Here is a 121,896-nt window from a genome sequence, read left to right as displayed (position 1 = left end):
ACACACACACACACACACACACACACACACACACAGAGAGAGAGAGAGAGAGAGAGAGAGAGACAGACAGACAGACAGACAGACAGACACGGACACACAGAGACACTCGGAGTTAGCAAAAGGACTCAATAAACACGGAGAGGGCACATCCACAGGAGATTATCCTCTTGTAATTCTATTTCTGTCAATCATTACCTGAGTAATCATCTCTCAGGTGGGAAGGTCATAAAAGCCTTAAATGTAAGTGTTTGTGTGTGTTGAGGACATCAGGGGAATGAGCAGGTGGGGTGGGTCTGGTATTTGTATCACAGTACACAGTTCAAATGACCTCCTGGGAGTAGTTTTCCCTTATCGTTACATTTCACATGTTCACTCCAAAGGTGCGGGGGCTGTCGTCCCCCTCCCCTCTCGCCTCTCCCTTCATATAAGCCAGGCTGCCTCCAGTTAGCTTTTGTACACGCACTACTCACTGGGCCCAGAGCAAGTGAAGGCCAGTGGAGAATGAGCCTGTTTTTCTCTGAGTCAGCAGGGCTCAGCTTGGCTGCCACCGCAGCGCTGGGGGGCATGCTTCTCTGCAGATCCAAGAGCCCAGGGCAGCTGCGGAGGCAGGTGCTGTGCCTCGCTGGCCTCTGGGGAGGTGCTTGTCTGCTCGGCCTATCCCTCCTCTGCAGCTTACTCCTCTTATCACTGTCCTGCTTCCTCCTGTATACATGTTCATCGGATCAAGAACTGTTACCGGTGGATCAAAAGGCCGTGCTGGTGACAGGTGAGTGGTCAGCGTTGCTGTGATTGTCACTTGGAGCAGGACCCGACCCTCTGCCTCGGTGGGGTGTTGTCAGATTTGGCAGAATGCAAACATACTTAGCGTGAATGCCAGACAGCACACACCCAAGTGGTTTTCACGGTGTTTTTCTTGGTGTCCTGTCATTTGGAAGTGTCTTGGAAGGAGCTGGTGGTGAAACAGAGGGTGACAGTTGGCCAGGGGCATCTGTCTATCCAAGGAGTTGGTTAGTTTCCTGGGCACAAATATGAATGAGTAAAGATGGCATCATTCCACGTGTGCCATTGTACCAGGAAGCACCGGACAGACTTCTCCAGGCTTAGGCGGGATTCTGTTCGGAGCGGAATATTCGTCTAGGCTCCAGGTCTGGTCACCTCCCGAGAAATGTAAAGAAGGTGGCCGGGCCAGCTTCGGCACAGTGCTGTGCGTCCAGGGACTCCGCTGCTCTCGGGGCCTTTGCCGTTTGCACCGCTGCCGTCCCGAACCGCGAACCTCGTGTCCCGCTCGAACTTTTTCTCTGCCAGTGTCGTTCGTGTGTCAGTGCTTCTTAATTAGACCGAGCTGGCAGTGCGTGCCCACATCTAGCTGCTCCTTAGCTGGGCTGCCAGCTTCTGGCTCACTCGTTCGTTCGGTGTGTTATTCCACCGTAAGTGTGAGGCCAAATTAGATTCCTTTGAGTTGTAAAACGGGTTTGTTTGGTGGAGAAGTCAGAGCTTGGAAAGGGCTGTAATTAGAATTCCCCCCGAAGTTATCCTAACCCAGAAAGGCCTGGAAAGAAGAGGAAAGGCCATTGGCAGAGGAATCTTGTGAGGAGGTAGTCACCCCTGCATGGGGAGGTCATCACTTCTGGCTGTGGACCCTGGGTGTGGTTGGGAGAAAAATCACAGGTTGGACAATTCACTGAGAAACAGACTCTAAAGTTTTCATCTCTTTTTCTATTTTCACCTTTTACCTTAAACCCAGTCACAAAACTCTTTCTTCATTTGAGCACAGTTCGGTTCTTGCCGGGGTGTGGGAGTGCAGGAGATGTTTAAAAGTAAACAGTGTTGTCAATCAGTGGACTATTGACCTGGGTGGATGCCTGGTATCACCTGGGAACCTGCATCTGGGGACCTGGGGTTCACGTGAGTCTTCAGATGACTGATGGTTGGGAAGAAGGAGGCATAGCGAATCATGGGTGGAGTCTGTACAGGGGCAACCACCCAAGAATTCTGGAATCATATTAGGTTAAACGTAGCTGTTGTGTTTCCCAGTTGCATGAAAGAATACAGAACCTTGCAGTACACTGGAGATGTTTCTGTCTCTGTCTCTCTGTCTGCCTGTCTCTGTCTCTCTGAAGATCAGAGGTTGATCTTGGGTGTCTTCATCAGTTACTCTCTGTCTTAGCTTTTGAGACAGGTCTTTCACTGAATCTGGATCTTACCAGTTGGCTAGTCTGGCTTGCAAGCAAGGCCCAGAGAGCCTCTTGTTTTTGGCTCCTTAGTGAGGGGATGACAGCATTTCCTACTATGACTAGCTTTTTTCGTGGGTGCTGGGGATTTGAACTCAGGTTCTCATGCTTACATAAGTTTTTTACCCGCTGAGCTATCCCCAGCCTCAGCAAAAACAGTTATGGCATCCTGCCAGCCATAGGAGCTCCTGGAAGTGCAGACACTCTGGGAGATCCATCCAAGGTTTAACACTTCCGTAGTTTACCTATGAGAGGGGGTGACTCCAGCAAAAACCTAAGGTAGATGAGAAAATAGCAATCTACTCCTACCTGTTTGTCTTGTTAACCCCTAAATCAAGTAAGCAACACAAGCCCCGTGACTAACCCCTGAGAGAAGTTCTTTGGAGCTTCTCTTTAACAAGCAGGACTATAGATGTTTGAGAGGCACTACAATGTCATTTTCTGTCATTTGTACAATGAAGGCACACGTTTGGTAGTGTTCCTGGGAAGGTTTCAGATCTTCACTAACGGAAAAATTGGGGCCTGGGGTTGGAGTTCAGGGGTAGAGGAACTTGTCTTGCTTGTGCTAAGGTCCAGAGTTCAAACTTCAGCGCCACAGACAGAACAAACACAAAACAAACAAACAAGTTCCCCCCTCAAAAACAAAAACAACCAACCAACCAACCAAACAAACAAACAAAATAAACAAACGAAAATCAAAACTCACCAAAACTAAAAGCTTCAAAACAAAATGGACAAAGTTAAAATGAGTTTGTGACAGCACCTGAACTCATTAAATTTTTTTAAAAAGATTTATTTTTAACTATGTGTGCATGTTAGGAGTATGTGTACTTTTCAAGGCATAAAAATATTTAAAAGAGAATCAAGACATGGTGGTGGATGCCTGAAGTCCCAGCACTGGGAGTTCAAGGTCATCCTTGGATAGGTAGCAAATATGAGATCAGCTGCATAAGACTCTGTCTCAAGTAAACAAACAAAAATTTAAAAGAGGTTGGGTCTGCTGGTGCAGGCTTGTAATCCCAACTATTTGGGATACTGAGGCAGGGGGATTACAAGTTTAACAAAACCTTATCTCAAAATAAAAAGTCAAAAAGCTGAGGCTCTGGCTTCAATTCCTAGGACTAAAAATGGAAAAGGTAAGCAGGGACTCTATATAGAGAAATGACACTGAATAGATCACTTGAGTTTCTACTTAATTATGGTCCTAAGTGTAAGACAATTACAAACTCAACTTTGAAAGAATCTTCTCTGTCTTTGAGTCCCTCACTTCACCGCATTTCACTGTGATGTTCAAAGCTTCTTTGCCTCTGAAGTAATCTTGTTACATTAAGCATTTGTAGAATGTTTGAATGTGGCCGGGCGGTGGTGGCTCACGCCTTTAATCCCAGCACTCGGGAGGCAGAGCCAGGCGGATGTCTGTGAGTTTGAGGCCAGCCTGGTCTACAGCGCGAGATCCAGGAAAGATGCAAAGCTACACAGGGAAACCCTGTCTCGAAAAACCAAAAAAAAAAAAAAAAAAAAAAAGAATGTTTGAATGTGTTTGTCTCTAAAGTATCCTGAAACAATAATGGTCATTTGAGTTTTTAAATGACTGTAAAATTAATGAAGAGCAGGCCAGTATGATTGCAAAAACATCTCAAGCACCCAAAGATGGAAAAGACATTTGAAACCAGAAGCTCGTGGCTGGGTCCAGCATCTACTTCACCTGAGGCTGGGATTCTGAGAGGAAGACCCTGAGGCAAGGTTTAGGAAGGTTTCCAAGAAGCAAAGCAGGCGAGGGAAAGGGTCAGGCCAAGTGATGAAATCCTCTGAGGGTCACTTCGCTTGGTCACTCTGGACAGAGGTGAGTCACATCAGAGCTGCCCAGACTGGGTATCAGGGAGTGGTAGTCTTTGACATCACCACACTGTCAATCATTAAACAAGGATAGTGCTGTCCCCTGCCACTTAGCTTCTGAGCACTTCTGGCTCCAGTGGTCACTAGTGGTGACTCTAACACCCTGGGGACAGCCCCTCAGACTTGGCAGTGTACCATGAACCCATGCACCCACACAAATGGCCAAGGGCTCCGGGAACATCTATCACAAGCCTGTTTTGAACCATATGTCTTTGGGCCTCCGTTAGGAGCTTTTGAACTTCTGTTGTCCCACTGTAGACTGTGGAAATGTTGCTTAACCCATGCAGCGTATGCTCACGGGTGGAGTTAATGGGGGTCAGGGAGAGTGACAGAACTGTGGACTAGGCTGGGCAGAGAAGCAAGCCTGAGGGCAGAAGATTTAGAAAAGCGTACAACCCGCCTTCTTCCTAATCCTTGACCTTGGACCGACTTGGGCTGGGGGTCTCCCCAACCCCACCCTAACTCCTCAAATGAGGTTGTATCAACTTGATCCTCAGATCCTCTGGGCTTGGCGGCAGAAGCTCAGACAACTTTGATTTCCACCTTCATGTCTCTCCCCAGTCAGACATGCCTTTCTCACCCACGGTGACTGCTCCCTGCTGATTCTGTGTCTGAATCTGGGAGGCTTTAAAATCTAGTGAACGGACATGGCCGCACCAGACTGTGGCTGTGAGATGAGAAGAGCAGGCACCACCAGGAGGTACCCATGGTGTTCTGCAGCCCACCATGGGGCAGGGGAGGGAAGCTGGGGGAGGCTTGACAAGGGCAGTGAGTTCTTAAGAACCCAAAGGGTCTTTCTATAGCCTTCTAAACTGCTTCGCTAAGTAGCTCCATACAGCTTGTTTTATTAGAAATTTTCAAACTGAAAATTTCGAAACTTGATTTAACACAAGATGGATCCAGGAGAAGAAGTGGATTCATTTGAGCCAGTCTTTATTTTATAATCCACATGCAGGGTTCCAAGCGCGGTGACATCTTCCAGGAGTCCAGTGGAGGTTCTGAAAGTTGAATGCTCCTGGTGTCATCTTGGAATGTGGGCTCTTTTGAATTTGACTAAAGAGAGAATAAAAGTCTATGTTCAGAGCTTTCTAAGTTCTTTTGTGTGTGTGTGTGTGTCACTGGGAATTGAACCCAGGGCATCATGCTAGAGAAGAACTATCCTTGAGCCACACCCCGAAGCCTGAATGACAAGTTTACTAGCCATTATAGCTAGGTGGTTTTTTATTTTTATTTTTATCTTTTTATGGGGATGGGGAATAGTCTCAGAACAAAATCTGCCTGATTCACTGTAAGCTGCCTGAAGGCAGGACAAAGGTCTCTTCTGTCTGTGCCAGCCCTCTCAGACCCAATGCTATGACAGTGAGTGAACGAGGGTAAATGAATGGTCCCCCGCACTGGGGAAATGCTCCCTTCCCTTTTGTGAAAGCATCGCCCAGTTTGGCCACTTGCTTATGTACTTATCCACAGGTTCCTTTTGCTAGGGTCACTTGGACAGAAAGGGCAGTGTGACACAGCCTAACTCTTGGAGGTCCCATTGTTCCGTGGTGATCTAATTGTCGGCATGTTCCAGACAAGACTTTGTGTGGGCTTGGATGTAAGCGCGCTCTTACTTACCCAGGCTGTGACACAAATAGGTGCTCCTTTGTCCCCCACCAGGCTCTGAAGATGCCTTGCATGGTGGCTGGGTGGGGCTTTCCTAATGTCCCGAGTTTGGCTTCGTCTCTCGCCCTGCCAGCCACATTCTCCTTCCAGCCGTGGTTGCCTCTGCGTACCAGGACTCTGCATTTTTGCGTGTTTCCTACTTCTCTGCCCCTCCGCTCTCTGAGGTTCTTCTGACTTTCTCTGAGGTACTCTCTGTGGCTCTGTCCTTCATCCTCCAGTTTTCCTTGATTCTCCACCACAGAGTGAAGCCTCATCAGGCTACATCCTCAACGTGTAGCCTGGTCAAGCTACCGCTCTGTGCACCTAAGATGTTGTGTCTTAGGAAGTCACAAGACCTAATTATGCTTCTATGACCACCCTCTAAGCACAAGGTCGTTCATCATAACAGCCACATTTCTTTGTTCCCCTCTATTATTTCTCTACAGTTTCCAGAATCTTCTCCATTCTGTTCCATTTCCTCCAACCCATTCCTTTGAGACGTCAATTCAGAATTCTCAGTTTGTGCCCTCTTGGTATGAACCATAAGAGCAGAATGAGATGAAACTACACAGGATCGGTGCAAGAGTCTCCACACACCGGAAGCTGTCGTTTTGTTTGGTGGGATCCGTTCATAGCCTTTCTTCCTGCTGACTGAGCCTTAAACCAGTGGTGAGAAGCCAGACAGGCAGGTGGATTAAGATGTCAGCCTTGTTCCTGGTAGGAGCATTGGAGGACTTCTCTATGGTGTGTGGTGTTAATGGCATGCCCAGTGAAAGCAGGGTGGAAAAGTCACAGGTTTTGTTCATAGGATGGGGCTTTAGTCTGGCCAGCTAGGAGTTCCTTAGCCAGAGAGGAGTGCTTCTACACGACCCTCTGTGATCCTGAGTTTCCTCCTCAGCCCTAATTGTTTTCTCTTTGAGACCTTTTTAGTTCTCTGCTAAAGAGGAAAACAAACTGCACCGGGGAGGTCACTCATGTCTAGTTCTTTCTGTTGGCTCAACAGCCCTTCCTTTGCTCCACTTCCGGGAGGCAGGAGAGGGAGGAGCCAGAGAGCAGCTAAGAGTGTCACAATCATTTATGTCCCCCACGCTGCAGAGAATATAACAAGTGGGAAAGAAGATCCCCCTTCACTTTAGGTTCAGGAGGCTGATGGAGCACAACTTGTGTAAGAACGACCCAGTGAGGTCTGACGACTGTAAACACAATGGAAACAGTGGCGGGCGTGGCGCCTCCCTCCCTCCCCACACATCTAAACCTTGACTGGTAAGACACACACCATGTTAATAGAGATTGCTCACTCCCGGTGGGCTCTTAAGCAATCCGCTTCACTTGTTTGAGTTAATTTTTCTTGTGTGGGAACTCGGATTGCTTTCTCTTCTACAGATTAAGCAGTTATGAACATACATTGCCAGCTAGTATAGATTAGGCGATTCATAACATAAGAGCACCCTGCCCCCTTCCTAAGCTTCTGCAGTCCAGTCAAGCCCTTGACCAAGGAGGGTGAAGGACTGTTATAGGAGCTTGGCTGGGTCACTCATTAATGCTGCTTCCATATTGGCTCCATTCATTGTTGCCCCGATCCTTTAATCCCCTGCATCCTGGCCATTCCTTGGCTGGCAAGCTCTCTTCCTGTAGCTAATTTGTTTCTTCAGTTCCTGGAGTTTTTACTTACAGGCTTTTCTTATATGTCCAGGGTTTAGATCCCTGGCTTAGTACTGTGTCTGCCTTTGGCTGTTTTCTCTTTAAGCCCTGGTTCATTTGAAAGCTCATGAATGATCAGAGTTATATGCAACAGTCAGCATGGAGGGGAGATTGAACGGACTGAGAGAGACCTCTGGATTCCATCCATGCACAAAGAAGACTCACAGGAGACACCTGCGTCAGTGAAACACATGGGAAGAAGGCCAGGACAAAACCAATTCATCCTGGACAACACGGAAGTGTGGAGAATGCTAGGGGGAAAAGGAAGACAGTAAATTCAGTCCAGAGACCAGGCTGAAAAGAAGACATTTGGGGAAAGGGAGACATTTTGGAGGTGGTGATTTGGACCCCCAAAGGAAGGACCTGAGTATGCCAAAAGGATGGAGAAAATGGATGGAGCAGAAGATGCCGCAGGAGCTGTGGGCTTCTCTGCCTTTGCTCTACTTGGCTCAGAGTGCAAAGCTACGGCTTAGTAGGGCAGTTTGCCTACAAAATGTGTCTTCGCTCATTCATAGTTATAAGCTTTTCAGAGAATGAAGTGAACTAGAGCGTCCCAGATGCTTGGTACAGTGCCCGGCCACACAACACATTCTCAGAAAATGCTATCATAGGAAATCAGACAAGACAAAGGATGGTAAAGTAATGTGTGTGTGTGTGTGTGTGAGAGAGAGAGAGAGAGAGAGAGAGAGAGAGAGAGAGAGAGAGAGAGAGAGACAGACAGACAGACAGACAGACACAGAGACACAGACACAGAGAGAACAAGAACATCAGCTATTCTCTGAACTGAGAGAGGTAGTTGCCTCTTGCTCTCACTGTGCTCTTCCTGCCAAGGTCAGTTAGAGCATTCCTCACCACCTATAGCAACATTCTCAGAGTATTGGCTTGTTCTTATCTTTCCTTTGAGCACCTGTTATGGATCTGGGGAAGTCTGGCTCCCAAGGGAATATTTGGTAATGTGTGGTTAGAGCTGTGAAGCATGGGGACATGCCGCATCTAGTGATAAGACTGGACCATTGCCAGACCCTCCTACAGTGGCACAGCGTGGTCCCCATCACAAAGAACAATGTGATATTGTTATTAATAGCTTTGAGGTTGAAACACTTTGACCTACAATGTGAGACTTGTAGACCAGGGCCACAGCATGCACATGGATCCTGGTATCCCCAGGAATCAAGAATAAAGCAATACCACGATGGGCACCCACATGTAACAAAGAAAGTGGAATCCGACTGATCTCAAAGAACAGACTCTGAGACAGCTTCTGCTCTGAGTACTCTGTGGTGCAGGGCACTGGGAGGTTTGGAAAGAGAGTTCACAAGTGGAGTGTGGTGGCTCATGTCCATTATACTGTCACACCAGAGGCTGAGGCAGGAGGATTGCTTGCAGTCTGAAGTCAGCCTGAATTAGAGTAGTTCAAGGCAGTATGGGCTTCAGAGTGAGATTCTGTATAAAGGAGGGAAGGAAGGAAGGAAGGAAGAAAGGAAGAAAAGAGGAAGGAAGAAAGGAAGAAAGAAAGAAAGGAGGAAGAAAGGAAGGAAGGAGGAAGGGAGGAAGGAAGAAAGAAAGGAAGGAAGGAAGGAGGAAGGAAGGAGGGAAGGAGGAAGGAAGAAAGGAAGAAAAGAGGAAGGAAGGAAGAAAGGAAGAAAGAAATAAAGGAGGAAGAAAGGAAGGAAGGAAGAAGGGAGGAAGGAAGAAGGAGGGAAGGAGGAAGGAAAGAAATAAATAGAAGACAGAAGGCAGGATGGAGCCATGGGGTGTCACTAGAGATGCCATTGCTACAAACAAGAAAGTCTGAGAATGGAAGCTCTGGACTGCAGGTGACACCAGAGCACACCAGAGCACACATGACTCTGAGCAGCTCAGTGTTTTGACAGAATTAGCCAAGAGCTGAAGCAGGACACAGAATCAAACAGTCATAAAACAAGAATGGCTCCTCTGGAATCACATAAACATGAGCTTCTCAGCCCAGTTCTGGTCTGTGGATGTAATGTGACCAGTGGCTTCAAGCTCCTGCTGCCCTGACATCACCACGCTATCCAGGAACCAGGAGCCACTGCCAACCCTTCCTTCTCTAACTTGCTTTTGCTGAGGTTTTTTGTCGCAGCATCTCAGTAACTTTTCTGTTGCTATGGTAAAATGCCACGACCAAAAGCAACTTCTAGAAGGAAGAGTTTATTTGGACTTACAGTTCCAGAAGGTTAGCATCCATCCTGGTGGGAGGGTGCGGCAGCAGGCGGCAGACACAGCGGCTGCAGCAAGAAGCTGAGAGCTCACACCTCAACACCAGCAGAAACAGAGGGCAAGGAGGGGGAGGCGGCTTTGAACTCTCAAAGCTTGCCCCCAGTGGCGCACTGCCACCAGCAAGGCCATACTTCCCAAACCTCCCTAAACAGGACCATCAACTGCCCAATATTCAAATACCGGGGCCTATGGGGGGATTCCAATGACCATGCAGAGCAACAGGGAAAGAAACTAAGACACTCGCTCACGGTGGCTTTTGATTAGGGTCCCCTACACAGGGAGTCTGGCCACCCAGTTACCTTCAGTCCCTGTTGCTTGTTTATCCTTGTGTTGTAACCATCACCCTCAGAACACATCTGGGTTCACCTTTTGCTTTCTACCTCCATTGCTTTGGGCTCGGTCCACCCTTCCCCCACGCTCCCTCTTGCTCTTTAGAATCCCGTGGTCGCCTCTTTAGCAGGTCCTTTGTCGACCACCGAGAGTGTCCATGGTCAACCAGTGTCCCTTAGCTTGCATTTCCTTCGCGTCGTTGATTTGGGTTTGCCGTTGCCAAGGGCAGCCTCGTTGTCTTGGGGCCCCAGGGCACTAAGCAGTGTGTGCCGTGCCTTCACCTCCAGTGTTTCTTCATCCCTTGGAGCGCTGCCTTCCTCACCTTCTTATCTTTTTCAAAAATCAGGCTTTCTCAACCTTGGCATTATGACTGTTTTGAGCTGGAAAATGCTTCACGCCTGAAGCTGTTCACAGCATCCTTCCCTTGGCTCACCAGGGACCGGGAGCACCCTACTCCCTAGTGGAGATGGTCAAAACTTCTCCAGACAATGCACAATGTCTTCAGATTGTTGCCAGCTGAGACCTAATGGCTTAAGGGTCACCTTCTTGAACAAGAGTCCTTTGGTCTCTGGGTGTCAAGCCTCTTGTTTTTTCTCTTTCTGTACACATCCTGTTATGGTTGCAGGACATCGCTCAACTTTGAAATAACATAGTGGACGACTACGAAGTGCCAGTGACCCAGACCTCGTGACTACCTTGGCTACTTCATTCTGTTCTGTAAGGACAACATTGAACACACCTCCCATTCTAGTGTCATTTCTGTTGCTGTGGTAAAACACTCTGACCAAAAGAAACTTAGGGGAGGAAAGGGTTTATTTGGCTTAAACTTCAGGTCACAATCACTCACCGAGGTCACAGTCCATCACTGAAGAAAGTCAAGGCAAGAATTCAAGACAGAAACTTGAAGCAGAAACCATGAAGGAACTCTCCTTGTTGTCTTTCTCTCTGGTTCACTCAGGCTTCCATTCACCTAGCTTCCTTATAGAGTTCAGAACCACCTGCTCAGGGAATGACGCTGCTCACAGTGGGCTGGGCACTCTTACATTAATTAACAGTCAAGACAATCCCCAACAGACCCACCTGATAAGGACGGTTACTCGACAGAGACTTTTCATGGAAATGATTCTAGACTGTGTCAAGTTGGCAGTTAATATTATTTAAGACACTTCCCAACACATGGTAGGTACTCGAAACTGGGCATTGAATTAACACAGACACACATAGACGAATGTCCTGGCATGCAGAAACATCTGAGTGGTCAGGTACATCTACCAGGTGATAATGGTGATCTACTACAGCACAAAGGCCATATTCTTGGGAGTCATGGAGTTCCAGTTTCACAGCTCTGCCACCTACACCAGGGGCGTGGCCTGGCACAACTTAAATAACAATGTGGAGTCTCCATTCAGCTGCAACGAGGAGAGGTTACCTTTGAGAGTATGCCCGGCTGGTTAGTCTTCTCTGTTGGCTCCCAGACCCCAGGTGGTTTGGCTGAGTCTCTTTATGCTCTTCATCTTGGCTTGCCAGTGCCAGGGGCAGGCTCACACTGTCCTTTCAGTGCCGTGTACACACAGTGCCAAGCTTAGAACAGATGCTCAGGGAATGCCCTTGGTGCAACCTAGGGATCAAGTCATATTTGTAGTTTAATGGCTTCGCTTTGGGCAGTTGTCTGTTGAGGCAATTCTCATGGGACTGGTCCTGGGAGAAGTGACCAGCATAAGTCCTCCTTTGGTGAGACTGGGTCTGGGGAGGACATGTTACTTTAAGTTCTCCACTTGTACATTTGGGATTCTTGCAGAATACTGGGAAGTCAGGGCAGGGTCTCTTTGCCTGTCCGTTTTCTTCTTCCGCATCAGCTTTTGCAAATGGTAAACTTAGCGAATGTACTGTGTCCACCTCTTAGATGCAGGAAATTGCATATGGAGAGTAACCTCCATCCCCAGGATGGTACAAAGGGGACTTCAAGGATCTAAAATTCTGGTGAGGGATTATAGTAAGAAGAACTGCTAGTGGTTTCCAGCTTGCTCACGGCAAAACTCTCTCAGAGTCCTCTATCCCCTTTGAGTTCCTCTACCTGCCAGAAGCCCAGCCGAGAAGCCCCGTGCCTCAGACATGCTTTTCCCCTCAATGGGTTCATCCGGCTCCCACTTGGCCAGTAAGTGGCAAAGGTGGGGTCTGCATTGAGGCCCTACTCACTCATCTTTCTAGTTTGTATGCTCCAAGTTCATACCCCATTGAAAATCACCCCATCCCCTTAGCTTCCGTGGGCTTTTTAGTCCACCAGGACTCCATGTGGTAGGGAGGGTAGGGTCTGTATTCATGCCCTAGGCTTGCTTCTGTAATCAAATGCACAGTGGGTATCCCTTATCAAAAGGCAATTTCAGAATATTTGTATATACACAATGAGATATCTTTGGGGTGGGACCTAAGTCAAAATAAGAAATTCATTTATTTTTCATATCTGCTACACACACACACACACACACACACACACACACACACAGAGCCTGAGGACACTATTATACAATGATGCATTGTATGCCTGTGTCCAGGCTGCCATCTGTCACATGGTATGGCATTTTCTACTTGTGACTTTATGTTGACATTCAAGAAGTTTTTGGTGTTGGAGTAATTTGGATCTCTGCCTTTGAGACTGGAACTGCTCAACCTGTACCCCAAATAGCTGGCTTAAAAACAATAGGAATTCTGCTCAGAGTCCTGAAGGCAAGAAATTAGAAATTAAGTTATTGGCAGGGCCACACGCCCTCTGAAGGCTGTAGACAGGAGTCCTTCCTTGTCAGTACCAGTTTCTGCTAGCCCCCATGACCTCTCACTTTCAACTGCAGCTGCTCAGTCCCTACCTCCGCTTCCCACTGGCCTTCTTCCCCACAGGTCTAGGTCCAACTTTCCATTTTCCCTTTTCTTTTATGGAGACAAGGTCTCATGTAGACTAGGCTGTCCTTGAACTTGCTGTGTAGCCAAGAATGACCTTGACCTTTTGGTTCTTCTCTTTCTACCCCTCTGACTTGTTAGGATTGCAAGAGTGTGCCACCACACCATTTATTTGATATTCTGGATGGAACCCAGAGATATCTCCTCAGAACTCATTTTATTTTCCTTATAGAGACACCAGTCCACTCTTTTGCATTAAGACTTCCTTCAATGAAGAACTATGATCTAGAAGTGTAAGCCAAATGAGCCCTTTCCTTCTCTAATCCTGTCAGCAGCCACCCTGTTTCCACGTCAGGTCACATTCTGAGGTACTGAAATATGCAGTTAAGCTTGTAACACCTCCTCCCAGGACATAACAGGGTTCTGTTACCAGAAAAAGTGTGTTTGTGTGTCGTGTGTGTTTGTGGGTGGAGGGGTAGATTCTGGGCATATCCATTCTGCACTCAGCATCTTTGCCGTCTTCTCCACTCTGCTCTCTATGTTTGAGGTTGGCCTCTGCCAGCTGGGAACATGGGGATCATTTGACTGGAGACCGTAAACAGGGAAGACCAAGAAACCCAGAGTGTTTATCCCTCCCCTCCACTGTCCTAAACGATCTCTTCCCCGGGGGTTATACTGTAGTTTCTCTGGATTCCTCCTGCTACAGGGTTTGGAAGAGAACCTGACTGACTGAGCGTACTTCCCCCAAAGTGTCTGCTGTCCTTTGTCCTCGCCTGCCTTTTCTGTTGCTGTTGAGGCAGGTCTCATGTAGCCATGACTGGCCTCAAACTGGCTACGGTGTTAAGGATAATCAAACCTTTGATTCTTTAACCTCAACCTCTCAAGTGTTTGGTTTACCGCTGCCTATGATCACACCTGGATCCCACTGTGCTGGGGGTCAAACCTAGGGTCTCTTTTCATGGGAGGCAAGTGCTCTGCTGACTGTGCTACACCCAAGCTCTTCCTAGGTCTTCCTGCCCCTCCTTCTCCTCCTCCTGTTCCTCCCGCCTCCTCCCCCACCTCCTCCTCTTCTTTCTTCCATCTCTCCCTCCTTCTCCTGTGTCTTCCTCCTGTGTCCTTCATCAAACCTCCCTTGATTCATCCAACTTGATTTTATCTACTACAGACTCTAACCAGCACATTAGTCAAAACAACCATAGTGGTGGTATTGTGTTCCCCAAAATATTGTGCACCCTAATAAACTTATCTGGGGTCAGAGGACAGAACACACTAGATGTAGAGGCCAGAAAATGGTGGCACACACGCCTTTAATCCTAGCATTCCAGAGGCAGAGATCTGTCTGGATCTCTGTGAGTTCAAAGCCACACTGGAAACAGCCAGGCCTGATAACACAAGCCTTTAATCCCAGAAAGTGATGGCAGGAAGAAGAAAGGTATTTAAGGCGTGAAAACCAGGAACTAGAGCCAGTTAAGCATTTAGGCTTTTGAGTAACAGTTCAGCTGAGATCTATTCACATGAGGATACAGAGGCTTCCAGTTTGAGGAAACAGGATCAGCTGAGGAGCTGGCAAGGTGAGGTGGCTGTGGCTTGTTCTGCTTCTCTGATCGTCCAGCATTCACCCCAATACCTGGCTTCAGGTTTGTTTTTATTAATAAGAACTTTTAAGATTCTTGCTACAAACCATCATCCTCTGTACTTCCAGGGAAGGTTGGTTCTCTTGGTATTCTTTGACTTCGTAAGTGTCTCGATGATGCCAGGGCGGTGGGCTGTGGCCTCGACTTCTGGTTCTCACTGTTCCACCAGTGCCGAACCAGGCTTCATTCGTTGATCTAACCTTCTTTCTAAGAAATTCCTCTCTTAGGCACACAGGCTTTGGCTGTGGGGCAGGCACTGAAGTCAATGGAGGGAATTCACAAAGCCTGGGCATAAGGAGGTCAAGAGAAGAGGGACTTGTACTTCATGGGAGGGAGCCAGATTCTCAAATACTCAAGTCGGCGAAGAGCTGGAGGAAGCTGGGATCCAGGCAGGTGAAGGTTGACCCACCTCTTGTGTAATGTACAGAAGATATTAACGACTTCTCATCACTTTTCACCATCCTGAGTGGAAATGAACAGAGATTGACAGTGCAGAAAAATGTACCAGCGAGTGAAGAAGGGCACGACAGCGGGAGCTAGAGTCGGCAGGTCACTTGTGTCCCTCATCTAGACAGGAAGTAGAGCCAGACGACAGAATCTCAGAGCCCGCCCACCCCTACTGACCCATTTTCTCCATCAAGTTGCTACATCCTGAAACAGTGCCGCTAGCTGGGGACCAAGCGTCCAATTTCATAAGCAACTGGGAGACATTTCATGTTCAAACCACAACAGCGGGAGTGGTGGAACACCCTTGTGATCCCAGCACCTGGAAATTCCCTGCTGCAGCCCAGGACCCAGTTGGATGACCCAAGAAGACAGAGTTCTGGGAGGAGGCTAGCTTTAGATGAGATAATGGGGGCCCCGTGATCGCATTTGTACCCCCTCTTTTTTGACTCTCTGGGGTGATATTCAGTGGGTCTCTGGGTCTAGAAGATGTCGGGCCTCTTGGTGGTGAAGGGAGGTGTGTGCTGGTGCCGCACCACAGGGTGAGGCAACGGGAACTTGATCTTGGAGTCGTGGATCCTCTTGACAGCCAGCTGGGAGCACTTGCCGGCTTCAGTCTCTTCTACTTTCATGATCTGGACGGAGTGTGCATGGGCATGGTGCCGGCACCCATGTCTCGGTAACACTGTGTGATGGCTTCAGAAGTGATCAGGTCCTGGTACTCTTGGTACATGTTATGCAAGTTCTTCACGTGCGTGCAGTGGTGACTTCTCAGACACCTGTCCGCAGTACACTATCTCCCCTGATAACTTCTTCATCTTCTTTAGCTGCGACAAAAATACCAGAAGCAGGACTTGGCCACCACATGGTTGGATGTGAAGATGTAGACTCAGTACAGTGGCAGTGTGTGGCAATTCAGGGTGAGCAAGAGGGCCTCCCCACCTTTCACTCACAAAGTGTGCCAGAGGACTCTCTGTCTGTCTGTCTGTCTGTCTGTCTCCTCCCATTTGAGGAGGTTGTCCTCTCTGGGCTAAGAAGAGATCTCATACCAAAACTTAACCACATTGGCACCCTTGGCTCAGACTTCTGTTCTCCGGAACTATGCAAGAGTGGATTTCTGTTGTTCAATCCACTTGATGGATTGGTATTATTTTTTTTATTGCAGGTGGAGTCAGTGACTACATGTAGAGGTCACACCTTCCTCACTTGTACAATCCTGGTATCTAACATGATATCTGGCATCCAGACTCAACAGACGTTGGTAAATACATATCAGCAGAGGTCAAGGGATGCTAAGGTGTAGCAATGACTACTCAGACACCACCTCTCGATCTTATCCATTGAGAACTTCCTGGGGACTTTGCTCATCCCTGAGCCTTGGATGTAAGACTGAGTTCTCATGTCTGAAGAGGGGATTGGCTCTGGGAGCTGGGTAATCATTCAACAGAATACAGGGTTCCCGGTGTACCTCCAGCAGGGTCCCGGAAGGCTGGATTCTACCGCACGGTCCTCCCTCCCACTGGGCTTGTATCAGAGAGGCCACATTACACAAATTTGAATGGGGCAGCTTGAGTTACAAAGGAAGGCATCGGCAGATTCAAGGGCAAAACAGCTTCCAGACACCTTTTCCCTCTGTGTCCACATCCTGGCCTTGTAGAACTGGTTCATCCAAAGGCTGTCACATTCCTCTGATAATCCCATCACCCAGAAACAAGCAGCCTTGTGATGAGCACGGGTCCTCAAAACTGCTAAGAAAACACAGGTGGGGTGGTGGTGGTGGTGGTGGTGAAAGCTCACAGCAAGCTTTTAATGGACAATGCATCTGAGGGCCCTGGTGTTTATCTTCTGTTTGTTTGTGGGACCCCCAGCAGCCTCGTTCCCTCCTCTAGTTCATTTTTGGGGACATTGTGGAGAAGGTACCCTGGCACTCTGGTGCACCTGGATTTCGAGACTGATAATATTGCTTGTGAGAGTGAGGGGTCAGGAGAGGACACACACTAGGCTTTTAATGGGAGACAGGTGGTGGGCTGCAGCCTTGTACCCGCATATGACCTCTGTCTCCGTGGAGGTCCCTGTCTCAACGGTGTTGTGGAGCCCCAGCACATACTGCTTCATTCAGGGACCAAGATCAAATCAACAGCTCAGTGGGTAGAGTGCTTGCTGCGTAAACGTGAAGAACTGAGTTCAAATCCCAGCATGCATTTGGGCATGGTGCTGGGCAGCTACTGCCCAGAGTTAGGAGTCAGGGCAGACACAGGCAAGCCATGGGAGATCACTAGCCAGCCACATTAACCAAGAGAGCAAGCTCCAGGTTCAGTGAGAGACCCTGTCTCAGAAAGTAAGGTGGAGAGCGTAGAGGAGGAGGCCCAGCATTTACCTCTGCCTCTCACACATGCACACACAGGCTAACTCATTTGCATGCGCATGTGCACAGACATGAATACACTAAGTACATAAAAAGATTAAATCAGCAGTCCCAATCACGTTAATGCTGCAATTTGTGTGTGCAGGTGTACCTGTGTGTGGGTGCACATGCCTAAACATGCATGCATGTGGACACCAGAAGACCTTTGGTATTGTTCTTCAGGGATCATTTACCTTGATTTTTGGGCCAGGGCCTCTCAACAGCCTGGGGTTTGCCAGTTAAGCTAGACAGACTGGCCAGGTAGCCCTAGGGATTTGCCCGCCCCCCCCCCCCACGCTGGGATTATCAGTGTGTGCCCCCACACCCAACTCTTTGATGTGAGCATATTGCCAACTGACTCGTCTCCCCAGCTGCTTTATAATACAATTTGATGATAAGAATATCTTACTTTTGTGAGTTTTTCCCCCCTCTTTTTCCTCCCAAACGCAGAGCTCTAGTCTCATCACAAGAAAAAAAAACATCAAATGGTTCTAACAAATACACATTCCACAGACCACCTGGGTAGCCATCCTTCAAAGCATCCAGAATATGAAAAACAAAGAAAAGTCTGAGAAATTGTCATAGACAAGAGGCACGTAAGGATTCACTGTGACTCAGCTTAACATGTTCTGAGATCCTGGAGCAGAGAAAGGACTTTAAGTCAACAGTAAGGAAACCTTAGGCTGGAGCGACGGCGTTATTGGTAAAGCACCTGCTGTGTTAGCATGAGGATCCACTTTTGGATCCCTAGAACATGTGTGAAAAAGCCAGATGTTGTGATGCATGCCTATAATCCCAGTGCCGGGGAGGCAGAGACAGGAGGGCCCCGGGGGTGCTGGACAGCTAGTCTAGCCAAGTTGGTGGACTCCAGGTTCAGTGAGAGAGCCTATCTCAAAAATTAAGGTGAAGAGTGGTTAGAGCAATTGAGGAAGACTCTTGACGCTGGCCTCTGGTTTCCACATGTACATGCCCCTTCCCCCAACATACGCACACGCAGGAACACACACACACACACACACACACACACACACACACACACACACACACACGCACGCACGGACGGTGTGTGGGGGGGCTGAATGAAGTGAGGAATTTAGTTAATTACAATGTTTTCCTCTTACCTGCAGACTGTGTGATATTTGGGTGTAATAAAATAGCAATAGAAAAACCCTTAAATCCTGTTATTCTCCCTCCAGTATAGAAAATGCGCCTGTCTCGTATTCCTTTATGGCAAGAAAAAATTCCCTAGGGGTGTCAGGAGGTGTCCAGGGACGGACTGGTCGGCCACTGACCTGCTTCGTACATGGAAAAATCCCCTTTACCCTCGAGGGAGGAAGAGATTAGTGCACGTGGAGGGGAGGGATGCTGTCCTCACGAACAACACGCCCCAACCTGCCTCTTTTTTCTAACAGAGGGTGGCCTGTATTTCCCATGATTGCCGACGATTCCCTTTCCCCAAAGCCTTCTCCTTTCCAATCAAATCTGTGTCCTGAGCATTCATGCATAGTCTTGTTTTTAAAATTTTTGTCATGACTGAGAGGAATTGCTTTGTGCTGGGTTTCAACAAGATGTTAGTGATGGGAAATTGGATGTGACATGTACGGGACCCTCTCTACGCCTTCTTCATCTTTCTATGAACCTAAAATTGTTTTAAGTAATGAAATCTATTTTTAAAAGTTTTAAATTTGTGTGTGTGTGTGTGTGTGTGTGTGTGTGTGTGTGTGTGTGTGTGTGTTGTAATGCACATGCTAGCCCTGGAATGCATGTGGAGGTCAGAGGACAACTTGGGAGAGTCAGTTCTCTCCTTCTACCGTGTGGGTCCCAGGGATAGAATTCAGGTCATCAGGTTTGGCTGCCAGCACCCTTACTGGCTGAACCATCTTGCCTGCCCTGAAATCTATGTTTTGAAACAAAGACTTGCCTCGCCCTGACACCTCAGGTGTGAAACAGCTCATCTGACTCTTTGGATGTGGTCGCTTTAGTAGCCTCAGTTCCCGGCTACCTCACCATTCCCACACGAGCTAGCCTTGTGTTGCTTCACGGGTGCCCGAGGGAGGGACATGGCTGAATTTCACAGTGACCAGATAGCAAGATGAGTCAGTGCAGTTGATTGTCGATATCATGACTTGAGACTGAAAATATTGGAAAGAGATCAGATGTGTTTCATTCAGGCTTTTTCTCTTGCTGTTATTCTTTAGACAATATGGCAGAACAGTAATTTACAAAGCATTTATATTTCTTGGATGTTATAGAGAGATGAGTTAAAATACACAAGAGGATGTGCCTGGAATGTACGTGAGTGTATAACATTGTCTATGACAGACATGGACATCTTGGGACTTTAAGGTCTGTGAGTGACCTGGAGCCCCTTCCCTGTGAACACCTGTGTGAGAAATAACGATCCTTACTATATAATAAGTGTTCTGGAGATCCACAGTAGTGAAAGTAAAATGTTTTATTTTGCAGCCTTGCAAAGTCAAAAAAAGATAAAGCCAAAATTGGCTGGAGCGTCAATTTGGCACAAAACAGTGCTTCTTATATTCCGGTCATAATTCCCTGCCTCTTGACTTTCTCATTGGCTGAGTTATTCAGGAAGGCTCCATCTTTCCAGCTTGTCTAGCACAAGGCAGAGGACAATGTTTTACATGTTTAGAGAGGCTTAAGAGACATCCTTCATCCTCCTGGGGTTCAAGAGCACCCCTCTTTCCATTTACTTGAACTCAGTCACATGGAAGACTGTCCGCAACTTGTCAACCTTAAGATGAAGAGTCCCAGGCTAAAAAGCACCATGTGATACTTAGGGAAGACAGGCCCTGTGCCTCCTGCTTGTCTGTGATTCATGGATGAGCTCTAAGAACACCTCATACTGAAAATGGGCTGTAATAGTTTACTCCTTACACGAAAACAGCTCTACTCGCAATTTTCCTTGTGAAATGGTTAGTAGGAACACGTTAAAAAATGAACATGGCCTAGCCGGGCGGTGGTGGCGCACGCCTTTAATCCCAGCACTCGGGAGGCAGAGCCAGGCGGATCTCTGTGAGTTCGAGGCCAGCCTGGGCTACCAAGTGAGTTGCAGGAAAAGGCGCAAAGCTACACAGAGAAACCCTGTCTCGAAAAAACCAAAAAAAAAAAAAAAAAAAAAAAAATGAACATGGCCAATAACAAGAAAAGGTCTGGGTCTGAGAAGATACCGAAGTTGGTAGAGTGCCTAGTAAGCAGTGAACCTGCCAGGCATGATGGTACTTACATGTTTGTAATCCTAGCACCAAGGCGGGAGAGACAGCCAGATCCCTGGGGCTCACAGGCCGTGTGACCTATCCTACTTTGCCAGCTCCAGGCCAGCGAGAGACCCTGTCTCATCGTGATGGTCCATCTTGATTGCCATCTTGTCGTCAGCATTTAGAATCACCACAGAAGCCAATGTCTGACATGTCTGTGAGGGATGGTGTAGATTAACAGAGGTGGAATGACCCACCTCAGTCTACAGGCTGCAGCAGGCAAGCCAAGCAGCTGCATCCATCTCTCTCTGCTTCCTAGCTGTGGATGAGGAGGCAGATGGGAGCCCTTTGATGGATCTTGATGTGGGATGCCGGACTGATGCCCAGTTTCTGAAGCAGGGCAATGGCAGAGGACAATGTTTTACATGTTTAGAGAGGTTTAAGAGACCTAAAGGCCAAAAGCTGTACATCTACCAACAAACAACAAACACTTCCTGGATTACTCTGACGACACCTCAGGGGACACAGGGCTGAAAGTCCTGACTGGTTTCCACCTACTCAGGACAGGGAGTTCTGTAGTTTTTTTTCTTTTATCAATTTGTCCCTTTCTAAAGGCGTCTCTTCTCGGCTGGACATGTCTGGAATTCTGCATGTCCAAGTTGGTCACATGCAGCACCCCCACCTCCATCAGTTCTGGGGACATCAGTAACAGGAGCAGTGTGCAGTGTTGATTAGCTGGTTGTTGTGATACCCTGTGTATACCTGTGTTACATAGAACGTGGAAATATGGCCGGGTTCTGTGCCAGTTTCTGTTGCATCTGAGAATGTGCGTCTCTGGTGAGTGGCAATCTGGAGGCCAGTGGAGTGGAGCTGAGCTGGTCCCCCCCCCCCTTAATGTACAGAAGAGGGACTACTGAGGCAAACATGAAAATCTTTGGATTGGAATGTGAGGGGTACTGAATGGCTGTAGGGACTTAGAGAAGAGCCTGGTGATTGATGGGTGTGAGGCACTGCACAAGAAAAACAAGGAATTCCAGAGAGTGACATAATTGGGAGGTAACCAGTGATGAATTCATTTTAACCGGGGAAGGGCAGGAGGATTTCAAAGCTCATGAGAGGTACCAGGACTAGACTGTATTCTTGGTATCTATTTGTCTTTGCCAACTCTCAATTACTATAATGAAGTACTGGAGACAATCACGTTATAGAGAGGAAAGGACTCACAGTTTTGGAAGTTTCCGATCATAGCATCGGCCCCATTGCTTTGGGTGTGGGGTATCCCATTGAGAAGGAAGTACATGGTAGAGCGAATGGTTAGCCTCATGGCATGAACGAAAGGGAGAAAGGAAGGGGACAGTGTCTTATAAACCCCTTCTAGGGCATGACCCCCATGACTGAAGATCTCCCTCTAGGTTCATCCACCTCTGGATGAGAGCACTATAGGGGGTAGAGTGTTAAGTCTTTAATATAGCCATTGTGGAACATTCCAGATACAAACTACAGCACCATTTCTTTGTTCAAATCCAGCCAGGCAAGGGAAGTGGTTCAGTTGGTAGAGTGTTTACCTAGCTGGGTTCCATCTCCAACACTTCATGAAACAAGCCTAGTGGTGTCTGCCTGCAATCCCAGCAGACTGAGGCAGGAAGATCAGAAGTTCAAGGTCATCCTCAGATACCTAGCAAGTTTGAAGCTAGCCTGGGCTATGGAAGACCTTGTCTTAAAAACAGCATCTAGCTGGGCCACTTTGGCTGTTGTTTTGTGGCAGGGCTACAAGTTGCTTCCTCACCCAGAAATGGGCACAAACCACTGCATTTCCCCTTCTGACGAGCAGGCATGGGAGTTGGTTCAACATTACACTGCAGACATGATCAGCGTCAGGACACACAATCCAGAGTCAGCCCTTTGTGAAGGGAGCTGGCATCGTTGGTGTCACTTTGTGCAGGTGTCCCTCCTGCCCTGCCCAGGTACCTAATGAAAATGTTCTTCAGAAGGAGACAGTTAGGCTTGAGTGTTGACTCTAGCCCATCCCCACTGTGTGCGCAGTGGCCTGGTTCACCTTCCCTTAGCATCTCAGCGGCTCATGTTAATGTAGGAATACAAAAGACTATGGGAGAGTTATTCTGAAAGCTTACACCACAGGAAAAGGATCATTTATTTTCATTATGAAGTAGACATGAAACAGTAGCTGTTTCCAAGGGATGCTCACTAAGCTACAGTTAGTGGTGTGTTTGTTGGGGGGGAGGACAGAGGTAGTTGTGCCACTGTGCTATGTCGAGATCAGAGGACAACTTGTAGGAATTGGTTCTCTCCTTCCAACTTGTGGATCCCAGGGATGGAACTCAGGTTGTCAGGCTTGGTGATACAAGTCTTTATCCATGGAGCCATTTAGTCAACCCAGCAGTTAGCATCTCTCCACAGTGTTACAAACAAGTGAAGTGGGTATCTAGAATCTGCTCCTGCTAGACCAAGAGCTAAGTCCAGTATGGGCCTCAAGGAAGTCTCAGTAGTGTTTAGTCTTATTTTATCTCTCATCTTAGAATCACTTGACCTACATTATGGGAAACAGGCAGCGTCAACATGAGGGTGGCAATCGTGGCGATTGCTTAAGTCTTAAACTAAAGGGAGGGGAAAGTTCTTTCTCCATCCATCTCCCACAGAATTCCAACCAGATCAACAACTCCCAGTAGATGTCCTTAGGAAAGGGGACAACACATTTCAGGGGCCTCAATTCAAAAATGCTCATGCACAGGGCAGGTCACTCTACAGAGGGATGCTGGTGATTAGAGACACTGCTGAATAATGAGCGTTGTTCCCAGCTGTGGGGACAGTCACAGGGACTTTTCAGGCCAGCTAAAGATTGGCTTTTCTGTGATGAATTGAGGCAAATCTTTGATGTGCATCTGTGTGTGTGTGTGTGTGTGTGTGTGTGTGTGTGTGTGTGTGTGTGCATGTGTGTGTGTGTGCGTGTGTGTGTGTGTGTGTGTGTGTGTGTGTGTGTGTGTGTGTGTGAAATCTTCTGATTCAGAGTCTTTGAAACTTTTACAAAGTAGATTGTGAATCAAATGAAATGTATTCAGAGCACAGCCTCTTTGCTGACACACAGTAGGTCTTTAGTTTATGTGCTTCTATGCCTCCAGTAGACACAGAGTTCCACAATGAAAGTGTCTTTGTGTCCCTGAAGCTGCTGCCTGCAGGATCCGCTTTACATTGCTGCTGAGTGAAGATGACATGGGTAACCAAAGGGGTCAGAGGGACTTCAGGGACAGAGCCACATCCCTGAATGCTGCATCACTGTGGTTAGAATTTCTGTGACAATCTTGTGTGTGTGTGTGTGTGTGTGTGTGTGTGTGTGTGTGTGTGTGTGTGTGTGTTTAAAGGTTAGAGGAGCCATCTATCTGTCTGACTTTTTTTTTTTTGGTCAGGGTTTCTCACTGGCCTGAACTAGGCTAGGCCAACTGGCTGGCAAGCCTCAGGGATCTACCTAACTCTTCCTCCCTAGTGCTAAAGTTATGAGTGTGCACAACCACACCCTGTTTTTTGCTTGTTAAGGCAGGATCTCACCCTGAATCAAAGGCTGACCTAGAACTTACTATTTAGCCCACCCAAACTGGCCACAGACCTCCCAAGTGCTGAGATTAGAGATGTGAGTCACCATGCTTGGCTGTAACTCCCAGCTCTTTAATGTGGGTTCTGGGGATTGAACTCAGGTCCTAACACTTGCACAGCAACCATTTACCAACTGAATTACTTCCCCAGCTCACTGTGTCAATCTGAGAATCAAAATATAGACCACCCTTGTCCCAGAAGCTAGAAACAGCCAATGAAAGCTCAGCCTGGGAAAAATATCACTGTTTATTTAATAATGATCCATACAATTCAGTCAGCAATTGTTATATGTTGGGCTCCATTCTAAGAGCTTTAATATATTAAACCATTTAATTCCTTCTACTGCCCTCTGAGAGGCAAGCCCTGGTGTTGCTCTGTTTTAGAGATGAAGAAAAGAAGACACAGAGGGCTCAAGAGGCTTGTCCAGGTAACACAGCAGCTGTGGGGCACAGGTGGGATTCAAACCCAAGCATTCTGGCTCCAGAAACCAGGCTTTCACCATTTTTCTAATCCCCCACCCCCCTCTAGTGCTAGAGATGGAACTCAGGATTCCACACATGCTAGGCAAAGTGCTCTACCACTGAACTCCAGGCCCAGCCCTGCAGCCGCACATTAACTGTGGAAATTTTCTCTAGCAATCACGGTCCTGAAGATGGCGTGGAACTATGTAGAACTGTTTTATACCATGGTAACACAGATAGTAGTTGCCAGTTCACACTGTTATACAAGGATACACAGGCAGGGGTGAACCAGGAGAAGGAAAAGTTACGCTGGATCAGCCAGGTGCTAACACTTATCCCGGCTCTCACTACTACTCATGTGTTTTCATGATGAGGGGCTTCCTCAGGCTTCCAAATTCTTCTCCTTGGAAGCAGTTCCCAAGAGACCTGAAAAGCACACATCTCACCCACACCCCCATATCCCTAAGGTTCATGCATTTATTCAAGCAACCTGGCTGGCCCCAAGAACTCCCAAACCAGTGCCATGTACCTCTTGGCTAAATACTTGGTTTCACTCAAGCTGATGTATGTGTTGGCTTATTGGCTGATACAGTGCTCCCATGTGTCAGTATAAACACACTTTGAACCTAGATAATTTTGTTTGGTCTTAAAAAGAATACTACTTGAGAATTCTTAGGTTCATGCTTTATTGACATAATTTCCATTTCTCGGCCCAACTCCTCCTTTGTCCCTGTTAACACCCTCTCTCAAACTCATGACCTCTTCTTCAATTATTATTGTTACACACACACACACACACACACACACACACACACACACACACACACAGCATAGACAAAGTAGGAGTCAGTTGGGTGCAGTCTGCCACAAACAGAACTCACTCTGTTCACTCTCATGTAATGCTTTGGAAAAATTTTTTTGTACCCAAAATAGCTGAGGGATTGAATTTAAGAGGAAGAACAATGTGACCTTGAGCAAGCAGTAGGAAGCTGTGGGGTTGGAACTGTTCTGCTTTGCCATTTGGTCATTTTACAAGGTACAGTTTACCTTTGGGATAAATGTATGCTAGTGGGGACAAAGACCCACCCTTAGGTGAGAAGTTGTTGGCAACTAGAGACACGAAGAGAGGAAAAGTCAGCTTTTTTTAAGGGTGCGGCCCAGAGTAGGTCACCTATGCTGCGGCGGATGGCCCCACACCCAAGAGTACACGGATGGCACAAATAGGACTTGATAGTTAAAAACAGAAAAGGAAAAAAGAGGACGTGAAGTGGGGTGGGTAGGGAAAGGACGGGAAGAGTGGATCTGGGGGGAGTAGGAGGGAGGGAATAAGATCCAAATCATATTAAATTCTCAAAGACCTAATAAAAATGCTACTTGGGGACATCCTTTAATTTGCAAACTATTAAAGAAAACCTTGTACTGTGTGAATGAGATAAATATGTATGTTACAGAACAAAATTGGACTCCCGTTCTTCTCACCGTCTTGACTACAAACGACACCATGTTAAAGCATGAGGAGAGAATGTAAGACAAATAAGGAACACACGACAGTTATTTCAAAATGAAAGGTATAGATTACACTGTGTGTGTGTGTGTGTGTGTGTGTGTGTGTGTGTGTGTGTGTGTGTGTGTGTGCACGCGCCACTTCTGATTCTTACAAGCTCTTTGAAGAGCAGTGACATTGAGGAAACTGTACATAGTGGCTTTTTGAGGCATTAATTTTGTACCCTCCACAACTTAGTTTATAATTAACATATTATTTCAGGAGATCATTTGATGTCATAGACAAGAAACATTTACACACTACAATTTTCTTTCAGTTGCACCAAAGAAGCTAGAGTGTAGGATATTTTTATTACTATAATATTTTCCTTAGTTCACTGAGGATTTCATGTATACACATAGTGTATTTTGATCATGTATAAAATTTAAGTGAAACAGTTATGGTAAAAACAGCAGAGAACTGAAATGCCTAAGAAGGAAAACACCTAAAGATTGAGAAGTCACATTTGGGACCCGCTCATCTTGGGTTTTGATTGACACTTTGTGCTTATAAAGCTTTACCCTTCCTTCCTTCCTTCCTTCCTTCCTTCCTTCCTTCCTTCCTTCCTTCCTTCCTTCCTTCTCTCCCTCCCACCCTCCCTCCCTCCCTCCCTCCCTCCCTCTCTCCCTTCCTCCTCCTCTCTCTCTCTCTCTCTCTCTCTCTCTCTCTCTCTCTCTCTCACACACACACACACACACACACACATATACACACACACTTTCTCTCTCTTTTTATGTCCTGGGGGTTGAATTTGGGGCCTTGGACATGCTAAGCAAATATTCTACCACTGAGTAATCTTCTCAGCCTCCCTCCCTCCCTCCTGCCTTCCTTCCCTTTCTTCTTCCTTCCTTCCTTCCTTCCTTCCTTCCTTCCTTCCTTCCTTCCTTTCTTTCTTTCTTTCTTTCTTTCTTCCTTTGTTTCAGATGGGGTCTTCTTAAGTCACACTGGCTGGCCTGGAACTTGCCTCCTGAGTGCAAGGATTATAGCCATACACCACCACCTCTAGTTTTATAGCAATGGTTTTTCATGATAATTTTTACATTTAAGCGCTGTATAGAATTTACTCAACTCTTGCCTGTAGCCAGAAGTTTCTCCAGTCCTGTCCAACCCCGTGGTCGGGATGAATCTCTCCCACCCACATTCCACAGCTGCTTGGTCCAATGTAAACACACAGAGGCTTATATTATTTACAGACTGTATGGCTATGGGTCAGGCTTCTTGTTAGCTAGCTCTTATAACTTAACACAACCAATTGGGCAGTGGGCTGATGTCTCTCCCACCCTTCTTCTTCTTCTTCTTCTTCTTCTTCTTCTTCTTCTTCTTCTTCTTCTTCTTGTCTCCCTGTATCTCTACTTGGATTTCCCACCTAGCTGTAAGCCTTCTTGCCATAGGCCAAAACAGCTTTATTTACTAACCAATGGGAACAGCATATATTCACAGTGTACAGAAAGAGATCCCAGAGCACTTCCTCTTTTCTGTCTAATCAAAAAGGAAAGTTTTAACTTTAACATAGTAAAATTACATATAACAAAACAGTTATCAAACAAGAATTATATCCATATATATATCTAGTATTTATAGTTATAATATCTAGTGTTTATCAAAATTAAAGAAAACATTCTATCATCCTATTTTTGTAAGTCTAAAGTTTTATATCTAATTTATCTTTTATCACAACTAAAGAAAACTATAATTATAGTTATCTAGTCTTCAGCTCCATCAAAGACCCCAGAAGGATATACTATTACCTGAGTAAACAGAAGTGCATTATAAGCAACTTCCAAAATTCTAGAAATGACAGAGACATCTGGCTACCCGGACAGTTCCTCTGCAACATTGGGGCATCTGTCTTCAGCCTACAGGCCTAGAGTCTCCTGCAGACTTTTTAGTGAAGCAGGAAATTTGAAGAAGTGTTTGCCTATTTTGGCAAAGTTCATCAGTCTCTTTCCTCTGTGTCATGCAGAATGTCTGGCAGTATCTTCTGTGAAACAGGAATCTGAAGGACCAACCATCTCACCTAGATTTGGCAAAATTTAGTAGTCACTTTTCCATGGGTCCTGCAGGTCCAGTCTATATAACATACTGTCAAACAGTCCAGGCAAGAGCAGTTTCTTGCCCAAATGGCCAGTTTTGACAAGAAGATAAACTCCATATGGACTGTCTTCGATGCCCATCTTCCTCTTTGAAATAATTCATTGCTTCCAGGATCAGATGTATCCCATTGTCCAGAAAAGTCTAAGTTTTTAAAACATTTTAAATGCCATATTCTGTAGGTCTTTGAAGTGTTTGAAGATAATCTACCTAATTGAAATATATCTATGTATACCTAGAAAACAACTAACATGACTATAAGTATGATTATCATAGATAACAAATTATTAATATATATTTCTTAATTATACATTACAATTTTAAATGAGTTACATAAACATAATCCTTCATACAAGAGTAGAAATACATATACTGTATAACAAAATTAATTTTAAATTTGTATCAATAAACTAAAATCCATAGCAATGTAAAACATTTTAAACAAGTTGTTGCTCTTTCAAAGTAGATTCAATAATCTACTCTTTTATCCTATCATATCTATAATATCCCCTTTTCTTCTTTAGAAAGAGATTGCATTTATAATCAACCCCCTTTAAATAAAAATAAACATTTATAAACAATATTTTTGGAATTTGGGCATAGCTTCTCATACTAATTCCTGATGTCTGGGGGCACTGGCAATCTTATAGGGATCCTGAGAAAATTTGAGATAATGGTCAAGTCCTTGGAAGATCGACTATAACCTTTGCTGATAGATACCATCTGTCAAGGTTCAGGAGGTCTCACTTGATCAAATCTGATTCATCTTAACCTGGAACAAATCCACAGTCTCTGCTTCCTGTGGAAACAAAAGCAGAACCTCCTTTTCAAAACAACATATCCTTAGACCCAAATCTGAAGTCAAGATACCTTTAAAATATATATATTGGTTTAACTTAGTAGCCTTTACAATCAAATGTCTCTCTCCAGTTAAAAATCCCAAAGACAACATAATCCAGACTCTGTGTAATTTCCATCTTTATGTGGCTTATTATTTTCTTCATATATTATTATTTTAAGACTTTATTTTATTTTTATGACTATCTATATCCTTCCTCTTCTCTCTCTCTACGTAGCTTTTTACATACAATATAAATCATTTAGAGTTTTATTCCATTTGAATCTGTCTCATTGTGAATCTATAATCCTTCTCTGACCAGGAGAGACTTTAAACTGTCAAACTGCATGGCTAGGACCAATGTGGCAGCCTTGGCTGCTGACTCAACCCCTTTCAGCTTCCCAACATGACGGAGGCATCAGGGAGAGTCACACTTACCCCACCAACTCTGGGGTCCATGCTGCCACCAGGTAGCATGCAGCTGGCCCACAAACCATTTTTGTCTGTGTGAGTAAAAGATAAATCTACCATGCAGCATGCTGTGCAGCTTAGAGACACCATTGCGTACTGAGGTGGGAATCTTCCATGCTGTGCTCAAGCCCGAATGCTGTGGCATCTTTGTACCTGTGGCCCGCATGAGAGACACAAGTAGAAAGCTGTTTTGGGCTCCATTATTGTGTGTTTAGAAGCCATTTTTAAGCTCTTTTAGGCTTTATGGAATTTGAGAGCCCCAAGTTGGTATGCCAAATGTAGTCAGAAGTTTCTCCAATATTGCCTGGCCCTGCGGTAGGGATGAATCTCTCCCACCCACATTCCACAGCTGCTTGGTCCAATGTAAACACACAGAGGCTTATATTATTTACAGACTGTATGGCTATGGGTCAGGCTTCTTGTTAGCTAGCTCTTATAACTTAACACAACCAATTTCTATTAATCTATATGTTGCCATGTGGCTGTGGCGTTACCAGTCAGCTGGCATCTTGTTGCTCCTTGGGCAGTGGGCTGATGTCTCTCCCAACTCCGCCCTTCTTCTCTTTGTATTCCTACTTGGATTTCCCACCTAGCTGTAACCTTTCTTGCCATAGATCAAAACAGCTTTATTTACTAACCAATAGGAACAGCATATATTCACAGCATACAGAAAGGTATTCCACAGCACTTGCCTAAATGAGACTCTAGCATTCAGTGCTCATTCCCAGATGATGGGTGTCTAAGTCACTAGCAACAGAAGGACTGCAAAGAATATCACCGAGACCTCAGCATTTCCTGGCCTTCTGCTTAGGTGGCCATCTGATTCCACATGGTCTGCTGATCTGCTGATGAGTTATTATGAGTCAGGCATAGTCAACGCTGATGACAAAGATTCCACTATTCACAGGAGCTAAGTTATGGAAATAGCCTAGGTGTCCAACAACAGAGGAGTGGATAAGGAAGACATGGTGTATACAAACAATGAGCTATTTCAGCCACAAAGAAGAATGACAATTTCATTAGCTGGAAAATGGATATGTCTGGAGATACTCGTATGGAGCAAATTAAGTCAGACTCAGAAAGACAAATATTGGGACTGTGGTGATGGCTGAGTTGGTTAAGTGCTTGCTGCATAAGTATGAGGACCCTAGTTTGATCCCCCACTCATGGACAAAAGCTGGTGTAGAAGTCAGCCCTGGGGAGGCAAAGACAGGAGGATCCTGGGGCTGGCTGGGCCGTCGGTCCATCCATCTTGGTGAGCTCTCGGTTCAGTGAGAGACTCTGTCTCAGAAAACAAACAAGGAGGAGGGTGATTGAGAAAGTCACCAGACACTGACCTCTGTCTTCTGTGTGCACGCACACACACGCACACGCACAGTGAGTGAGTGACAGAGACGGAGATCACATGCTTTCTCTCATTTGTGCATCCTAGGTTTTATAAGATCATGTGTGTACAGTTGACCTGAAGGTAGATGTGGAATTACCTAGGGAACCAAGGGCACTAATAAGACCCTGGAAAGGCAGGAGGAGGGCGGGTAACCAGGAACTGGAGGGTTATGCTCAAAGACCATCACATACTTACATGAAAATGGCCCTGTGTAATTCGGTTTAACAAATTAAAAAAATTAAAATTAAAAAAGCCCAATCCTTACTCTTCAGGCACCTGTATTCCAAAGCCTCCTAAATGCCCATTCACCACTCATGGTCTGTGCTCAGACCTCTCCTGTGAAGGTTATGAGAATTTCGTTTTCCAGGGTTTACACCCAAAGCCCCATCTGCATCTAGCTTACCCCTGCCGGCCCTAGCTGAGAGAGTGAACTTCCATGCCTGTTTCCTCCTCTGTAACATGGTGGTGATAATAAGGTTGCCTGCTCCCCACGTCCAGAGTGGCTGTGAGTGATGCCCACTGGCACTGGATAATCATGCTGTGATCTAGCTTAGGAAAGACTGTTCTGAGCAGCTGCCTCATGGTATAACTCGGAGAAAACCTTTGGCTGTCCTGGCCTGGCTTAACTCTCTGCTCCAGGCTTCAGGAGCACACAGAAGTAATCTTATCTCAGCTCCCCGGCCTTCCGCTCTCCTAAGTTCTGCTGACCTCTACATAGCCTCTTGGCCATCATACAAATGATAATCAGCACTCCTCCACTGTGAGGACCAGAACAGCTAGGTCTCCACCTCTGTGAGGACCAGCACAGCCAGGTCTCCACCACTGTGAGGACCACATAGCCAGGTCTCCACAACCTTGAGGGCCAGAGCCTGTTGGCTGCAGCCATTTATGACATGCTAGGTTTTCTGAGCGGCACTGGACTCTGACTGCTCAGGTCAGTCTAGGAGATGGGCTGACTAGAACCTTACTTTTCACATGAGGAGGTGGAGGCTCTAAATAGTTCAGTGCACGTTCCCTGAGGTTCATTTATGGAAGACAGAGTCAGGCAGTGATTCTCACCCATGATGCTCAGCTGCCTGGCACTAGAGATGAAGTTTCCATTGACCAAGACTCCTCGTAAAGACTTGAAAACCCAAAAGAGAGCACGGTGTCACTTTTATTTCATTTTTGGATTAAAAATGCTTTTTGCATATTTATTTATTCTCCAGCTGGTTCATATTATTTGTGTTTTTTAAACCCTTTCCTACTTTTCCGAGATTTAAATATAATTACAACATTTTCCTCTCCCTTTTCCTCCCTCCAAACCTTCCCGTGTATCCCCTTCCTCCCTTTCAAGTTTATGGTCTATTCTGCTTTAATTGCTGTTAAACATATGTATGTATGTATATTGTTACATACATAAATACAAGCTTCTCAGTCTGTAAAGGTCACGTGTAGGTGTCTGCTCTCAGGGCTAAGAGTTTGGAACTAGGCGACCCTGTTGTATGCTCTTCCCCAGGAAAGGACATTTCTTCTGCTGTCAGTATTCCTTAGCCATCTGTAGTTCATTGGAATAGTTGGATTTTGTTTTTGAAACAGGGTCTTTCTTTATAGATCAGGTCAGTCTGGGACTTAGTATGTGGCCAAAGACTGTCCTGGAGCTCAAAGCAATCCTCCTGCCTCAGCTCAGGTCACAGGTTATGCCACCATATCCAACTTATTTTTTAAAACAGACTTCCAGAGCCATTGCCTAGACTCAGCGCTGTGCAAGCACTTCACTGACCTATTCAACCTCTTTCTTAAGCCCATTCTGCAGATCTGGGAACTTCCACTGAGAAGCACCCACCTCCTACCCCATACACCCACACAGGCAGTGGGGAAGGGCAGGTTAGCACCTGGTCTCCATGTTACACTCCCTCACAAATGAGCGTAGTGGGTGGTCCCTCACAAACTGTGCCTTTATAATTCGCTGGCCAGCTGGGCCAGCAAGATGGCTTAATGGGCAAGGGCAATCGCTGTGCAAGCCTGGTGACCTGAATTCAATCCCAGGAACCCGTGTAAAGGTGGAAGGGAGAACTGGCTCTACAAAGTGTTCCCCTGACCTCCACATGCATGGTATGGTGCACATGACACCACACACATGTGCAAACACACATACAGAAATATTAAACAAAAGAATTCAGTGGTCAAGCCAAAGGAGCCTTTTTAACTAGGAGAGACCATTCTGCAGGGTTATTGCAGGCATGCCCAGATCAGGCAGGGACAGTAGTAGAAGGGAGCACACTCTGTTCTAATGGCCTGCCTATGTCTCGAGGATGGGACATGAGGATTTGGCTCAAATGGCCTGCGTGTGTCTCGAGAATGGGACATGAGAATTTTGCTTCTATAGGGAGAAGTCAAGAAGGCCAGGAAGAACTGGGCATTTGGGGTGTAGGGAGACCAGGAACATCTGGATCAGGCTGATGGGACCCCTGAGGTCAGCCCAGCCTGAGGAGGTGCTGTGAGGAAGGGGTGACTGGGTGGCTCAGATAGAGGGTGCTTCAAGACCCAGACAAAGGACAGAACCTTTCACCAAAATTAAATCTATTTTGCTGCAGTGTGTCTGTGGTGCAAGAAGGTCAGCTGATCAATCATGGGGCAAAAAAAAAAAAGGGATTTGGAGGCCCTAGGTCTGACTTTATCCAGCAAAGGAGGCATTTATAAGTCTCATCTGGTTCCTATGAGGAGTGGGGTTCCTTATTTTTAGAAGAGGGACTATTAGGGTGCCATTATTTGCTTTTTGTTGCTATGATAAAACAATGACAAAAGCAATATGGAGAGGAAAATGTTTACCTGGCTTATACTTCCGGGTCACAGCCCATCATGAAGGGAAGTCAGGGCAGGAACATGGAGCAGGAGCTGATGCAGAGACCATGGAGGGGTGCTGCTTACTGGCTTACTCTTCATGGCTCGCTCAGCCTGCTTTCCTGTTCAACCCAGGATCATCTGCACAGGGGTGTCACTACCCACAGTAGTCTGGACCCTCCCACATCATGGAGAAAATACACCACAGATATGCTCGTGGGCCAGTCTGATGGAGGAAATTTCCAAGCTGAGATTCACTCTTCCTAGCCTCCACTTTCTGGATAGGCATTAGACCATTGAGCTGTCTCCTCAACCCTCTTTTCAATATTTTGTTTTGCAGTAGGGTCTCACTGAGTTACCCAGGCATGCCTTGAATTTGCAATCCTCCTGTCTCAGCCTTCTAAGAAACAAGAATAACAAATCTGTACCACCGTGCTGGCTATAAGGGGAATCACAGTAGTAAGTCACTTCCCAGAACAGAAGGGGCAGGGGGATTTCTTCACCCTGGCTAGTTTCCAGAGTCCCAGCCCTTAAGAAGAGTTCATCATGGCCTCTTCTCATTTTCTAACTCATTCCTACACAGTACCAGGCTCTCCTTGGGACTTTTCTGGGCCTAGGTAGATCCTAAGTTTATGTTCCAAAGTACTGCCTATGAAGATGCCTTCAAAGTCATTCTCTACCCTGAGAAAGTGTGGCCAAGGTCAACACCTCACACCCCTTTACCTGGCTTCTGTTACATTGTTGTCAAGGTTCATCCATGTTGCTAGCTTGTGTTCCATTTTTATTCATAAATAATATTCCTTCTTATGTATAGACCACCTCTGATTACCCATTCCTTAGCTGGTGGGCATTTGGTCAGTTTCCTTTTCTTGGCTACCATGAACAATGCCTCTATGGATGTCCATGTGTACTCTATGCATTCATTTTTCTTAAGTCTACACCTGGGAGTGGAATTGTCCATCATACCTGTGATCTCAGTACTTAGGAGGCTGAGGCAGGAGGATTGTCATGAATTTGAGACCAGCTATCCTGACTCACCTGAGCTACAGTGTGAGACCCTGTCTTTAAAAAAATTAAAAATTAAAAAAGGACCAATAAATGTCTTTTTCACCTGTCTCTGTAGTCCAGGGAGCAGCAGGTACCCTGGCTGGGTGAGGGCTGGTGCTACACAGAACCAGGCCATGCCTGACTCTTTGATGGCAGAATGGCACGCTTTCTGAGCAGGGAGCATACTGGTGGTCCAATATCAATGCAGGTCTTTGGGAGAAACCAAGGCCATTAAGACCTGAAGCCCCCAAATATCCAGCTGTGCTAATGGAAGCAGCAGCATGAAGTGTGATGTACTATAAAATAGACCCCCCACCCCCACCCTGTGAAACACCTGCTTTCCCTGCAATCTGCTTCTAACGTAGTTATTCTCAGGGTAATTCATATCCTTCCTTGTAGGGTACAAGTGTGAAGTCTGTCTGGGATGGTTGCCTGACCAGAGCCACCATCCACTGATAAGCAAGAACCCTCAAGGCTTACAGGAAGATTACAAGACACAGCTAGAGGAAAACGATTCTTACTGCCCCAATGGATAAACATGTTAACCACTAGGCATTTCCCATGACATGGCCCAGAGGCTGATTTTATGATCATGGTGTCTTCAACTTTAAAATGTCAGTCTTATTTATTTACTTATTTGTTTGTTTGTTTATTTATTTATTTATTTATTTATTTATTTATTTATTTATTTATTTATTTATTTATTTATTTATTTATTTATTTATGTGTTACATTTGTGGGTACAAGGCCATTTTTTTTGAGGGTCGATAATATTCTCCCAACTAAGCTGTATGAGCTCTTGTGTGAAATTCTGAGAGAAGCGACGTTTTACACCTTGACATGAGAATCAAAGAGAAATGAGCTCAAAGCTTCCTGCAGCGTCCTCTGTCGCCTCTCGGGCAGTGTTAGCAGACCCTGGGCGTACTGCCCTCTCTCTTTGCAGCCTTTCCCATACTTGCCGAGCCAGCCGAGCTCCACTGTAACCAGCAAAGCCTTCAGACAAAGCAGTCACGCAAGAAAAGCAAGTAATGTCTTGTAGCAAAGATGGAAAACACGTGCAAGACAGGTGTGGTGGTGATCCGTTCCCTTAATCTCAGCATTTGGGAGGCTGAGGCAGGAGGATTGCCATGAGCTCAAGGCCAGTTTCTGGGCTACAGAAGGAGATCAAGGCCAGCTTGGGCTGCATGCTGAGACTCTGTATCAAAAAATTAGACAAAGAGAGGGAGACAGACAGAGAGAGGGAGACACACAGAGAGACACAGAGAGAGATACAGAGAGAGACAGAAAGATACACATACACACACATACACACACACACACACACACACACACACACACACACACACACACACACGGGGGAGGGGGTTGGAGAGACTTACCACACACTGTTATGGTTTGCCTGCCACATTCTTTTTTTCATCAGTTACCCCTGGACCACCATCCTCCAGCCTTTCCTTTTCCATGTATGCTCAACTGAATACTTACCAGCACCCCTTCTTTTACATAGAGTAAGTTGTCTGTCTTGACTTCCCAAGCTGTTCTCTAACTTAGCCAAACCAAGAAGCTTCCCAGGCTCTTTCTTTCCAGGGAGCAGAGACTACCACAAACATCGTGTGATGTTCAATTCAATCTCTCCGATTGCATTGGTCTGAGCTAACCTTGTGTTGTCTTGACTCTTGCAGGTGCTGATTCCGGTTTCGGTCATGCATTATCCAAGAACCTGGACAAGCTGGGCTTCACAGTGTTTGCCGGAGTGCTGGATGCCAAAGGCTCGGGAGCGGAGGAATTGAGAAGAACTTGTTCGGAGCGCCTCTCTGTGCTCCAGATGGACGTCACTAAGCTAGAGCAGATCAAAGATGCTCACAGCAAAGTCATAGAGAAGACAAAAGACAAAGGTACTAACATCCTTGACTCTTCCTCTCCCTACTCACCAACACCCACCTCTTGTCACTGCCTTTGATGACCACAGCTGCTGAGAGACCCTGTCCTCCGGTATGGTCAGCAGGAGTGTGTGCGTGTGCGTGTGTGCGTGTGTATGTGTTTATATAGGCCAGAAGACAACCTTGGCTGTTATTTCAAATGTACCACCCATCTTGTCTTTTGAGACAGGGTCTCTTAGAAGCCTGGAGGTCACCAGTTAGGAAAAGCTGGCTGGCCAGTGAAGCCGAGGGATCCGCTGGTCTCCCCACTGCTGGGATGACAAGTGCCTGTCACTGTGACAGGCTTTGTAAGATGTGCATTCTGGGGGATCGAACTCAGGTCCTCACGCTTGCTAGGCAAGCACTTTACCCACTGAGCCATCGCCCCAGCCCCTCTTTCAGGGTACTCTACCACCTTCCTCCCTTGTCCTCCTGGTCACTCTAATCACTCTCCTGTCCCCTGCTCTTGGTCTTTCTCCGGTAATATCAGCATGCATTGGTCTTTCCCAGCTTGACAAACAGCCCCAGGACCATGTGCCTCCCTGAGGCTCTGCCTTTTCTCTCTTTCATGGGTGGCCAGGTCTCCATTTGCCTTCATTGCTTCATGCCTGATCACATGAGTGTTGGTTCTCACCACACCTCCTTACCTGCTCTGGCCAAAGCTACCACTGTCATCTTGAAGTCCAAAGACCTTCTCTTCTCCATACTGCTTTAAGAGGACATTCTTTGCTAGACTGGTAGTCCCCAGCCTCCCCTTTGCTCCTCGGTCCTCTGGTTGTTCTCTCTGCTCCCTGGATAGGTCTCTTCCTCCATCGACTCTGCATCTTCCCATTTGGATCCATCTGTGGCTTTCCACTCCCCACTCTTGGGTCAGACCACGCTATCCTGATGCCAAGGGTTCTCTGTCCCCTGCACATTGGAGGAGGGCTTAGAAATACCCATGCTTGTCCCCAGAGTGGGGTCCATACCCTGTGGAACCCAATGTGAGATGAAAGAGAGAGCCCCCTCATTGAGGAACTGATTCAGAAATTTAAGATGGTGACATTGGGGCATTAAACATATGTGGGTCCCTTCTGAACTCCCAGTCTCATGGTGGCGATGTCTGAGTGTCTTCAGCCCAAAGTTCAATTGTTGTGGTTTACTTAAGGAGAGACTCAGGCACCAACAGAGAGAGGGGGCGGGTGGGGAGTGAGTTTGTGCATGCACAGGTCAGAGGTCAATCAATGTCAGGTGCCATCTGTCACTTTCCATCTTGGGTTTTTGACGTGGAGCTTGCTATTTTGGCCAGTCTGGTTGGGCAGCAGTCCCCTGGGATCCATCCGTCCCCCTCATCTCCTAGTGCTGGCATTACAGCACACTTTATGTGAGGCTGGAGGTCCTCGTGCTTCTGCACTGAGCACCTTACCCAACATGCCATCTCCCAGCCCCATCAGCAGTTTTCACCTTTTAAAGCTCCCTCGGTGATGTTAATGTTTGGTCAGGGTTGAAAAACTAATTTACACTAATGCCCTCCAAAGCTGTGCAGCCCACCTGGCTATGCGTCCTCACATCTGCACCCAAACACACAAAATTATCTTCCAAACATTTCCACTCGTGTCCCAGAGGTTCAACCTCACTGTCTTCAGAGCTGCCCTTGTTATCTTTTCCCTAACGCCAGCCTGAAAATCGACTTGCTTGCCTGCATACCCAGTCGTTTGAGCCAGTGGTCTGGGCACCCCAATGGCCTCCCTGCTGCCTGTCTAGGCACCCCAGTGGCCTCCCTGCTGCCTGTCTGGGAAGTCCAATGGCCTCCCTGATGCCTGTCTGGGCACCCCAGTGGCCTTTCTACTGCCTGTCTGGATACCCCCAATGGCCTCCCCACTGCCTGTCTGGGCACCCCAATGGCCTCCCTACTGCCTGTATGGGCACCCCAGTGGCCTTCTCCCACCTATACTTCCCCATTACTTTCCAATGGAACCTAGTCTTCCTAACACGCATCTCTTATGGTTTCACATGCTCTCTAGAACCTCTGGAATATGGAGTCTCTGTGGTAAGTCACTTTGTGGCTGTGATTTGCTTTGCACATGGCTCATTGTCTGGCCCTGTGTTTCCCCTTCTGCCCACGCATGATCCAAATACCTTAACAAAGATTGAAACTTCATGGGACAACGGCCTGTCAAACAGTTTCTCTGTGGTACGGTCCACTTGGTACACTCTGGAACATTCCAGAACAGAGTGGCGTTCCTCACTGCTGCAGTCCAGCTTCTACCCCCTTGATTTTCCATCTCTCCTCCCTTTTCCTGAGATTATTGTCTTTGCCAACATCTGTGACAGATGCTCCTTCTCCTACGGGGACCTCTCACCCATGCCACCCCTTCCTAACTTTCCTGGTGAGCTGAGCTGTTCTGCTTCCTTTTCCAGACTTATCCTTATGCCTGGCTTACTACTGTACCACCTCAGTACTGTAATACGTGCTCCTCTCCTGCTCCTTCCTTATCAGCTTCCTTGACAATAAGACCCATGAGCATATCAGGCCTCGCTCAGCTACAAGTGACTCAACCTAGTGCAAATGTACTAACCGCAAAGGGAGAACCCGTTTACTTTTAGGACCACTGGTTCCAGACGTAGCTGGATCCAGCCACTCAGCAACGCCTCTGGGGTTTGGTTTCTGCTTTTGAGTTCTGTTTTCATCAGTGTTAGCCTTCCTCAGCTGGAGACTGTATGTGGAAGCCCTGAGCACGCCAGGTTCCACCTTCCTCACAGCTGACATTCCCACTGAGAAAGACCTGCCTTGTTTTGTAGCTGAAGGATTATTATAGAAAGAGAAAATGGAAGAGTCTGGAACAAGGCAGATACAGAAAGACAAATTCACATTTTCTGTCATTTGTGGATATTAACTTTGACTATGCACACACACACACACACACATACACACACACACACACACACACACACACACACACACACACACACACACACACGTGCTCATTTGAAATACTCACATAGTCCAGGAAATTGTTAATGGGCCAATGAGGTGACCAGTAAAGGCTCAGTAAAGGCCCTTGTTTCTCCCAATACAACATTTAGAACATTAATTACTTACTCAATAAATGGAACATGAAGAGAGTAAGGAAGATTGTTAGTTATTGGGAATTATTTCTCAACAAGTATCGCATAGTATCATCATTTTCTTTTCTTAAAAAAGATCTAGTGTGTGTGTCTGTATGTGTCTGTGTGTGTGTGTGTGTGTGTGTGTGAGAGAGAGAGAGAGAGAGAGAGAGAGAGAGAGAGAGAGAGAGAGAGAGAGAGAAGACAGACAGATAGAGAGCAGCTGTGAACCCTGATGTGCTCAGAACCAAATTCTTGTCTTCTGCAAGAGTAAGCTCTCTTAACCCCTTAGCTATCTCTGCAGCCCCTGAGCCAGCCTTTTTCTAGACAGTTTTCCTGGCCTTATCTTTGACCATCCAATAGGGCTGCACTCATCACTCATGAGTCTGACTTAATGTCTTATAGGAGACACTGGATGCAGAATCCTTTCGAGGGGTCCAGCAAGGCAGCAATGACCATCTGTAGTGACAGAGTGATGAGTTCTAGACACAGAAATGCTGGTGGTACCCAGGCATGAAGGGATATAGGAGCTTGACTTTTATGGCATGAGCTCCTGCCATTCTGCAGTTAGCATTGAGAAAGGCAGTTGTCCCCTGGGCCAGAATGGGTGTCCCACCTGCCTGCTCCCTCCAGGTTTCTCTAACTTCAGTCTTCTTAAAGAGAAACTGAAGCCACAGGATCACCAAGAAAGAAGCATCTAGAATCTGCAGAAAAACCAGCAGGTCTCCTGGAGGACTGGTGACTAGGTTGTATTCCTGCAAAGCATATTGTTGATTTAGTGTTAGCGTATTGATCATTGCTAACTGATGTTAATTATTACTAAGCAGTTACTGAGTCCAAGTGTAATGGGCTTTTGGCCAGTTTAGAATTCTATGGTAGTTAACAAGTACCAGAACATGGTTAGATGTTAGGAGTAAGTTCTGTCGATGGCACAATAGTCCACAGGCACCTATTACATATCTTATGAAGCTCTAGAAGATAGGTCCTCCAAACACAAAGAGGCAATAAAGCCTATCATCACACTCTGCCACCTGCTTTGGTTGGCCCACTGGCCCATGAACTAAGAATGGTCTTTATATTTTGAAGTGGTTAAATCGGAACACTTTTTTTACATGACGCGTACATGTCATTCAAATGTCAAGGTCTATAAATAGAAGTTTACATGAACCCAGCTTCTCCTGTTTGCTTGCATCTCTGTACTTACCTGCGCCACAGTGCAAGAGCTGAAGCTGAAGGACCTGCAGGAGGTGGGCACTTGGCCTCTACACTCTGCATTTTATTGTTGTGGCAAATGCCCGAGATGAACAGTTTAAAGGAAGAAAGGTTTATTGGGCTCACGGTGTCATTGCTTCTGGGTCATGGTGTGAGACCAGGCATCCTGGTGGGGAGCATGGAGTGGGCCAAAGCTGCTCCTCTTATGGTGGACAGGAAGGGAGAGAGAGAGAGAGAGAGACAGAGAGAGAGAGAGAGAGAGAGAGAGAGAGAGAGAGAGAGAGAGACAGACAGAGAGACAGAGAGAGACAGAGAGACAGAGAAACAGAGAGAGACAGAGAGAAACAGAAAGAGATACAAACACAGAGACATGAAGAGAGAGAGAGTAGCTGGAAGTTTTTCTGTGTCCCTCCTGGCCCATGGTCAGGACAAATCTCTCTCACCCACCAGTCCTGCAGCCGTCTGGACCCAAGTACACACAGAGGCTTAGATTGTTTACAAACTGTATGGCCATTAGCTCAAGCTTATTACTGACTAGCTCTTACACTTAAATTAACCCATAATTCTTATTTATGTTTAGCCATGTGGCTTGGTACCTTTTCTCAGTTCTGTCTTCACATCTTGCTTCCTCTGTGTCTGGCTGGTGACTCCTGACTCAGCCTTCCTCTTCCCAGAATTCTTCTGGTCTGCTTATCCTGCCTATATTTCCTGCCTGCCTACTGGCCAATCAGCATTTTATTTATCAACCAATCAGAGCAACACATTCACAGCATACAGAGCAACATCACCCATCAGTTCCCCTTTTCTTTCTATTTAAAAGGAAGGTTTTAACTTTAACCTAGTAAAATTACATATAACAAAAACAGTTATCAAGCAAGAATTACAGTTACACAGAAAGAGAGAGAGAGAGAGACAAGATATACCCCTCAGAAATGATCCTCTCCTTTCAACAAGGTCCTACCTTCCACAGTTTCTACTGTGTCCCCAATAGTCCATACAATTATGAACCCGTTCGTTTATTTTAGTTGATTGACCCTCCTACGGCACTGGGGAATCGCATGAGTCTGTTGGAGGTAGGGAGGTAGTTCATATTCAAATCTATGTTCTAGAACCTTCTCAGGCTCTGTGTTGATTGGCCTAAGGTGCACATTGGGCAGAGTGGCTATGAAAGAGACCTCCTGTACGCTAATCCCCGTCTTAACGGCTACTGCTCTCTCTGTGTGGCAGGCCTCCTCCCAATTAAATGCTCACACAGTGCCTGTGAATTCAGATCACAAACTGTGGCTCACAAGAAATGTAATTTTATTTTCTGTGACACAACTTGGTTTTGGCTTAGAATTGTCTTTCAGTGATGAGGTAAAGAGTTACCAGGATTTTTTGAGCCTATTCTCATTTCTCTCGGGGCAATATTTAAATTTCTGGGGATGAAACACCTGGTCTTGGTGGTCAGTGTTTCATGCTGACCCTCACTGAAGGACACAGGGCTGGGTTAGGTCCTCATGCACAGCTTGGTGGCTTCCACCTTGTCTCTGCCACCAGACAGGCATTGTTGGGGCTGTTCTGCCCATACCACAGTGCTGACTATGAATATGCCTCAGGATTGTGGAGGGTATAACCTCAGCAGATGCTGAATCCAGCAACTTTCAGATTGACAGTTCTGATGCGGCAGACCTGAGTCAGGTTACAAAAGTGCCTTCAAATGACTCCCAGTGACATTCTGCTATACTCATAGATCAATGTCTTGCTCAGCCACCATCAGAGAAGCTCCCTCCTGCAGCAGATGGGAACAAATACTGAGACCCACAGCCAGACATTACGCACACACACACATACACACACACACACACACACACACACACACACACACACACACACACACAGAGAGAGAGAGAGAGAGAGAGAGAGAGAGAGAGAGAGAGAGAGAGAGAGAGAGAGAGAGAGAGAGAGACCTTAGGACACTCAGCCCTAAACAGGATGTCTTCATCAACTCCCTTCCCTCAGGGCTCAGGAAAAATGTGGAAGTGGAGGAAGAAAGAGTGTGAGAGCCAGAGGGGATGGAGGATGCAGAGAAAACAAAGCCCTCAAACTCAACATGATAAAGGCACATATGAGCTCACAGAGACTGAAGCAGCATGCACAGGGTCTTTCTGTATAGATTATGGCTTCCAGTTTAGTGTTTTTATGGGGTTCCTGAGTGTGTAAAAGAGTGGGTCTCTGTTTCTTGTGCCTTCTCCTGGGCTCTTTTCCTTCTGTTTGTTTTGTCCAACTCCATTGTGTTAGTTTTTTTTAAATCTTACTATATTTTATTTTGTTTTATTTTATTATTATCCCTTAGAAGCCTATTTTCTAAAGAGAGACAGAAAAGGAGTGGATTCTGATGGGAGGGGAAGTGGGGAGGAACTGGGAGGAGTAGGGGGAGAGAAAACTGTAGTCAGGATACATCGTGTGAGGAAAAAAAAATCTGTTTCCAATAAAAGGAAATTAGGGAAAGAAAGCAAAGCCAATGAAAACGGATTTCTACCCACCATGGAAAGGAGGTGTGCATCTGATTTCCTATCAAAGTTCATTTTTTCTTAAAAGACAGGATCTCACTTGGCATTCTAGGCTTGCTTCAAATTCAGAATCCTCCTGCCTCAGCCTTCAGAGTACTGGGATCACAGGCATGAGCCATCACAGGCAGCTCAAGTATGATTTCTTTGCTTTGTACATCTCTACACATGAAAACCAACCTTTCAGCCCAGAACAAATTTGTTTTCTGTTGAAACTGCAACTCCCATTAAGTTAGTCTTGATCTGGAGAGATGGCTCAGTGACTGAGAGCCCTTGCTGTTCTTCCAGACAACCTGGGTTCACTTTCCAGCATCATACCATGGCTCAAAGTCACTTGTAACTCCAGTTCCAGGGGGTCTGACACCCACTTCTGGCCTCTGTATCATGCACAGTATGCATCCCCCCCCCTGCCCCCAGACACACACAACTAAATAAATATTTTTCTTCCTTTTGTGGGAGGGTCTTATATATCCCAGACTGCCCTGCAACATAGACAAGGATGGGACTGAATCCCTAATCTTCTTACCTCTGCCTCCCAAGTATTGGGATTTTATGTGGGTACCTCCCTGTCTGGTTCATGTAGTGCTGAAGATTGAACCTTGGACTTTGTGCATGTCAAGTGAGCACTCTACCCATGGGACCACACCCCTAGCCTCAAATGCACATTTCTAACAAGTCCTCAGATGCCACTGCTGTTTCTGGGGTGGGTGGTGGGCCACACTTTGCGATCTACTGCCCCACACTGTGCTGGAGCTCCCGGAAACCAGAGGATCTGTTCAAGTCTGTCTAGCTCAACACCCCTGAATCTTGTCACCCTATTCCTCTCAGGTCTCCCACTTGTGTTCCAGAACCTTGCTCTTCAAAACAGAAAGAAATCCCTATGGGATTGTTACTGGGTGCGGTGTGGCTGGGTCTTTCCAGGCTCTTGACCTCTTATTCCAAAAGCTGAAAACTAAAGCTCAAACAGAATTTTCGAGAATCAGAGTAATTTTATTGGGAACAGTGCAGGTCACAGAGGGACACACTGTCAAGACTGACAGCAGGCCACTTGAGTGACAGTACTCCCAGGTCCTGGGCTACAGCTTGGCATCTTGTTTTCAGAGGCCTAAAGGAAGGAATGGCTGGTTACTAAACAGCGTGGTTTGAGTGCTTCTCTATTTTGATTGACAAGTTAGGTTATCTAACCCCTTCAGTACCGAGCATGTCCCTTCCCATAACGCATCTGATTTTAATCATAAACACACCCAACTGTGAATAAGCATAAGATGGTAAAAAAAAAGTCTCCATAAAGGTTACTAGAGGATACAGTTTTGCCTTACTGCACACACACCCAGTGCCAGTTCCGGCTGAATCAGCTCTTCTAGTCTCTGTACCTGGATACGTGGGGAATATACTTGAATAGAAACTGTCTGAGTATGATTGTTACCAGGGGTGGAAAAACTTAAACTGCTGTGGGGAGATGGGACTGTGTGTAGCTCTATGCAGGTGAAGGGCTTCTGAAATTGCTAGATGCATGGTTTGCAGATGTGTGTGTGTGTGTGTGTGTGTGTGTGTGTGTGTGTGTGTGTGTGTGTGTGTAATATGTGCAGATGAAGAAACGAGGCCTCCAAGTGCATTGCTACAATAGGGGAAGCCTGAGCAACCCCAAACTACTGGAGAGGTCCAGGCTAAGATATCTTCTGCCTTGCCTGACTTAGAATTATTGTGTTCATGCTTTCCCACTCTCTAGTGGGTGGTTCCCGACTGGAATCTCGGCAAGTTTAAACACTACTTATGTTTGGATTCACTCTCTTTCCCACCCCACAGGTTGATCTAATAGGCTGGGGTGGGGGGTAGCTGAGCCTTAGGGTTGCCTGAAGAAACAGTGTCCTAATGTACCAGGAGGGTTCAACAGCCCTGCTGGGGGCAGAGGTTTTCCAAGGATGGTCTGGAACTCGAGCATCAGCATCCCTTGGGACTTAGCAGAAAGAGATGTTCAGGTCCCACCTCATGTTCACTCAGCATTTCTGGTAGTGGGACCAGGAGTACGTCTGAACCAGCTGTGCTCTGATTCTGAAGTTCATCAAGGAGACACACTGTCTGGACCAGGAAGTAAGGCTCCCGGTGGTAGGGACATGGCAGTCACCCCTGCTGTTGGTCCTTTCCTTCTTGTGTCTAGGTTTTTAGTTTAGAGATGAGGGAAGACTGTCAAGCATCTCATCCTGCAGTGTGTTAACGGTGTCTTTACATACTCCTCTGAGGAGGAAGCAGGCTTTGAAACTTTAAGCCAGTGGTTCTCAACCTTCCTAATACTGCAGCCCTGTAACGCAGTTCCTCATGCTGTGGTGACCCCAATTATTTCATTGTAATTTTATAACTGTAACTTTGCTACTGTTATGAACCATAATGTAAATAGCTGATATGCAGGATATCCGATACGTAACTCCTGTGGGGGTTGCGACCCACAGGTTGAGAACCAATGCTTTAAGACCAGGCACACTATGACACTACAAACTCACCTCTGGCTGTGCCAACTGTTCCCATAAATGGTGACTATCCAGCTTCCCGGCTGTAGAAAAGGGCTGCTAGTCCAAAGAGGAACTGAGCTAGCAGGACATCTCGGTGGTGGGTAAAGGTGTCTGCAGCCAAACCCAAAGATCTGAATTCAGTCAATACGACCCACGAGGTGAAAGGAGAGAACCAACTCCTATAAGTTGTCCTTTGACCTCTACATGCACACGGTGGCATGTATGAACAACCCCCCTTTAATAAACTTTAAAAGGAGAGGATCCCCAAAAGCATTGTTTAATATACACACACATTTTTTTTTTTCTCCACAGTGCCCCATTCTGGGGAGGTTTAGGTATAAGGGAAGAGACCGAGGTTAAGAAATTTGTGATCTGCCTGGAGCTTACATTTCCAAGGGGTTTGGTGGGTTCAGAGTTTGATGTGTGAATCTCCCCACGTGCTCCAGCCTTTCCCATCCTCACAGCTGCTTCTTTTTGTTCCCAGGTCTGTGGGCTGTGGTCAACAACGCTGGCGTCCTCCAGTTGCCAATAGATGGGGAACTCATTCCCATGACCCACTATAGAAGATGCATGGCCGTGAACTTCTTTGGAGCAGTGGAGGTCACCAAGGTGTTTCTGCCTCTACTTAGAAAATCCAAGGGGCGGCTGGTGAATGTCAGCAGCATGGGAGGTGAGTCAGCTTGGTGGCACCTGGTCATGTGGTGCCTGACACAAGATGTGGGTCTTTGCATTCTTTGCAGGCTACACCCGAGAGCAAGGCGCACGAAAGCAGGGCTGGATCACCATGAGTCAGTAGGTGTACTCACGGTTGACCTTTCTCTCCTTTCAAATCCTCTCATGCGAAAGCGCTTCTCTACTTTCTGTTAATTACCGTGTTCATTGCTGGGGATTTGGGGACTCTCGGGTGTCTTCATACTGTGACTGCCGACACGTAAGCATCGTAGGGCGGCACAGCTCTGGGTGCAGGTGATTCTGGTGCTTCGAGCCGCTTGTCTTCAGTCTTCTCTGAACACAGCTCACTGCTATTTCCGTAAACTGGGAAAGTGAGAGACTCCACTCTGTGTGTAACTTGGGTGCCCCGGTCCATCCCCTAGGATTAGCCATGATGTTGTCCTCACCTTTGTTGCTTGGGTCCAGGGTCTGTCAACAACCTGGTGGTCTCCTATTCCATTTGCACACAGGAGTTCCCACAGGCCTTCCTCAGCTCCAGGAGACCTTCTGGGATATTTCTCAGGTTTCTTCATGGGGTGAGAAGGAAGTCAAACAGATTTGGGCTCTGGACTCCCAGTTCCTGCCTTCTGAGATGGACCCTAATCTCCCTGTTAGATTAGTTGGTTCTAAGTAAAGTTTATAAAAATAAAAAGTCCAACTAGGTTTCTGGTATGTGTGTGTGTGAGTGTGTGTGTTGTAATGTGACCAGCTGTTCTAGTTTCTTTGGGGGGAGGTTTGTTTGTTTATTTATTTATGTATTTATTTTTATTTCTTAGACCGTTGTTACTATTTAGCACATTCCTTTTCCTGGCTTTAATTCAGTCACTTCCTTAAAATTAACTGCTCTGTGCCTTTGATTGAAGTCATTGATTGGCCCAAGGCATAAGCACAGGAAAGAGAGAGGGCTGAAAGGGGATTATGGGGGAAGAAAAAAAACTGATTCCTGATTAAGAGCAATTATTATTTACCTTCTGTGAGAAAAACCAAATTTATCTCCAGATGTTGGCTACTTTTCACACACCAATGAATCTAAAGGAATCCCACTTATAACATCTTTGTATGGTGTGTGTGTGTGTGTGTGTGTGTGTGTGTGTGTGTGTGTGTGTGTGTGCATTCATGCCTATGTGTGTACACTTGCACATGCATATGGCGGTTGGAGATGGTTTCCACATTATTTTTGGACAGGATCCTTCCCTGAACCTGGTGCTCACTGATTTAGCTAGACTGGCCGGTCAGCAAACTTTACGGAATTTTAGTCTCTACCTTCCTAGCGCTGAGGAACGTGCCGTCATCATCATCATCCCTCCTCCTTTTTTTTTTTTTTTTAATTGAAGGGACTGGGTTTGAACCCGGGTCCTCATGCTTGCACAGTGCACAGTAAGCACTTCACCAGCTAAGCCATTTCCCCAGCCTCCAATCAAGATGCAGCACTTTACCTTTGTCTTTGTTCTGAACTTGGCCTTTATACTTTCAAATGCTTTGCAAACCTCACCTCCTCCACTGTCACGGTACCCTCTGGTACTTCTGGGAGAGCCTCACACAGTCCTTGACTCATCCATTCGGCAAATATTTACTGAAGTGACTGGTCGTTGCCTTTTCCTTGGCCCGTTGACCAGGCTGCTTTTCTCTTTGCTGTCTTTGTTCTTAATTCAGGAGTTCCCTTTATTCCTAAGAGTTTCCTTCAGTGGTCTCCGACATAGAGTATTTGCTGTAGACCAGGAAATAGCATCAATAAAGAGGTGAACCAATACAGTTGGGTCTTGTGGTGCCTGCATGTAATTCCAGCACCAGGGAGGCGGAGGCAGGAGGATAACGAGCTCACACTGAACTTAAATCACCTCTATAGTCAGCTTTGGTATCATAATGGTTCAAAATCAAAATAAGGGCCTGGCGAGGTGGGCTCAGTCAGTGAAATGCTTGTCTTATAGTCATGAAGACCTGAGTTCGATCCTCAGACCCTGTATGAAAAAGCCAGGTGTGGTGTCGTCACCCTTATAACCCCAGCACAGGGTAGGTGGGACAGGTGGATTCTGAGGCTTACTGGCCAGCTAGCATACTCTCCTCGATAAGTTCCAGGCCTGTGAGAAATGCTGTCTCACCAAAAAACAAAAAATGAAAAAAAAAAATTCACCTGAGGAATGACGCTTGAGGCTGGCCTCTGGCCTCTATGTACATCTGTACACATGTGTACCTGCAGACACATGAACACGCTCACACATGTGCACATGCACACATATGCACAAAACAAAAAGAAAAAGAAATGCCAACTGGTGAATGAGTGAAAAATGAAGAATGGATGAGAGGTGGCAATTTAAAAACTTGTAATGGGGGCTGAAGAGATGGCTCCGTGACTCAGAGTCTTCACTGCTCTTGAGAGGACAAGAGTTCAACTCCCAGCACCCATGTAGGGCAGCTCACACCCAGCTGTAACTGTAGCTCCAGGGGATCCGACATCCCCTCTGGCCTCCACAGGTACCACACTCAGCTCCACATACCCACACACATACACATAATTTTAAAAGAAAAGAAAATCTTTTAAAAGAAGGAGCCTACAACCCGCAGGCTGTTCCTCTGCATGTCTTCTGCTTGGCCTCTGCCACGCTGATGGTCAGAAGTTCTTCCTGTTGCCATAGCTTTCCAGATGTTAAAATGGACCAGTTGACGGTCAGAAGTTCTCACTGTTGTCATAGCTTTCCAGATGTTAAAGTGTACCCTGCCTCTCGCTCCCGTTCTCAACCTCCGGTTACGTGAATTTGCAGCCAGCTTTACCATGACATTCTCTCATGATCAGTACCAGGTCCTTGGGTCTGAAATCAAACGCACTGTCAGCCTCTTGAGCTTGCTCTCCCACCAACCCTCTGCTCTGCAGGCCTTTCACGTTTCCAAGCACAGAGCCCTCTTGGCTTTGTTCCTCCCTGAGGCTCGACCAGATGGAGGAAGTGTTCCTTCCTCAAGTCCAGCTCTGAAGGCTGAGTCTCAGAGAAACTCTAGAAAGAAGCACATTTGTGGGACACAAGAGCCACCCAGGACACGGTGTCAAGGTCGGAGCATAGCAGGAAGTCAGAAGACGGGAGGCAAATGTGCATGGCAGGGCGCGGGGGCGGGGCCGTAAGAAGACAGAAATGCAGCTTCCCGAAGACCCATCTCCCTCTGTGTGAATTTGCTGAGCCGCCAGAACAAGAGCATGCCTGAAGACTGGGTGAAGGCTGACGGGCGGCTTAGACAGCAGGCGTGTTTTTCTCACCATTCTGGAGACCGGAAGTCCAAGATAAAGGGGTCCGCAGTGTTGGTTTCTCATTGGGTTTCTCTTGTTGGCTTTGAAGGCCCCTTTGTCATGTGCCCTTTGCATGTGTTCCTGTCTGAATGCCTGCCTTCCCAGTGCCTCCTCTTGTGTGGATGCCACAGGAGTTAGGGACCTATCTCATCCTAGTGGTCTCTGTAAATGCCCATGACACTGAGAGTCACGGGTTCAGTCCACGAGGTTTTTTGGAAAAGGGCTCAAAATTTCATCTGCAATGCATTAATGAGGAACAAAGGAATTCAGCAGAAGCCACAAAGAGGAATGCTTTGGACCATCATGGAGAATTTTGTGACATAATAAAAAATATTTTTGTGGAAAAAAATAGCTAGCTTAGGGCAAGGGAAATAGCCTTGTCTGTAAAGTTTATGCTATGCAAATTTAAGGATGTGTTTGGATCCTCAGAACCAGGGTGAGAAACCAGCTCTGTTCCCATAATCCTAACACTAGGGAGACTGAGACGGGCGGACACCTGAAGCCCATCTGCTGGCCAGACTAGATGAATGGGTATTGTGGATGATTGATTGATAAATGAAACACTGATTGGCCAGTAGCCAGGCAGGAAGTATAGGTGGGACTAGCAGAGAGGAGAAGTGAGAGAACAGGAAGGCAGAGAGGAGGAGATGCCAGCCTGCCGTCCAGGGAGCATCATGTAAAGGCAGCAGGTAAAGCCACGGAACACGTGGCGACATATAGATTAACAGAAATGGGCTGAGTATAAGAGTAAGAGCTAGACAATGGTAGGCCTGAGCTAATGGCTGAGCAGTTTAAATAATATAAACGTCTGAATGTTTAGTTTATAAATGGGCTACGGGACTGCCGGGGATTGGCGGGACCTGGAGAGAAAAACTCTAGCTACAAATGGGTGAGCTCCAGATTGAAGGAGACCTTGTCTCAAAAAAATAAGGTGAAGGAGAAATGGAGGAGACCCCAGTGTCGACCTCTGGCTTCTACATGCACACACACTTGTGTGTAGTGTGTACATATTTCCACTCATGTGTATAATTACCCATATAACACATACATACAGAACACACACACACACACACACACACACACACACACACACACACAGGGGGAGAGAGAGAGAGAGAGAGAGAGAGAGAGAGAGAGAGAGAGAGAGAGAGAGATAGAGAGAAAGGACAATTAGGTTTACACAAGAATCAGGGAAGCTAAAGAACCTATAAAAGGGGCTAAAGAGATGGCTCAATGGTTAAAGCACTTACTGCTTTTGTACAAGGCCTGAGTTTGATTCCCAGCTCCCACACAGTGAGTCACAACCCCCTGTAACTCCACCTCCAGGGGAATTTGACATCCTCTTCTTACCTCTGCAGGTTTCTGTGTGCACAGGGTGCACAGAAATTCACAGAGGCACAAACACATACACAAATAAATAGAAAAATATACATACATACACATAGGGTTTTTTTTTAAAGATAACCCATAATCTACACACCCACAGGAGTCACCATTTAGCACGTCACCAACTTGATGATGCAGCTCTAGGCAAAACTGATACAAAAGTGGGTTTGCTACTGGTTTCTTGCTTTGAAGCAGAGAGAATCAGAGAACTAGTTACCAGTGTCTGCTCTCCAAAAGGAATACTGGCTATCTGGACCTACCAGACTGTCTGGAGTCTGAAATCCCTGTTTACCTTTGTGGAACTCTCTGTAAGGCAGGAAGAGTTGAGCTGGAGTGTAAGAGTCTACTGAAATCATTTGTGGCTGCAAGGCTAATAGTCCTAAAGACACCAACGCAGCCGTGAGGAGGCCCCTGGTCTGATGAACAGCATGGGAATCACCCACAGACATTGTGGTGGTTTTGTTGCAGCAGCACCAGGAAGCTAGTACACCTGGGCTGACCTGGAGAGCAGATTGAATTCCTCTAGGCTGGTCACAGTTTCCTTACAGGAAAGGCACTTCTACATTTCCTACCAAAATGCTGGGCGACTTTCTTTTCCAATACCGACACAGGTTGTTAGTGATGGTTCACTATGTCTCAAGTTGTCTGAGCAGGTGACTTGGATGATATCATCTGGTAGTTTTATCTCTCAGCTAGATAGCTAACAAGACACTCTTTCTGCAGTGACAAATGTGTGTTTTACAGTCTTGATTTAGCTCTCTCTCTGTGGAAAAAGTCTTTATTATCTGTGTTTTATATTACATGCCATGACAATACCAGACATTTCCCTTTTCTCCAAATCTGAAGTTTAGTCCTCCCATTTTTATGTAAGTTAGGTACGCATGAAAATCTCTTTATTCCTTAAACCATATTGAAGCTCCCCATTCTTACTTTAAACTATATTTTTTTAGCGCGTGTGTGTGTGTATGTGTGTGTGTGTGTCTGTGGGCACATGTGTAATGGAGAACTTGTGATTAAAGGCCAACTTTGGGAGTCAGTTCTGTCCTTCTACCGTTAGGGTCCTAGGGATTGAACTAAGGTCCCCAGGCTTGGAGGCAAGTGATTTTATCTGCTGAACCACCTCAACAGCTCACTACTCAATCTTTACCCATTGCTGAATTAATTATTAGTTCTTTAATCACCCCATAAAGTCAGAGACAACTCCAGAAAACACATTTTATTAAACTCTTAGTGAGAAGACAGAGGAGAGGGTAAACCTCATACACAAACATGCTTTAATGCAAATCCCCTCCAGATACTTGGCTGCTTTTCCAAGCATCTTCAGCTGCTGCCCCTTCACCTCTGGCCAGCTTCTGTCTTCTCTGCCTTTCAAATCTTGAATCTTCCCTTCTCTGCTTCCCACGTTCTCCTTCCCGGACACTTCCAGTCTGATCCTTTCACATCCTCTAATTATTAGCTATTCAATGATCTGAGAACCTTGATAGGTTCTGCCTTTCTTAGGAGTCATGAGTGAGCAGAGGAGAAGAGGAAGGATTAACGGTTTGCGTTGTCGGCCATATTGATTTCCTGTCTGGAGCTCTTACAAACAGATTGAAGAAGCCGTCAGCTTCCCTAACTCCTATCTCTCCTTCCTTCACTTCGTCATCTCCTTCCCTAACTCCTTCCCTCTCCCTGGGTGTCCCATTCTGCCCTAGGACCTTGATCCATGGATGGCTCTCTTGCAAGTCATCAATCATTTCCTCACTGTCAAAAGCTGCAAGCTAGAAAGTTGGGGGTCTACTCCACTTGTGAGTTGAGTGACCCTCCTAGAATCCCCACAGCCAGCTCTAATTTTCTCCCTCTAGAATAAAGGGAGTGGGAGGGCTAAGCACATTCCCACCCTGGGAATGCTCCCCTGTAGTAGCATATCACACGTTTAGCTCTATAACTCTAGTCCCAGCAAGGCAGTTGGATAAATATTTAACAAAGTATTTAAAGAATTGGGAAAGACTGATCTCAAAGCTTTTCTTGGCCAGTTTTCTTCTTAGGAAATCAAAGTAAATATTTGTATGCAGCCTCACAGTGTCCTTGAATGAAAACAATTGGAAGCAACCTTTTCTGGAATGACTTGGGCTTCAGGGGTTTCCAGTCAGGCAGGATCTGAATCTTGATCTTTTGTTATCAGCTGGTGACTTGGAGTCCAGTATCAGCTGTCACATGGAGATGCTAGAGAACCTGGTCAGTCTCAAAGACACTAGGATGTGTGGGGAAGTTGATCCCCACCTCTGACTTTTTGACATTTGGAGCAGGAGGCTGTCCTGTACATTGTGGGGAGTTTAGAAACACCCATGTTCTTAACTCCCTAGAAGCTAGCAGCACCCACCTCCCCTTGGTGACCAATCCTCAGGCTCTGCCACTTGCCCATATGGTGGCCCCTTTGTTCAGGGGAAAAACTGCTTTTCTCCATATCGTCTTCTCTCTGTAGAGTGGGGAGGATTTTCAGACATCGAGGCCTCTGAGTCTGGTGTTCCTCCTAAGCCAGGAATTAGGAAGGTATCTTGGTTGAAACATCACCCAAAGCAAGCAAAGCAGTATTGGCGTGTGAATGTATATCCCTTCTTTCAGAATGAAGGAAAAATGTGCTCTATAGGGAGATAATTAGACCTGGCTTTGGGGATTCCAGGAGTGTCACTCAACTAAGAAGTGGAGTATAATGCTACAGAATCATGGACTTTAAAAACCACCACAGTTAGTTTTGTGTTATGTAATGTTATGTTTATGTTACGGGTTTTGTCACGATGACAATTTTGGGTCCCACTCTCATATTTCTGACTTAGTAGTTCTAGAGTGGGACCTGAGAATTTGCAGTTCTGAGTCCCCGGTGCTACTTCTGTCACTCATTCTTTTCGGAACAAGGTTCTAGACCTTGATTTTGGTGTGGTACCTAGCAGCTTGTCACAGTTTCAGAGACCTTCAAATGACAAGGAGACCATCAAATGCTATTTGAAGTTTCTACTGAGCTTCCTCAGGAGAATTAGCAAGCCTGTATTTCCTGAGCTCATGGGAAGGGTTTGTAGTTCAGCTTGGGAAAGAGGGCCAGAGGAATGGACTTTGCTATCAGAGTCAACTTCAACCCATCTTGGAAGCATCAGAATGTAGGTGAGAGAGACCTTTCGGTGTTCTGCTGAGATTAGGGATAAGTATCCCTAGCTGGGAGAGATAGCAGAGAGTAAGTAAACTAAGTGACCTTGGAACCTTTCCCTTGGAGCCTCTGGGAAGGGCTGCTGTGTTCTGCCCCCTGCTGTCTTGCCAGGGAATTTATTTGAAAAGTTTCATCTCTTCCTTAATTCCCACATAATCACACCTTAGCTTCAAGCTATAAAATGAGGCTCCTGGGGTTGGGGAGGTGAGTTGGTAGTTCAGAGTTCCTTTTGCTCTTGCAGAGGACACAAGTTAGGTTCCCAGTATCCACATCAGCTCACAACTGCCTGTAACCCTAGTGACCCTCTGGCCTCCACCGGCTCATGTACTCATGTTCACGGGCTTACACACAGACTGACATATGTAATTAAAAATAGTAAAAAGAAATCTTTGGCAAATAGGCTCTTTATGTAGGGATTGATCATTGTGACTGTGGCATGTCTGAGGCTTTATGTATTCTCAAAGGACATCAAAACTGGCCAGTAGGACCTTAGGATACTTTACTAACTTACCAAGGGCACCAGGCAAGTGTAGCTTCTAGACTATTCCTAGGGATGGGCAAGTTCACATTCTCAGTTTATTCACTTGCCAAGCATAGGACTTAGGACAGAAGACAAGGTCACTGAGTGGGTCACAGAGGCAGAAATGGTAGAGCTGAGGAACTGGTTCAGTTGCAAGCACAAGTATCCGAGTTTGGATCCCTGATACCCACACACAAGCAGAGATGATGGTGTACAGTGACCCCAGCACTGGGGTATTACTGGAACTTGTGGGCTAGCCAGCTTGGCCAGTCAGTGAGAGACACTGCCTCAAAAAACAATGTGAAAAGTTATAGAGGAAGCCGCCAGACACACATGTACGTGTGTGCAAAAGTACCTCCATGCTTATCACCCAAACACTCGTACACACACACATACAAATACACACACACAAATACACAACACACACACACACACACACACACACACACACACACACACACACACACACACACACACCGGGGGGGTGGTTGTTTGGGGGAAATATGCTTATGGCATGTAACTAAATAAGTCTGTTATCATGGCCTTAGGAGAAGTGGAAGAAGTCTATGGTTCTGTATGTGGTTGGCTAAAATAGGTCATACTGTTAATAGGATGTGTTAGTCAGCCTAGCTGTCATCATGAAATACCACAGGCCAAGTGACTTAAATAACAGAAATATAGTTACAGCTCCGGAGGCTGGAAGTCCCACATCCAAGTATCAGTGTGGCCAGTGAGAGTTCTTTTCCTAGCTTGAAGATGGTTAATATCTGTATATATCATCATTTGGGAGAGGGAGCGAGGGAGAGAGAGAGAGAGAGAGAGAGAGAGAGAGAGAGAGAGAGAGAGAGAGAGAGAGAGAGAGATGCTGGACACCTTCTTTGACCCGTCCAGCAGGTCAGGTTATTCGAGGGTCTCGAGGAGGGAACCACATGAAAGCCAATGGGGGTGAGAGAAGAAGGAGACCAGGCACATAAGGAAAGACAGAGTCAGTCTGAGTCGTGTCAAGGTCTCATTTATTGGCAGTATGTTGCAGCTTATAAGCAGGATTTCAGGCAGGGACGGGGAGCAGGGAAAGGAGAGTGGAAAATTTTTGAGAAGAAGTCAGGGTGGTCAGGGTGGGTGTTTCTTTGGTCCCAGGCTTTTGCAGCTGGCTGATTACAGTTTATGCCAAGTGGTTTATCTAAACGTACATTTTGCAGTTAGGCCAAGGACACCCTGTTTTTGCAAGACTCCATGAAGCAGAAAAACTCAAGACATAACAGTCCTGGGTCAAACAGTCCTGAGTCAGTCTCCAACACTTCTTCAGCAATGAACTCATTCCTGAGATGATGTTGATCCATTTATTAAACTAGGAAGTTCTCAATCGAATCAAGTTGACTATCAAGACTAATCATTTTGGGATCCTGTGTATATGTCGCCTTACATCATCAGGCCTGATCACCACTCACAACTCCACCTCCCAACACTGTTCCATTGAGGATCAAATTTCCAACATAGGCCTCATTCAAATCCATCACCTAGTCCATCCATAAGGCAGAACATCCATTTGAAAGGTCCTCTTCAGGAATACATGTCAAAAACCCTAATGCAGCTCCTCAAGATTCAATATTCAAAGGAGTCAGTTGGGGGGGGGGGGTTTAAAGGGCTGTTCTGCAGATTCTGATTCATTAGGTTCAGGGGATTCCTATCAGGCCTAGAGACAAACAAGCATTGCCAGGGTTCTGAAGCACACTTACGTCCAAGAAACACTGCACTACAGAGCCTTGTGGGCTCTGAAGCTATTATGTGAAAAAGTTGGGTAGTACCAGAAATGGGAAGCCTTTGCAGGGTGCTAGTGCAGTGTTGGCACTATGCTGGTCATTTAAATTCTTATCACCCCTTTAGGTGCATGTACTGTCAGTAGTTTTCTTGTGTGTGTGTGTGTGTGTGTGTGTGTGTGTGTGTGTGTGTGTGTGTGTGTGTGTGTGTGTGTGTGTGTATGAGAGAGGGGCAGAGAGAGAGGGGAGGGAGAGGTGTGTTCATGTATACAAGTGTATGTGAGGCCAGAGGACAACCTTGACAACCTTAGGTATTATTCCTCAGGCATTGTCTACTTTTTTTTTAAATTTTTTTTAAGACCAAGTCTCTCATTGGTCTGGAACCCTCTAAGTAAGCTGAGTTGACTGGCCAGCAAGTCAAGTCCCAGGGTGTCATCCTATCTCTGACTCCCCAGCACTGGGAGTACAAGCTTGTACCATTTTAACCCCCCCTCTGTCTGTCTGTCTCTCTCCACATTGGTGCTGGAGATGGAACTCAGGCCCTCCCTCATGCTTTCAAGGCAAACACTTTACTAACTGACCCGTCTGCCCAGCTTCACTATTCTTGGTTTATGGGTTCAAAGACAGAGGCATCTAAACATACATTACTTTCTTAAGAACAGACGGGCTAATTGACAGCAGCAGGCTTGACCACATCACTTGAAGTGAAGGACCCCGGGGTTTAACTGAGTACATCTCTGTGCGTCAATCACCTGCCCTCAAACAGGCTCTGAGGCAATTGGCTCCCTTTCTCAACACATGTGAGCAGCTGATCTTTTAAGTGATTTTTGTCTTCTTTTACATGATTATTGCATCTGTCATCTAACTGTGTCCTTTGGTTGGTGCAAAAGTCCAAAGAACAGAATGTGGCTTAAGAGTCACACTCTTGTCAGGTGGTGGGTGCATGTCTTTAATCCCAGCACTCGGGAGGCAGAGGCAGGTGGATCTCTGTGAGTTTGAGGCCAGCCTAGTCCACAGAGCAAGTTCTAGGACAGCCAGGACTTCCCAGAGAAATTCTGTCTTGAAAAATCTCCCTTCCCCACAGAAAAGAGTCATGCTCTTAGCTGTGTGGCAACTGCAGATCATGGGGTTAAACTGCATGTTCTTCTTTTTATGATTTCTGTGGATGCTGGAGGTTGGTCAACCAGTAGGCATGTTAGCAGATAGAGGCTAAGATATGGATTCTGGAACTAATACTTCCTGTGCTCAAATCCCAGCTCTAGCTCTACTAAGATTGCTTAAAAATATTCTAGTCCCAATGTGCCCTAGTCCTTACTTACAATCCGCACTCCCTCCTTCTGTAGGTGAAGACAGTTATATGGAGGTTCAGGAAGAGGATGATGAAAGTCCATCCACCAGCAAAGGTCTATCCTAGCACAGCAGACCATGAGCTAGTGACTTAAGCCTCCTTTAAAAATGAGTGGTCTTGTGTTAAACTTAGGTACAGGGGTATATTGTGGTCTCAAGTGCTCTTATTAAAAGCTTTAAGTATGGAGAGAGGTAGGATTCTCACAGGGGTTCAGAGCTAAGAAGCTGTCCTCGCACAGTGGTGCATGTCTGTCCAGAAGGAGAAAAGAGACTTTGGCCAGGAAAAGGAGTCAGTTGAAAAATATTGACAAACATTTGGAAAATCCATGTTTGGTTGGTGGGTATTGCAGAAGGATAGAAATCATCAGAACCAGGATACACACATGGTGAAAGGTTTCTGTACCCTGATATTGTGTTTTTCTGCTGATGCAATAAATCAGATCAGGCCAAAATAAGAGTCAAGGTTTAATGAGCAAAGCATCCCTGGGTAACTCTCGGGGGAAGAAAACTGGAGAGGAATTACCTGGCAGGTCTAAGGGCTGGGTTTTAAATACTCTGTAGGCCTGGTCTTGAGTATCTCTTGGGGAGGAGCTGACTCTTGGGGGGCTTTCTGATGGGTGGGGTCTGGAATGGGAGGAGTGGGCTGGAGATTCCCAATACACAGAAAGGTAAACCAGGAGACACAGGTGATCAACCAGGGGACCCAGGAAGATAAGCCAGGAGTTCCTCCTGGAAAGTTGTGGGCATGTCCTGGGAGCTTTGGGAAGAAGAAAATAGGCATGAAGCCTTCCCTGGATTTTGCTGAAGCATCCACAGGCTATTGTAGTGCTGTGGTTTCTCTTTCTAAGTCTGAAGAGTTGAGATGCTATGGATGCACACTAGACAGCTTGCATTTAAAGTGTGCAATCGGGTAGCTTTAGACATGCTCACATTCCCATGGCACTGGCACTACAACCAACCTGCTCAGAAGATTCCCCTTGGAATCCCTTTCCCTTGCTCCTCCTCATCCTGAACTAGTCTGCCTGAGCAGCCATCACATAGTATCCCAGGGTGGCTCAAGCAGCAGACATTTCTGTCTTTCAGTTCTGGAGGCTGAAGTCTGAAGTCAGGATGCTGGTAGGGTCAGGGGCTGGTGAGGGCTGTCTTCCAGGTTGCAGACACTACCTTCTTAATGTGTTCTTGTATTCTGGATGGACACACACACACACACACACACACACACACACACACACACACACACGAGAGAGAGAGAGAGAGAGAGAGAGAGAGAGAGAGAGAGAGAGAGAGAGAGAGAGAAACAGAGACAGACAGGCAGAGAGACAGAGAAACAGAAACAGAACGTAAGTGAAACTACTGATGTCTCTTTTTAAAGGGACACTGATCACACCATGAGGGCTCCATCCTTATGACTTAATCATGTTCCAAAGTCCCTGTCTCCAAATAAAGTCTGTTTTGGGATGATCCTTCTGTACGCTGTGAATATGTATTGCTGTCATTGCTTAATAATAAAACTGTTTGACCAATGCAAGGCAGGATAACGTTAGGTGGAACAATCAAACTGAGGGCTCAGATGAAAAGGGGTGGAGTCAGGAGAGATGTAGGTGGGCCGCCCAAGAAGCAAGATGCCAGAGGACTGGTAAAGCCATGGCCACATGGCAATACATAGATGAATAGAAATGGGTTAACTTAAATGTTAGAGCTAGTTAGTAATAAGCCTGAGCTATTAGCCAATCATTCATAATTGATATAGCCTCTGTGTGGTAATTTGGGAAGTGGCTGCTGTGTATTTGGGAACAGGTAGCCAGGGCAGAAAAGCTCTGGCACCGTTTGCATATGGTGCCCAATGTGGGGTTCATACATCCACATAAAACCTGAGAAAGCTTAAAAAAAGGTTCTAGACACAAAAATGGAGCCAAGAGCAGCTTCATAGTTCATATCTCTCATGTGGGCGCAGTACAGAATAATCCTATTAGGGTCTAGAGCTTCAGTTGAAGACTTTATTTTTATTTTTAATTATGAGCATGAGTGTGTCAATGTGTATGTATATGAGCATGTGAGTGCCATGCCCACAGAGGTCAGAAGAGGGCATCAGAGTCCCTGGAGCTGTAATTACAGGTGATTGTGAACTATCTGACATATGTGCTGGGAACCAAACTCAGATTCTCTAAGAACACTATGTGTTCTTAACTGCTGAGCTATCTCTCCAGGACTCTTCCATCTTGCATATGACCCTTGATATGTGTCTCTCATTATATAGATTGGTTTGCATTTTTTTTTTAGAATTTTACATAAATGCAGTCATAAGAAAGAGCACACACTCAATTTTGTTTGGCTCTTTCACCCGCTGTAATTACTTTGAGACCCTCCTGTAGCTGTACATATTAAGTTCATAGATTTAGTGGCTGAGTTGTATTCTTCTGTATGGATGCATCACTTTAGCCATTCATCAAGTGGATCTTCTTTGGCCAGGGGAATCCTTCATAATACTAGAGGCCATGTTCCAGGTCCTGCTTTCTCAGGTATTCCTTAGTGCTATGAGACATGGATGTTTCCATCCTTTCTCAATGCCATTTTTCCCATCTAGAATGTACCTAGGTCAGTTTCCTGGAACAAACCAAGTGGCTTAAGACTACAGAAGTTTGTTCTTTCATGGTTCTGGAGGCCACAAGTCACAGACTTAGGAGGACTGCATCTTCCAAAGTCTCTTCTCAAACAGAGTTTAACCTCACCTCTCCCATTTTCTGGTGGCTGTAGATGTCCCGGGCTTCTCCCAGCAGACCACAGCAGACCCCTGCGCTGTGTCTTCCCACGGCTTCCCCTTCTGTGCCTCTGTGTCCAGTCCTTTGCTTTCTTATAAAAATACCCATGAGTGGACTTAGGGCCCATTTCACTTTGTTTATTCATTATTTTTGTTGTTATTATTTGTGTGTGTACATGTATGTGTGGTATGTGTGCATGTGCATGGTCACATGAATGTGTGTATCTGTGCATGTGCATGAGGAGTTTGATGTTAGGGTTCTCCTTTGAGTATTCTACCTTATTTTTATTTATTTATTTATTTATTTTGAGACAGGGTCTTTTATTGAGCCTGGAGCTCAGCAGCTACCCTAGGCTGGCTAGACAATGAGTTCTAGGGATCTGGCTGTCCCTGCTTCTCCAGTGCTGAAGGATAGACTCACACCACTTGGATTTTACATGTGTGCTGGGATCTGAATTCAGGTTCCCATGCTTGTGTGACAAGCACTTTGTCAACTGAGCCACCTCTCTAGCTCCTTCAGTCTCATGCTAGTCTTGAACATGCTTACCTGGTGGTCATTTCCTCTTAATCATACCTTCAGAGCCCATTATTCCAGTCACGTAACTCACACTTTCTTGTCTCCTTTGAGTGTCCTTTCTAAAGTTCCCTCCTTGCCTGCGACCTGGCCCAGCTCAAGGCTCCATGTACTAAGCTAACTGTGATGTAGGCAGGGCAATGAACATGTGTTCCACCACAGACTAAGATATTTCTCGTGCTCATTACAGAAATGCTCAGGCATATGTTGCTCCTTGCTGCAACTAGCATTGAGTCTAATTTGTTGGATATTGCCAAGGTGGGCTGAAGTGTGAGCCCCATCCAAGCCCCCAAAGTGATACCATAGGTGGCCGCTAAAGCTGAAGGGCATGAGCTGGTGAGTAGATGCTGGTCGATCCTAAATCAATCAGATTCCTTTTAGAAATGAATACACCTGAGCAACGGGAGTGACCTAGAATGTGAACTCACCAGGATTCAGCAGGACCTGGCATACCTTTGCCTGGCTTGATCACTGCTGACATCAGTCCCTGGTGTACAGTCAGGTGCTTTATTGGATGAATGAATGACAATGTCAAACCTAATTTTTTTCTCCCCTTATTCCCACAGCTAAGGTCCCAGTACAAATGATGGCAGCCTACTGCTCCACGAAGGCAGCTTTGACCATGTTTTCATCAATCATCAGACAAGAGGTCTCCAGATGGGGAGTCAAAGTTGTTACCATCCAACCTGGAGGTTTCAAAACAAGTAGGTACCTGAGCCCAAGAGCTCTGTAGTGGTCCCCTGGAAAGGGACCCTGACATTCCTCTTGGTCAGTTATGACATGCATTGAACCCTCCAGGGTTGTCAGAGATGAGCACAGCCAGGGATTAGTCATGACAACTTATTTTATTCAGTAAGAGCTAAGTCCTAAGCTGACTGTGTAGATGTCATTTGGGTGTTTCAAGTATTTTATTTTTAATTTATTTTTATTTATGTGTGTGAATGTGTGTCTGCTTGTGTGTGCATGCACATGTGTGCAGGTGCCTGGGGAGGCCAGAAGAGGATGTTGGGTCCCCTGGAGCTGAAGTTACAGGCAGTTGTGAACCACCCTATGTGAAAGCTGAAAACTGAACTCTGACCCTGGGCAGTAGCAGCAAGCACTCTTAACTGCTGAGCCATCTCTCCAACCCTGCCTTGGATGGTTAAATGGAGCTAAGGGAGCAGAGAGAGCAAGGCTCAGCCGAGCCAGACAAATACAAAAGGACAAAGGCTTGCTCAGTGTAAAGGGGATGATGTTAGGTCTCCATCCCTCCACAGAAGCTGGGAGATAGGACTCATCCTTCTAGAGGATTCCTCAAAGGGGCAAGCTCCCAGGGCCTTGAGTTGCAGGGGACACACATACACACACAATTGAACAACCTTTTGAGTAAATGCTCCAACTAAGAGAAGCCAAGAGCCACCATCAGGGGTCTGTTTGATAGGACAATAGTGAGTTCTCCTGGCAGCAGTGAGCCTTGTCACAAAGGTATTTGGGAGGGCTCGTGTCTTTCTAAAATAGGGCCTGGTACTGCTAATGTTGGGCTGGAGTATGGTCAGCCTCTTAGTGCAGGAGTTTGGAGAGAGTTACTACATGCTCAGTGGGAAGGTGAGCTCATCTAACCTTTGAGAGGCAAATGCCTTCTGTGGGTGATTCCTTTCTGGGCTTCCTTCCTGGAAGTGGATGAAAGGGTTCAGAAGCTGTAAGCAAGCAGAGGCCGTGCTGGGTACAAAACTAGCTCCCCTGATGCCCACTCAGAACATCAACTTCCCCATGTCCCCCTCCTCCATGCCCTATTTATTTGCTCTGTGAGAGCACGGCTCAGAAATGACCCCAATGGACTCTTCCTGATTTTCCTGAGCCACCTAAACCCCACTTCCAACATGGTGTCCATCAGCTTCTTGCTGGGTTTTATTCATTTAGACTTAGAGATTGCTCACAAACAAACTGAACGGATGTGCTGGGTAACACCAGAACCCTTCCCTCCCTACAAGAGGGCTTTCTTCTTTATGTTTTGAAAGCAGCATTTCTCTCCTCTCCTTTAGAGAACAGGACCACTTCCTTCCATCCTGGGAGATGTTGTCTTTGCCCATCCTCTCCTTGAATTTCTGAACTCTGGGAGGAGACAGACGGTTCATCCCTTTTTTTTTCCTGGACCATAAAACGTTTAATTGGTCATGTTAGTGAGGGTGTGAGAAGGAAGTCTAATAAAGCTCACAAACTGGAAGGTATTGCTAACCACTGAAGAATAAACCCTAAAGGTGTCAGTGTCAGGCCAAATGCACGAGATAAAATCTAAAGAAAAACTGAACCTTTGACCAGAAGCACTTGACAGATGGGATCCTCACCGGGCTGTGGAGGAGGCTCAGGAACCATTAAAGAACATAAAAAGGAACATTAGCCGTATATGCTGAGAAGGGGGATCAGGGTAATAGAGATGGGAGAGAAGATGACGTCTGTGGATGGGTTTCTACTCCAAACTCCCCAGCAGGGAGGAGAATTGGGGGAAGTTGATTGAGAAGAAGGAGAAAATCTGGACTGGAAGGGAAAGAAGGGGATTCTAGAGGGCAAAGCCAGCTGGGAGCTGGTGGACCAAGAAGATGCTGCACCGCACTTTTATTTTGTACATTTCTTTATTTTTATTTTTTTGTGCATGTATGTATGTGTGGGTGCCCACACGTTATGGCATGTGCATGGAGATCAGAGGACAACTTTTGGGAACTGGTTTTCTCCTCCCACCATGTGATTCCTGGAGATCAAACTCAGGTTGTCAGACTTGGTGCCCAGTGTCATTTCCTACTGAGCCAACTCGCTGTTCCTAAACTGGACTTTGACACCTGGCAGTAGGATCAAGGATTAGGTTAGGCTCATGAGCCAAAGGAAAATTCCAGCATATCCACATAAGGCTCCCTTTGGAAAAGGGAGCAAGCTGGTGTTAAGTTACACTTTAAGGGACTCAGGGAGGTCTTGCTGCTGACATTTCTGGGGATGTGCTCTTAGCAGGCACATCACCACCTGCTCCCACACATGCTTGGGGTAGTTGATCTTACTGTTTCCATGAAGAACTATATCATAGACATAGGGAAAGGTATGACACTCACCGTTTAACAACTTAACACAAGCACTCACGTACTAAGATCAACAATGAAACCAGCACCCAGAAGCCCCTTTACAAGCCTTTCCATCCAATCCTCTCCCTATTCCAAAAGGTACCCACCTCCTCATCTTACAATGGGTGGTGGTGAAGGATTGTTACACAGAGAAACACTGTCTCAAAAAACCAAAACCAAAAAAACAAAACAAAAAAAGCTTTAAAATGTAATGGTTCTATTGGGAACTTCTAGTTCTTTATTATCTACAGGGCAGACTTTGTGGTGGTATTGTGTTCCCTGAAATATTGTGCACCCTAATAAACTTATCTGGGGTCAGAAACAGAACAGCCACTAGATACAAAGGCTAGAAAATGGTGGCACTCACGCCTTTAATCCTAGCACTCCAGAGGTAGAAATCCCTCTGGATCTCTGTGAGTTCAAGGTCACATTGGAAACGGTCAGGCATGGTGGTAACACACGCCTTTAATCCCAGAAAGCGAGCCTTTAATCCCAGGGAGTGGTAGTAGAAAGCAGAAAGGTATGTAAGGCGTGAGGACCAGAAACTAGAAGCATTTGGCTGGTTAAGCTTTCGGGCTTCTAGCAGCACAGTTCAGCTGAGACCCATTCTGGATGAGGACACAGAGGCTTCCGGTCTGAGGAAACAAGACCAGCTGAGAAGTTGACCAGGTGAGGTTAGCTGTGGCTTGTTCTGGTTCTCTGATCTTCCAGTTCACCCCAATACCTGGCTCAGATTTGATTTTATTAATAAGAACTTTTAAGATTTTAAGATTAATTGACGTTCTCCAGGTGAGGATGCCCCAAGGCAAGGTGGGTAATATGTCCTAGTGCAGGCTCCTGGTACAACAGTGATGATGAGGAGTTTGAGGACAGATCTCCAGTGCCTCTGTCTGGTCTTGTCTTTCGTACCAGGCTGTCAGCTGGCAGACAGAGGGCAGGCTAGAGAACAACGCCCTGTGCTTTCATCTAACTGAAGGTGGAGGCAAGGAAGGACCTTACAAAAAAATCAGTGTCGAGCTTCGAAAAAACGGACGAGGACACAGATCTTGTTTTTCCCAATTGTCCTACAATAAAAATAGCCAAGGTGTTTCATGCCTAGCACACATCAAACATGCTAGCTTCCTGCACTGTTTCGCTCAGTTCTCATCTACGAAGGAGGCAACAGAATATTTCCATATTTTTTTTTTTTTTTTGGTAATGAGAAAAATCAATGTTCAAGTTAAGGACTTTCCCAGCCACCGAGCAGATACGAAACAAAGGTGGGATTTTGATTCAGGTTAGATTGACAGGTTATGTGTTACTCCAAAGTGCCAGGGGATGGGTGGGTTATGTGCGCCTAAAGTAATAGATGGTGGTTGACAACAGGCTGGTGGCTTTGTCACTGGCGGGGGTGGGGGGAGCAGCTAGAGGCTCCAATCAGTGTATTCTTAAATGTGGTCAGTTCATGAATAGCGGGAGAGATGAATCGGTGAGGAAGGCCACTTGACGCCTGATGAACTGAGTTCAAGCCCCAGGACTCACATGGTGGGAAAAAGAGATCTGATTCTGAAAGTTGCCCTCTGGCTTTCGCGTAAACACTTTGGGTCATCTCATCCTACTACGCAGCATTCAGATAGGCAGATATACATACACATATGTATATAAATGAATATAACTTTTACAAGTCACTGAAGTGGAGAGAGAGAGAGAGAAATTCTCTAGCTTTTGAGATCAGGGGTTAGAGGGAGGTGCCAGGAGGGACATTACACGCAAGCCAGAGTGTCTTGCAAGGCTAAACCTCTCAATTAATTGTTGGGTAATTATTTCTCTACCTGTAGTGCTGTGCCTTCATGAAGAGAAATGGGCCACTGGATGTTTGCTTATAGTCCCCCAGCATCACTGGACTTTGGGGTACAGCACTTCGTATAGGCACTCATACAGGAGCAAATGAAGGTGCATGTCACAGCCAGCCAACCAACCCTGGCATCCATGCAGGACAGAGAATGGGGGCCATGGTGTTTTTGAGGGATAATCTGGTGGTAGCTATTAAAAGTTTAAAAATGCTCATTTTTTTAAACTAGCTATCTGCATTTTGGGGGGACCCAAAGCCCACGTACAGCAGGGTATGTGCTACGAGTCTGTGGACTGCAGCATTGCAGTGGCGAACCCCAGCAAAGGCTGCCTGGCAAGACTGTGACTGGAAAGTGGCTGGCTGGCAGCTGCTCAGCACAAAGCCTACTGCTGTGCTTCAAACCACAGCTCAGATCCATAGCTTTTGAACAGGAAAGATCTGAATACCACCTTTTTTTTTTTGTTCCTTCCTGATAAAAGAAAATGCAGGCTTCTGTGTGCACAGGTATATGAACAAGGAGGAATTGTTAGTTTCATCAAAGGAGATTGATTTTAAAGATGCTCACATCTCCTTGGTACTCACTTATGAAATAAGCAGACGTTGTTATGTTTTAAAGTAAATGTATATTTTTTAATTTCATATAATAAGCAGACCTTGTTAAAATACATTTCTATTTAATCATTTCACTTATATAATAAAATTCAAACATACATTGAAATTATATTAAGACATATTTAATGTTTAAAATTACACACAGAAGGTATTTTAAGCTGCACACTAAATTTTCAATACAGAAATAGGTACTTTTTGTATACTTAATAAGTTATATGTGCATGCTGTGTGTAGGATGTATTGACATATTTAGGCACACAGAACAGATCATATATTCGTTGTTACATTCTAGACATTGTGTTCTACACACATAATTGCCATCAAAATACATGTGCTGAAATATTTGAGACAGTCATAGCTGTAAGAGTTGCAAACAGGAAAAGAACACCAAGTTCCATTGAGATCTCTATCAGGTCCACAAGTTTTTCAATAGTTATTCTATGGAGATTTATGCAACAAAGAGAGTGGGCATATAACACGTGCATGCATATCATACACACACACACACACACACACACACACACACACACACACACACACACACAATGCTGAGTAAAAAGGCTGGCACCAAAGAGTAAGTGTTCAAAACAGGTAGAATGAGCCTATCCTGTTAGCAAGGACAGTGGTAGCTTGAGAAGGGGCTAAGAGGGGATTTGGGGAGAGTGCTGCTCTATTTTTGGTCTAGTTGCTCAATACTTGGGCTATTCAGTTTGTGAAAATTCTAACCATCCATCTTTATCCATTTTTAAGTTTAAAGGACTTATTTTATATATACGTGTGTGTGCCTGAGTGTTTGTATGCACTCCCCATGTACGTAGGTGCCTGTGGAGGTCAGAAGAGGGTGCCAGATGCCCTAAATATAGAGTTCTAGGCAGCTGTGAGTCACCTGGTGTGGGTGCTGGGAACCAAACCAGGGTCATCTACAAAAGCAGCAAGTACTCTTAACCGTTGAGTCATTTCTCCAGCCTCATGTGTAGGTTTAAAAATGACAATCAGCAATGTTATGAAGTACACATTGTATAAGGAGTGTACAGAGCTATTTGGTTTCAAATGGTCCATTGTGTGCTCTTCTCTGGAAAACACTCTCTGTCCCACCCTCAGCATTCCTTAGTTAGCTGGAGTTCTTTGTGTAGGGCTGAGGACCAGGGGGCTTTCCCCATCCACTCTGCCATGTCTAAATGGTCAGCCCTGAAAGCATACATATGAGTAGCATTATACAGACTCAGAAGATTATATGTAGGAATACACACACACACACACACACACACACACACACACACACACACACACACACATATGCCTTTAATAGTGATTAATGTAAAAAGAGGCTATGAATTTGAAACAGAGAAAGCACGGGCATATGGGAAGACTTAGAGGGAGGCAAGGGAAAAGAGAAAGGATGTGATTATAATCTCAAAAAAAAAAAAAGAAAGAAAATTGACTTTTAAAAGAGCATTGACAAGCACCCATCTTTCCCAGCAGAGGCTAGTCCATAATCCCTTGCCTCCTCAGTTCATCCTGGCCTTCCCAGGATCTCACTATTCCTTACTTCTTGTGTTCCAGACATCACAGGCCCACCTGACACTTGGGATAAGATGGAGAAGGAAATCCTGGACCACCTTCCCCAGGAGACACAGGATGACTATGGCCAGGACTATGTCCATACACAGAAGAACTTGCTCCAAATCATGAAAGACAGGTCCTGCTCAGACATCACCCCTGTGCTGCGGGACATCCAGCATGCCATTTCTGCCAGGAACCCCTCTTCCTTTTATGCCCCAGGGAGACTGACTTACCTGTGGATCTGCTTCTCCTCCTATTCCCCGACCAGCTTATTGGACTATATTTCGCAAAAATGTTTTGTTCCAAAACAGATACCAAGAGCTCTAAAAACATCGAGTTAGAAGATCAAGGCCCCAGTGGGGTAGGAAATGTCATGTTCTTAGAATGAAAGGGAACCCTCTTATTAAACTCATTTTCTACCTCAAATTCTCATTTTGAAATGTGTTGGTTCCTTTTGACATAGTGGCAAGAGGGCTGGAGAGTAGCAGGGGGCACCATAGAGAGTGCTACTGAGACCTCATACCACCCAGAGGCTGGACATTCAGTTCTAGACCACCTCAGGGCCATGACTATACCCATAAACCAAGACCAGCACATATAAGAAGTGTGTTTACACCATACTGAACTCTATTAAGTGTACACTAGTGTTATGTCTCAACAAATCAATGGGATCTACCCAAATAGATCATAACTTCTTCCTCAAAGATGCTAACAACTACCCGAGTCTTCAGCAAATATAGCCTTTCTGGTACTGGCTAGTTTTGCCATAACGCTGATGGCTGCTTGTCAGGGTGGTGGCTACTTAAGGTTGGGGTTGCTGTGGCAGTTTTTTTATTTATTTATTTTTACTTTGAGATGGGTCTCATGTATCCCACACTGACTTCAAAAGTCACTATGTAGCCAAGAAGCCAAGGATGGCCTCAAACTTCTGATCTTCCTGCCTCTACCTTCTTCATGCAGTCACCATGCCCTGCTTGAAAGTGTGTGTGTGTGTGTGTGTGTGTGTGTGTGTGTGTGTGTGTGTGTGAGAGAGAGAGAGAGAGACAGAGACAGAGACAGAAAGAGAGAGAGACAGAGAGAGAGACACACACAGAGAGACACAGAGACAGAGACAGAGACAGAGACAGAGAGAGAGAGAAGACACAGAGACAGTGTGTGCATGTGTGTGTACAGGTGCATAGGGACCAGAAGAAGATACCCAGTGTCTTGCTGTATCACTCTCTGCCTTATTCCCTTGAGGCAAGGTCTCTCACTGAACCTGGAGCTTGGGGTCACAGCCAGTTTTTTATGTGGATGTTAGGACCTGAACTCGTGTCCTCATACTGTGCACTTGTCACTGAGGTATCTCTTCAGCTCCTGCCATCGAAAGGAACAGAGGAGTTTGTGCCGCGGCTCGCTTCTGCTTTCCACGGCAGAGCTCTCTGCCACACGTGTTGCTCATTGAAGGCATTTTACTCATTGGAGAACTACTTTCCAAATTGAAGTCTATCCTGCCCATCTCTGTCAGTTATCTTCTATTCTTCGTCATTTCACAGCGCTCACAGCATCCTTGTCAGGAGGACATGCTGTCTAAGAAGCTGTTTCCTTTGCTTACCCGTAGAAAGCAAACTCTTAGCAGGTGTCAGTGTTCACCAAGGGCAGCCACCCCGTGGAGTCCTCAGGCTCCTGCCCTAATCAAGCCTTCTTGCATTCCACCATGTCTTCAGTAACTTCCACCAGGGAGTCGCAACTACCTGAATCATCAACAAGACTTGGAATCAACTTCTCATAGTTCCTCTTAATGTTACCTTGACCTCTTCCCTTGAATCGCAAATGTTCTTGGGATCTAGAATGGTGACCCCTTTCCAGAAAGCTCCAGAGAACCACCATTGATAGCAGTTGTAGCCTCATGAAGTTATTCGTATTTTGAGACAGAATCTTGTTACGTCACCCAGACTAGTTTCCACCTCCAAGGCTCAAGTGATCATCTTGCCTCAGACTCTTGAGTAGCTGGGGCTATGGGCAGCAACCACTGTGAAGGAGGCAGAGGCAGGAAGATGAGCAGTTTGAGGCCATCCTTGGCTTCTTGGCTACATAGTGACTTTTGAAGTCAGTGTGGGATACATGAGACCCATCTCAAAGTAAAAATAAATAAACTGCCACAGCAACCCCAACCTTAAGTAGCCACCACTCTGATAAGCAGCCATCAGGGTTATGACAAAATTAGCCAGTACCAGATAGATTATATTTGCTAAGGACTCGGGTAGTTGTTAGCATCTTTGAGGAAAAAGTTATGATCTACACCTAAAATGCATTAATTGAACGATGACTCCCACATCAAAAATACTCCTTGATTCAGGCACTGCAGGATGAATAGTGTATTGGCATTAAAACAACTTAATCTCTTTGCATAACTGTATGGGGCTCTCCGGTGACCAGGCACAAGCCAGCGAGCAGTAACATTTTAAAAGAAATCTTTTATTTCCCCTAAAACAAGTCAAAAAATTGATGATTCCCACAATAGACCCCCAAATTTCAGCCAGTCACTCAAGGTCTGGATTTTGGGATCAGAGCGACTAGGGTAACAGTATAAATTGTGTTTTGTCTCACATGTCCTGGATCATCAGCTTTTTTTATCATATTTCAAAGAGTAGAGGTGACTGAATGGAGAATTGGAGCTACCATCTCTGGAAGACCAGCAAGCAGCTCATGGCTTTTGTCCGAAGTGACCTGTTCTCTCCAAGGTCCACCTGTGTGGTGGGGTGCTTCAGTTCCAGGGAATGTCCCTGGGAGATTTACAGAGAGATTTTTCTTTAGCTGCAGTCTTTGTTCTTCCTCTTCTTTTAGTAACAGAGTGTGCCATTGCTGGGTGTGATTAACCCCCTCTTTGGCCCTGCCCTGTGCTCTCTTGCCTGTGCTCTCCTCCCTGTGATCTCCTCCCTGGTGACCTGAGGCAGAGACTTCCATACAGAGAAGGCTCTAAGTTGAAACGTGCTACATTTTGGCCTGTGTATGGTTTTTGTTTGTTTGTTGTAGTTTTTGTTGTTGTTGTTTTTGTTTTTTGCTAATATTTAAGTGCTTGGCCAAAAAATTTCATTGATGGACTTACGATGCACACTTTGAATCTTGAATCTTGAATACATATAGTGAAAAAAAAATGGACCAGGCCAAAAAAAAAGGCCTGGCCAATAAATGCTACTACATTGTTATGTTGGACGGACACACACACACACACACACACACACACACACACACACACACACACAGAGCAGAGGTATAGGGATGCCTAGCATCAATTAACCTCCCTATTTGGAGGTTACGATCTAGGTGTGAGATCTTAGTGGAAAACAATGCCATTTCTCCAACTATAAAAGCCACAAGGTGCCAGGCTGTGGTGGTGCACGCCTTTAATCCCAGGACTCAGGAGGCAGAGGCAGGCAGATCTCTGTGAGTTCAAGGCCAGCCTGGTCTACAAGATCAAGTTCTAGGACAGGCTCCAAAGCTACACAGAGAAACCCTGTCTCAAAAAACAAACAAACAGCCACAAGGTCTAAATTCTGAATTCTGCCTGTCTCGACTCACCAGCCTATATGACTCAGACATAGCAACAGTCCTACGGCCTTGCAGAGCTAGGAATGCCTACGAGTGACATGAAGAGTGAGAGTGACAGTTTCCCGCAGTGACACTAGAGCTCCCTGCTTGGTCCTGGGAGACATGGAGTCCTGTCCATTCAGCTTTTCAAGTCGGTCTTCCAGGATTGGTGACAGAATGTCAGAAAGGACGACAGGATGATGGAGTCAGAAAGACTCCCAAAGAAAAGATGGCGGGAAACCAGAACTACGTCTTAGTCATTTGCAAGAACAGCAACAAGCAGTGATTGGCTACTTAGCACAGCACATGGTATCACCATGACCAACACTGCCACTATCATCATTATTATTGCTACCACAAAACCACCACCATTACAATTATCATCACTATCACCACCACCATTCGCATTACCATCACCATCATTACTATTGTTAACATCATCACACAACATTTTCTTTATATGTGTGTGTGTTGAAAATAGATTCTTCTCTTATACAATACATCCTGACCACAATTTCCCCTCCCTCCACTCCTCCCAGCTCCCCCTCCTCCCTTTCATGGAGCTATGCCCCCTCTGTCTCCCATCAGAAAAGAGCAGGCCTTCAAGAGACAACAACCAAACACAACAGAACAAAATACAATAAAGCAAGGCGAGAGTCCTCACACCAATCACCAATGCTGGACAAGGCAACCAACAGGAGGAAAAGAGTCCCAAGAGCAGGCAAAAGAGTCAGAGACAAATGCACTCCTAAAGTTAGAAGTCTCACAAAACCACCAAGATTGCCACTTCAGTCTCTATGAGCCTATATGCACCCTGCTTAGTTGATTCAATGGGCTGTGTTCTCCTGGTGTCCTCCATCCCCTCTGACTCCCAGAATCCTCTGCCTCCTCTTCCACAGGGTTCCCTGAGCTCCAAGGGGAGGGACTCGACGGAGACCTCTGATTTAGACTCTCTATCTTTCCACATAATGTCTGGCTGTGGGTCTCTACACCAGCTCCATCTGCTGCTAAGGAAGCCTCTCTGATGAAACCAGACAAAGCACTGGTCTATGAGTATAGCAGGATATCATTAGAAACCATTTTATCGATTTTTTTGGACAGTTATGTTTGGTTCTACCCTAGGTCTCTGGGCTATTCAGTCCCCAGTTCCTGGCCATCCATGCCGTGTCTGGTGTCTGGTATGGGCTCCCTCTCGTGGAGTAGGCCTCAAGTTAAACCAGACAGTGGTTGGTCACTCTCACAAGTTCTGCACTACCATTGCCCCAGCACATCTTGTAGGCTGGACAGAGTGTTGATTAAAGTTTTAATGGGTAGGTTGGTATCCACATTTCTCTTTCTGTAGTCTGCAGAGTATCTTACCATACCAAAGAGACTAGAATGTAGGGGTGAAGGCTCTATTGTTGGACCATTTCACATTCAATGAGTTGTGCAAATGTTCTCTTCAGCAATGGGGCCCCACTGTCAGTTTGTGGAGAGTAACCCTCTGTCCTAGCATCAGCTTGGATTTCTGGGGAACTCCATATGATTCTCACCTGGCCAACAACTGAACCAAATTCAACCCAGTCCCACCACTGGAAGCCTTGCCTGGCTACAAGAGATAGCCAGCTGAGACTCTGTATCCCCCATTACTAGGATCACCCACATAGATTCCAGGAAGTTTCTATTGTACCAGGTTTCCCTACCACCTCTCAAATGTCCCCCAATGCTAGCTGTCTCTCCCCAAATTCTCATTCCACCCCATCTTCCAACCATATCCCTCCTGCCCTCATCTCCATGAGCCTCCACTCCACCCAAAACATCTATTCTGTTTCCCCATCTCAGGGAGATAGATCCATTCACCCTCCTCCCCTAGATCCCTCCTCTTTACCTAACCTCTCTGGATCTACAGATTGTAGCTTGGTTATCATTTACTTAATGGCCAATACCCACTTAGAGGTGAATACATACCATATTTGTCTTTCTAAGTCTAGGTTACCTTACCCAGGATGATTTTTTTCTAGTTCCACCCATTTGCCTGCAAATTCATGATGTCATTTTTTTAACAGCTGAATAATACACCATTGTGTAAATGCACCACATTTTCTTTACCCATTTTTTCAGTTGATGGGTGTCAAAGTTGTTTTTAGATTCTAACTATTATGAATAAAGCTGCAATGAACATAGTTGAGTAAGTGTCCTTGTGGTAGGACGGAGCATCCTTTGGGTATATGCCCAAGTGGTATAGCTGTGTCTTAAGGTAAGTTGATTCTCAATTTTCTAAGGAACCACCATATTGATTTCCACACTGGCTGTACCAGTTTGCATTTCCACCAGCAATGCAGGAGTGTTCCCCTTGCTCCACATCTTCACCAACATGAGCTGTAACTTGTGTTATTGATCTTAGCCATTCTGACAGGTGTGAAATAGACTCCCCAAAGTAGTTTTGATTTGCATTTTCCTGATAGCTATGTTGGACATTTGTTTCTCAATTATTTGAAATTCCTTTATTGAAAATTCTGTTTTATATACTCCATTTTATAATTGGATCATTTGGGTTTTTGATATATAGTTTCTTGAGTTCTTTATATATTTTGGATATTAGTTCTCTATGGGATGTGGAGTTGGTAAAAATCTTTCCTCATTCTGTAGGCTGCTGTTTTGTCCTATTGATGCTTTCCTTTGCTTTACAGAAGGTTTTCAGTTTCATGTGGTCCCATTTATTAATTGTGAATCTTAGTGCCTGCACTATTGGTGTTCTGTTCAGAAAGTCATCTCCTGTGCCTACAAGTTCAAGGCTATTTTCTACATTCTCTTCAATCAGCTTCAGTGTATCTAGTTTTATGTTGAGGTCTTTGATTCACTGCTGTGAGATGTTTTGTATGTTAAATGTGTTACTCTGATTGGTTAATAAACAAAATACTGATAGGCCAGTAGCCAGACAGTAAATATAGATGAGACCAAAAAAAAAAGAAAAAAAAAAGAAAATTCTAAAAACAGGAAGGCTGAGTCAGGAGACGCTGACAGCCACCATGATAAAAAACAGATGTTAAGATACCAGTAAGCCACAAGCCACATGACAACTTATAGATTAATAAAAATGGGTTAATTTAAGATATAAAAACAGTTAACAAAAAGCCTAAACAATTAGACCAAACAATTTAAATAATATAAGCGTCTGTATGTTTATTTTATAAGTGGGCTGCGGGACTGCCAGGGCTTGGCAAAAACTGGAGAGAAACACTCCAGCTACAATCCACTTGGACTTGAGTTTTGTGCAGGGCAATAAATATGGATCAATTTGCATTCTTCTACATGCAGACCTCCAGTTATGCCAGCACCATTTGTTGAAGATGCTATCTTTTCTCCAGTGTGTGTGTGTGTATTTCTAGCTTCTTTATAAAAAAATCAGGTGTTCGTAGGTGTGTGGATTTATGTCTGGGTCTTCAGTTCAATTCCATCAATCAATGCTTCTGTTTTTATGCCAATACCATGTGGATTTTATTACTATAGCTCTGTAGTACAACTTGAAATCAGGGATGGTGATACCTCCAGCAGTTCTTTTATTGTTCAGAATTGTTTTAGCTATGCTGGGTTATTCATCTTTCCATATGAAGTTGAGAATTGTCCTTTTAAGGTCTGTAAAGAATTGTGTTGGTGTGGATCAATGAAATAAAATAAAAAACCCTGTGACCCTAAAATACAAATCTGTACACCTATGAACACCTGATTTTTGACAAAGAAGCCAAAATTATACAATGGCAAAAACAAAGCATCTTCAACAAATAGTGCTGGCATAAGTCGATGTCAATATATAGAAGAATGCAAGTAGATCCACATTTATCATTCTGCACAAAACTCAAGTGAATCAAAGACCTCAACATAAATCCAGTTACACTGAACCTGATAGAAGAGAAAGTGGGACGTAGCCTTGAACACACTGGCACAGGAGACTACTTTCTGAATACTGCAGACACTGAGATTGACAATTAATAAATGGGACCCCTTGAAAATGAAGAGCTTCTATAAGGCTAAGGACACTGTCAATAAGACAAAATGGCACCCTATAGAATGGGCAAAGATCTTCACCAACCCCACATCTGACAGGCGGCTTATCTCCAAAATATATAGAGAACTAAAAAACAAAAACAAAAACAAAAAACAAAAAACAAAAAACTAACAAACAAACAAAAACCCCTAGGCACCAAAATACCAAATAATCCAATTAAAAATGTGGTACAGATCTAAGTAGAGAATTCTCGGAGAATCTCAAATGACCAAAATACACTTAAGGAATTGTTCAACATCTTTAGTCTTCAGGGAAATACAAACCAAAATGACTCTGAGATACCATCTTACACCTGTCAGAATGGCTAAGATCAAAAACTGATGACAGCCTATGTTGGAGAGGATGTGGAGTAAGGGGAACAATCCTCCACTATTTGGTGGGAGTGCAAACTGGTACAGCCACTTTGGAAATCAACATGGCAGTTTCTCAGAAAAATAGGAATCAATCTACCTCAAGACCCAGATATACCAATCTTGGGCATATACCCAAAGGATGCTCAATCATACCACAAGGACACTTGTTTAACTATGTTCATAGTAGCATTATTCATAATAGGCAGAACCTGGAAACAACCTAGATGCCCTTCAACAGAAGAATGGATAAGGAAAATGTGGTATTATACAATGGAATATTACTCAGCTGTGAAAAAACAACAACCTCATGAAATCTGCAGGCAAATGGATGGAACTAGAAAAAATAATTCTGAATGAGGTAACCTAGAGCCAGAAAGACAAACATGGTATGTACTCACTCATAAGTGGATATTAGGAGTAAAATACAGGATAATCAACCTACAATCCACAGCTCCAGAAAGACTAGATAATGAAGAGGGCCCAAAGAGGAGTGCATGGTTTTCCCTGGGAAAGGGAAACAAAGAAGATCTCCTAGGTAAATTGGGGTCAGGGGTGGGGGGTTGGGGGCTGGGAACTTGAGGGAGCAGGTTGGGCAGGATGGGTGCAGAAGGTGGTTTGTGGGTGGGATGGAGGGCTAGGGAGAAACCTGGTGCTAGGGAAACACTCAGAAATCTACAAGGATGACTCCAGCTAAGACTCCTAGCAATAGTGGAGAAGATGCCTGAACTGGCCATCTACTGTAATCAGATTGGTGACTACCTTAATTGTCATCACAGAGCCTGTATCCAGTAACTGGTGGAAGCAGATGCAGAGATCCATAGCCAAGCACTGGGCCAAGCCCTGGGAGTCCTCCTGAAGAAAGGGAGGAGGGATTGTACAAACCAGGGGAGTCAAGGTCATGACAGAGGAACCCACAGAGATAGCTGACATGAGCTTGTGGGAGCACATGGACTCTGGACCAACAGTTAGGGAGCCTGCATGGGACCAACCCAGGCCCTCTGCGTGTGTGTGACAGTTGTGTAGCTTGATCTATTTGTAAGGCTCCTAGCAGTGAGATCAGGATCTGTCCCTGGTGCTTAGCTGGCTTTTGGGAACCTGTTCCCCATGCTGGATTGCCTCACTCAGCCTTTATACAGGGAAAGGAGCTCAGTCCTACCCCAACTGGATGTGCCATGCTATGTTCAAGCCCATGGGAGGTCTGTCCCTTTCTGAATGAAGACAGAGGAGGAGTGGATGGATGGGGAAGTGGGTAGATGGGAGTCAGGGGAGGGAACAGGAGAGAGGAGGGAGGGGAAACTGTGGTCAGTTTGTAAAATAAAGGGAAAAATGTTAATAAAAATGCTACTCTAAAAAAATTGTGTTGGAATTTTTATGGGGATTGCATTGAATCTGTAGATTGGTTTTGGTAAGATGACCATTGTTACCATTAATCCTACTGATCCATGAGCATGGGAGATGTTTCTATCTTCTGATATCTTCTTCAATTTTTTTCTTCAAAGTCTTGAAGGTTTTATCATATAAGTCTTCCACTTGCTTGGTTAGAATTACCCCAAAATATTTTAAATTATTATGAGGCTATCATGAAAGGTGTTGCTTCCTTGATTTCTTTCTCAGTCTGTTTTTTGTTTGTATATAGGAGGGCTACTGATTTTTTTTTTAGTTAATCTTGTTTCCAGCCACTTTTCTGAAAGTGTTTATCATTTGTAGGAGTTTTTTGGTGGAATTTTTAGGGTCACTTCTGTATACTCTCACCTCATCTGCAAATAACAATATTTTAATTTCTTCCTTTCCAATTTGTATCCCTTTGACCTCCTTTAGTTGTCTTATTCCTCTAGCTAAAACTTCAAGTACTATATTAAACAGATATATAGAGAGTAGACAACTTTGCTTGTTCCTGATTTTAGTGGAATTTCTTTGAGTTTCTCTCCATTTAATTTGATGTTGGCTACAGGCTTGTTGTAAATTGACTTTATTATGTTTAAGTATTTCCCTTGCATCCCTAATCTCTCCAGGACCTTTATCATGAAGGGGTGTTGGATTTTGTCAAAGGCCTTTTCTGTATCTAATGAGATAATCGTGCGTTTTTTTTTTCCCCTCTGTTTGTTTATATGGTGAACTACATTTACTGATTTTCATATATTTAATCATCCATGCATCTCTGGGTTGAAGCCTACTTGATCATGGTGGATGATCTTTTTGATGTGTTCTTGGATTCAGTTTGCAAGTATTTTATTAAGTATTTTTGCATATATGTTCATAAGGGAAATTTGTAGTTCTCTTTGTTGAGTCTTTATGTGGTTTGGGTATCAGGGTAACTATGACCTGTAGCTAGAGTTTTCCTTCCCCTCCCCCTTTTTTTTTAAAAAAAGGAAGGTTTTAACCTTAACAAAGTAAAATTACATATAATTTGGGAATTTGGGCATAGCTTCTCTTACTACTTCCTGCTGGAGGGGGGCACTGTATCTTATGGGGACACAAAGAAAATTTTAGGATTATGGAATAGTCCATGAGGCTGTATCGTCTGAGCCATTTGCCTTGAAACCATTCTGGATGTTGGATCATCTGGGCTATGGTGTCATCGGAGACCTTTCAGGGGGTCTTGGCTGGTCAAACCTGATGTATCTTAATCTGGAACAAATCCATAGCCTCTGGCTTTCTGTGGGAACAAAAGCAGAGTCTCCTTTCCAAAGCAACATATCCTTATATCCAAATTTTGAAGTCAAGGTACCTTTAAAATATACATTTTGGCATAACTCAACAGCTTTTACAATCAAATGTTTTTCTGCAGTTAAAATTCCCAAAGACAGCACAATCCAGATTCTCTGTGTAATATTCATCTTTACGTGGCTTATTTTTTATATTAATTTTACTGTCTCTTTAAAGAATTTATTTTTTTAAACTAAGTATTTGTTTCTATACCTGTATATATCACCTTTTTTTGTCTCTTTCAAGCCTACGTATATTTTACACACATTTTAAACTATTACATCTGAATCTGTCTTATTGTGAACCTATTGCTTTAAACTGTAGCAGCTGTGGCTGCTGGCTCCGCCCACCTCAGCTTCCCAACATGGCCGTGGTACTTTACCACCGGCTCTGGGAGCTATCGTGGGTCTATGCTTTTATCCAAGCAGCATGTAGCCCAGAAACCTCTTTTTTTGTTTTGTACTAGCAAAGGCTAAATCCACCACGCAGCTTATTGTGCCACTTGCAGAGGCCTCATTCCCGCCATACGGCAGGTCGAGCACACACGCTAGGAACGCACAAGTAGCTCAAACCAGCAGCTTCTGCTCATTTGAGAGAGACAATTAGGAAGCTGTTTTTAGCTCCGTTTTAGAATCTTTTCTCAGGTTTTAGGTGGAAACTCTTGCCACCACGTTGGATGCCATTTGTAGCTAGAATTTTCCTGCCTGGCCCACAGTCAGGACAAATCTCTCTCACCTGCCAGTCCCACAGCCACTCAGACCCGACCAAGTAAACACAGAGACTTACATTGGTTACAAACTGTATGGCCGTGGCAGGTTTCTTGCTAACTGTTCTTACAGCTTAAATCTATACCTTGCCACGTGGCTCGTGGCTTACCGGTATCTTCACATGCTGTTTTTCATCGTGGTGGCTGGCAGTGTCTCTCTGACTCAGCCTTCTACTTCCCAGCTTTATTCTCCTCCTTGTCCCGCCTGTACTTTCTGCCTAGCCAATGGCCAATCAGTGTTTTATTTATTGACCAATCAGAGCAACACATTTGCCATACAGAACATCCCACAGCAATGACCTCATAAAATGAATTGAGCAATGTTCCTTTGGTTCCTATTTTGTGGAATAACTTGAGGTGTATTAATGGTAACTCTTCTTTCAAAATCTGGTAGAATTCTGCCACTAAAACATTCTGGCCCTGGGCTGTTTTTAGTTGGGAGACTTTTAATGACTACTTCTATTTCACAAGGAATTATAGGTCTATTTAAATTGCTTATTTAAAAAAATAAAAAATAAATTGCTTATTTTATCTGATCTTGATTTAACTTTGGTAAGTGGAGCTTGCCAAGAAAATTATCCATTTTTTTTTTAAGATTTACTAATTTGGTGGAGTGCAAGTTTTTAAAGTATGTCCCTATGATTCTCTGGACTTCTGGGGTGTCTGTTATATGACCCTTTTCATTTCTGGTGTTGTTAATTGGGTATTTTTTCTATGTCTTTTAATTAGTTTGGATAAGGGTTTATCTATCTTGTTTTTCTCAAAGAAACAATTCTTTGTTTCATTGATGATGGATCCTGTTTTTGCATCCATTCTGTTAGTCTGTGTCTTTTTATTGGGGAATTGAGACCATTGATATTAAGAGATATCAATGGCCAATGACTGTTTATTCCTGTTATTTTGTTGTTGCTGTTGTTGTTGGTGGCAGCAACGATTGTGTATATGTATTTCCCTTCTTTTGGTTTTGCTGGTGTGAGATTATTTATTTCCTGAGTTTCCTTGGGTTGAAGTTTTCCTTCTAGCATTGTCTGTAGGGATGGATTTGTAGATAGATATTGTTAAATTTAACTTTATCATGGAATATCTTATTTTTTCCATCTATGGTAATTGAAAGTTTAGCTGGGTATAGTAATCTGGGCTGGCATCTACTGTCTCTTAGAGTCTGCAGCACATTTGTCCAGGCCCTTTTTGCTTTTAGAGTCTCTATTGAGAAGTCAGGTATAAGTCTAATAGGTCTGCCTTTATATGCTTTTTGGCCTTTTTCTCTTGCAGATTTTAATATTCATATTCTTTCTTTGTTCTATGTGTTTAGTGTTTTGATTATTATGCGGTGAGGGGACTTTCTTTTCTGATCCAGTCTATTTGGTGTTCTGTAAGCTGCTTGTACCTTTATAGGAGTCTCCTTCTTTAGGTTAGGAAAACTTTCTTCTGTGATTTTGTTGAAAAAAAAATATGTATTTTGAGAGAGGGGTTTCACTGTGTTGTGTAGCTCTGACTGTTCTAGGTCTCACTCTGCAGACCAGGCTGGCCTAGAACTCACAGAGATCTACCTGCCTCTGCCTCCCAAGCACTGGGATTAAAGGTTTGCACCAGCATGGCCTGGCTTATTGAAAGTATTTTCTGGGCCTTTAAGCTGGAATTCTTCCCCTTCCTCTATTCCTTTTCAAGTTTTTATCTTTATACTTTTTTTTTGCATTAAAAAGAAAAGCATTCCAGGACAGCCAGGGCTGTTACACAGAAAAATCTTGTCTTAAAAAAAACAAAACAAAAACAAACAAACAAACAGACAGAGCATAATAATTACCACCAATTACAAAGGACTAGAGCAGGACCAGAATAGTGAATAAATCACTTCAGCCTGGGAAGCAGACACTCTCAATAATATCAGTTATAACACAACCCCGTTCAAGTATTTTTTTTGTCCTATTGAATGTGATATCCTAGCACATGGTAAAGACAATATACGAGTGTAATGTAGAACCTTCTGGAAAGCCCATGACCAATTTTCCTTTCCTGTGAGAATTAGGCTGAGCGTTCTCTTCTGCCTCTGCCAGCACCTTGGCTGGAGAAGAGGGTGGGGCTGGGGAGAATCCAAGGGCCCTTTAACAAGAGAGGTACCCTGGGGCTCCCATCCAGGGGGACCAGGTACCCCAGGCCTCTGGTACTCCCCACCATTAGCCTTGTCTTCATGCCCTTTCCACGGCTTCCTGTCCTTCCAAGTGGCTTGCTTTCTTTTGTAAATGTCATCAAAAAGGAGTGGGAAAGAGCTACAGACAAAAACATTTAACAACTTGACATGGGGCTCTCTGAACTCAGGGTCCAGGCTGGAGCAGGGCCAGGCAGCCTTCTCTTTGAGTAGCTCATTTTCTCTGTGGGTCAGAGGGCGAAACACCATCTGCCCCTTCGTGGACCCAGGAGAATGACCAACCATGAACAAGAAGAGGATGAAGATGGTTCAGTTTGGCAGGTTGTTTCTGTCTCAGGTCTTGGATCCCGTGGGAAAATGGTGATGGGGAAGTGGCCTGCTCTGGTGGCCCCTGACACTCCTGACATACTTGTCACAGATACATCGGTCCTACATTCGAGTGTCTTCAGAAGGTGAAGATGTAAACCACTCTGTAAGGTCAACTCTTAACATGTCACAACAAATATAAACAAAACACACACACACACACACACACACACACACACACACACACACACACTCACATTCCCACCCCTCCTCCCTCCTCAACCTGTGTTGAGATGATAGCTTTGCCTTCCCACCTCAAAGGGGCTTCCCCCCTCAGGGGGCCTGGGAGGACCAAGGAGAGGATGGCATCCCTAGCCTGGATGGTCTAGATGGGAACCACTATCTCCCACACTGGGCTTCAAGCCCTGAGGTTCTGTGGTACTGGATACAATATAGGGCTGAGTGAAGACAGGAGAGGGGAAAGGGAATCCAGTATTTGGTGAAAGTACACCATGGGGTGGGTACCAGACTTCAGGGAAGGCCTCAGATCCCATCATCAGACACTGTTCCTATATCATTTGAGTCAATTGGGTCACAGGGGCTGACATGAGGTTTCCACAAAGCACTGGGAGGGCAGAGTCGGGCAGAGCATGATAAAAGCAAAAAGGTACCCAGAGACAGAGGGCAAGCTCTTGCTAGCCTGGGATGCTGTCTCCTAGTCCCAGTCTTTGGGACAACAGAGGAACTCACTGATGAAGAGGGCCACACAGTTTCAGTACCTGAGCAAAAAGACCACATGCCCCTTGTGACGGCTGGGTCCCAGTGTGGGGTGAGCATGAAGTCTCCCCAACCTGTGTGCTCAGTCCTTCATTACCCTCCCCAGCTCCAGCCACTCCACTGGGATGTGCAGGACAGGTGAGGCAGTCCGTGGCTTAAGAAGAGAATTCTTGGCCCAGAGACCTAGGATAGAACCAAATGTGACTGGAGAAAAAAAATATCAATGTAATGATGCCTAATGACATTCTGCTATACTCGTAGATTGGCAACTGCCCCAGTTGTCATCATAGAACCTTTATCCAGTAACTGATGGAAACAGATGCAGAGATCCACAGCCAAGCACTGGGTCAAGTTCGGGGAATCCTGTTGAAGAGAGGGAGAAAGGATCGTACAAGCCAGGAGGGTCAATCACAAGGGAACCCACAGAAACAACTAACCTGGGGTCATAGGAGCTTACAGATTCTAGACCGACAGCCAGGGAGCCTGTATGGGACTAACCTAGGCCCTCTCTCTATACGTGACAGTTATGTAGCTTGGTTTACATGAGGAACCTCTAGCAGTAGGACCGGGGCTGTCCCTAATGCTTTGACTGGCTTTTGGGAACCTATTCATCATATTGGGTTTCCTTGCCCAGACTTAATACAACAGGAGGAGCTTAGTTCTACCAAATCTTGATATGCCATGCTTTGTTGATACCCACGGGAGGCCTGCCCCTTTCTGAACAGAAACAGAGGAAGAGTGGACTGGGGTGGGGGTAAGGTGGGGGTGGGGGAAGGGAATGGGAGGAGAGGAGGGAGGGAAAACTGTGGTCAGTATGTAAAATAAATGAATAAATTTAATTAATGAAAAAAGATAAAAAGAGAATTCCCCCCTGTACATTGTAGCTAGAGTTTTCCTGCCTGGCCCACAGTCAGGACAAATCTCTCTCACCTGCCAGTCCCACAGCCACTCAGACCTGACCAAGTAAACACAGAGACTTATATTGGTTACAAACTGTATGGCCGTGGCAGGCTTCTTGCTAACTGTTCTTACAGCTTAAACTAATCCATTTCCATTAATCTGTACCTTGCCACATGGCTCGTGGCTTACCGGTATCTTCACATGCTGTTTGTCATCGTGGTGGCTGGCAGTGTCTCTCTGACTCAGCCTTCCACTTCCCAGCTTTATTCTCCTCCTTGTCCCGCCTACACTTCCTGCCTAGCCAATGGCCAATCAGTGTTTTATTTATTGACTAATCAGCAACACATTTGCCATACAGAACATCCCACAGCAGTACATCATCCCAGCAGCCCTTCCCCTGCCCTCCCTTTCTGTCCCCTCCCCTCCCCTCCCCTTCCCTCATCCCCTGCCTCCCCTTTCTCTCCTATGATCTCCCATGTTGGCATATAATAGAGTGGGGCCACAGGTCCTAGTTCCTTTTTCTGACTACTTGGTTCTATTGGGAGAGTATCTTCATAGCCCTAAGCTCTCAGGCCACCTCCCATGGAGAGAAGACTGAGGTATGGAATACAACACTGAAGCTCGATCTAAGCAGTCTGGGGAAAGGGGAGGGAGTGGAGGGTTTGGGGGAGCCTCAGGAGGCTCTTAGGGGGATGTAGACACAGAACTGAGAGGCCCCTCCAGGCTTTCCTCACTGAGGGCAGAGCACTGCTGTCCCCCACACTCTGACTGACACTCATTGGGTTTTGTTGCTGTTAAGTGTTTTGAATCCCGGTTGGCACTGCTCCAAACAGGTCACATTGATGGCACATAAACAGAGCAGCATGGTGTGGACCAAATGTGTCTTCTGCAAATTCTAGTGTTGAAATCCAAACCTTCAAGATAAAGGTGTGTGTGTGGGGGGTCTTTGTCAGGTGAGGTGGGGGTGGGGGCAGAGTCACGGCACTCTGAAGAAAAGAGCTCCTACCACTCTCTGCCACGTTAAGGGACAGACGGGCACCTGCAGATCAGGAAGCAGGGCCTGGCAACTTGATTTTGGACTTCCCAGCATCCAGAACTGTGAGAAAGAAACTATGGTTTAAGCCAATCAATCTACAGTGATTTGTCATAGCAGTTAAAAATGACTAAGACATACAGACTTGAGTCCTAATCCTAGGTCTGTGGTTTGGAAGCTGGGGAGCCTTGAGCAAGTTCTTGGGGTACTTTTTTTTTTAACTATAAACATGGGACAACAGTAAGGGACAATCTCATAGATTCCTCTTGAGGATTAAGAGCTAAGACTTTAGCCAGCACCCGGCATGCAGTAGGGGCTCAATGAATGTGGGAGTGACGCCAGCTGTTTTCCTCTGTCCTGTGTGTGACTGAGGAGGAGAGTCCTGTCTAGGCTTAGGTGGGATAGTGGGAAGACCATATGACTGTGTCTTCAGTCAGAACTTCAGGACTCCCTGACCGCAAACAGCGCTGTGGCTGTGATTGGCTTAGGTTCCTCTGTTGCCGCTGATTGGCCACAGAAGGCTAACATTCCTCTGCTGCTGCTCATTGGCTAAATGTGCAATTTGTAGTGAAAACACAATGAAGTTCGTACCTCCAACCCCTGTCATGTGGCTGGGGACTTTGTTGTAAAAACACAATGAAGCTCATACCTCCAACCCCTGACCTAAGTCCCTATTGCCTCATTTTTTTTTTTCTTTATGGACAAACAAGAAAGTTGACTCCTCTCCTGATTAAATCTTGTCTGTTTTTTGTTTGTTTTGAGGCTGGTCTTGAATTCACAGTGATTTTCCTGCCTCAGCCTCCTAAGTTTTTGCATTTTTTTGTTGTTGTTGTTCATTTTTTTGAGACAGGGTTTCTTTGTGTAGTCTTGGCTGTCCTGGAACTCACTCTGTAGACCAGGCTGGCCTCGAACTCACAGAGACCCGCCTGAGTCTGCCTCCCGAGTGCTGAGATTAAAGGCGTGTGCTACCACCGCCTGGCAAGTTTTTGCTTTTAAGGCAACAATTACTTCTGACTTCTTACATATTAGAATCTCTCTCTGTGTCTCTCCTTCCTTCTCTCTCTCTGTTTGTTTTGCAGTTCTAAGGACTAGGCTCAGGGGCTTCTTTGTGCTAGCATCCCACAGTGGGGCAACATCCTCATCCGTGTGCTGGGAATTCAGCCGAGGGATTCAGTCGAATTCTATCCTTACGGCAGTCACATGGAGCAGCTGTCATCATCAGCTCCACGAGGAGATAAGACATAGGGTGTAGAAAGTTGATTTACCCAAAGTCATATGTGCACTGTGGAGCAGAGCTGAGCTTTGCGCAATTCAGTCAGTGTCAGATTTTTAAGGGATTTATAGCGTGGGGCTTAATTTCCCCGTGGAGCCAGCCTCCTGGGTTTGTCATAGTTCTGACGTGGATGAGTTATGATGTCCAGAGGATGTTATCTGTTTTTTGTAGTACTCAGCACTTGTCTGTGAAGTGTGTGTGTGTGTGTGTGTGTGTGTGTGTGTGTGTGTGTGTGTGTGCGCGCGCGCGCACGTGCACATGTGTCAGATCTCGTGGTGTTTATCTTGTGGCACATTTAATTAGACATAACTGAATTAAATGCTGTTTAGCTACTTAAAAACTTACCTGATACATAGACACATAAAAGACGCTGGTTATTATCATTCCTTATAGCTAATTATGGGGCACTGTAATGATGGGAGGGATGTAAAAAGCTACTGACTTATGGAGAAGGCTCTGGACTTCTCTGGGCTGTGCCTGGGGGCAGTACATCAGTTCCTTATAAGATGTTGGCGGGGTATCACACAGTCATTGAGCTTTCTCTGACTCTGAGAGGCAACATGCTCACTCTTTCTCATCACTGGAGAAGCAAGTGGTCCAAGCAGATCACTGATAACACCATGTGCATCTCTACTTACAGGGATGACTGCTTAACAGATGACTGCCTGGGATGAGCAGCAGCCTGCGAGCCTACATAGGGCCCATCCTCAGGCCCTGCTTTTCTCTGGACTAAAGGCCTGAAAGGGAAAAGCCATGGCTTCTATGCCTCTCCCTCTTCCTTCAATAGCACCAGGGACTGGTTTTCAGAAAATGCTAAAAACCTTTTACAAATACACATTGTGCGCACATCAGCACATTATTGAACTCATTAATGAAAGAGCCAGGGGAATGGGTAGAGTGGGCTCAGAGAGGACAAGAGCAGTTGACATGCAAAATATAATGCTCTCCAATAGAAAGAATGCTGAAATTGGACTGCTAAGGTACACACAAAGCTACAGAATTAGTCATGGTCACAGGGAGCATCACTTAAGATCTTTAGAGCTGTATTCTCTATTTCTACTAGAAGCCTCTTGTACCCACTGGGCAAAAACCAACTGTGCTCCCTTTGGTTTCTCCAAATTAATGCCTCCATTCACAGATTTGGGCCATTTGTAAGTTACAAAGGGAGCAAAGTCATGGTCCTTTCACGGGCTTTTAGACATTGTCAGAGCATAGTAAAATACCACACACACACACACACACACACACACACACACACACACACACACACACACATATAGCCTTTGTTCCAAGTTCTGGAAGATTGTTTTTGTAATGACAATCAAGGTTGTCACCAAGCAAGCAGGAAACTCCTCCACCAAGCCAAGATACGGTCCAAACTCTTTCTCACTACCCAACTCCACATAGCTTCTTCAGGTTGAAGAGGACCCAGAGAGGAAGCATAACTGATCTGCCCTCCAGCCCTTGGTAACAGTAGTGCGCTAGTTAGAAGTTCCAGGCAGCTTCTCCCATGACTGGCTCATGACACAGTTCCAGTGACGCATTCAAGGCTCCCTCCAGCCGAGCCATGAGGAAACTCTGATGAGTCACGATCTCTCAGTGAAGGAAGGGAGAGGTCAAAGGAAGTGGCCACCTTTCCATTATGGGTGGATACCACTTGCTCTGCTAAGTCTGGATGTCAGAGGACAAGCTCCATGGGCTCAGAGCTCTTTACCTCACAGTGATGGGTTGTTAAGCACAGTGGGTATGGACAGTTCCATGTTAAGTAGGTGAGGAGCTGGGAAGGGATGGGGAAGCATCCTTAGCTACATCAGCTGTTAGTGACCTATAGAGGCCGTGTGGTCTGTCACACAGTCAGTAGAGAATTATAACCCAGGGAAACTAGAAGTCAACACGAGAAGCAAGCATCTCTTTCTTCATCCTGAGCCGGGCACTGACACACACTATGTGCTGCTGGGTTGTTACAGTTTACAGGCAGCTGTCAGGAAGTCTCTTTCCCAGAAGGCCTCCTGGCACAACCTGTAACACATTTCCCAAGGATGCCCCTGCCCATATAAGCAAGGCCATCTGCAGGAAGGGATGACCGGCCGCAGTGTGACGATGCCCTCTTGTTGAAATGTTCTTTCGCATAGTTATGCAGTGTTCAAGTTGTCAAAATTTCTTGTTTGGAAATTACACTCGACATTTATATTTCTTTGGAAAATTGGGGGAAAGATGGCTCATTAGTGTTTCAAATAATCTAAAAGAACAGTAATTCTGTGCCATCATGGGCCTTTCATTCTTGTCCTTGGTGAAATGATGAAAAGGGACATAACATTCTCCTTCTCGGGACAGCTGTGAATAGAGAGCTGAAGAGAATTGTGAGGAGACAGGGGCTGGGAGCGGGGCTGCTAATGCACAGCATTGTGAGGTGTGAGGGAAGGGGGTGGGGGTGTCTTGACCCATCTCTATCTCTTGGTGGCCAGTGTTTCCTTTTTCATAACTGAGGATCTAATATCCATGCTGTTCAGAGATGAGAGACCACCTCACATAGTCAGATCACGAAGCAACAGCACTGAGTGAGAAGCTGTGGGGGTGGGGAGGGGGGCCCCCGAAACAAAGGAGACAGGCTGACGCTCCCAGAGCTAAGTACACAGGACACAGAAAGATGGAGCTGGCCCTCTCTATCTGTGGGCTCAGCCACCTGTGACTGAAAAGATCCAGAAATTTTTCTTCTGTATTGAACATGTACACTTTTTTCCTTGTCCCATTGCCTAACAGCATGGCATCACTTCTGTCTCCTTCTACCCCCACAGGAGATATTCTAACTCATCCAGATGCAATGGGAAGTGAATTGGAGAGTGTGCACAGGTAACATACCCAAAGCTGCTCTTCAGAATGAGGCAATGATTGACAATTATCTAGGGGAGACAGGGACCACTAGTGAAGGGGGTCACACTCCACAGGTGAAGGAGACAACTTAAGCTCTTAAGAACTAATAACCACCAAGATAGTGAAAACTGGAGTACATCAGCAGGAGAAACAGGCCAAGATTGGTGGTAAAGGGATTATTTAAAAAAGATAGACTCGCCGGGCGGTGGTGGTGCACGCCTTTAATCCCAGCACTTGGGAGGCAGAGCCAGGTGGATCTCTGTGAGTTCGAGGCCAGCCTGGGCTACCAAGTGAGTTCCAGGAAAGGCGCAAAGCTACACAGAGAAACCCTGTCTCGAAAAACCAAAAAAAAAAAAAAAAAAGATATACTGTAGGAACATCAATGAAAAGAAGGCTAGTACATGGTTTGGGTCTTGCTATCCCCCAAAGGCTCTTGGGTTAAAGGCTTGCCAGCTTGGTGCTATTGAGAGTTGGGGGAAACTCTATGAAGTGTGCTCTCATAAATACATATCACATCCCAAGACTCAGGGAACATCCTGAAAGAGGAGGTGGGAGGAGTGGAAGGACCAGAGGTCAGGAGGGACCTGAGAAACAATGGCTTCTGGACATGACAGGATCACTGCATCTGTAGATACTGCATGTGCAGCTGTGGTGGACTGCGCAAGACCCACACAAGATCAAGCCAGTCAACATTCCAGCACAGATGGGTGAGAGGCTCATGAGCGCTCACCCCCACCGAAGAGTTATTGACAGCTCATGGCTGCAGAGAGAGGAAGAGCCTGTTTTAAGTTTCTGGCTCCAGTGGGTGGCATCCCATGCCTGTATCTATGGGCAGTACAAATTGGGCTCAGTGGGTTACAGAAAATAACAGGACCTGAAGTTGGGAGGGAAGGAGTTCTGGGAGGAGTTAGTGGGAGGAGTATAGAGACCCACAGAGGTTTGCTAGTGAGAACTTTCTCAGGGTCTGAGAATCTGAGCTTGCTTTACCCAGCAGGGCTCCATAAGTGGATGATTGGACCATGGGCATGGTGGATTTTGATCTAGGCCCTCCCAAAGGTAGCCTATGTTTCTGTATGTCTCCTCTCTGCTATCTATCTAAAATTTTCTTATTCCTCTCTCCTCATAGGAACCCTTTAAAAGGGGGGAGCTGGCCTCGCACAGAGGAGTGGTGGGTGAATACAGCCAAAATACATTACATATATGTATGAACTTCTCAGAGAACTGAAAAATATTATATTTAAAAAAAAGAAGTTTGCTCTAGTGGTAGGTCTCAGGCCAACATGAATATGCCGTGTGTGTGTGTGTGTGTGTGTGTGTGTGCGCGCGCGCGCATGCGCGCGCGCACGCACATAAACTGTAGGAGAGGCACAGTCCCACCCCTCCCTCTTCCCAGTTATGAGGCTGGGTAGTTTTACCCTGACAGGCACCCCTACCATGTGTTATCACAGGCCCAAAGCAATAAAGCCAACCGGTCATTGGTCCGAAGGCCCCACACCATGAGCCCAAACAAAACTTTCCTTTTCACAAGTTGATTGTCTCAGGTGTTTGTCATAGTGCTGGAAAAGTTGACTGACACAGTGGGTCCAGCTCGGCTCACACCAGGCAGAGGCAGCTCTGGGGCTGGAGACATTTCCTAACTTCTTTATCCAGTTCATAGATTCTACATCCCACGCAACCTGATCAGAATGTAAATGTGTCTGCTCTGCAACTCCTGGCTGCTCTTCCATTTCAATCTGACCAGAGCTCACATGCCAAGTCAGGACCTGGCTGTCTCCTTTGTCTCCACTTGGCCCCCCAAACAGGAAGGAACAGATTTTTCAATTCCTTGAAGATTTTTTCTTTTATTCTCACTCACTGTATTGCCAGCTCCTTCTACCACACAAGTGTTTTGTTGTTGTTGTTTTGTTTTTGCTTTTTCTTTTTTCCCCCTGAGACAAGGTTTTTCCTGTGTAGCCCTGGATGTCCTGGAACTTGCTCTGTAGACCAGGCTGGCCTCGAACTCAAAGATCTGCCTGTGCCTGCCTCTCGAGTGCTGGGATGAAAGGCGTGTGCCACCACCACCCGGGACAAGTGCTTGTTTTGAGACAGAGTCTTGCTATGTAGCCCAGGCTGGCCTTGAACTTACTCTCTTGCCTCAGCTTCCTGAGTGCTGGGATTACAGCCATCACACTCAAGTCAACACACTTCTGTCTGTCTGTAGTCTGTCTGTCTCTTCCTTTTGTTATGCCTTCCTAAGAATTGTTTTATTTTAAATTGTGTAGGAATAGATATAGGAATGTGAGTGCAGATACCCATAGTGGCCAGAAGAGGGCAGCCAATCCCTTGGATGTTGAATTGCAAGCCCTGTGAGTTGCCAGGCACCAAACAGGTCTTCTGCAAGAGCAGTGCCTGCTCCTAATGGCTGACTTATCGCTTCATTTCCCAACAAGTTCTTCATGAACTTTTACCTTGTGTGAACTGAGAACAGGAACTCTGTGAGCTCAGTAACCAGTGGCTCCTCATTTTAGCTATTTCAAACCAGCAAGAAGATAGGGGGCGGGGTGGGGGGGCAGGACCAGCCCTTTAATAGGTACTCTGCCTACCAACCAAGCCAGCCCTGATGCTTTTGAAATGTACAGGAAACCCTTTGCACTGGCCAGAGAGTGTAAGAGAGCTAACAGGTCTTCCTAAACAACTATGACCTTTCAGGCTGCCTGGGAGGCTCTGACTCAGACACCCTCTGTGCCTAGTCATTCCAGAAGTGACTACAGCCCCGATGGGACACATGTGGAGGAAGCATTTCTCCATTCAGCCCTGACTGTAAGGTCAGCCCCAGGCTAGGATTTCAGCATCCTGTCTGCAGGCTCTTGACCACAAGGAGGAGCCTTACTCTTGCCTGAGGTGACAAGCAGCAGGAGCCAGTCCACATGGCAACTGGTTTTGAAATACCAGAGCACAGGCTTCATGCAGACACCCAAGAGTAAGTAAGGCTGGCCCTGGCCAAAGCTGAGGAATAGTTGGAAATTATGGATCGGAGGTTGTGGCTGCCTCAGATCACTTCACTGAGCATCACATAATGGGCATCCTTGAACACCAGCTCATCCTTTCTTTCCTACAAAGAGACACCTGTACAGTGGGGAGACTCTGCTCTGGCCATCTCAGGTCTGTGGCCTTCTACATCCAGTCAAATTCAGAGTCCTTTCTTGTCCTTCCCAGATCAAGTTCCAGTGCAGCTCTGGGCTTCTATAGCTCTTATTAGAAATTAATTAAAGAGGGTCCACTTGAAGGGCACAGTTCTAAAGTTGCCCAGCTTGGTAAGGAGAGTTTAGACTGGATTTCAAGCTCTTCTTTGTCTAGCAAAGACAGACTGAATGTGGAGGCGGAGCTGGGTTATAGAGCAGGGAAGATAAGGGGACTTGGCTGCCTAACAGTGAACCTGTGTGTGTGTGTGTGTGTGTGTGTGTGTGTGTGTGTGTGTGTGTGTGTGTGTGTGTGTGTATGTATGCATCACATGAATGCACCAGAAGAAGGTGTTAGATCCCCTGGCGCTGCAGTTACAAGCAGTTGGGAGTCATATGAGTCATTCGATGAGGGTGCTGGGAACTGAACTCTGGTCTTTGGCAATAGCAGCAAGCGTTCAACTGCTGAGCTGTGTTGCCAGCCCATTAGCCTGGTGTCCTTTAAAGGTGAAGGTTGGATAGTACAGAATGCTAAAGGGCTGGAGTAAGCTGGCTGTAAAATGTTGGTCAAAAGAGTAAACACCTGGAGAACAGCTCTGTCCCATTAGCTGTCAGGGCAATGTACATGCAAGTCTCCAGACATCATCGTTCCCATGATCAGTATGGCTAGAATAAATGAGGCAGATTATCCGAGTGTTATTGAGGGCACAGGGCAACCTGGATGGCCAGACCTTGATGATGGCTTGCCAGGATTCCCAAGTGTCTGCCGAGCACCACAGGCTGAGTAGAAGAAAGAGCAGAAATATATTTGCTTGGCTTCAGAGGCTGGAAGACCAAGGAGAAGGAGTCAGCAGGATTGTTTTCTTCTGTGACCTTTCTCCTTCACTTGAAAAGTATTATTACATGTATTTACTGTGTGTGTACGAGCAGGAGCACGTGTGCCACGGAGCACGTACGGAGGTCAGAGGACAGCGTTCAGGAGTCTGTTCTCTCTTTCCACCATGTAGGTCCCAGGGATCAAACGCAGGTGGTCAGGTTCTGCTGCAGCAAGCACCTTTACCAATGAGCCAGCCTGCTGACCATCCTGCTTGGTTCTTTTTTTTTTTTATTATTATTTCTGGGAACTGAATCTAGGGCCTCGCATGGCTAGGCAAATGCTCTGTCACTGAGCCACCTCCCCAGCCCATCTCACTGGTAGTTGAGGCTTTTAGGTACCCATTTTCTACCTCTGTTTTTATATGACCCTTCCTCTGTGTTCAAATGGCCTCTTTTAAAGTAACACCATTCAGGTTGGATCAGTGCCCACCCTATTAACCTTAACAGCCTCTCCAAAGACATTGCTGTCAAATACAGTCCGATTCCGAGGAGCTGTTGCCTGGGATTCCACATAAGGGGCACGGATGAGCTCAGAGCCGCCACCCCGAGAAACTATAAGAAGCATTTACTAAAGCTAAAGAGAACTGTCTTTTACACACACTAGTTCCACTTTTAGGTGTATGGTCAGGAAATATGCACAGCTCTGGGTGCCTAAGATGGTCTGTGATGATCCCAGAGACACAGCCACGGCTCTGCTCTGACCACTCAAATGCCCCACGATAAAGTGGACAGAGAAGTATACATGCACTGGAATGCTCTACAACCAACCAAAGGAGTCAGCAGCAGCATTGCGATGCAGAATCCACATGAATTTCACAAAGGCAACTTTGAATGAAAGGAGCCAGATCCCCAAAGAGGACATGCTGTGGAGGGAGCTGTGGAGAATGGAGAGGTAGCAGCTATATGAGGACCAACCAAAGGAGAAAAGGGAACGAGAGGGGAACCGCTTATGCAAAGCCTCAGACTACTTGGCTTGGTGCATCGTGGTGTTGAAATTGCAGAGCGGACCCTGGAATATATGGTAGAGAGTAGAGGCTTGTGTGAAAAGGGCCAGAGGGGAAAAGGCTTGGAACTCATGTTGGAGTTAGACAACCCAAGAGTATTGTTTTCCTTGAGGTTTGAACCCCAGGCTTTGTACACGACATACATGTGCTCTACTACTGAGCTATGTCCTCAGCCCAGTCCTAGGGGTTTTAACTATTAAAAGCATTGGAGGAGACAGATTCCAGAGACCCCAGGAGAAGGAAACAGAATATTCAGGCTCAGTTTCAACTCTTGGTGTAGAATCACCCCTCACTATTCATGAGGGATTTCTCCCAGTACCTCCATGGGTAACAAAGTCTGTTAGCTAACGCCCTCAAATGCTGTGTAACAAAACATCCCAAGTTTAGCAGCTTAAACTGTTGTGGGAATTTTGGGGAAACTGAGTCACCAAGCTATTTTTAGGTGGGAAGAGAAAAGTTTATGATGTCAGCTGGATGCACCCAGGCTCACTCTCTAATGGCATCTGCCTGAGCCTCAGGCTCAGAAGCCTTTTATTAGGTGGGGGAGCAGAAACAAGCAGGAGGAACAGGTACAGACAAGTGTAAGCAGCAGTAGGTGCCTGGGCAGGGTGAAAATTCAGTAACCCCACCACCCCAGGGCCTCCAGTTTCTGGAGATCCTGCAAGTGAGGTGGAGTCATTTCTATGGAACTGTCTCAGGACTGGGGATTTTCCACTGTTTAACATGTAGCAGTTTGGGGTCTTCCTACCACAGTCTCTTCTCGTCTTTGTCGTGATCTCTTATGACCCTTCTAAAGGATACCTCTGATACTGGTGGAGGACCCAGAGTCTAACTGCTTCTATCCTGTTTTGTGATGGCTAAGGTTAAGCTTAAATTACTGTGCTTAAGAGATCTAAAAAACAAAAGTGCCTCTAACCTGTAAGCCCCACTTGCCCAAGGACAGACAACTTCCTGGAAGATCCTGTAAGATCACAAGCCACCTGTTTTCACTTCTGTAAACAAGGTTGGTTGCCCCAACTGCACAGAATGTGATCACATGTAGGTAGGGGGTGCAGCAGGAAGTATGTCAGGTTGTGTGCTTGCCCCCTGATTGGACAAAGGCAGGAAGTATGTAGCCTTGTGGGCTCTGCCTTTATAAACCTCTGACTCATGTAATTTGGTGCATACTCTGGGAATTTGGGGTACGGACCTGGCCTGTGTCCACCATCCTGGCCAGTATTTAATAAAGATTGCTTCAAACTTGGCTCAAACACTGTGGTAGTGGTCTCATTCTTGCCTGGTGGGATTAACAGTTGCTGATTAAGAGAGAAGATTTATAAGGCAAATGGTAGAGTCAGGAGACTCATACCCAAAGGTCCTGCTAGGGGGCCCATCCAGGGGCTCCAGGAGGTCCAGATCTCATCATAGTAAGATCTTTTGGCCTTGTCTCTGGCCTTGATTCATTGTAACAATCATCTAGCATTTTCTCTACTATCCCTGTTTGATTTTCATAGAAACAACATTCTCCAAGGAAGACACATATGCGGTCCATTTTCAGCTGTCATTAGGTCTAGGCCTCTATGGGTTTGTAAGGCCATGGTTTTCGGGGATTCTGGTTCTTTGGGGGTGACTATACTCTGCCAGGCTAGGCTGAGGTCTTCCTTGGGACAGCTGGAGGCTGGCTGTCGGGGGCAGGTCCTGCTTAGCATCTTTGCTTCATACTATAGAGTGGACCAGTCCTGGTTCATTTTGGGGATCCAGGCTGAAGGCATAGTGGTTACCCAGAGGAAGAAGCCCTGCTTGCAGCAAGAGAATACAGTGAGAGGGAATGAAAATAATGCCTGTCAGTGACTTCAGAGCAGAAAGAGCCGGCACATTGCATCACTGTAGGTCAGAGACCCTTGTCACAAGCTGAGCCCAGAAATCTAGAGATGAGAGCGCATGCTCCTCCCGGGACAAGGGTGTGGGTGCAGGGAGGCTAAGGAACAGTGTTGAGCATGTCACCTACCACGAGTGGTTCCAGAGGCCTCTGAAGAAGGAACATTGATGCGGAAAGAGATGTTGAGAAGGAATCAAATTTAAGTAACCATTTCTCATAGAGACTTAAAAATGCTGGGCGGTGGTGGCACACGCCTTTAATCCCAGCACTCGGGAGGAAGAGCCAGGCGGATCTCTGTGAGTTCGAGGCCAGCCTGGACTACCAAGTGAGTTCCAGGAAAGGCGCAAAGCTACACAGAGAAACCCTGTCTCGAAAAACCAAAAAAAAAAAAAAAAAATGGAATATTTTATACACATTAGATACATACATCTTAAGCATATAGCTCAAAATTTTGTTTTTTTTTTTAACTTTTTTTTTAAGTCTCTCACATACCCTGGGCTAGTCGCAAACTCACTGTGTAGCTAAGAATGACCTTGAACCTCGGATCCTTCTGTCTCTACCTCCCAAATGCTGGGATTATAGGAATGCACCACCACACCCAGCCATTATTTTAAAAAATATAACATTAAGTGTACACATTCAATTTTTAATCTGAGCACCTGGGAACTGAAGGACGGAAGGTCAGTGGTTCTCGATCATTCTGGGTTATGCAGTGAGTTTGAGGTCAGCCTTGGCTACATAAGACCATGTTTCAAATGATAACAACAACAACAACAACCAACCAAAGACAGCAAAATAAGGAAAATAATTTTAAGTGTAGATTTCTTTGTAGCCAGGAAGGGTGATGCATATGTCTAATTTCTGCTTTTGAAGGCAGAGGCATGAGAAATGCAAGTTCAAGACTAGCCTGGGCCACACAGAGAGACCTTGATCAAAACAATGGTAGCCATCATAAGAACTAGTCTCCAGAATAAGATGGAGACTCTAGGGGAATTCACCTTCTCCACAGTGCCCCTTCCACATGATTTTTCCACTCAAATTGTTTTTTAAAATTAAGATTATTACGCTATTGATAATTAATGCATCTTAGATTTTTCCAGTTTCCAATCAATATGTATTTAGCTTTTCCAACTACTATTGGCTAATTTCTGTGCTCACTAGTGCTTCCTGTGTGCCATAGCTGTTCTTTGTTTTTCTGAGTCCATTTTTCAGTGTTTCGTTCAGGGAGAGCATGTGCAGTTCTGCTTTGTGATCTGGAAAACAAATTTCATCCCAGAGCTCTACTGTTAATCCCACCGACTGAGAATAAGACCACTACCACAATTTAAAGCCGAAGTTGAAGCAGCTTAAATTAAATACTGGCCAGGTGGATGGGCTCTGGCCAGGTCTATACCCAGGTTGCTGGTAAATGGTCCCGAACCAAGTTTTGCAGTGTCTTAAGTATTCCCCATCATTTCCAATCGGGGCAAGCATACATCCTGACGTACCTCCAGCCTACATACAGTCAGGGTCAAGCATATATCCTGAGGTATTTCCTGTCTGTGAACTTCCCGCCCACATGTGATCAAGCACATCTGGTGCAGATGGGTCAAACAAACTTGTTTAGGGAAGTGAAAACATGTGGCTTGTTATCTCTCATAAACAACAGCCTCCAGCATTTCAGAAACTATCTGTCCTTGGTCAAGGGGCTTGCAGATCAGAGGCATTTTTGTTTCCTGGCTCTCTCAGACATAGTAATTAAAACTTAAAATATAACTTTGGCTCTCACACTACATCTGAGGGACCTGTCCTCACAAGTGACTCCACTTCTAAGCTGGGTGTGCTGGCAGATGCTCGTAATCCCAGAAGGCTGAGGCAGGGGGAATCATAATCTTGAGGCCAGCCTAGTTGACATAGTGTCTAAACACTACCCCCACTACCACCCAGAAACAAACACAACAGCAAAAAAACAACCAATCAATAAAACAACCAGTTAACAGAAACACTGATTCCACTTCCAAATGCTACCTCAAGGTCCAGTTGCTAAGGGACCTATCATTTCTGGGCCTCATTAGAGGCACGTTTGAGTTTTGCTTTTTTTTTTTTTTTTTTTTTTTTTTTTTTTTTTTTTTTGGTTTTTCGAGACAGGGTTTCTCTGTCTAGCTTTGCGCCTCTCCTGGAACTCACTCTGTAGCCCAGGCTGGCCTCGAACTCACAGAGATCCGCCTGGCTCTGCCTCCCGAGTGCTGGGATTAAAGGCGTGCGCCACCACCGCCCGGCTGAGTTTTGCTTTTAACTGTCTTCCTTAAGCCAAGTCTTCCTGCTGGCCATAGGAACACTTTGTCTTTGCTTTCCAATATGCCCATATTTAACCTTGGGCATAACTATGCACATGCTCAGTTCTCCACCGTGAGCAGGCAAGGTCAGAGTGAGGAACAGCCCCATTCCGGTAGAACACTCAGCAAGTGCTAGGCCCTAACACATTGAGAGCTTTGGAGAGAAGCCCACAGGACCACAGAGGGTCGAGGGAGTGAGCTCATGGATGTGATTGCAAAGGCAGGGCCAGGGCATCTGGAGTTCACTGTCATCATCACGGAAATCCATAGAAAGATTTTCAGCCAAGAAGTGGCACGACAGATTTCCAGATTTATAAAGTGACTTGGCATTTGCCGCTGGCTCTTCCTGGTTCTCTTTGCTTCTCCAGCATCTTAGAGTTCCTGATTTTACTTTCATATACATACGCCTGTTTCCGCAGCCTCCAGGCATTGACATTTTGAAAATGCTTTCCACAATATAAATAAAAGCTCCCATCATTAGTCTGCAGATAATAAGAAAGCACACCAGAACACTGGCTTCACCCCTGTGTTATAAATTACAGGGCCCACAGCAAGCAAACACAGCATTTGCTTTAGGTTTTGCCAACTTTTGTTAAATTAAAATACACCAACTAATTATTCAAGAACCACATTTGCAAGAAAAAGAGACAAGAGTAGGGACCTATAGTTGAACAGCCTTAAGAGAAACATGAGCCAGTCACATCCCTGATCTTAAGATCTTAAGTGCCCTTAAGCTGTGAAATGATGGCATTTAGTAGATAATCCAACACTGATTGGATATTGTAAGATATGGAGAAATTAGTAATTACTTTAGGTGTGATTACTGTAAATACTATTTTAAGAGCTCTCATCCTTTAGACATAGACACTAAAATAGATGTATGACATACGTGATTTGATCAAGGATGATACGAGTGGGAGAGGTGAGTGGTAACTGAGGTAATGAGATGGCTGTGAGTGGATAATTTTTGAACTAGAAAATGGGTATGTGAAAATTTGTATTAGGGTATCTGTTCTTTATAGAGTTGAGATGAGCCACCATAAAAATCTTTGGAAGAAATTTAAAGCACTTTTGAAGAAGAGATGAATTTAATCAATGTGAATGTAAAATATATAGGATGCTGCTTCTTTCCAATGATTCTTTTATCTTACTTTTTAAATTAATTTTTAACATTAGCATGCAATGTAATGAGTTTCATTTTGACATTCTCATACATATCATTACCAATGATTCTTTTCTTGATTTCATATATTCACTCTATTGGTACACCCTTCATTTACCCAAGCATTCATCCAGCTGACCACCAATCCATCTACTATTGTCTATTCATCCACCATCTGTCCACCTACTCATCTGTTCATTCATCCATTTGATCTTCACCCAGCCAGCCAGCCACTCTTCATCCATCTGTCCAGCATACACTACCCATCCATCTATACATCACCACTCACCCACCCATCTGTTCATCAACCTACCACCCATCCGTCTATTGACCATCATCCATTATCCAGCCAATAATCCATCTATCGGATCAATCCACCTGTCTATCCACCTATCCAATCACAATCCACTTGATTATCCATTTTCTATTCAACTCCATGCATTCTTTTATCTAATTATTCATCTAGACTGCCTTGTCTCTCCATAAATGAAAATCATTACAATATTTGGCCCAGATTTGCTGTGTTAATTTGCATTACTCCCAAAGAAGGTGTGGAGATGAGGATTCAAATACCAGCAGCTTATTTTGGGGTTGATGGAAAGACACAGAGGAACAGGAAGGAAAGGCAGTTGAGAAGTGTCCTTGGTTAGCAGGATAGCACCAAAGGCAGCTGCAGTTTAATAAAAGAAAACATGCTAAACACACACATCTTACAACCATCCCAACAGGGTGGTCATGGCTGTTTTGGCAGCATCTCATGGTCAGCGACTGGCTGAGTGCTGTTCTGGGAAGCGGTCCCTGGTACTTCCAGGATGCTGTGTTCAGGCCAAATGTCCCTCCACCACTTTGGGGAAAGCTATTTTTTATAATGCAGTTGATCAGCTATGTAAATAAGACACAACAGTCCTTAAAAGGATATATCTACATTGCATGCAAACTATATCCCAGTGCTGACTAAAGAGAGTCACTGTTCTGTACTGTCAGTTGACAGAGCTGCAAGGTAATAGAGACCCGATGTGGGGAAGATTTGGCCCGGGGGAATTTAAAAGGGTCGTGACACTGTTAAAACCCTTAAACTGAAGCCAGCCTCTTCCTTGGCCTGTTTTCTCAGAGTTCAATGAAAAAAACCTTCCCATTTTTCCTCCTCCTCCTCCTCCTCCTCCTCCTCCTCCTCCTCCTCCTCCTCCTCCTCCTCTCCCCCTCTTCAGGTTGTTTTGTGAGAAGACTCTCTCTATAGTCCAGGATGGCCTTAAGCTTTCTCTTTTCTTTCAAAGAATGAAAGTCCTGCCTGTTTCAAATTCCAGAACTTGAAAGACAGAGGCAGGAGATAAGGATTTCAAGGCCATCTTGGCTAGTGAGTACAAGGCTAGTCTGGGCTACATAAAATGTATTTATTCTACATCAAAGCAATGAAGAGTGAGTTAGCGTATATTCATATTTTTATACTAAAAGTTGACTTAATATGAATTAGAATTTGGGGGAATAAGATAGTACTGATTCTAACACTTTAAGTATTAAAACCAATAATCTTCCAAAATGCATAATTCATACTTAAGAGTGAGCTTTTCCTAGTTTCATAATTACTACTTCTGATCACTTGAATCTATTTAGTAGCTTTCTGAGTTTATGCACTATCTTTATTGATGAGGGAAGGTCAGCCTATGGAGACCAGGCACTTTTTTACTTCTTTTAGGCACAAACATGGCAGTTATCAGTTTCTGGTTTCAAAATAATCTGCAGGTGCTGTGGGATGTTTCCAAGTTCACCCAGCTTCAACCCTCAGGTGTCTCTGGCTCAGCATGAGGCTAGATGGTCAGCTTCACTTTCTGTTTCCATTGAGGTCTTTATTTTGGTTGATGATTGAGACAGGGCTGGCTTTGGTTGATGTTTGAGATAGGGTCTCTGTCTCTCTCTCTCTCTTTTACACACACACACACACACACACACACACACACACAGACAGAGAGAGAGAGACAGAGACAGAGAGAGAAACAGAGAGAGACAGAGAGACAGATAGAGACAGACAGAGAGAGGGAGACCAGAGAATGAAGTCAGTGTTTTCCTTAATTGCTTCTCCCCCTTATTTCTTGAGACAGTCTCCAACTGAACCTGGAGCTGACTGATGAGGGTAGCCTGCCAGCTGCCATGGAGCCTCAGGAATCCTCCTGTGTCTGTCTCCCATTGCTAGGATTACGCCTAGTTTCCACAGAAACTTTTGACCCAGTCTTTCCTTCGATTCTTGCTGGACAGCCTCAGTCATTTCTGTTACCTTTGCTAGAGATGACAGGAGCAACCTTTGTTGTGTACATTTGGCCATTCGAGATGGTAATTTCTGAAAATTCAGATGCCAGTTTTCCCAGAATCCAGGGATAGAGGCCATCACCTGTTGACCAATTCTGAACTCAGCTGCTGTATCACCACTCTGTATATGGAGGAGTTGGCCTTGGACTGACTTAACACAGTGGTATTTTCTTCCCTTGAAATCCTCACTAACTACAGCCACATAGGCTATCCCATCCTTCCCTAGGGGTCTTTTCTTTCTTCCAACTCACAGGGGGTGACATCCACAGTGACACATACGGAGCTCCAGGAGTCAGAGAAATGCAACTGAAAGCAGGAAGATGTTGATAAGATGGTGAAAAGTCTATTCATCTGAGAGGCTCTCACTGTACTGTGTATGTAGCCCATGCCGCATCCTCTGAAGTGCAGGGTCACAGGCATGCACCCTTACACCTGGCTGTAAACCTTTTAAAGTTAATGCTCCATCATTCCTGGCTGTTAGAATTCTTTCCAACACTTAATTACAATGCCTTAAAAATGCTTAGAATCCATCTTGTATAGTGGGGCGGGTCTTAGGGCATGCTCTTCCATTTCTCTGACTTAAGAGGTACTCTTCCAGTTGCATGCTGGGCCTTGAGGATGTATGCCCACATTGACCCTGAGACCCAGCATTACTGTTGATTTTGTACTGCATTTTCTACACCCAGGGGCCTTGGGCTTTATTTAGATCCTTCTTTTAAAAAATTGAACAGTTTCTTCTGAAGTTAGAGATCCCTACCCCCCAGCAACTGGAAGAAGCTCTCTGCCATTTCTAATTTTTTGTCTCGAAATTCCTCTGGTCCAGTCTCACCAGACAGAGGAGCTCTGGGTCCATTTTTGAGAATCGGGTTTGGTCAGATGCCTTGTACCCCTGCTTTGCCTAAGTATTGAATCCAGTATGGGGACTCAACCAGGCAGGAACAATAGGCTGAAGAGATGGCTCAGTCACTGAAGAGACTGACTCATAAGTTCGAGGATCTGAGCTTGATCCTAGAACTCATCTAAAAAGCCGGGTTTGGTGGGGTACACTTGTAATTCCCTTAATGGTGAGATGGGAGGCAGATATGGGCAGCTCCCTGGAAGTTTCATGGCCAGCTAGTCTAGCCTCCTTGTCAAGTTGCAGGCTAGACAGAGACTCTGTCTCAAACAAAAGGTGGAAGGTGCATGAAGCATGAAGCTTATGCCCTCCACCCCCATGCACATGCACAGTCCCCCAACATGAACACATGTGCGCGCATGCGCGCACACACACACACACACACACACACACACACACACACACACACACATACACACACACACCACACACTAAATAAAAATGGAATAGAAGGAAATTGTATGTCTCAAAATAATGATGTCCTGATTTCCTGGGGGAAATGCTGATTAATTCTCCATTATTCTTGGACCTTGAATGAGTGAAGATTTTGAGTTTGTGAATAGACACCCTTGGACACAGAGAGAATTACCATAGAAACGGTGAAGGATGCAGAACCTTTGTGGAGCCCAGTACTTACTAAATGAGTTCATAGAAGGGAGTCAGGAAAAGCACTTATAAGAGGTTGAGTAATGGAAGGCATTTCTCATTCTGTTCACTATTATCTGTTAAATACCCACTTTTTGCAAGGGCTGCTTGAAGAACTCAGGGCTTGAATTGAATAAAGAGTGAGGCAGAACTCCTGCTTTTAAACAGGGTCATATTTCACATGAGATGGCCTATGAGAACATGTGGTGATAAACGGTTATATGTCAAGTGAGCGCTCATTAAGTAATTGCCTTCCCAATTCTTGTTGGTTGCTCTATAGATACACATGCAGTGTTTACGGCACCGCTGGTATTGAGAACATTATATTTGTCAACATAATCACTTGTGTCTAAAACTGGTTGTTCATGTTACTGGAAACCACCTCATGGGTAGAAAGTCAGTTTATAAAAAGGAAATAACGGGGGCTGGAGAGATGGCTAACAGCTAAGAGCACTTGTGGAGGGCCTGGTTGGTTCCCAGCCCCCACGTGGTGGCTCCAAATAACCTGTAACCCCAGTTCGAGGGCATCTGATGCCCTCGTCTGGCCTTTGTGAGTATATGCACACATGTGACATACATTCAGGCACATAGACATATACATACACATAAAAATACATCTTTAAAAAAGAAAATAAATATAAAAAGGAAATGTTTAAAATTACCAGCTAGAGAAATACATTTGTTGTTGTTTGTTTTTACTCTTTTTTGGGGGATCTGCCACCCAGCTCCCAAATCATACATGGAGGCTTATTCTTTCCTATGAAGGACCAGCCTTAGCTTGGCTTGTTCCTTGCCAGCTTTTCTTAACTTTAAATGATCCCATCTACCTTTTGCCTCTGGGCTTTTCTTGTTCTCTTACTTCTGTAAATCTTACTCTTACTCCATGGCTTGCTGTGTGGCTGGGTGGCTGGTCCCTGGAGTCCTCCTCCTTCTCTGACTCCTTGTCTTTTCTTTCCTTCCTTGGTGTTTTCTTCCCAGATTTCCCCTTCTATATATTCTCTCTGCCTGCCAGCCCCGCCTATCCTTTCTCCCTTGATATTGGCTGTTCAGCTCTTTATTAGACCATCAGGTGTTTTAGACAGGCACAGTAACACAGCTTCACAGAGTTAAAAACATGCAACATAAACAAAAGTAGCACACCTTAAAATAATATTCTCCAACATACATTAATTATGTTTACAAAAATTAGGGTCTTATGAGACTAGGCTGTTTTCCACCTGTTTCCGAAAAATACTCTCTAAAAGTATTGTACCCAGAGTCCCCCAAAGGCCACCAAGAGACCAAATCCAATGCAAAAGCAAAGAGTCTTTTTACTATTATGAGTTAACTCTGGACTCTCCGTCCATCTGTCGTAGCAGCAGAGCAGGAGAGACCCCGAGTAGCAATGGGGCAGGGGTTTTAAAGCAAAGGGGCTTGGGGTCTACAAATTACACAGGAACAGGCTCAGGATTGGTTTATGCAAGTGGCAATCATGTTAGTAATTTTTAATTGGCTAAGGTTAGTTGGAGGTTACAGTTACCATTTTTGGGCAGGCCTGGACAAGTCCCAGGCTTTGTCCTTGAGCTGCCATGGAGTCTGGCTGACCTAGCACATACTGACTGTGGGGGCTGACTCGGTGGCCCAGGTTCTGTCCTTGACTCATGCAAGTAGCTCTAAGTTGGTGAGGGGTCCCAGACAGTAAACAAATGGTTAAACCTTGAGCGATCAGTGTACGTGCCGAAAGGGAGCTACTGCAAGGACTATGTCTTTTGCTCATGGCCCTCCCAGAAACTGCTTGCTCAAGTCTCAGGAAACTGAAATTGAGGCCTGATCTCTGAGAGAAGACTCAGCAGCTTGTTATGGCGTCTGCCTGGTCCTTTCAAAAGTGTGCCATGAAAAGAGCATGGCTTTCTTGTCAGAGTTCAAATCCTAATACTCTGTCTTAAAAGTTGTATGGGAGTAGGTGAATCCAGTGTCTGTGCCTCTGGGTCTTCCTGGGCCAAAGGGAGATATTTTGTTCCCCATCCCACATTCCAGTCAGTGTCTGGCTCAGCTTTAGAGCTGGGATTTGTCAAGTAAATGATTAAAGCTTGAGATGCCTCCAGCACTTAACTCCTTTCCTTAGTCGTCACAGTGGGCTACTCTTGGTCTTGGGGAACACTCACAACAGTGACTGCTCTCCTCCTGTCATATTTCCCTCCCGGTAGCATCTAGGCCTGGGTATCAACTGCTCTGTTATACATGAAGGTGCTTGGGTAGCTGGCGGTTTTGTGTGTCAACTTGACTCAAGCTATAGGGTCATCAGAGGAAGGAGCCTCAGCTGAGAAAATGCCTCCTTGAGATGCAGCTGGAAGGCATTTTATCATTTAGTGGTCAATGGGGGAGGGCCCAGCCCATGGGTGGGTAGTGCCATCCCTGGGCTGCTGGTCCTGGGTTCTATAAGAAAGTAGGCTCAGCAAGCCATGGGAAACAAGCCAGTAAGCAGCACCCCTCCATGGGCTCTGCATCAGCTCTTGCCTCTGGGATCCTGCCCTGTTTGAGTTCCTGTCCTGACTTCCTTTGATGATGAACAGCAATGCTGAAGTATAAAGTCAAATAAACCCTTTCCATCACAACTTGCTTTTTGGTCATGGTGTTTTGTTGCAGCAATAGAAACCCTAACTCTAAGAAAAATTGGTACCAGGAGCGGGGTATTGCTGTGATAGACCTGACCGTGTTTTTGGGAGGATTGTGGAAGGCCTTTGGAACTTTGGACTAGAAGAGCCATTGAGTGTTAGAGAGAGGTCAGTGGGATGTTCTGTGGGAACTTGGAAGATAAGACTGTTGAGAGCAGTGTAGATGATGGAGGCCAGACTTGCAAAGTTTCAGAGGGAAGTTTAAAAACTCTATCAGGGCCATTTGTTATTTTGAATTAAGATCCCATGGTTCTGGTTAGCTGGGGCTGAAGAATCAGCTGTGATTAACAAGATACCAGAACCACTAAAGTGAAACCTTTATGTTATGGGATAGCTGATGCTGGTTAGCTGGAGCTAAGAAATTAGCGGTGAGTAAGAAGAGACCAGCATCACTGGTGAAATCTTCTGGGAAGTGATTCCTGAGAGCACAGAGAAGCTGTGTTCCAGAGGCAGCCAAGGTTGTACCTCATGCTGGCAGCCAGACTTGGTAATGTGTAAGAGTCACCCAGGTGGAACTGGTTTTGAAGGCATGAAGGGGTCATGGAGAGCAGCTGAGGCTTGGCACTGTGAGAGGCCAGGAGAGGCCGTTCGTTGGTGAAGGTGCAGCCTCAGTAGCAGTTGAAGGCCCAGGACTGAAGGGGTCAATGCAGAGAAGCTGAGGCTTGGCACCATGAAGAGAGCCCAGGAGAGGCTGTTGGTGAAAGTGCAGCACGGTTGCAGCAGCAGACCCCAGCATTTTGGAGATGCCAGGACCACAGGAGGATCACCAAGAACTGATCCAAGCCCTTTGGGGTTGTCCAGAAGATCATGAGTGGATCCCAGACACTAGACGGTTGGAATTTTGTTTTGCTTTAATTGTGACTGTGCCCTGATTCTTCCCTCTTGAAGTAAGAACATATTTTTCCTGGAGCTCACAGTTGAGAGACTTTGAATTTTAAAAGACTGAATTTTTAAAGAGATTGACTATTTTAAAGGAACTGAAATTTTAATGTGTTTGAATTTGTAAAGACTGTGGGACTTTTAAAGTTATTTAAGATCCTGAGGATGAGAAAGAAAGGAAGAGTTGTGGCTTAATAGTGATGTGTTTGTGTGTCAAGTTGACAAGGGGTCAGCTGTACTGGGTGGTTTTTGTGTGTCAACTTGACACAGCTATAGAGTCATCAGAGGAAGAAGCCTCAGCTGAGGAAATGCCTACCTGAGATCCAGCTGGAAGGCGTTTTCTCAATTAGTGATTGATGGGGAGGGCCCAGCCTATTGTGGGTGGTGCCATCCCTGGGCTGTGGCCCTTTCTATAAGAAAGGAGGCTGAGCAAGCCATGGGGAGCAAGCCGGTAAGCAGCACCCCTCCATGGCCTCTGCATCAGCTCCTGCCTCCAGGATCCTGACCTGTTCGAGTTCCAGTCCTGACCTCCTTCAGCAGTGCTGAAGTGTAAGCCAATTAAACCCCTTCCTCCCTAACTTGCTTTTTGGTCATAGTGTTTTGTCGCAGCATTAGAAACCCTAACTAAGACAGTAGCCAAATATGGCTTTGCATACCATCCCTTCATGCAGCATGGGCAGCCGTGGGTTCTAATTCTATGTTTTCAGAATCTGGTCCACGGTTAGAACAAGACTTCTGTGTTAGCCATGGTTCTCTAGAGGATCAGAATCAATGGAAGAATATATATGAAAAGAGGGTTTATTAGATTGACTTACCTGGTTTGAGCTGGGTAGTTCAACAGTGATGGTCTGCACACTGGAGAGGCTGCAGACCTGCAGCTGCTTAGTCAATGAGGTTGGATGTGACTGAGGAAGACACTAACATCATCCCCTGGCCTCCCCTCTCCCTGAATACTCCACATAGGCATGACTAAATGGCTGTATTTTAATCAGAAATAAGCCTGGGCATTAGTGATAGAGGACTCTGAGAGCAAAGTCCTGATTGCATTATAAAGCTGCGTGTGGCGACACATACCCGAAATCCCAGAACTTAGGTAGACTGTGCTAAGAGAATGAAGAGTTCAAGGCTAGCATGGACTACATAGTGAGTTTTGACTTTGTCAAAACGAAACCACAAACAAAACACAAGCCTTTGATCCAAGCAGCCACCTGCCCAAGAAACTACCCCCTGACCCACAGTAAGTAAGCCAGGCAGCCATTCTGTTATGTAGCTCCTGTTTGCAGGAAGACAAGCTGCTGTCTCTGCTGACAACCTTGGAAGGTAAACAATAGTTTTTTTTTAAATTAGTTTTTAAGAATTACCAAGTAGGTTTCATTATACCTGCATATACACTTGGTTCTATATGATCTTCTTCACTCTGACCCCTCCCTGTGCCCTGACCCCTCCCTGTGCTGACTCACTCTAGTGGTCCCCCAAATCCAATTGTTTCAGTGTCACGTGTTTTTGTTACTCCACGATCTTTTACCTGCACATCTGAAAGAACTGTAATCTACAGGAGAGAAAACATGTGGTTTATGTCTTTCTGAATCTTACACGATTCCTCCCAGTTCCGTCCATTTTCCGGCAAATGCTCTGCCTTCATTTCCTTACTGCTGAGTGAAATTCCACCCTGTCTATGCACCTTATTCTCTTTATCCATTTGTTCACTAGTGAACGACTAGGTCGATTCCATTTCTTAGCTGTTACGAATATATGCAGCTATAAACACAAACACACGCCCCCAAGAATAAACCTTCTGATCGTTAAATCTATACACATAGTCAACACTTGAAAAAGTGTTACACTTCCTTAGCCACCAGGAAAATGCAAATTAAAACTTTGAGAGTCCATCTCACGGCAGTGGTAATGGCTATGCTCTAGAAAGTAAATGCCAACAAATGCTGGCGAGGATGTGGGGCAAAGAGAACCCTTATTCAGGGCTGGTGGGAGTGTAAACTAGTGTAAACTAGTGGAAGTTGCTTATAAACTAAAACCAACGATCATGAGAACCAGCTAAGCACTAATGCTGCAAGAGTAAGTCGCTTGAGCTAGGCAGGACTTCTCTGGTAGTTTCTGTCATCTTTGTCCTTGCCACCAGACAAAGACAAACATGCACTTCGAATCCTTCACACAGGGTGTCCCCGGGTAACTGCTGATTAGTAGAGTCTCGCTGCTGCTTCATGCCAAGCAGCGCCAAACAGGGCACACCTGCTCCTTGCCCCCCTTCACATGCTAATGTATTTGCACTCCTCGGCCTGCCTCTGAGGCTCTGCCAAAAATGCAAGTGGTTTGGAGATGATAAAAGTTCAGGCTTAGCAGCTTTTGCTTCATCGCTTGGTTGGTCTTTGCTGCACAGTCCTGTGGCTTGCTTACATAGGTTTTGTAGGCTGTTAGACTTCCAAATCATCCAGACTGCTGCTCATTCATTTCTTCATCACTAAGTATTTACAGCAGGTATGGTGGCACACATCTGTAATCCCAGCACTTAGGAGGCCAAGCCAGGATTGCTAGGTAACAGCAGCAAATACAGGCCTAATATACTAATGTCCTTTGACTGGCTGGCCAATCCATTCTGTCCATCTTCATAGTGTCTACCCCTGGCCCATGTTTAAGTTTTCAGTCAATATTTTTCTCCCCCTTTTCAACAGAGCCACCCTGTGTAGTTCAGGTTGACCTGGTACTTAATTTTTGACCAAGGCTGGCATTGAACTCACGGTCCTCCTTCTGTTTCCTGAGTGCTGGAAAGACCTCATCACCCTGCTTAATAGCCATTAAGTTGGCATGTCTCTCGGAATCTTCACAAGGGAGAGGAGTTCAAAGCAATGAGCAGTGCATGGTGTTCGTATACCACTTGGACTAAGAACTCTGGAAGGGATGACATATGGGGCAGAGAGGATCTAGGGTTGGGCAGTATAAATCCCAGCGATATCTTAAGGGGAGGACAGAAGCCCGTGGGATGCCACTGAGTGTATGCACGAGTAAAATGAGCTATGCTTCCAACTCAGTTTTGTATCTGTTCATGAGTCTGTGGTAGACGGTGTTCCTCACTGAGATCTGGGATGACAAAGGTTTACGTCAGACACTGCAGTTCCAATTCCCATTCTCTGGTGATTGAGTTAATTTCTATCGGCAAGTAAAGGACATTCTTGCCCATTCTTTATGGCTTGTTGTGTAGGAAGACAAGCCAAACACCCTTTCAAAAAGATGCAGGTCCTTAAGGAATTTCTGCTTGAAATAATCAGTAGTCCAATTTGGAATATTTTGTTCTAGTTCCTTCAGAATCCTTACTATAATAGGAAATTCAGAACAAAGAATTGGGCGCTGAAGTACAAAAAAAAAAAAAAGGAATAACAGGAAGGTGTCCTGCCAGAAGCTGCCCCCCCCCCCAGGAGGAGGGGGGAAGTCTAGAGGTTTAGCAGCTGGAACCCTGACATCAGATGAGATGCCGTTCAGTCAAACCCAGAGGCTTGGTGTTGAATTGGGTGCTGTGGGCCATGGTACCGGGCAGACGTCAGAGTGGGAACTGGATGCTGGGGGTGCTGTAACAAGCACTTGAAACTGCCTCTGCTAAAAATCACGTGAGCCCCCCAGGGGACTAAAAGCAAGACAAAGATGGTGTCTTTGCCTTCGTTTCCGCCTGTCTCTTTGAGGCTCAGGCTCCTGCTTGACTGTGTAGAGATACATGAAGCATTCAGTGTCTGTCTGCCTAAACCTATCTCATTCCTGTTAAAGCTGAGACACCAAGGTAGGTCATTATCTTAAACCGGCAAGTCACCTTCGATTTCCAGACATCAGTACAAAGTACAAAGACAGCAGTCTGGTCCCCACCCAAAATGAGTTCAATTCTCCATGATGGTGAGGCTGCACCCTGGAGCAGAAGTGATCATGTTGTAAGAACCACTACAACTCCCTTACATGAGAGCAGCAAGAACTCTGGATCCAAGAGAACACCTTGACTCAGAGTGCTTAACTACACAGGCCCTTTGCCCTGCCCTGATTCTTGCTATTGAAACCTAGCTCCTATCAGTACCTCAAAGATACTAGGAGTCACTGGATTGGATCCCTTTCTTTACCCAGTCCCTTCTCAATGTGGACACACTGAATCAATCTCTGTTTTCTGCTCTTTCCCACTTCTTCTCTTTGGTTGGTGCACTGGGATAGGCTGCCAGAGCCCTTCTCTGAAGGGACGCTCTGGGCTGTTCTGGTAAGTGTTGGGAACACTACACTGGTTCCCAACACTGGTGTCAACAACCAGGATGAAGGAATAGGAACATCAAGGACGCATGTGGAAGGACTCTGATCTCCTCTGGTCTTCCCTTTTATCTCTACTCAGGCACCCCAGAAAGAAGCTGGTGGGCATTGGAGAAATGAACCTTGGTCAGCCCCAAGCAAATGCCAGAGGCAGGTTATGACTGGACCCCTGTACCCATGGGATCAGTACCTGTGACCCAACAGAGGTGAGAAATATTCAGGGAAGTTGAGTGTGGTGGCCCCACTTTTAATCCCAGCATTGGGGAAGAAGAGGCAGCCAGACCTTTGTGAGTTTGAAGCCAGCCCAGTTTCCACAGCAAGTTGCAGGCCAGTCAGGTTTACATAGCAGGCCTTGTCTCCAAACAAGCCAACAACTCAGGGATAAAGTTGCCCCTGTGTCAAAGGTGTTGACTTTCTCGTTATGCCTCAAACAACACAGCATAAGGATGATTTTTACATCTGTATTGGAGTCAGCACTGTTTTTAATCTGGGGATGGTGCACACACTGTACCACTGTCTATTAGGTGCTTATGCATTCTCACACATGATATTCTCCAGAATTCCTAAAACAGAGCCTTCCCCCATATCTAAGGACTACCATATACAGAGGGCAAATTTGAATTTGGAAAGGCATAGCTCAGTATCTGCCTCAGTTCAACCCTGGATCACATGGCTGACATACAAACAATGCTTCTAAATATAACTCAGCCCACTCCTGAAAGAAATTCATCTTTATTTCTACTTAATAAACTGCAAATGTCTGCTGTACAGAAAGTATCTTTAAAGTGAGCAGAATCCCAGCTGGTTTAGGGTCAGTTTCTAGGGGACTCACTATACCTCTTTGGTAACAGGCCTACCTGAGTATTCTTGACTGGATGGCAAAGTCAACACATAACTTAACTCACAGTGCTGAGGTCACAACAGTTGTAGACTACAGGGATCCAGAGAAAGGCAAGTCCTTTACTGGTAATGGTCAGAAATCTCAGCAGGCATCTCCACACAGACAGACAATTCCATGTGCTGATGTACTTAGAATGGGGTCTAGTCAGTGCTCAATTCTATCGAGCTGTACCCTAAGAAACTGGTAACTGTTCTTGACTGACACAAGGAAACCTTTTGTTTCAATCTTACATATCAGTACAGTCTTAATTAATGGTTAGTCCTCATAAGTTATTATTTGCATAAGGTTGTATCACTAAGTAAGACTAAAATTGTTTCAAAGTGTAAAAAAACCAGAAAGGTATACAAAAACAGAAGTTTATTACAGAATGTTAGAAAAACAACCCAATTGACTGCTTTGAATAATCAAAAACCACACCTCTGCAGACGAGAAAGACCCGGCAGCATATAGACATTTCAGGTTAGAGAGACATGTCTGCTCCTGATCAATCACTTCTGGGAAGTTCTCTAATATTTGATTCCAAAGTGAATGGATGAATTGGCTTGACATGATTAAAAAAAGTAAACTATAAATATAAGGGCAGCTGAAACAATGGCAATAATGAGGTTACAACAGTCATTCCAGGACAGTGAGAGAGAGCTGTTCACATGTGTCCTGTCGGTGTGTACACACACACAGATCAAACCCAGGTCAAACAGGAGCGGCATGTGCCCACACATTGAAGACCCTGAAGAATGCCACTGAAAGGATGTATAACATCCACTACACATCTGTCTCAACAACAGCACACTCCTTACAGGTAACACTGGATGGAGCATTAACCCCTACAGACGCCATGGGGAGGACCTCAAACCCGCTGTGCTCACAGGCATCTGTGTATCCGAGGCATCCATTTTAATCTTGGGGCTTTAAGAACATCTTCTTTGTTTTAATGGGTTTTATATTTCCATTTTCATCTTCTTCGTAATTGGCTCGGTCCCTCTTCTTGGCAAACTTTTTTCCAATTGTTCCCACCAAAGTCTCATATCTGTTAGGATGATAGCAGCACAAATTTAATTTCAAATAAAAAAGTAGGAATCAAGGCATGCTGAAAACACCAAGCCAAATACAGTAAGAAAACAAAATTTATGATAAAAAGAGATTGCGCGATTTAAAAATCCACACAGCTGGCTAAGGATGATTAAATTCTCGGCTGGTTTTGTTTCTGCATCCCCCAGACACACTGAGTACACTTGCTGGAAGGGAGCCTTCCTGGCCAGTGTGCCCAGCAAGAAGCCACTGGGCCATTAGGAGCAGCGTGCAACCCCACCCCGCACCCCCCCACCCCGCACCCCCCCCCCCCCCACCCCGCACTAGGTTTAAAGCTCCATAGCCCATGCTGTCAGAGCACCGGGAGTCTCCAACAGCTCCTAGAGCACGGTTACCTCCTCGCCATCTCTTCATCCGACACATCCACCTCCACTGTCTCCTCTTCTTCTGCCGCGGCTTTGTTCTTAGAATTCATCTGAAGCATTAACTTCTGAAAAACAAACACACCAGTGCGGGCCATCAGGGAGGCTTGGTGTCAGGCTGTCTTCTGACAGAAACTCAGTCACAGAACCCCTTGTGAGACTGTGAGAACTTCACGTCACGGCTGCCAACAGCACCGGCTGGGAGCCTAAGAACAGCTGGGTCAGCGTCAGGTGAGTGTCATTTAGATCACACCCCCTTCCTGTCACTCCTATTAAAGGGGCACAAGGCTAACAGTGGGAGGGGAAGAACAGGTGAAAAAGCAGAGGCCCCCACTTCAAAGAGGACAGTGCATCTCATGATGTCCCTGAGCACTCCTCCTCCATCTCCCTCTCACACTCCCCTACTCCTGACTGGTTTTCTGACAAACCTCGCAACAGTGGTTTCCTTATAACAAAGGGAGGCTAAGGAACACTTATAAGACTGATAGAAACCTCCGCTGAGAGAAGAGGGGCTGACTCACTTCCTGGTGAGCCCAGTGACCGGCCATTTTCTTAGGTGTTACACCTCAACTTTCCCACTGAGGAGGCACTGGGGGGGGGGGGCTTGCCCACCTAAGCCCCACTCTGTGAACAACAGATTCTTAAACCCCAAATGTTTCTTTCCTTTTGCCTCACATTAAAGCGTGAAGGAGGCTGGGGCAGAGAAGATGGGTACTACACCCAAACAGGGTTGTATGAACTCTAACACTTTGATTATAATGTACATTCCACATGCATTTCCTCCACAAAAATACCACCCACCTCTCTCTCTCCACCCACCCACCTCTCCAATGTTTAAATAAACTTCAGTGTGGGCTTAGGTGACTGAGGCATTCAGAAAAGTGATTCTCATCTGGGGTCGTTTTACCCACCAGGGGACAGATGACAATGGCCAGAGACACTTTTAGTCACCACAGCTGAGTTGAAGGAAGCATGTGTGCTAGCTACTAGCACTTAGAGGGTGGAGGCCAGGGGTTTGGGGGTAGCCTCAATCATCCTTTAACGTCCAGGACAGCCGGCATATAACCTAGGCCCAGGGTCACCTCCCAGATTGAAGAACCACGGCTAAAGAGGCAGAAGCTAAAGGTTTACACCACACATCTGCATGGACCAATCCAGAGGAGGGCTCCCAACATAGGCATCAGAGTTCTTGTAAATTCGACAAAGTAAAGGCCTGCTTTGCTGTGACACTGAGTCAGGAGATTTAACCAATAGCCCAGTCACAAGGTGAACACTCATTTCTCAAACAGACTTTACAAGGGATTTACTAAAAAAATAAATAAATAAATAAAAATCTATTTAACAGCTTGGATTAAAACCCGTCCATTACTAAGTCAAATGATACCATTTTTAAGTAGCGTTTTTCCATTAAGAAAGACATTTACAGATGCCGGAAAATAACTTCTCCTAACAGCATCGCATGAATAGTCTTGACATTCCTGTAAAAGACTGAGCTGGAGCTAACGCAGTGGCAGCATCAGGGACTGCACACCGCTATATTAAATTACCCACTCAATTCTTCCATAAAACCAGACTGCCACGCTGCAATTTCTTTAAATAGCTATGGCAATATTTCAAGACTTGTTATTTTTCATATAATGAGGAGAAATGGTACCTGGTGGGGAGAGACCGAAGCTCAATTATTGGCAGGAAAAAAAATTCAATTGTAAAAAATTTTTAAATTTGAAGCAATTATATTTAATACCTCAACTTCAGGATTAAATCCTCTGAACGACATCCTTCCATAGAGAAGATCTTCACATAGTGAGAAGCTCTGCTCTTCAATGATGAAACTCCTGAGCAGGATAAGAAACCCGTATTAACAGTGCATTTGCTTACAACCAAACACAGAAGCGAGGTCAAGCCTGCATAGAAATCCATCTTCCAGGTCTCAGAAGGCACAAGCAAGAGCACAGTGAGATGTCTAACCAGGGTTAGAAGTAAAAGCTGATCCAGCCAGCCAGCAAAGGCACTGGGAGATGAGAGCCCTGGGCTCAGGCAGGTCTTCCTCCAACTTCTCTATGATGATATCACACAAAGACCTCAGAATTCTTGATGAACTTTCCAAAGCAGAAGCAAAATACCTGATTCTTGTACAACCCCAAGTGCTCACTAAACATTCAGGAGAGGAGGCCAATGAAAACACAGGGCAGGCAGGAAACATTTGGCCTGGGCAGTTCTCAGAAGGCGTGAGTAGGTGGGGCTCGTGGCTATCAACACCAAAGACTGAAGACTGGCCTTGATGGCTTACTGGCCTTGATGGCTTATGCTTCAGCAGAGAAGGAGCTTGAGATATCAGGAAAGCTGGACCAGCAGGACTGGAAATGATGCTTCAGAACAAACTGCAGCTGCTGAGTGGGTGTGGCAAGTGAAAGCACAGACATTATGGGCACAACTGCTCCAGGAACAGACCTAAGTGTCTCTAAGTGATTCTTTAGTCACAAGTTCAAGACCCAAATCCAAGGTGAGCACATTCTCCAGCAAGCCAGCATAGGCCTAGCCTTGGACTCCTTCATGGGGTCCTGCTCTCCCGCACCGCCCCCCCCCCCCCCCAGCCCCAATGCTCATAAACACACATAGGTGTATCCAGGGGCTGGGGAGCAGCTAGGAAGAACCTGTGCTCTTGTGGATGTCCTAGTACAGACATGGTGCCAGAAAAGAAAACATTTACACCACAGAGGTGGGGTGGGGGTGGGAGAGCACAAACACACGTCCTCCCATTCCAGGCCACAGAGGGAGGAACCACACTCAATTAGCACTACGATAGCCAACAAGACGAAACTGAACACAAGTGTTTCCACAGTGAACTACTGAAAGCATGGGGCTGTGACAACTGTGAAGAAATGCCAAGTGAAGCAAGTTCGCCATTGGGAGCAGGAGAACAGAGCCAGTCTTGCTGAACTGGAGAGGCAAACCCCCGTTCAGGACCACAGAGAACAGAGCCAGCCTTGCTGAATTAGAGAGGCAAACTCCTGTTCAGGACCACAGAGAACAGAGGCCAGCCTTGGTGAACTGGAGAGGCAAACCCCAGTTCAGGACCACAGAGAACAGAGGCCAGCCTTGCTGAACTGGAAAGGCAAACCCCAGTTCAGGACCACAGAGAACAGAGGCCAGCCTTGCTGAACTGGAGAGGCAAAGCCCAGTTCAGGACCACAGAGAACAGAGGCCAGCCTTGCTGAACTGGAGAGGCAAACCCCAGTTCAGGACCACAGAGAACAGAGGCCAGCCTTGCTGAACTGGAGAGGCAAACCCCAGTTCAGGACCACAGAGGTGGCTGGAATATATGGGTCAGGACAACAGAAAGAGACACTCTGGAAGCTGGCCTGCTGTGAGGTCTCTGTGACTCTCTGGCTGAATAGTAAGTGCACAGCCACAGGTAAGTCCACAGCTAATGAAGAGGTGCTCCTGGGAGGACAGTGCTCTGGGGCAGCAGTGTTCTGTGGCCCCTGTAATTACCTTAAGCTGCTGTAAACTTAGGGTCTCACAGCATAAACGTGTGACTGACACCGGATCACTCTGGAGACAAGTGCAAACCAAGGCTGGAGCAGGACTGTCACCCCCCCAGAGACAATCATCTTTTGCCGTTCCAGCTGGTGATGTGCCAGGATTACTGGCCAGGGAACACAGCACTCCAACCTTTGCCTCTGTAGTCAAAGCCTTCTTACTTCTGGGACTCTTTCAAGGTGTTATGGTAGGTCCTCTAAGGGTCTATGTGGTGGAGGCTTGGTCTCCAGTGAGGCCATGTGAGGGTGATGGAGCCTTTAAGACATGGGGCCTATGGGAAGTCGCCAGGGACACTGCATTCAGGGAATAACAAAAGAGCCAGAGCCTGACCTGTGTCTCTAGCTTCCTGACTCAAGGTGCCACCTGACTCACAAACTCCTTCCACACCAGGCTCCTGATAGAGCTGAGCTGATACCAATGTCATGCCCTTGATGCTCCAGAACTGTGAGCTAAATAACACTCTCTCCTCCTTAGGCCACCCAGCCTCAGGCACTTCACTACAGCAATGAAAACCAGACTAGCATGCCAGAAAACACAATTTTTATTTAGAATTTACCCAAATAATCCAGAATAATCTCGTACCTAAAGATCCTTAACTTAATCACAGCAGCAAGTCATTTTTGCCACAGGTTACACGTTCCAGAGATGAAGCCCTGGGTGCTTTGGGATGTTCTGTATGTTAAATGTGTTGCTCTGATTGGTTAACAAATAAAACACTGATTGGCCAGTAGCCAGGCAGGAAGTATAAGCAGGACAAGGAGAGAAGAGAATTCTGGGAACAGGAAGGCTGAGGCAGAGAGACGCTGCCAGTTGCTGCCATGAGTACCAACATGTAAGGTACCGGTAGGCCACGAGCCACGTGCCAACTTATAGACTAATAGAAATGCGTTAATTTAAGATATAAGAACAGCTAGCAAGAAGCCTGCCACGGCCATACAGTTTGTAAATAATATAAGTCTCTGTGTGTTTACTTGGTTGGGTCTGAGCGGCTGCGGGACTGGCGGGTGAGAGAGATTTGTCCTGACTGTGGGCCAGGCAGGACAAGGAACTATAGCTACACTTGGGTCTTTGTTATTTGGGGTAGGGGCATTTTCTAGCCTACCATATCTGGGATATAAAGTGTATCCTGCCATATACATTGAACAAGCACTACAACATGCACAGAACAGGGGGATGCTTGAGTTCTGTCCAGCCAGAGAAGAGATCAGTCCCTATGATGCCTAGCAAGAAGACCCAAACTAGGAGATGGCTAATTTAGCCAGAGCAAAGACAAGAAAACTCACTGTAACAAACAGTAAGCTTACAAGCATACCAGTCAGTTGTCTAATGGAACAAAAGTCAACACTTTATTAATGAAAACTGAACTCAGACTCAGCAATGTTCACCCTCACACACAAATCACTAGACACACAAGGAAGCAGAAAACAGTCCTCACTGATGGAAAATCAACAGAGATGGTGGAATTAGTTAAAAAAGTAGTTTATTAATTATAAATGTATTATAAACATGCCTGAGAATTTCAATGAAAATATGAATGCCAAAGAAACAATCAAGAAACTTGAATTTTAAGTGGTAACTGCAAGAAAGTACCAGACATGAATTCTACAATCAAGAAAAAAACCATGTGAAGCAGGCAGCTGCCATGGGCATGACGGGAAGACCACGACCCCAGTACCTGGAGGCTGGAGCAGGAGGGTGGCATGTGAGGCCAGCATGGGCTGCAGAGTAAGACCCTGCTTTAAAGACAGTACAGTCCTCATCTACTAAAGAAAACAGATCTGAATTCCTTACTGAGAATCATCTGGATAAGAATTCTTCAGATCCCAGATCACTTCACTGGTGAAATATGATCAGCATTCCAGAAGAAACAATGGATTATTATCAATTTTATACAAACTGGGAAAAGAAAGGAGGTATGAATACTTAGCAACTGACCTATGGCCCAAATCAAAGACATTATAAACAATGTATAGATTATATTTTTATGAATGTAGCCACAACTATTAATAAAAATTATGGAACTGAACTAGACAAATATGACTAAATGGGGTATATGTCTGAGCCAGGCACACTGGCACATGTCTATAATCCCAGCACTCAGGGAGCCCAGGCAGGAGGATTGGGAGTTCAAGACCAACACAGCAAGACTTCTTTCTCTCCTAACATTAAAAAAAAAAAAAAAAAAAAAACAATGGTTTTCATATTCAGAAATTAATGTAATGCCTGACATTTTAACAGGAAATAATAATCATGTAAGTTTCTTACTAAAAAGCAAAAATATAACTTGCCCTTAGCCAACAAGGGGAAAAGAAACTAACCCTGCTCATGAGGGGCATCGACCAAAACCCACTGCAGGCCATACCTGGAATGGACAAGCCAGCGCTTGCCTGAGACATCTGCTCTCATCACTTCTACTCAGCATGGGTGATGCTAACCCATCAAATAATGCAAGGAAAGGAAATGGAACCAGAGATCTGGGCTCCCCCGGGCTGCCTGTACCCTCCAGCAGAGAATCAGCTCCTACACCACGCTCTCGCCTCAGTCTCTCTCCACGCCATGGCAATAAAATGGTGAAAAGTTATTTATGTCTTATTTTCCCAGGAAAGGAAATCCAAGTTATTTTCTGAGAACAGTATGTTGTATTAGAAAAGAAATAAATATCCCAAATGAGACAGAACTGTCCTACCTTTGATAAACACCTGGAAGACTTGGTGCAAACTCAACCAACACACAAAATTAAATGACTGCTCCTCACCTGTGCTAGTCCCTCTGCACACTCCTGCTCACACTGTCTCCAGGTTCCTTTACACTACTCCCCGCCACCTCCCCTGCTTAACCCCCTCCCACGTATATTATCTCTTGAAAGAAAAACCTCCTTCGTCATGATCAATATTTTGGGCCTGTAAGAAGCACACAGAGTAAAAAAGTCACTCCTCATCACTCTGGGGAATCTGGACTTTCTCTTCCCAGGAGAATACGTCACAGTCCCAAAGGACTAGAGAAAGTCAGAAAAGTAAAAAAGAACACAGCTAACCAAACAGCATATTAACAGGGGAAAAGGAAAGACGTATATGTTCCTGTAACTGTAGGTAAGACGTTCAGCCATTCGACAAAAGTATAAAATAATAAACCATGCTGAGGTAAGAAAATGAACAAGCAACAATGCCACACAACTTCCAGGATTTAGACAAATAGATGAGGTGATCTACCACTCTCCGACTCAAGACTTTTACAAGCATTAGTCAGGCTTGGAAGTGAAAGAAAAACCGCCTCAGGTATTACCCAGCTGCCTTCCCACCGGGCAGATGGCTCTGGGCAATCAACCCTCTTAAACTCCAGTTCCTCAAGAGCAAAGCGAACACATGATGCTGGGTACTCCTGGGTTTCTGTGAGTATTTGTTAACTAAGGTAATAGGACAGGCTTAGCTTAGGACAGACTACCAATGTAGCAATGTTTGTGACATGAATGGCATTCAGTGTAATACTGATAAAAACAAACATCCCGGGCCTGCCAAAGGACTGTTACAGAAACTGAGCTGGGGAGGCCTAACGTACAACCCACCTTGGGGCCTTCGTTTGAGTCCACGTGGAACAGACAGGTTAACGGTTTTTAGAAGAACAGAAAGCGCTGCACTAGAAGGATGAGTCAGCTCCACAGGGCTTCCCGACCCGTGGTTACACACCCCAGCAAACCTACTCTTTCTCCTTGAACTCTGGCAGATCCAGGTACCAGTGCTCATCGCTGATCATCTTCTTTTCCTCCTCCTCCAGTTGTTTCTTGGTTTCCGAGTCCAGGCCCCTTTGCATGAACTATCAAAACAAAACCAAGCCAGCATCAGCACCCTGCTCATCTGCACCGTGGGTACACAGGCCACCCGGCAGACAAGTTCAGCAACAGTCCTCTGCATACCAATGAACCTGGGTTTGTTTCGGCTTTCCAGACTCCCTTGTGGTTCAAAGTACAGGTGCCCATGTTGCCCCTTACATTCTTGGTGTAATCCTAACTGCCCTGTATCTCCCATTTCTTCTCAGCAGAAGCTTTAAGGCACACAGATAGTCACACATATCTACACTGGATAGAGGGGATGGAACACACTATGGCTGTGAAGAAAGTACATTGAGGTGCTATGGGATTTCTTTCTGTATGCTGTGAATATGTGTTGCTCTGACTGGTTGACAGATAAAGCTGAACTGGCCTATGGCAAGGCAGCTTAGAGGCAGGCGGGAAATCCAAGCAGATATAGAGAGAGAAGAAAGGAGAGGAGAGACAGATGCCTAGCTACCACCCAAGAAGCAAGATGCCAATAGACCAGCCACAGCCACGTGGCAAAACATAGATTAAGAGAAATGGGTTAATTTAAAATAAAAGAGTAAGCTAGCAAGAAGCCTGCCATAGGCCATACAGTTTGTAAATAATATTAAACCTCTGAATGAATATTTTATTA

At 45.6% G+C, this 121,896-nt stretch overlaps 2 protein-coding genes and 1 pseudogene across 5 annotated transcripts in view; 1 reads left to right on the top strand and 2 right to left on the bottom strand.

The window, feature by feature from the left end:
• Positions 1 to 501: 501 nt before the first annotated feature.
• Positions 502 to 69,114, top strand: Hsd17b2 (hydroxysteroid 17-beta dehydrogenase 2). Its single transcript, XM_052729790.1, has 5 exons — positions 502 to 766; positions 36,582 to 36,794; positions 46,658 to 46,843; positions 62,248 to 62,385; positions 68,774 to 69,114. The coding sequence occupies exons 1-5, from the start codon at positions 502 to 504 to the stop codon at positions 69,112 to 69,114; spliced, it is 1,143 nt and encodes a 380-aa protein (XP_052585750.1).
• LOC128103664 (60S ribosomal protein L18a-like) lies at positions 15,493 to 19,476 on the bottom strand (annotated as a pseudogene).
• Positions 69,115 to 112,256: 43,142 nt separating the features above from the next.
• Mphosph6 (M-phase phosphoprotein 6) overlaps positions 112,257 to 121,896 on the bottom strand; it is a 13,083-nt gene continuing 3,443 nt past the window's right edge. For 3 of the 4 annotated variants that reach the window (XM_052728786.1, XM_052728788.1, XM_052728789.1), the window contains exons 2-5: positions 121,149 to 121,261; positions 115,653 to 115,743; positions 113,882 to 113,976; positions 112,257 to 113,484 (exon numbers count right to left, since the gene is read on the bottom strand). In XM_052728786.1, the coding sequence (XP_052584746.1) occupies positions 113,352 to 113,484; positions 113,882 to 113,976; positions 115,653 to 115,743; positions 121,149 to 121,261 (432 nt within the window). In that variant the 3' untranslated portion in view covers positions 112,257 to 113,351. The remainder of the gene's footprint in view (positions 113,485 to 113,881; positions 113,977 to 115,652; positions 115,744 to 121,148; positions 121,262 to 121,896) is intronic. The other variant, XM_052728787.1, reaches the window with a different exon arrangement.

This window comes from Peromyscus californicus, unplaced genomic scaffold, assembly GCF_007827085.1.
Source record: "Peromyscus californicus insignis strain IS unplaced genomic scaffold, ASM782708v3 Scaffold_8__1_contigs__length_139910024, whole genome shotgun sequence".
In the NCBI taxonomy this organism is placed as follows: domain Eukaryota; kingdom Metazoa; phylum Chordata; class Mammalia; order Rodentia; family Cricetidae; genus Peromyscus; species Peromyscus californicus.
The sequence above is the reverse complement of the archived record's forward strand: the minus strand, read 5'-3'. Positions and strand labels throughout refer to the sequence as shown.

Bases quoted from the DNA above. Each gene is read 5' to 3' on its own strand.
- Hsd17b2 (XM_052729790.1), top strand. From the start codon at position 502: ATGAGCCTGTTTTTCTCTGAGTCAGCAGGGCTCAGCTTGGCTGCCACC. The intron at 767-36,581 runs GTGAGTGGTCAG...TGACTCTTGCAG, and splicing joins AAAGGCCGTGCTGGTGACAG to GTGCTGATTCCGGTTTCGGT. The intron at 62,386-68,773 runs GTAGGTACCTGA...CTTGTGTTCCAG, and splicing joins ACCTGGAGGTTTCAAAACAA to ACATCACAGGCCCACCTGAC.